Genomic DNA, 144,179 nt, shown 5'->3' on the forward strand with positions numbered 1-144,179 from the left:
CGTGTGTGGTTAACTGGCACACTAACATGGACCTGTGAGAAATGTCAAAGTTCTAAACAATTGAGACTATGATTACGACATCCCTTTTTATAGTTCTAAAAATTGTTTAGACACGCATGTGAGCTATCTAAGGAAAGGTGTATGATTTTGATAAAGTTTTATCAAAGCATCTCGTATCAGAAATCTGAACTTTGGTAAGAAAGTCAACAAAGTACTGATTTCTAGAAGTCCATCTGATATCTGGATACATGTCAAAGCTAGTGGGAGCATAAGTGTTATGCTCATAAGTATCATGTTAGTGGGAGCATGATAATTATGATAAGTGTTTCAAGTTAGCAATGTTAATTATAGAAAACAAAACTTTCAATTGGGAAAATTTGTTTTGCTATAATTAAGGGAGAGGAAATTATACGTCATTTCAATTCTAAAAGCTTAGATTGAGATTTTAATCATCTTTAGTGAAGGATATATATATATATATATATATATATATATATATATATATATATATGACTTTTATGTTGGAATAGTTCAACTTCAGGAAATTCTATATATATCGCATTCTTAAAATTCGATTATGATTAGGGCATCTCTTTTCATAGTCAAATTTTGAAAACATGGCAAATAAAAAATATTGTAGCAAAAGACTGATCTAGAATCATGTCATTATGTGAGACATCATGAATCATGTCCCATATGCTTCGGATATAGGATCAATTGCATGTGCTATAATATTAATATGTTCTAATATTTTTTAAATGCCTAGGGCATTAAGAGGGAAAAAGTACTAGAACTGGATATGACTAAAGTGATTAAGCAATTTTTTAGGACAATCTGAGGTGTTACATAAGATTGGTTGCTCATGGACAGTTGGAAGTATGGTGTAAATTCTTGGAAAGGACCATATTGACATATTCTAAAAAGAGGCAACTCTTGTTCAGAAGTGATAATCAAAATGGGAATATGGAAATGTCTCCATAGGTGGAAGGTATTCAATCTGTGTAAGATTAGAAAAACTTAATGCAAAAAGGATGTCGAAAGGAATATACTTTGAATTTGAGACTTCGTTTCCATGGAATTGATCTCCATTGGAGTACTTTATAATGTCTGTTGCCAAGTCTTTGTGACTTTGTGTATAGTCATTACAAGAGGATTAATGCATTGTAGTTTAGAATCTAACAGATTTCGGTAAATGGCAGGAATTTGGAATTCTTACATTTACAATAAGGTTTTGGGATTGTGAAATGAGAATCATTGGAATCATGTTCAATTGAGCTATTCCACAAAGTAAGGATCATAGAAAAACATAGTGTGCATACTTGGTGTATGGCATAACTATAGTTTAGATAAACATAGTATGCATACTTAGAGCATGGCATGAGTATTGTCTTGATTCAAGTATAAAGTTGATGATTTGAAACATTATGCAATGAATAATGTGTAATCAATATGGTGATAATTAAAAGGTGTTCTGTTTATATTCATAAGTTCTGAGACCATATTGGATTCAATTATTCTTGTGTTTCACTTTGCATGTTTTGACTTCCAGAATAACTAGGTCATTCTTCCCGAATGACTAAGATATTCAAACCATCCACAGTCGATAATACGTTGTAAGTAGGTATTAAGGCAAGACTGTCAAAAATTGGGTTTGCAGATGTCTAAGATGTTGGACATAGCAAGAGTTGGTACAACATTCATGAGTGCTCTTGGAATGAGATTCGAGTATTGGATTAAACCTATGCTCATTTGACTCACTTCATGGATTTTATCATGAGTGATCATGAGACGATAATATCTTATATTTTTCAAACCTTGAGATATGAGTTGTTGACTATGAGTTGGTTATAAATTGATTGTATGAAAACGCATTGGTAACTCGATGTTATAAAACGTGCCTTTGTGTATGATTCAACAAGTAGTAGAATAAGCATATGAGTTGAAGTTTATCCATTCCTTTTACCCTTGGAGGGATAAAAGCGATATATGTGGGCCCCTCGATGATTTAGCGATGACATCCCTAAGTGCTTGGCCAAGCCTGGACTAATTTGATTTGTTCAATTGGTCAGTCGTCATAAATCGGAAATCAGGAAACAAAAAATGGACAGAGAGAATGATTATAATGCATGTCTCAGTCCATATGATATCTAGAATGGAGGAATATATGATCCCTTATCTAATGGACAACTCATTGACTAGGTCAGAGTTCGACAGCGGCTTTAAGAGCTACGATTGCTAGTCGGGTTTTGGAGTCATACGCAATAATAGTTTTAAACTTATCCAAGTGGGAGACTGTTGGATTAGTGTCTAAGTCCATAACTATAATTCATATGTACTTGACCCAATTTGGCATGGTCCATTTGGGTTGCATGGCATCGGAACAATTGGATAGACAAAATGAGAAAAATGATACTTATGATTTGTATTAATATATTATAAGTTCTAATATATTAATATGAAATCATATTATTTAATTAGTATTGATCAAGAATTAATTTAGAATTAATTTAGTGATCAAAAGGAACTAATTAAATATGGACTCTTATATATATATATATATATATATATATATATATATATATATATATATATATATATATATAGTTCAAATAAAAATAGTTAATAGTGTGAAAACGTAAAAACACTATTTTTATGTTATTATTCTGTAATGAATTTTGTATCCACAGCTTCATGTTATTATTCAGCAATGATTAAATGAATAGTCATGGGTTAAAGTTAAATTTAGAATTTACTACAAAAATGCTTTTATATATATATATATATATATATATATATATATATATATATATATATATATATATATATATAGTAGAATTACTTCAACAATACACATATACAACATTAATTATAGAATAATAACATAAACATAATTTTTTTAAGTTCTTACACTATTTACTATTTTTATTTTAACTTACTTCTATATATATATATATATATATATATGTGTATATATATATATATATATATATATATATATATATTAGGATGGGCAAACTACATTTAGGTTGGGCTAAGCTTTCATGGATAGTCCATGGAGTGTTTAACCAATGGATCCTACGGAAATGAAAGGTCATGGGTATTAGGGTTTACATGAATGTAACCCTAATCCTCCACACTTTATAAAGAGGTCTCTACTTCAAGAAATGGTCACTAGTGTATAGTACACAAGAGGGCAAATCCGATTTCATAAGAGTGAACTTAAGTATTCTTCTTCTCAAGTTATTCTAAGGGTTTTTTGGTGTTGTGTGAACCATTTGAGGTGCAACACTTAGGGCACTAACCTCTTAAAGGTTCAAGACCATAATGGGTTTATAGTAGGTGTATGGGTCCCAAGTGGTCAGTTGGTGCTACGGGTTGACCATTACTAGGTCATGTAAGGGTGTTGGTATGAGTTTAGGACCACAATGGGTTTATAGTAGGTGTATGGGTCTCAGGTGGTCGGTTGGTGGTACGGGTTGATCGTTACAATGTCAGGTAGGGGTGTTGATACGCGTTTAGGACCATAATGGGTTTATAGTAGGTGTATGGGTCCCAGGTGGTTGGTTGATGGTACGGGTTGATCATAACAATGTCAATAGGGGTGTTGGTACGGATTTAGGACCACAATGGGTTCATAGTAGGTGTATCGGTCCTAGGTGGTCGATTGGTATGTACAGGTTGATCGTTACAATGTCAGGTTGGGGTGTTCATACGGTTTTAGGACCACAATGGGTTTATAGTAGGTGTATGGGTCTCAGGTGCCCGGTTGGAGGTACGGGTGTTAGTACGGGTTTAGGACCATATTAGCTTTATAGTAAGTGTATGGGTCCCAAGTGGTCGGTTGGTGGTACGGGTTGATCGTTACAATTTTAGGTAGGGGTGTTGGTACGGTTTTAGGACCACAATGGGTTTATTATAGGGGTATGGTTCCCAGGTGGTCGGTTGGTTGTACGTGTTGATCGTTACAATGTCAAGTAGGGGTGTTGGTACGGGTTTAGGACCACAATGGGTTTATAGTAGGTGTATGGATTTTTTTTCTTACTTAATATAAAATAAAATAAAAAATCTTAACAAAGTGTTCACACGGAAAAATTAGTAAGCTAACTAGACCTTATTCTTATTTTTGTTTTATTATACTATTTTCCCACCATATATACATAATAAAATGTTAAATATTTTTTATTTCCAATAGTCATATAGTTGTATCCTAACGTAAAATTGTTAATTTACAAGGACCAAATTTGTAACATTGTTGTTAATATCAAATAACTCGTAATAATGTTTCAAAAGCCAGAACATGTTTCCAAAGCACGATTTATGCTTCTCATCATGAGGGTTCACTATCAGATCAAAATTTGGAAATCATTTGAATTCATCAATCAAACTTAAGCAAATATAATGGGAGGCAAACATTTTTTCCATTTTGTTTTGGGCTCCAAATCAAGGCAGGAATTATTCATCTTTCTCGCCGCCAAAACTATGAAGATCAATCCATCAGATCAAGGAAATTCCGGTAAATTTGGTAACAACCCTCAATTTAGGACATACTAACAATGTAATATTTATATGACTTTGATTTTTTCAACCATTGTATTGTTTTTCTCTAGGTTATATCCCAGTTGGATTATAATTCATTTTATCATTCGACAACTTTCATCATGCATTTCTACTGTAAGTATATTCTCTGTGTATGGTGTTAATGTTATTGAGTGTATTGATTAGGGGATTATACATATAACGGAAAATTTTGGATTCTTCATGTTACTATGCTTGTTGCACACCAAAGGTTCGATGAAATGTGTATGTGCAATTTTATATGTAATATAAGTTACTCATAACTTTTCATTAAACATATAAATAATCAAACTTATTTCATATGTTTCATATCAACAAAAGAATCATGGAGGTGAACAAGGAACAACATAAGGATATGCCCGCCTATGATATGGAATGTGAGCTAGATGGAATAAGAAAAGTAGATAAAAGAAGGAAAAGTAAATGTTGAACCAGGAACAGATGCCATGACCTTAGTTTTTGGCAAGGAAAAGGGTGGATTTTTAAAGGGTGTCGACACAGGAATCACTTACAACAGATATTTCAATGTTCCTCACAGCAAAGGATCATCTAAGGAAGAAATCAAAGATCTTAAAATTACACTACATAATGGAAAACTTGATCTTGAGAAAAACGATGTTGAACTCAAGGCTTTGTCTACAAAGGTTAATGAGCAAGATCAAACACTAAAGCTAGTTTTGGCTCATCTTAATGCAAAAGGAGCTGACTTTCCAAATCTGTCTCATACAGTTGTAAGTAATCTTATTAACAACATCTATTGTCAATGTTACTTGTAAATTGCATTTCTTTTAGACATTTTCCGTGTTTCTTTATAATTGCTAGCGTATTTCAAGTGACAAGATTGTTGAAAAAAGTGAAATGACTCCTGTTAGTCTCAAAACCAAGGAACCATCAGAACCTCTAACACCAGTATGTTATCATCTTATAAGATCATCATTGATATACTTTTTTTTGGTACTAATTTATGTTTTTTCACTTGGGACTTTAACTTATTTAGGTTATTGCAAAAACCACCAAGAAACAAGTTTAAACCAACTCTGCAACTGCAACTCCCGATACACAATTGATTTCCATGAAATCTGCAACAGTAGTATATACTAACTTTACAGTTTTCAATACCTTTAATTTATATTTTATATTAAAATATAATTTTACATATATGTCTTAAATCCTTGTATTAGTCAAATAAAAAAACCCACCAGAAAAGCTGTTGAGTCTAAGACTGCCACTATAAATCCTGACATACCAACAGTTTCACCAAATAAACCCCATTACCAGGTCAGTGTTTTTTACATGTTGGATATACATTTCTGTCTTTTTTTATTCTAATATTACTTATTATTGTAGCCAATCAAGTTTAGTCTATCATATCCGTATAAAAGGAACAATGTTGCTCGTGGTACCGTTGACTTATCATCAGAAATACAATTCATTCATGGAGTTCCTCTACAAGATGATTGCTATAAAGTTTCCATTGATGAAGTGGTAATAAAACATGCATTTCTACCCCATAAAACTGGAGAATTCACATTAATTGAGGATGCATATAAAAGTTTTGTTCGATGGCCAAAATACCTTGTTCCAACCGAGTTAAAGGTTTGTTTAATTATGTTCACTACTTTGTGTATTACACTTTATTTTCTTCATAAAGTAGTATACTAAGTTTTTGATGAACTCATTTTTTTGTTTCAATGTTGTTGTTATATACCATAAATTATATCACATCAAGAACATCAACATCAAAACTCAAAGAAAAGGAAACCAACTTACATATCAATTGATGCCCTTCTCAAGAAGACAAGGAGCAATACAAATAAGAAGAATGCCTAGTTATATTTTGGTTTTGGTTTATGATGTGTTTGATTTTTTTACCATTATTTAATTTCTTGAAATTAGGACAATTTTCTTTTCTTTTTTTTCGTATTTTAATTAGGAATTTAATGTATGGATTTGGATTTCAATTATTATTAATATCAAATTATGAATTTTTCTTTTGTTTCATATTGTTGGGTTTGGTAACTTTAATCTAAATTATTTTGATGTGTCTACAATGTAGAAAAAGTAACAATAAATATTAAATTAAAGTCACTTTAATATAAATTTGGCAATGTTTTATAGGTTTTCAATGTCTTTAAAACTATACAAAGGTTACTTTACATCATTTTTTAACGTGTGGCAAAATGGTAAACAATAGCCATAATATACAAGAATTATGAGTCTACAGTTGTTTTAAAATGATGTTTATTCTAATGTTTTTGTGACTAAGTTAAACATTAAGAACATGAAAAACAATTTATGTGACAAATAAATACCATAATGGATTGTTGTTGTGACTAAATACTAGCAAATCGTCACTTACAAAAAAAGTTATATGTGTCCATTTACCGAACATGGTCATGTTCACCGTAATTATATGTATCTAAAATATACCCAATAGTCTTAATATGATACCGAATAATCCTTAATTTTAACAAAATGTGTCTTTATAATACTTATGATTGTATTTCACTTAATTGTGTGTCTTTATACGATAGGCTATAGTCACAAAATTGATTGTTTTTTGTGGCTAATTATTAGCAAGTCTCCACTTATGGAATTAATTACATGTGGCCGTTTAGCAAACATGGTCATGCTCACCGTAATTACATGTTTACAAAAGATACACAATAGTCTTAACAAAATTTAAACTGTGTGACAATATAAAAGAAAACAACTACACTAAGACATCATGAATGTCGCAAGTTGGTGATATACAGTCACCACAGTTACTAAATAAATGTGTCTATTGACGGTTTAACGCTACAATATTGGATATTTAAGGAACACAATTATGTACACATTTGCCACACTTTTATAATACGGCCACATGTTTTCATATCATACAGACACTATATTTTAAAGTGACCATAAGACCCATACGATGGTTTCACCTTCAGTCACACTTTCAGTGAAAAAATAAAATGTCACTATATGCATATGGTCACATTTTTTTGGTGTGTCTGTTGGGCATTTTTGTACTAGTGTTGCCACCACAAAACATAAAAACCGAAAATAGGGGGAGTCGTGAATACTCACAATTCATTTAGATTATGCAAATGGTACCTTGAACTAAGTTCCGTTTGTACCACTACCGATTCCTACAATAATGGTATACACTAGTGACCCTCTAATCGAAATCTAACACTAGTATATTTACTACAGTAGAATTATACCAATATTTTGTCAAAATTTAATATTGTTAAGTTACAAACATTTTTTCATGAAATTTAGATTTCTATGAATCAATTTGTTGTATAACAAATTCAACTGGGATTTCTTATTATTGAAATGTTAAAATTTAACATTTTAGGAGGTGTTCCAATAATTAAATATTTAAAAACTAAGTCAATTTATTTCCAAAAACTTCTCAAACTTTGCATTTCAGTTTAAATTGAAGTCAAAGACCTTAAGATAAGTTTCCTTGCATTTTTTATTTGTCTAGCTATTTTTCACCATATTAATTTCTTGAATAATCATAAAATCATGAAAAATAATAAACAATTAATAAAAATTACCAAACTTCTGATTTTAGTTCTTATTACATTAGGACACTTCCAGATAAATTTTCATGGATTATAGATATGAATAACCATTTTAACTACATTTAATTCTCTAGATAGATAAAAATTCATGAAAAATAGCAATCAGTTAAAAAAATTCCCCAAACTTTGTGAACTACTGTTATAAAACATATTAAATCTGGGAAAAATATAAAATCTGATTTTCAATAATTTCAATATGATTTTTCGGATTTTTGTGTATTTATTCTATCAAAATAGATATAAATAGAAAAAAGTTTCAAAAATTATCCAAACTTTTTCTACTAGTGTTATTACATATATAAAATCCGGAAATAATATAAAATTTGGTTTCCAAACAGTTTAGATATTTTTGTTGTTTTATTCACTTAAATAATAATTAATTCGTGAATAATTATTAAAAAGTTAAGGAAAATTACCAAATTTTTGTAAACTTCATATACAGTGTGCATAATTTGATAAAAATACAAAAATTGGTTTTCAAATAGTGTAACCAGATATTATGATTTTTGTGTGTTTATTTTATCAAAAATGAAGATAATTAGAAAACAATACGTAAATTTTTCCAAACTTGGTGTTCCATATTTATTAAATATATATAATTTGGGAAAAATATCAAAGATAATTTTCATACATAGGAGTCTGTAAAATTATTTGATATTGTATATAACATGTGTTTAAAAATTAGAATAAATAGTTAGGATAGTTCCTGAAAAAAAAATTAGAATAAATAGTAAAGAGTTAGGATAGTTCCTGAAAAAAAATTGTAAAATTATTTGATATTGTATATAACATGGGAAACATATCAAGACTCATTTATAAAATTATTTAAGAACCAAAATAGCATACAGAAGAGAAAAATAATCCAACTTTTAATATATCATCCTAATGTAATATGTGATTTGCTGGTAAACGTTCATGAATTTTGGACGAGTAAAACTATTTTTCCCGATTTTAGTCGATTATAAAGACAAAAATCAAGGAAAAATATAAATACATTATGAAAAATCACAAAAATGTTTTTCTGAATATGAAACATGACCTACAAGAAGTGAAAATTATTAAATGCTCTTTTAATATCTTGGAACTTGGTTTTATGATTTATTTGAGTTAATCATAAATAAAATTAAAAATCATAGATAACAGTAACGAAAATTAATGAAACTTCATGATAGATTCTTTTTTATTTTCAGGGTCATCCACTAATTTAACCATGATTTATGGACCTCAGAAAGTATTTGATATGAATTATTGCACTATGTTTTTGCAATAATTATAATAATTCGAACAAAAATCAATTATTTTCTAAAAATTTACAGATCATCCTATTTTGTTGTTTGGATTCTGGGAAAAACTGTATTTGAATAGAAAAGAAGTTTTAGATATTTATTTTGGAATAAATCCTTCATGAATATATTTGAAAGCTTTTAACAACAAACTTTGATCATCAAGCATCTAAGCTTGAAGATCTTCACATGCATGTTGGTTTGAAAAACATTCATGAGTTTGAAATGTTTAAAAGTCGTTTTTGAAAGAAGACATAGGACGCATGTGGTGATTTTCCACAAAAACGTGTAGAAAAGTGCATCTCGTTGATTTTGACTTAGGTTTAGGTCATGGGACTTCACCATCTTGCCATGCATGATTTTTTGGCTAAAATCCTACCAAAAACATCATCAAAATAATAGGTGTGTGTGTGTATTTTTATGGTTTCATGATCTTTACAACAAAATGGTGTAGAAGAAGGAGAAAATGCAAGAAAGCATGTAAAACTTTAAGGAATAGTGAAGTAGAAATCAATTTTACCTTCAAGAATTGCACAAGATGATGAAGATTTTGAGTTTAAGATTTGTTCTGGGACTTATTTTTTGGAAAATTTTGTGGGTTTGAGATAGAGAGAAAGAAAGAAATGGAGTGGTGGAGGTAGAGAGAAATGAGAGAGAATGAGGGAGGAGATGAACTGTAAGAGAGAAGAAAAATGATTTAATGTGTGTGTTGGGAAGAGTTTTGTTGAGGAGAGGGGGCCAATTTTTATATGTAATATCCCTTTCTCTTTCATTTGCTTTGATAAAATTTAAATCTTTTATAAAAGTGTCAAATATTTTTAAAAGACGCAATCTAACCAAGAGTTATGAATAAAGTTTTTTGATTTTTAGGTTAATAATTAAGGATATATGTTGACTATTTTAACTTACATCTTCCTTGATTTTATATCAAAATTTTCATCAATATATGATGTTATTATATGTTTCATAACCATTTTATATATTTTGATATTAGATTTATAAAAATTAAGAATTTTTAGGGCTTTTAGAGTTTTAAGGAGTTTGTAAGTCTTTGGATATCAAAATAAATTGAAACTTTGAGACTTCAAATTATTTTGTGTCTATCTCTTATACAAGTTAGAAATAATGTTTATAATATTTTTTATCTGATTATTGGCATTCTATGTAGTGGTTTCGAGATTCAAGCGAGTTTGATGACTAAAGTATACTAGTCGTAGTTTCAACTTTGACTTAAGTTTCTATAAGACCCAGACCTAATTTATACCACTAGTTCAAGTGCATGATGTGTGTTAATGATTCATGAAAAGGTGTTCGAGTCAAAGTGGGACCCAAATATGGGTAGTCACTACAGTTAAGTGGTTGTAGAATTCACATATCAATATGAAATTTAAGTACACTATCCATCGTTTCTAATTGTTTCCAAGTTTCTAGCATGTTATAACTTAGCTTCTAGTTACTAAGTCTAGTATGTGTTGTGCCAATACATGCAACTAAGTTTAGTCAAATTTAGAACCGACTCCAATTTTGCTGGTTGTCACAGTCTCCCCCCGGTTGAAAGAATTTTGTCCCGAAATCCAATTTGTGATGTATTCTATTTGAACTCAGCCGAATACAATTTTATAGGTGGAGGGGTGGTGATTTGAAGAGCTCTTTATTATTTTGGGTAAATTCCTTAAGAGAAGAGCCCAACTTTTTAGCTATAATCAAATTAATGTTTCCCTAATTCGAGTTCTACAGTCTAGATTGCGGGAAATTAGGATCATAGTAATCATGACCCAACCATGGCGACCTAGTCGAAAAAGATTACCTAGTTAGATATTTTCTAACCTAAGAGAGCGCTATAAGTTTTGCTGAAGCACCAATTGCATTGAGTGTTAAGTCCGCATTGATCCTTAAGTCACATTGATCCTTAAGTTGCATTGTAAATAAGCACTATGTGTAAATTTACCGTCTAATAAAGAACATATTAGGGACAATTTGCTCATTTTCGGGTTAACTATTAAGTCTAGAAAAGATATATTCTGAAATAAGAAGGGGTAGCACGAATGGAAGAGAAACAATAGAGGGTAAGTTCTTAAAGATACATACTAAGGGTAGGCAACGAAGTTTTGGTACATCTCAAATGTAAAGGCTATTTAAGTGTCGTCTACAAAATAAATTACGAAAGAATCGAGGATTTCCGAAGCTATAATTTCTACTACAAGTACTCTTACTATAATAGAACTATACTTGAAGAATATAGTTAGAGAGTCGTTTCTAATGAAGGCAGTGAAAGTTTGTGATATTTTAAATCACATTGTGTAGATGGCATTTTGAGAGTTTAGAAATGATTATTAATCTCACTGTTATTAAAATGTGTAATAATTCCAAGAAAATGAAGATACATGTGTGTCAATCAAACGAAGTAGTAAAATAATAAAGAGATTAATCAAGGTTAAGGGTTTAAATCTTCAAATAAAGAAGTTTATACAAAAATATTTAGATTACTCTTTTGAAAAATTGCATAATTGTTTAAGTCAAGACAAATACAAGTTTACGAGGAGTCAGAATATTTATGAAAACAAGTTTGAGGGTTTAGGAACTCACAGGAAATTGCAAAGTAAAATGCTATTTTAAGAAATGTGTAAAAATGTCGATAGTGGAAATAGTGCATTCTTTATTTAGTGATCCTACAAAAACAATCATTTGAAGGATAGATAATCGTAACATTTAAAACTTTTTATATTTTTAAAGAACAGATGAAACAAAAGAAACTGTATATTCACATATATTTTATGGATTTAGAAAAATGGTAAGAACATGGGTATTCATCTTGTGTATTAATTATACGAAAAAATACAATGAAAATTGCATTTTAATTCAAGTTTCAGAATTTAGAGCGAAAGAACAAATGTAAATAAGGATTTCTTGTTTACAGTAAATTTCAACATAAAAACAAAATGTATATGATAAAAGGCGTAATTGAATATATCAAAGTTGACTAAATCAAAATTATGCATCACAACTATACACACATTAATCGCTCAAAACGAAATGGTAGACTTCTAGTCTGTATGTGTATGAACATGGTACCTAGACAAGCAAAATAGACAGAAACAAAGTTAGACAATGTCTTATGTTATTATTATGAGTTTGCGAGATCTCATATCAGAAGGAGAGCAAGAAATCAAGTTCTGGGGAAAGAAAATGAAGGTAGTAGCAATGATTGCTATTGTTAAAATTTTAAGAACAATACATATATGTAGATTTAAAACTAGTTCGAGATATATTTCAATCTTCAATCTTTGATGTATGTTCATGACTAAATAGACATGTGGAAGTTTTAAAGTGCTTGCTAATAATCATGAGTTATCTATTAAGTTAAACTCCATTTCTGAAAAAGAAAAAGCACTACAGCTGGTAATTAAAAAATCTGACAGTTTTGACCTTTTAGACTAGAACACAACAATAGTTAAAACGGATAAGGTAAAGAATCAATATATCTAGAAGAGTAGTTATACATTATTGAGAGTGTATCACTAGAAATTTAGAAGTGAACACTATGGTTTGCAATGTGATAAAATCTAGAAACTTTATAGATTATATAACTAATTTGTATTAAAATATACAAATAAGGTGCGTTTTGAAATATAGGCATTAGTGATGTCTTGTAAACACGTTTGGAGTAGAAAGTTGTAAAAATATCATGTTGGGTTTCAAGAAAACATATTTAAGTAAAGTAAAATGCCTAAATGAGAAAGTGGTCAACCAAAACAAAATTGGTTTGAAATATTCGGTGATGCTTTTACACGTAATATGGTCTTCAGTGTCATATGTTTAAGTTTTATAACATAGAGTCTAAACACTTTTATAAAAAAATGTTTCTAAGTTTTTCGAAAACGTGCCAAAATGGTAAGCAAGGTTTAAAATGATTTATATGCCCTTAAAAGCACATATATCCAATGAAATGGATTTGAAATGAAATTTAAATAGCAAGTTTAAAACCAATATTGGTTAAATTTAGTTTTGAAGAAAAGTGTTAAGTTAAAGCAAGTTGTTAAAAGGTTTTAGCGAGAATATGGCTTACGTTGTTAGGAAAAGGTCTAGTAAGTTGTATGAAGTGTTTATAAAGTATTTTATCGATGATAAATAAAACCAATGATGCGAAATAACTTTTCGATGGAAAATTAAGAAGTAAGCAATAGGTAAATTAGTGTAGCTGATCATACCTAAATACTAAGGCGAGTACTGATGTATTTTCCCCAAGATAAAGAACAAGACAAATTGTTTGTAAAACGTTTTATGGTGTCAATGCAACTTACGACCTTTTATAGAGGTCAAAGGGATATCATATGTTAAGTTTTAAGCTCAAGGTGGAAACCATCTAGAGCTAAATCGTAGCGTAGTAATAAGGTCTCCCATATGGGTTAAACCTCCGTGTCTCCTCGTGAGTCGAATCGGGAATGATCGCCAATGGTATCCAAGTGATTACTAGTGGCGACTCATCTACCTCCTTCTGTAATGCCCCAATTCTCATATGTGTTGGGATCAGAACGGTTTTCATATTTGTAAGTCTAGTACGAAGAAGATGAAGAGGTATTGAGGAATAATTGGTATAGGTTTCAACTTAAGATTATTACTGGTGTCTATCTAGCTACTAACCTTACATCTAAAGTAAATAGCTACCAAGGAATACTCATTCTTAGTAATAAGTGGATTGCTCCTAGAATGGCTACTGATATAACCTGAGTGGTTAACAAAGCATTTGATAAGGGATAAAAATATTTCTAAATAAGATATTGTGGTAAAAGTGCACTTAGTTTCTAGGTGTACCTAGATTAATCTCTATAATATGCAATGCCCGTACGCACACCGAAAATTTTTGTTTTTCAAAAGTTCAACTTCAAAATTGTTTTGAACATAACTCTACTATAACCGTTTCCAGCCTTGCATTAATTTTCCTTAATTAAGCATAGTTGGTTGGGCTATACTTAATTTAAGTCCAATAATGCCTACTTGAATTAGTTATACCAGTAGTATGTTCAGCAATTTAAAAACGTTTTGAAGATTTTTTGCTATAGTTGTGGTTCTCCAAAGGGAAACCAGTATCTCTATAACCTTCGGCTATGATACCATTTCTGTCACACCCCGATAAAGCGAAAACACATGGCGCGACAATACAAAGGGTTTCATAGCAAAAGTTAAAAGACAACATCAACCATAGTATTAAAAAGCATTACAAATTTTACAATGAGTTTGAATAACTTTTTAAAGTAAATTACAATGTATTTGAAAGGCAACACATGCAAATGCTCCTACAAGTGTTGTGTCTCTACGTGCCTCTTAATAGATGATTCCTGAAAAAGCATGTAAACGAGCGTCAAATATAAAAATAGTTGGTGAGTACTCATAGGTTAAAAATAATATTGGTTTAATGAAACGTAATCAAAGTTTTGATAGAAGTTTCCATAAATAAAAGTACATTGTTAAAATGAGTAAATAAGTTTGTATAAAAAAAGTTTAATGTCATCATGAAGAATAAAGTATGTTGCCCAAAGGAGGTGCAACGTTCATATTCTCATGGGAAATAATGTTCGTTATTAAAATGAGTAACAAGTTTCATTGCTATGATGAGCAAACAAGTTTGTTGTTACAAGGAGCAAACAATTTCATTGCTAAAATAACTACATAAGTTTCTAGTAATGAAAGTTCATTGCTATAATGAGAAAAAAAGTTTGTTGTTATAATAAGTAAATGAGTTTGTATATATATGAGCAAATAATGAGTTCACAACCAAGCCTATGACTGATGCCTTATCAAGATCTATGCTTATTGTTCCATAGATTATATGGTATCATGCACTCCAGCAATCAGGCGAGTGGGGAGTTGTCAATTTGCATTGGCTCAAAGAGTTAATGGTTGGAGTAAAGTGTAAGGGAAGGGACTTAAGACGTTAAGGCATCTTGTTTCAATTTGCATAGACATACATACCAAAATACAACAATCAAGTTTGATACAAATCAATTTAAATAGAACGAACAATAAATAGTTTTTCGGACATGCGTTTCCACCTAAAAACATATAAACCAAAAATAGGTAGAGTCATGAATACACACATTGCATTGAGATGATGCAAATGGTGCCTTGAACTACATTTCGCTTGTACCACTACCAATTCCTGCAATAATGGTATACATTAGTGACTCTCTAATCGAAATCTAACAGTAATATACTTACTACAACAATAGAATTATGTCAATATTGTGTTAAAATTTAATATTGTTAAGTAAGAAACATTTTTGTATGAAATTTATATTTCTATGAATCAATTTGTTGTATAACAAATTCAAATGGAAATTCTTATTATTGAAATGTTAAAATTTAACATTTTAGGAGGTGTTCCAATGATTAAATATTTAAAAACTAAGTCAATTTAGTTCGAAAATTTCCCAAACTTTGCATTTCAGTTTTAATCGAAGTCAAACACCTTAAGATAAGTTTCCTTGCATTTTTGATTTGTCTAGCTATTTTTTACCATTTTAATTTCTTGAATAAACATAAAATCATGAAAAATACTAAAAACTTAATAAAAACTATCAAACATCTGATTTTGGTTCTAACTGCACTAGAACACTTTCAGATAAAGTTTCATGGATTATAGATATGTATAACCATTTTAACTACATTTAATTCTCTAGATACATAAAAATTCATAAAAATAGCTTAAGAAAATTTCCCAAACTTTGTGCACTACTGTTATAAAACATAGCAAATCTGGGAAAAATATAAAATCTAATTTTCAAACATTTTAACATGATTTTTTTCAGATTTTTGCTTATGTATTCTATCAAAATAGAGATAAATAGAAAACAGTTTCAAAAATTCCCCAAACTTTTTGTACTAGTGTTGTTATGTATATAAAAGCTAGGAAAAATATAAAAGTTGGTTTCCAAATAGTTTAGAATAAATAGTAAACTGTTAGGATAATTCCTGAAAGTTTTTGTTTAATTATTTGATATTTTATATAACATGGGAAAAATAACAAGAGTCATTTGTAAACAATGGAGTCCGATTTTCGGATTTATGAATGTTTAATCTTAAGAAAATAGAAATTAAAATAGAGATAAATAGTGTTGTTACGTTGTTACGTATATAAAAGCTAGGAAAAATATAAAAGTTGGTTTTCAAATAGTTTAGAATAAATAAAAGCTAGGAAAAATATAAAATTTGGTTTCCGAATAGTTTAGAATAAATAGTAAACTGTTAGGATAATTCCTGAAAGTTTTTGGTTAATTATTTGATATTTTATATAACATGGGAAAAATAACAAGAGTCATTTGTAAACAGTGGAGTCCAATTTTCGGATTTATGAATGTTTAATCTTAGGAAAATAGAAAAAAATAGCATACAGAAAAGGAAAACCATCCAATTTTTTATAGATCATCCTAAAGTAATATACAATTTTCTGGAAAATGTTCATGAATTTTTTAAGAGTAAAACTATTTTGTCGGATTTTAGTCCATTATAAACACAAAAATCATGGAAAAATATAAATACATTATGAAAAATCCCCAAAATGTCTTTCTAAGTATGAAACATTACCTAGAAGAAGCGAAAATTATTAAATGCTCTTTTAATATCTTGTAACTTGGTTTTATGATTTACTAGATGTAAAACCCGTGTAGTACACGAGTTGATTGAAAAAAATTAAAAAAAGATAAACATCAAGATGTTAACATTAACCTTTTTTAAAATAAAATTTCAAAATAAATATAAAGTAAATGATGAATAAAAATCTATTGAAATAAAAAGACTATTGACATATATTTTTTCCTGTAACTTTATAATTGCAATTTAAATTAATTATGCAAAAAAGATATGAGCAACATTCATTATGTTTGGATTAATGATAATATTATAACGTAAATGAATCACGATTACATCACATTGTTCATAATCCGTTCATTAGAATGAATGCAAATGAATTATGAACCATCGCATTGAATCACTTTTACCATAAATTCCAATATTTAGACTACTTCCAACATAAAAACTATAAGAACCTTCCGATACGATCCATCCAAAATGAACAACAAACAACACAATTACAAATCAAACTGGTGTTTCAAATCATATTATTTGCATAAGAAATCCATACATGATGTTTCAAATAGTTTGAATGAAAAATCCAGAAACGCTTGACAGAGAAAAGAAAAAAAAATATAGAGGTTACGATCAAAATTTTCACATAATGACACATGGCAATGGCATCATGATTCATGAGTCCTTAATGCGAAGCTCAAGTACAACCCAAACAACTCGTGACTGAAAATTGGGTGTGTTAGATGCCCTTGTTTATGATCAGACTTAGTTTTCCTATAACCAAAATGCTTATAAAAAGCATCCACTACACCTTCAACCACATCTTCTCCGTCATCATCTTTTCTAGTTCAGTAGCCACTTTCACCTACAAATATTATCAAGAATAAAAAAGTAAATATAATTCTCTGTTTTACAACTTACAAACAATTCATACTTAATGTTGGTTATAACATGAACTGTATTTCTAAAACCAATTTCTTGAGTGATAACTACTCAAGAGATATTGGAGGGGGTCTCTCGTAGCATGCACATACAGACACGCTTCCCTTAATATATTTTTGATTTCTAAAGAAATGAACCAATGTTGAAGATATTCGAGAAAAATTAGGGATCGCATCAACCGAAAGAATCTTCTAATGTTGAAGATATGTTTCATGAAAGGAATCGGAGAAAAATAAGGTACACAATTGAAAAGAATTAATAGGGAATTTAATGCCCTTTAAGTTTGGCTTAAATATATAAATATTAGGTGGCGTTTTAATGAAAAAGGAAAAACTCCTTAAAATGACATGTAAGCTATAAATAAATCAAAAATTCCCACAAAATTACATGTGGCAAAAGACATGAAAAGATGACAAATGGCAAAATCATCTTTATTTATTAGGAATGATTTGAGTTAATCATAAATAAAATTAAAAATCATAGAAAACAGTAACGAAAATTGATGAAACTTCGTGATAGAAGCTTAGTTACATTAAGGGTCATCCACGCATTTACCCATGATTTGTGGACCTCAGAAAGTATTTTATATGAATTATTGCTCTATGCTTTTGCAATAATTATAATAATTTGAAAAAAATGAATTATTTTCAAAAAATTTACAGATCATCCTATTTTGCTGTTTGGATTCAGGGAAAAATTGAATTTGAACAGAAAAGAAGTTGTAGATATTTATTTGTAAATAAATCCTTCATGAATTTATTTGAAAGCTTTTAACAACAAACTTTGCTCATCTAGCATCTAAGCTTGAAGATCTTCACATGCATGTTGGTTTGAAGACCATTCATGAGTTTGGAATGTTTAAAAGTCGTTTCTAAAAGAAAAATTAGGATGCATGTGGTGATTTTCCACGAAAACGTGTAGAGAAATGCATTTCGTTGATTTTTACTTAGGTTTACGTCATGGGACTTCTCCATATTACCATGCATGATGTTTTTGGTTGAAATCCTACCACCATCATCATCAAAACCGAAGGTGTGTGTGTGCGTGTATGTTTATGGGTTCATGATCTTTACAATAGAATGGTGTAGAAGAAGTAGAAAATGCAAGAAAACATGTAAAGCTTTAAGGAATAGTGAAGTAGATATCGCTTTTACCTTCAAGAATAGCACAAGATGATGAAGATTTCGAGTCTGAGATTGGTTCTTGGACATATTTTCTGGAAATTTTCGTGGGTTTGAGAGAGAGAAAGAGAGAAATGGAGTGGTGGAGGTAGAGAGAAATGAGTGAGAATGAGGGAGGAGGTGGAGTATGAGAGAGAAGAAAAATGATTTAATGTGTGTGTTAGGAAGTGTTTTCTTGGGGAGAGGGGGCCGATTTTTGATGTGTAATATCCCTTTTCTCTTTCATTTCCTTTTTATAAAATTTAAATCTTTTATAAAAGTATCAAATATTTATAAAAGATGTAACCTAACCAAGTTTTTATGCATAAACTTTTGATTTTTAGGTTAATAATTAAGCATATATGTTGAATATTTTAACTTATATATTCCTTGATTTTATAAGAAAATTTTAATCATTATATGAGGTTATTATAAGTTTCATAACCATTTTTATAAAATTTGATATTAGATTTATAAAAATTAAGAATTTTTAATTCTTTTAGGGCTTTAAGGAGTTTATAAGTCTTTGGATATCAAAATAAATTGAATCTTTGAGACTTCAAATTATTTTTGTGTTTCCTAACTCTTATAATTTATTTTTATCTATTTATTAGCATTCTATGTAGCGGTTTCGAGATTCAAGTGAGTTGGATGAATGAAGTATACTAGTCCTTGTTTTTAGTTTGACTTAAGTTTCTATGAGACTTAGACCTAATTTATACCACTAGGTCAAGTGCATTGAAAAGGTGTTCGAGTCAAAGTGGGACCCGAATATGGATAGTCACTACAGTTAAGTAGTTGTAGAATTTACATATCAATGTGAAATTTAAGTACATTATCCATCTTTTCTAATTGTTTCCATGTTTCTAGTAGGTTATAACCTAGCTTCTAGTTACTAAGTCTAGTATGTTTCGTACCTATACGTGCAACTAAGTTTAGTCAAATCTAGAACCGACACAAATTTTGACGGTTGTCATATATGTTTGAGAAAGGCTTCAACGGGCAGGTAGCTAAACAACATGTTTTGAGGGAGTATTTGTCTTTGGTATCTGACATTGATGAATTCAACATGTATCATATCGTTAATTGATTATAGATTATAATTAAAGGGTAATTAATTATCATTAATATTATCTTTTAGAAATTTAATTTTCAATTGTTTATGTCGCAGATATTCATAGGGGAGAGTAATTTGGGATCAACTATACTAACATCTAATTACTGTATTCAATAAGTTTGACAAGTATAAACATCCAGTGGAACTGAAAGAGAAACAACCTCAAAAAATGACTTACACCCTAAACAACTTGTTATACGCTTTCAAGGTAAGTACATGATTAATAATTTATTATTATTATTATTATTATTATTATTATTATTATTATTATTTTGCTAACATTCTAATAAATGATTTTTTTTCAAATATGGATTCTTGAAACTTTTCTTGTGAGCAATTTGTTTTGATACTCGATAAGAGAATGTTATCCCTCTGGTTATTGCATGGTCGAAACTAAGGCCTTTACAAAAGACTGGGTACAACCAGTTTATAAAAACAAAAAATGTATGGTTACTTATATATTTTAACATTTTCTTTTATATGTATAATATATGTTTATTTATAGTTTTATAATTTTTTTAGAAGGATAATAGACTTCTAAAGAACTTGGAGCCGACAAAACTAAGAGTTGAGTTGAATGGTGGATTGTTAGCTCAACATGGATAAATCGCCCTGATTTTCCTTACATTGAAGTTCATAGGGCACCTTCCCTAACATCATCACCCAAACGCACAACTACCCATAAGCATCGACAAAAGAAGGCACAAATAGATGTTCCAACTCACCTGCCATCACCACGGTCGTCGTTCTCTAAACCATCAATTGATAGGGACCAAATCATTACTAGCTTGAAAAACGAGGTCCATCAATTGCAAAATGAGTTCATTCAATGGTGCATATAAGGTCACATGATAACCGTTTAGTAGAGCATAATGCCACTTCAACCATGCTTACTTATTAATAACACTCCCGAAGACGATGTTAGTACCTCGAAGGAGGTAGAGGTACATTGTTAATTATTTCACTCCCATACAATTTTTATTTAACTTTATGGTCCTTATGTTTTTGCAACATTTATCATTAAACACTATTGAACAGTACAACCACTTATCATTCAAGATTCTGGTACCACATAGTACAATGACATGTGGGAGCATGATTATGGGTCAGACACGCCTAACCAACCGCTGAATATCACGGCCTTGAGCAGCCATCTCCACATATTCAATCTTTAGATTTAAAAGAGATTCCACATGATGAATACAAAACGCCTGCAGCAGCATCTCTTAGGCGTTCTATGCACCAAAAAGTTGTGTCCATATGGTATAACTCTCCATGGATACAAAAGAAAAGGAAATGTGTTGAACGCCAACAACCCACACCGTTCGAAAATCTTTTAGAACCTACCATACACAGTATATATAAAGAATAAGATGGTTTTCTATTGTTTGCTCTCCGTTTTTTATGGTATTGTGACGATTGAATTTTAGATGCGCTTACAGGCGGATACTCACTTATGCTGGCTGGAATGCGATGTAAGTTACATAAGTATGAGCTCATTACGTACTACGCTTCGAATAACAATACTTACTTTATTGCAATTTTTTTAATTATCATCACATCATGATGTGGATCTCATGGTTGTGTCGTTAGCTTTCTACACTGATGTATTTGACTGGAGTGATATGGTTGACAAATTGATTTACCCAACTCGGGTAGACTGTGATACGATAAAATTGTGTTCGGATTACATTACCTAAGTAATATTAATTTATAATATAATTTTATTTGATGATTAATTATTTCTATCTTTTTTTTTGTGTGTATATATATATATATATATATATATATATATATATATATATATATATCCACATCAATATATCACTTACTCACTAGTTTTTTCGGTGCTCTTGGTTTGAATACATTCAAAATGACTATATACGATAGTCAATGGAAGTCTGACTACTTCTCAGAAAATACGGATTGGTTCATGCTAGGAGAGCCCGCATCCACAGATTACTAGTGAGTATCAAGTAATGGGGTACCGAACCAACCGATGTAATCCCACTTGAGACTTTCAACATAACCCTCGAAAAGGACTCGGACAAACCACTACAGATTTATAGTACATGGGATTGTGTGGTGTTTTTGTGTTGGTTCTTGAATATGATGATTGTCGGGAAATCATATTTTATAAGGGTAAAAGCAATGATTGGGCTATGTCATATCATAAACGACAGACAAAATTTTTTCAGGGTACAAAGTCAAAGATCATTTGAACATTGTAATATAACTTTAAACAAATCCCTTCAGTTAATGTATTTACTAGTTTTTGTTCGTTTTAAGATTACATTTTCATTCTACATTTTATAAAATTTGAACTTTTTCAAAAAGAACAAAATACACTTTACACATATAAAATAAAAATTTATTCCGGAACAACTGTTCGAACTCCTAATTTAGCATTCTGGATACCTCTCCAAAATGTTATATTTCGGAAAAAGTGGTTATTTTACTAAAGAAATTTGTCACCTTTTTTAAATAGTGCATTTATAAGGGTTAGTTTACCCAAATTCATTTTTTTCCTTTAACATGGTTGGTTCTTGTGGTTTCGATATTTTTGGCCATTATATTTAGCACCGTTACAAATACATCATGAAATGTCTAGAAAATGACAAATTTGTAATTTTACTTTGTATTTTTATTTAAAGTTTTACAATAAGGACAATTTATATAAATGTACAAAGATCTTATGGTAAATAATATAAAATCCCAATCCCACCTGTCTATCCAAACGCAAAGTGCTAATGATATATATATATATATATATATATATATATATATATATATATATATATATATATAGAGAGAGAGAGAGAGAGAGAGAGAAAGATGAATGAAGACGAAAAGGAGGCGAATCAAAGCTTCGACCTTGAGTGGTCATCACACCTTATCTCACCCATAGGGAGCACATCATTTGGTTTGAACCCGAAGAAACAAAAACCTAAACAAAATCGAAAACAAATTAAGACCAAACTAAATTTGATATTCGATTTCTCGTTTGGTTTAAGACCTAACCGAATATGAATTTGATTTATGGCTTCACTAGTACACAAATGACTTTAGGAGTCACTATAGACATTTTATGAAGGGTTTTTTTCATTAAATGTGTAAGGAAAGGTTTCACGATTAATGATAAGTTATGGTGACATTTCTTTATGTTGACTATAACCAATAAAAACCGTTACTACAGGAAATCCGTCCCCATAGGCTTCCAATTTTTGTAATTTTACAATCGTTGTTTTATAAATGTCACCAAAAAACTATTTCTCATCAGAAGTTATTTTGTTTTAATTATTATCCCTGGCTTCTAATGTCAAAACTTTTTTGTTTTTTCATGACAACTGTTCACTTTTAGTCACTCATTTTTTTTTTGTTTCTCATGACTACTGGTGACTTTCAATCTTACATTTTCATTTCTCAATATTAATCATGTCTTGTCCTCCTTTGACATTGACTCTTGATGTAGATAGCGAATGAGCATCGGTTCGCTCATCAGTTATTGTTGAGTCATGAGAGTGCATTGGTTCTTCCAGTATTTGATTATCTTCAACATTGACCACAACATCAATAGCCATGTCAGGTATACCAAAGAGTAAATCAAAATAAATATCGAAAGTAAGCATTTCCTCATTTTCCCAAGAAAGAATGGGTTTTTTTGAAAATTATTGTTCAACCCTTTTGACATAGTAATCATCAAATGTAAAATTGGAAGTTCCTTCAACTTTTCTAGTTCGTTTGTTCATCACCCTATATGCGACAGAGTTATGTGACTATCCCAAGAAGATTCCTTCATCATCTTTCAACTGAATTTTTTTAAAAAATTAACTTTGACATTCACGAAGAAACATCAACAACTAAAAACCTCAAAAAATTGATATTAGGTTACATTTTATAGTGATTCATAAGGTGTGATGTTAAAGCGTCAATGAATGAATGAGCGATTTTATGTAAAGCATGTTGTAGAAACTGATTTTGCCCAAAAATATTAAGGTATCTTTGCATAAGTGAGCACCATCCTATCCACTTCGCACAATGAACAATTTCTCCTTTCGAGAACACCGTTTTCTTGTGGTGTGTAAGGAGATAAAAAGTTATAAGAGATTCCCAAATTCATCATAAAATGAATCCAAAGCTGGATTCTTAAACTCAATTCCATTATTGCTTTTGATCCTACGAACTTTCTTCTTCAAACTCAATTCGGTGTTTTTGATAAAGTGGATCATCACTCGAGTTGTTTCTGATTTCAATCTAAGAAAAAAAACCCAAGTAAACCGTGAAAAAATTATCGAAAATACAAGTATGTACTTTTTTTATTGGGAGACTCAATAGTTGAAGGACCACCCAAGTCGATGTCTAGAAGTTCCAACGATTTGACAATATTTGAATCAATTGTGATTGGATAACCTTGACGATGTTGTTTTCCCTATTCGAGAGAGCCCGCTTCTATTCCAATATTTAAATTGTAGAGGCCCACAAACGTATGGGAAGCTTAACTTTACCATGTGAATTTGGAAAGTCGAGCACTACCCATAACCTAGCCGATTCATGAGCAAGTATAAACCTAATGCCATATTCCTTCTACTCAAAGCTTAGGTTTCCATGAATTAAAACCTACTTGATTGGCAATTCATTTGTCAAACAATTTGGTAACTTATCTAAAAGGAAATAAGGAAGAATTACTGATGAAAGTGGTAAGTTTTTATTTTGGGATGACTTTGTGATATTCGATATGGAAGAAGACATCGAAGTGCCAAATATACTTGGAAGACCATTTTTAGCATCGTGTGAGCTTTACTAGATATCCGTGATTTGAATCTAACACTTAGAGTTGGATGTGAATGTACTGTAATTGGTATTGACCAATCAACAAAGCGCTCAATGGTTTTCAGTTATGAAATATTTTTTTATGGATTTTTTGATGATTAACTTGATAGGGAGTTAGAAGATTTGAAAGATGACGAGTTCGATAGTATGATGACACTAGGAGAGGAGTCATGAGATGTTGTGCAAGATATCCGAGAACTAGAAAGGCTAATCAAGGACGAAGACCTGAACGACAATAAAAAACAATTCACCTTTTGAAAAAAGCAGCGCATCTAATGTTTTTACGCGTCGCATAATGAACATCCATTGCGACCAGATGCATTCCATTGCATTGATGACACATGTTTACTGAAGATACTAGTTGTCTAGTTTTGAAGACTTCACAAGTTCTGACTCGTTGTCACAATGAGGTAATTGGTGGTTGTAGTGATGAAAATTATATTACCAAGATGATGATTGGCTTTGAAGAATCTAGGACGACAGTTACTGCAAACTTTGGGACCCATAAAGACCATTCAAAAGAATGGCATAAGGCAAAGCAGAAAAGCAACAAGATTTTTGACCCATGTAAAAATGTGTACAATAGAAAGCAATGAAGTTCATTCAAAAGGATGGTAATAACTGGAAGAACCTCATCTTTGGTTTTATTTTTCTTTTTAGTATTTTTTTTTATTTGTTTTGAATAGATTTTCACTCTTGATAATCAAATATTTCTTCAATGTGTTCTCTAGTTTTGTTGTTCATTCAAGTGTGGGGTATTTTCTACAAGAGAAGGCATTGACAAAACTTTATAGGTGGGGTTATTTGGAAATTTGGAGCACCGTGTATGTTTTAAATGAGTGGAAATTGTTTGAAAGAGGGAGAGTGGTTGAATGCAGGACGTAACGAGTGTGTGATCAATATGGGTTGAGTCTGATTTTCTCAAAGCACTGTGAATCTATTCTAACAAAAGAACACGACATGTGTACAACCATTAAGTGTCACATTTTTCTTTTTGTCAAGAAGGGAACTCGCATGAAGATAATATGTGACACATTGATCTTTACTGCTCGTCCCATTCATGATTGTTATCACAACTAGATCAATACACTCAATGCCCTATGACATGCATCAATCATATCTGTTCGCCGCGCACTTACTATGACCACCTTACAAAATTCTAAATTTTACTGCCAAAATTTCCAATTTATTCAAATTAAGTGTATCGTACCTGCAGCCCTAAATATTGTCTTTGCAAATTTTGTTGGATGAATAGTAGTTTTGTCCACCAAAGGTAAAAATTTCAATCTTGCCACTAATATCCTAGGGGAGGCTAATCTTTTTTATCCTTTTTTATTATTTTAATTGTGCATACAATGAAAGAATCATATGATTTAAATGTATGGTATGGATTCGAAAATTAGGAAAATTCATGCAAGTTGATATTTTGGCATAAAAGTTGAAATTTTCCTCTAAAAGTATTCCAAACGGGTTGTGTTTACCGGTGTCATATGCAATTATTAGAAATAAGCCCTAAGGTTTTGTTTCAACTTTATGTTATTGTTATAGTAGTTGTTAGACCTATGTATTACATGGATTAATTTTAAAAGAAAGTTAAATATAAATGTCAAAATATTTGAGAACTTCGAATTTATAAGAAACTAAGAAAAATAATGAATTATTATGATACAAATGATTTTTATCTTTTAAATTTAAACAAATAATTTAAATAAAGAAAAGAAACTAATGAGCTTTAATTTTAGGTATTTTGAAATTAAAAGGTAAGTTTATTAATGAAACTGATATCCATTTATTATTACATTTATTGTAATTATTACATTAAAATATTATGTGAAATTTAATAAAATATAGAAACTCATAAAATGTCATGTGGAAAAAAATTAATTTAAAATAATCATAAAATGACATTTGGCAAATTGAATGATAGTGTGACAAGTGGCAAAAAAAACTTTTATTTATGAGAGAGGATATGCGGCGACTGGTATTTTAGTGAAACCCTTATCCGAAAATGGGTATTTGTGTAATTTGAGGGATACATCAAATTCTTAAATTTTGGCGTAAATAATCCACTTGAAAATTAATTTTAGTTATGGATTTTTGACTAAGTTTTGACCAATATAGGTTCAAGATAAGTCCTTTAAGGTTTTGCTAGGCCATCTTCAATGCATTGAACTCGTATGAGTTTAATGGATTGACACACACACACATAATATATATATATATATATATATATATATATATATATATATATATATATATATACCAACTCACTATATAATTTTACATATAAAACTCTACACTATATTCAACTCATATAAGTTTAATGGATTAATACATGTACATTCCACTCATTATATGTGTGTGTGAGGAGAGAGAGTTTAGAGTTTAATGGGGATTTAACTCTCCATTCTATTGAATGCCATGCCATTAACCCACAATGAGGATTTTGAGTTTAATGGGATTCAACTCCCCGTTCAACACTCCATTCAACTTCCAATTGGAGATGGCCTTAGTTACCTATTATTATTTAGTTAATATAGGTTACATATGGACTCAATATGTGGCATTTAAACTCTGTTTAGGTCCACCAAAATATGATCTGTATCCATTCCACCTAACGCCTATTGACTCATATCAGAATGGGGAAGTACTCTCTTACATGGCTTTCAAAGAAATTTATAGATTTCCTTTCATTATTAAATGTGTGTATATGTTTGTGTGTGTGTGTGTGTGTATATATATATATATATATATATATATATATATATATAGGGATGGTTCAATCGAGAATATTTCTTATTGTGAAAACATTTGACAACAAATATCACCACCCATCACTATCACCACCACTCAACACCACCACCCCGACCCACCACCTATCACAATCACCACCACCCGCCGCCACCACCCCATCACAACCACCACCCACCTCCACCACTCATCACTACCACCCACCCACTATTATGACCACCACTCGCCACAACCGCCAACTACCACCCATTACCCATCACCACAACCACCCGCCACCACCACCCCTACCCACCCACCACTACTACCTATCACCACCACCACCCACCTCCACCACTCATCATCACCACCCACACCAACCACCCACCAAGTCAACCACTACCTACCACCATCACCACCGACCACCATCCCAACCATCACCCAACAAAACCACCATACACCACCACCACCCATGACCCACTACTATCCTACACTATTCACCACATATCACAAGAACCAATCACCACCACCTCACCCATAACCCACCGAAACCACCACCACCACCCATAACTATCAGTACTACTTACCACCCACCACCATCATTACTACACACCACCACCCCCCACCACCCACCTCTACCATCAACCACCAACACCCGTCACTACCACCAATCACCACCCACCCGCCATCTTTCTTCACCACCACTTGCCTCCACCATCCATGACCACCACTCGCCGGCACCAGCACCCATCACCCACCCGAACCCCCACCACCACCACCACCTACCAATCACCACCAACCACTACCACCAACTTCTAACACCACCTCTACCACTAACCACCACCACCCACCATACCTAGCACCACCACCACTACCCACCACCACATATGATTTATGTGGAAATTATTTGTTTTTCGTGTTCTTGAATCAATAGTGGTTCTTGTGTACATAGTTACATGTTATTATATATGTATTTCATCACATATAATATCAAGTGATGAAATTCATTTTTAATCTATATAAATCATATGTGATTAGATAAATATAATCACGTATGAATAGGCGTATTTAATCAAATATAATTAAATATGCTAAAGACCAATTATTGAATCGAGAACACGATATTGAATCTTCTCCACATAAATCATATGTAATTCAATAGTTATTCTCGTGTATTTAAATACATATAATAACATAAATCATATGTGATTATATATATATATATATATATATTTAATCACATAAATCATATATGATTTAGCTAATATAATCACATGTGATTAAATGTATTCAATAACAAATGAATGATGTACACAAGTTATAACTCTTGAATCGAAAAAAGTAAATGAATGTTGCGCACATAAATCATATTGATTAGATACATATAATCACATGTAGTTAAATACATGAGAAAAATTATTTAATCGATAACACAAAAATGAAACTCGCCCACATAAATCATATATGGTTATATGTATTTAATAAAATATGATTTATATAGACAATATTCATTTACGTGTTTTCAATTCAATAGGTGGTCTCGTGTATTTAATCGATTGTGATTATATATATTTTTTCACAAATGATTTTTGTGGATAAGATTCATTTTCTTATTTCTTGGTTCAATAGTTTTTACATGAATATAATCACATGTGATTATATGTTTCTAATCACATATGACTTATTTGGATAACATTCGTTTTTACCCCAATAAATTATATGTAATTAGATACATATAATCACATTTGACTGAATCAAGAAAAGGAAAATGTATTTTCTCTACATAAATCATATGTAATTAAACACATATAATCACATGTGATTATATGAATTTAATCAAATATGATTTGTGTGGGCACTATTCATTTATTAGTAGAAACATATAATAACATGTGAATAAAATATGATTAATATTGACAAATAAAAACTATTAAATAGAGAAAGCGAAAACGAATAATGTCCATATAAATCATATGTGGTTAGATACACATAATTACATGTGATTAAATATATCAGAAAAATATATTGCATCGGAAATGTGAAAACTAATTATGTACATATAAATCGTATGTGATTGGATACATATAATCACATGTGTTTATATGTATCAAATCATAGATGATTTATATGGTAAATATCAATTTTTGCTTTCTTGATTGAATAGTTGTTTAATATAATTAATCACATGTGATTATGTGTATCTAACCACATATGATTTATATGGACAAAATTCATTTTCACATTATCTGTTGAATATTTTTCTAATTTGTTTAACCACATGTCATTATATGTATTTCATCACATATAATTAATCTGGACAAGATTTGTTTTCGCATTCTCAATTCAGTAGTTGTTCTCAAGATATAGTAAGTTATATAAATATGAATATAATGTTAACCATATTAATTTTTTACATTAAATAAAGATGAATATATGAATATAAATATAAATATAAATATATATATATATATATATATATATATATATATATATATATATATATATATATATATATATATATATATATATATATATATATATATATAACAGGATTTATTTTTCGATCTTCATATTCTCAAGATAATAGATTAAGACACATGTAACTTATAAAGCTAGAGAATTATATAATTAAAAAAATCTAACTATATTAGTTCATTTTCGTTTAATAAAAGTTTGCTATTTTAAAATATTAAAATAATATTTAAAACACTAAAATGATGATGGTGTAAATTATATATATATATATATATATATATATATATATATATATATATATATATATATATATATATATATATATATATATATATATATATATATATATATTTTAATGAATGAATAGGTTTATTCTATTATTGACAAGTGTAATAATATTAGAACTTCTCATCAACATTATATGTCACCTATCATGCCATTTTTCAACCTATTAATTATCAGTTCCAAATTTGAAAAATTAAAATTTTTATTCTAATTACAATAAATTAATAATTGATTCTCCATTATAAATTTCAAATTTCAAAATTTTCCATTCTAATTATATTAAATTAATAAAATTGGATTTAAAAATAAAATAAAATTAATACAGATTATAAGGTGAAATAACTTCATATAATTATTTAAATCAATGATTATAATTTTATATAACTAAAAAAAAGTATATCTTAAGGAATAATTTATTTATTATAGTTGATTAATAATTTTGATTTTTAATATGAAAGTTAATTTATTTAATATTATAATCGTGGTTCTCACGGGTTATAAACTAATATATATATATATATATATATATATATATATATATATATATATATATATATATATATATATATATATACACACACACATTAAAGGGATCTAAATGAAAAGTTGAAAATTAAATGATTAATTTGATTCAACATACATTCAATGAAAATAACATATTTAACTATAAGGGTTTCCCTAAAAAAGTTGAAAAGTTAACAGGCGTAACATATATTAATGTTATAAGTCAAGGACCTTAAGTGAAAGTAATAGATAGATGGATTAGACATTTGGACGCAAACTTTATGTTGTGCACGAATTGCATTTAGGAGGGCCCATTATTTAACAAGAAGCTTGATATAATACGTGGAAAAAGTGCAGGAAATAAGTTTTTTTTTTCTCGTTTTTGTCTTTGTCTGATTTGATTTAGCATGGAGAACATCCTGATTTTTCTGCCAAGGTGTTGAAATTGCTTAGGTTCTCATCTTTTTCTTGTATTCTGTTGATTAACCCAATATTTACTCTTTTTTGTTTTTCACGTTCAATCATACAACTACTTTCCACTCCCCCTCATCAAATACGAATTCTAGTGCAGATGTGGTCATCATCATCATCTTCAACAAGCCATCACCATCATCGTCGCCATTGTTAGACCACCATTGCAGAGCTGAAGGAAATACGAAAGAGTAGCTCTTCATTCTCGATTTTTGTGGCTGTATAACATTTCAACGAAAGAGGGGACCAGATCCGACTGTTTTCTTCTTCGGATCCGACGAAACGAGATCTGATGACCTCTAAACGAGAACTGGCGGCCGGAAAGCGAGAACAGTAATCTAGACCAGATCAAGAATCCTTAACCTGGAGAGCAGGGAGGTAGTTCAGAAAGAGGAGATAGATTGAGATGGTTTATGAAGAGGAAAGGCGGAAGGAGGTTGTTTTTTACAGTACTAGGAGTAGAGGTGGAGGAAATATGGTCCGACAAAGGCAATATAGTGGTGTTACGGTGGCTGTACGGTTGTTCGGTGGTTTTTGTGGTTCTATAACTTCAAATAAGAGGAGATTAAATACATAAGTTTCAATGGTAGGGGAGGGTTAGGTTTTAGGTGGGTAGGTGGAGAGGGATTTTGTGTAATAATAAATAATAAATCCATTAGCAGTTTAGATGTATAGCAATTTTATGGCTAAAATTTGTTTTCAATTGTTCTCATTTGGAGGAAATATGGTCCGACAAAGGCAATATAGTGGTGTGACGGCGGCTGTCCGGTTGTTCGGTGGTTTTTGTGGTTCTATAACTTCAAATAAGAGGAGATAGAATACATAAGTTTCAATGGTAGAGGAGGGTAAGGTTTTAGGTGGGTAGGTGGAGAGGGATTTTGTGTAATAATAAATAATAAATCCATTAGTAGTTTTGATGTATAGCAATTTTATGGCCGAAATTTGTTTTGAACTTTTCTCATTTGAATATATATATATATATATATATATATATATATATATATATATATATATATATATATATATAGGGTTAGGTTAATGTGAGACAAGACAATTTTGTGAGATAGGAGGACAAGATCTGAACCATTCATCTATTGTTATCAAGAACGGAGATCAAATAACTTGGAGGCGGTGGTGTTTTTGTAAATAGATGGAACTTTGGGATTAACTCTTAGACACAGAGGGGTAATATTGTAACCTTTTAATTAACATTCTGCAATCACGATTCAAACAGAAATGCTTCTCATTCTTCTCCACACCAAAAACCTCTCATTCATGTAAAATCCTATCTCAACTCGTTCCATATTTCTACGCGATTGCATAGATATTTCTTTCATTCTAAACCCTAGAAAACATATTCATCATGCTCAATTTTCATCTCTTTCTACTTTGGCATCTTGTTTCCAATTTTCATTTGTTTCAGATTTCATCACGAAAAACCACTAGAACAATCACAAAAATGGCTCATTCTACACAAGCAAAATCCGATTAAACACCCAGTCAATCTCCACTTCGCATTTTGCTACTTATCAAAAGGTGTAATTAGATGCAATAATCTAGAAAAACCCATCAATAAAACCCTAGCTTCTTATTCGATAGGAAGGCATCAAAAACCCTAAAAATCGCAATAGTCAAAGAGATTTCAAGCTCCAATACAACAATTTGAAGGTTTTTTTCTTCTAATCGAGCATCAATCATGGCTCACTCTACTAAAATCGACTCAAATTCTGGCTCTCATTTGTGTGTGATTTGCTAAAAGTAGCTGATTCTCAATTAAAGGCTTTGAATCTAAGTTTTCAAACATAAAACTTCCCCTGATGACTTAAAAGATCCAGAACCTAAGGAAATTACATCTATTGCAGGTATTTTAGGTTTCAATAATTGATAAATCATTTTTATTTTGGGTAATGTCTTAATAATATTTGATTTGCTTATTTGGTGAATTATAGATTTAATTTTAACAGTTGATTTGGTGATTAATGACATGATCTAATACTAAATTAGCATAATATGGGTTGATATGTTAGTATCCTATGTATGTTTATATGATTTTGATTTGTATATGATATTGATTTATATAAATCTGTGGATTATAAGTTTAATTTCTTGATTTGGTATTCAATTGAATCTCTTGTATGTTGAAAACTTTAGAATGTTACTAATATTTGACGTTTGTAGTTAATGTAAGGTAGTTTGTTTCATATTCATCACAACAAAACACTAAAATGGTCACAAAAAAGGCTCATTTACACAATCACATTATGATTATATACATCATCAGTCTCCACTTTGCAAACCATGAACTTGATTAAACCACTAAAGTCTACATATTCTAGAATGTTTTATATGTTCTTCTAATTATCCTATGACGTATAATGTATGTTTTAGTATAATTTTTGATATATTTTGAATTGCAATGTATGTTTTAGTTGAACACTCTGTATATTTTGGATTGATATTTATTTTATATACTATTTTTTGTTACCGTGCGATATTTTAACTATTTTAATTATTATAATGTAAGTTCTAGTAGAAATTTCTATTTATTCTGAAATGTTATTACATGATATTCTTGTTATTCTATGAATTGAAATGTGTGTTTTAATATAAAATTCTATATATTATGCTTGTTATTATGTGTTATTGTGAAAATTCAAAACATTAGAAAACAAAATCATCAAGCTCGATTTTCATCTATTTCTGAATCAAGATGATTTTCGTGATTATAATTTGTTTAAGATTCTATCACAATAAAACACTAAAAGGTCATAGAAATACCTCATTCTATAGATTCATATTAGTATTATACACCTGATCATTCTCCACATCACAAAATAGGTATCGAGTTTGTCCATATTTCATCTATAACTTGGTAATAAAATTATTCTAATTTATGTAGTTAGAGTTTATGATATAGTTATTGTGATGTATAAATCAACAACAGTTCAAGAAGTTTTATTATCCATGATCTTTAATTATCCTTGATTTTGATTCTAGTTATTCAAAGATTATGATTTATGAAACATTTTTGTGAAATAGTGTAATGTAGCTAGGTTTTGCAATGAATTTATAATATCATATAAAAAAAATTTCTAGATTTTTTAAGATGTTAAAGGTGTTTAAACTAAAATTAAATCTCATATTTTAATGTTATTTTGCTTATTAGTGGAATATTCTATAAAGCGTTTAATAAACTGATGTTTCAAGAGTTGATATTCTAGGTATTCTGATATGATTACATATGTTAGTTCGCAACTTTATTTTATTATATGATGTAGTGTTTTATAACATTTAAGTCTAATTGTTTATGATTTCTTTAGAGTTTATTATATAGATTTATTGTATGCAGGTTTAGCTATGAATTTTAGAATTTTCTAAGATGTTACATGTATTTGAACTATAATATAATCTTAGATGTTATTGTTATTTTGTTGATTAGTTGGATATTTAAGAAAAGTTTAACAAATTGTTGTTTCATAAGTTGATATTATAGCTATTCTAATATGATTTCATATGTTACTTCATAACTTTAATTCAATACAAATGATTTGAGGATAAAAGATTCAAAGAAAGTTCTCAAACAAAGTAAAATTATGTTTCCAGTGAAGACCTTATATTAGTTATTTCCTATGTTATGTTAATTAATTGTCTTCTAGTATAAATTTAGTAAAAATGTTTTTTCAATTTTGATATTCTATGTATTCTTATTAGTATAATCTAAATTGAAATGTTATTGCATTATTTAATTGGACGATGCAATACAAATAGAGTGATATAAGTTTTTCTATCTAAATATTCTGATTTTGTCTAAACTACTTGATATGAACATTTTGGCAAAGTAATGTGTAATATTCTGAGAGCATTTGATATAGTATGAAGTTATGTGAAATATTGTAAATTTACGTGTCATATTCTAGTTTCAGACATTTTGATTTTGTTAGAAACAACTTGTTTTCAACCTTTTTGTTAAGTAATACATAATATATTATTTTAGACATTGTGATTTTGTTGGAACCAACTTGTTTTGAACATTTTTATTATGTAAAGTGTAATATATGATTTTAGACATTATAATTTTGTTGGAAACAACATGTTTTGAACATTTTTTAATTTCTTGTTTGTATCCTAGTTTTATTGTTTTAACAAAAGCATGGTTTTTTTTGATGCAGATGAAATGACAAAATTACCAAATTAAGGGAAAATGAGTTTTTTATCCTAAAGGAAAGAATGTACAACAAGGTCTATCATCGAAAATATATCAAGACAAAAAATGTGTAGTTCATGGCACCTCGTCTGATAGTTTGTCAACTGATCGAAGACACACCAACAAAATATGAAACAAGTATATATGACAATATAGTTGTAATTTTAGAATATAACATGTATAATGTTGATATTCAATTTGTGTTATGTATCTTAAAGAATAATATATCTAATGTTATAGTTTATTTAATGTAATGTTCGTAATATCTTTCATATATCACATGAGTTTAAAACTAAAGTTTGTGTGTATAATATTTTGTTAAAGTAATATTATGTGTTTTATGTTATAATAAGTATATGTATAATAGTCTAATACAATAATATTATATGTTGTATGTTTTCATAAGTGCGTATTTATAATATTCTAATAGCATAATGTTCAAGGTTTTCAATTGAAAAAGTTGATTTATTATTTGAAAATAATGTGTATAAGTAGAATATTCTACTAGAATAAATGTTATATGTTATTTGTTTCCCAAAAATTATTTGTAAAATACTCTAAAAGAATAATGTTGTAGGATATTTTAAGTTATATGTAGACTATCATGTCAGAATAATACCTAATCAGATTTAGACTTGTATAATACTCATTGATATGTTATTATTCTGGTTATTTTAATTGCTCAATATTTAATATTGTGTTAAGATTTAATATTTTGAAATTGTGTGTAATATTCTAATATTAAAGTGTAATATTCTAATATTTTGTAATTTGTAAAATGAAAATATATTATGTAAGATTCTAATATTATAAATTTGTGAAAACTTGATATTATACGTATTCTAATTTGACGAGTCGAATGTTGCTTTTTTAGATGTTCTTTTTTCATAAACTACTTGCTTTAATCCTTTTGTTCATGAAATGTGTGATATTCTAATAGCATTTGACATATATGAAGTAATATGAAATATTTTTAACTTATGTGCCTTATTATCATTTTAGACTTTCTAATTTTGTTGGAAACAAATTGCTTCAAATATTTTTATTAAATAATATGCAGTATATGATTTTATACATTCTTCTTTTGTTCGAAACAACTTGTTTTAAACCTTTTGTTAACTATTGTGATAGTATTTTATTAACAATGAAGTGATGTGAACTATTCTAAAATTTTGAGTCATATTCTGATTTTAGAATATGTAATATTGTAAAATTACAAATTAATGTTAGAAGAATGTTGTCGGTTTAATGATTAATGTGTTGTTTATTAAAGTATAATTTTCTCAATATTGTTGAATTATGAATTTCTTTCACATATTATATGAGTTTAAAATTAAGTTTGCATGTAAAATATTCTTTTACAATAATATTCTATGTCTTTTATATAATAAGTAGCTGTATAATATTTTATTAGAATAATATTATAGGTTGTGTGTATGATGTTGATAATTCAATAAAATAATTATTTTGGGTTTCTGTTAAACAATTTGATTTATTAGATAAAAATAATGTGTATATGTAGAATATTCTAACAAAACAATGTCTAATTAAATTTAGACTTTTCTAATACTCATTGATATATTATTATTTTAGTTATTCTAAACTTGAAATATTAATATTGTGTTGTTAACGTGTAATATTATGAAATTGTGTGTATTATTCTAAAATTGTGTTGTAATTTGAAAAATAAACTTATACTATGTATGATTCTAATATTATATGTAATATTATGTAATATTCCAAGTGTATGATTTATAGTGTTACAAAAATATCTAAAATAATTTATAAGAAAACAAAACAATTTATAGAAAAATATTTTTCTTATGTTATTGTGTAATATTACAAAATAGGTATATTATTATTATTATTATTATTATTATTATTATTATTATTATTATTATATTAATGTGTGATATTCTAAAATTGAGTTATAAAGTGTTATTTTCTACTATAAGGTGTAATATTCTAATCCGAATGATTTGAAAACCACATTTCAAGTTTGTACCATAAAATATCTATCATGATATTATAAGGTGTAATATTCAAGTACAAGGTATAATATTCTAATATGGACCCCGTCCCTTCAACTGTTTAGGAAATTCAAATAACAAACTTTTCAACCACTGAGAACCACATAAGTTTTTAGAATGAAACAAATATTTTTAGGAAAAGTATCAAATCGTCTTTAAAAGTAGAAATGTATTCTGGAAACCTGATAGTTTGAAAACTACATTCAAGTTTACCATAAAAAAATCTATCAGAAGCTTACAGTGTGAGATAAAAAGAGGGATGATGAATTTCAAAAGGGTCATATAAAGTTATAAGCAAATAATATTGCACCATAATCCATAAAAATCTATTACATGTTGCAACATATATGATCTATTAAATATTCATTAATCTCAACACCTGTTGCTGAGAATTTATAGTTTGAAATTTTCAAGTTTCTTTTAAGTTGGGATTCATTAGCTAAAAGTATCTACAACAAACAATGAAAGAATTGTTAGAATCAAGTATGGATTATACAAATATTTGAAATTCAAGTCAACATGTTATAGTAATATAGTTGATGACACAACAAAATAATGTAGTAATATAATCGATCATAAAACAAACAATAAAAACATTTATAAGCAAAAAATACTCTGAGTCTAATAGTATTTTATGAAGTACAACCCTTATTACACATCAATAAGAGCAGTCCATATTGTTAAATGATATGTCTCTAACTTTTACGTTTGAATAATTTTTAACACAAATGTGGTGGTGATAATATTCTAGAAACAGATCTAAGAGAAACTAATATTTTCTTTGGTACAGCTCTTATCCTGAAAGTTAACAAGAGTATATTTACAAAAAAAAAAACTATGCTAAAAAGACCACCAACATTATGTTTCTGAAGAAAAAAAACATATGTTTAACAAAACTATGGTAAATTTAATAACAATAGTCATCGTGACATTATTTACACTAACTGTGACTCATATTTTAGAAGAATAATTCTACTCTTAAAGATGAATTTAGTGATGGGAAGGAAGGAGTGATACATATGACTCTTTTTTTCATTCAGGACTTTCATCAAACAGGTAGAGTGCATGTATAGTTTAAGATAATTAATTGAATAATAATAATTACTTTATATATACCTTGTCAATTTTACATAACATATACTTGAAAAGTGTTGAAAATCAAACCTTGGCATATTACAGAAATCACAAATCTATTAAATAGAATTTAAATCTTGAAAGTGCTCAAATAGATCTCAAACAGCTAAATAAATGTGATGTTACGAAGAATTGCTGAAATTGAATATCAGAGAACAAAAACTAACTCTATTTGTTGAAAATTGATGATCAAGATGATAAAATTCGATCATAATTTTGTGATAACTTGTTGATGTTGATATATGTGATTTGATGAAGCATATGTGTTGAAAATTAACATATATCTGATGATCATTTCCAGATGACGAAGAAAATGGTTGAAGAATGTAAAGATGAAGTCGCAAAACACTAAAAACGTGATTTTCATAATTGCAGTTTTGATAACAGCTGATAATTGATCGATCAGGGAAAAAATTCGATCTCATAGCAACGATTTTGATATATGCGATAAGATCCTAGATACTTGGTCGAAGATTTGAAGATTAATTGGGATGAAGATCTGATTTCGTTAACTAAGGTAGTAATTTTGGTACAAGAGCCGGTTATGATATCTTTAACCTAACAATGACTAATCTGTCCCTGATTAACTAATCAGACACATTAATTTGCCTTAATCATGTTTTTTAAGAACCATAGGATCAGTTTTCATTAAAGGCTGAAATGTTGTCCCCTTGTCTCACAAAATAGTATTGGTCTCAAATGAACCTCTACCTATATATATATATATATATATATATATATATATATATATATATATATATATATATATAACGCTAGGTTCATGTGTTTCTAGCCTCTATTGTGTGTTCGGAAGCAAAAATCTAGACCAACAGATGGAATAGAATCAATGGTAATGATCTCAGGGTCTATGATATTACACTAGGGTAACATGTACCGTATAATCATACAAATTTCAGCATAAGGGTATTTTAAACAATTAACATATAGTAAAAAAAATATTTTCGTATTTTAAGGGATAATTAATCTCTTTACTTTTTGAGATCTGAATTTTTTAAATTAATTAAAATTTTATTTTTAATATAACCTTTAATCATAACCAATTTTACTTTGTCAGAATGACAGAAAGTCAACTATAAAGATATTTTCGATTTTATTCTTGTAGAATACGATTACATACAAGATTTTTTTTTTAAATTTACATGCTTAAAGAATTATACAACATATTATTAATAATAACATTTTCTAAAGAATAAAAATTGTATTCTTGATAAAATACTAATTTCATTAATTTGTAAAGAATAAGACTATAAATAATTATTACATTCATTCTGAAAATGAAAATGACTAATAATGGTTTAAGAATTACATTTATTTTTAAAGATTAAAATTAAGAATGGTTAAGAAAGAAAAAAATTAAAATCTAAAAAACACTATTACATTCTCAAAGAATATTTTTGTTAAGAAACACTTTATACATTGTATCAGAATCCATTCTAATAGAATACACTCTCGTTCTCCATGTTTTCTTCTTTTTCCACATCAATGGCAGCCTCTTCAAAACCTAAATCTACATATCAGAAACCTAATCAACTTTTAAATATTAAAACATCTAGTTTATTCTAAGAGAATAAAAACTGTAAAAAACTATGAATTCTGACAAAATGTAGTAGACATTAAAGAATTATAATTTATTCTAATAGAATGTAATCCAAAAACTACAATGAAAAAAGATGGAGTCTTATTGGTATTTCATCGAACATTTAGAGGGCAAAAAAATATACAAAATCTTAAGAAATACATATATTAGCAAATAACCTCAACCATGTGATCTTCCTGGTTGATAAATTGCCACAACAAACTAATAGACAATTCAAAGAATGAAATAAAACTATATAAACAAAGAGGTAAAGTAGCAATTAAAACCTACATCATGTTGAATACAAAGTTCTCATTTATTCTTAGTGTGTTCAACAAATTAAAACCAAAATAAAAAAAATAATTATCTTTAGTATAAATGACAAAATAAAAAAAATTAACTTAATCAGTGAAACGAAATCGTCCTCAACAACAAAATGTAGTTGAATTAAGAGTAAAACCAAATTATTCTATAGTAATCAATAGTCGATCCACCAAGAATTACCTGTTAAATGGGCCTACACAAAACAATTTATAGTTCCATCTTTCACATATCTTGAGATTTAATATAAACTATATATCCATATCATCCATTATTTTTCTTGCAGTCCCATCTTCCAATGGTGGATGGTGTCGACAATTGTGATGAACTTGGTTATGTGTTTCAGTCCCATCTTCCAATGGTGGATGGTGTCGACAATTGTGATGAACTTGGTTATGTGTTTCGGCAAAGGGGGTTGATGATATTTAGGGTTTTAAAATTGAGTTTACCAAATTAAAGGATATTAAATGGTTTAAATATTTACTATAATTTGATATAACTAAGATAACTATAATACTTATATTAATTAATAATGATATAATTTTTCTTAAATTCTGATTGGTGCATTCATGAACACAATAGTTGTTAGAAACATTTGAACATATCTATCTCTCTCTATGTATGTATATATATATATATATATATATATATATATATATAGGGTTAGGATCTCTGAACTACTTTGAGATCGTAAAGTATAAGGATCCTCAACAACCTACGATCCTCGAACCTCAGGATCCCAAATAAACTCTAGGATCCTGACTGATATTTTTTAATATTTATAACAGCAATATATCCTTTTGTCTTTCTCACATGTGTAGAAATAATTATTCAAAATCTCAATGAAAGGTCACAACCATGCAAAAGACCTGGAGGACCAAGTCATGCAACGACTACAAGTTGATCTCGGAGGATCCCATAATTTTCGGAATTGTTGTTATCAACTTTAGACTATATATAACACTTGTATTCATCACACTACACACGATTTGGGCAGTATACTAGCACTTGTACTCGTACTCATTATATTTTCTCTGTAATAATTCATTTCACTCAATACAATCATCAAGGCAGGTGATCATTATCACCTCCTAAGGTTTTTTGTCGGAGATCCTAGCAAGGGTCAAGGACTTTCCTTGTAAATCACTTGTGCAATCTTTTTCTAATTTCATTAATCACTTCACTAACAACACCACAGCCTCTTATACACTTTGGTTGATTTCCACTTAGTCGATTTTTGACCAAAAAAATTTGGCACCCATCGTTGGGTTGTGGTGTTTAAAATCCCTCAAAAAATCATTTCTACCCAATCGACTATGTCCTCATCTTCGATTCCTCACATTTTTTTGTAAAAACCCTCCACAATCACCGACTGGAGCTTCTAAGAAAGCCTCTGAAACACCGAATAAAAATACCTCTCCGTTTACCCTAGGACCCCAGGATCCTACTGTATTGATTTCCAACAACAAGATCTTTGCAATAATGAGGAGATTAGAGCGACAAGTTGCCCTATAGAAGGAACATAATAGTTCGGTCCTCAAGGAGGTGGAAAGAATAATGACGAAGATCCACTAGCCTCAGGAGGCGGCGCCCTCGGTATTGAAACCCAAGATCCTGAACTTTAATAACCCAGGATCCTCAGCAGTCAGTCACGAGATAGGATCCTCAGTGTCGGCCTCTATGCCCGCTTGGGAGGCAACTCCCATGGACTAGCCAATATGAATCAGGATCCTATCGAAACCTTTGTTACTCCCAATAACAAAGATCCTGGTAACTCCATCAGTAATAATAATTTTACAACTAACTCGATGGGTCTTGATATAGGTTTAAATCCAATTATGGCTAAGGAGCTACAACAACTGAGGCAGATGATATCAAGCGTACCTGGAGTAGTTTAACCGGTAGCAGAAGTGTCCCCCACAAGTCATAGGATCTCCAAATTCATCCCTACGATAGCTGATACCGAAGTTCCAAAGTGCATCCAAACCCCCAACATGAAGCTGTACGACGAAACCGCAGATCCCGAGGAGCAAATAGCACAATATAAGGAGAGGATGGAAATTGTTCCCATCCCTACTCACTTGAAAGAAGCCTGCGTGTGCAAGGGCTTTATTCTACTCTTACGAAATCCGCTCTAAAATGGCTCCATAATGGTCCTCCTTATTCAATCACATCATTTACTTCGTTTGTTATTTTATTTAATAATCAGTTTTCTTATAGCAGAACATTTGAAAAGATCACTACTGATCTCTATCGAGTAGTTCAGGCTTCTAAGGAATCCCTTAGGACTTTTGTGAGCATTTTTGGCAGGGAAGCTCTGTGTATCCTCAACATTGACATGGCAACTGCCATTGAAGCTTTCAAAATGGGCTTAAAGAAGGATTCCCCCTTCTATGAAGATCTCGTAATGAGCCCATGCAAAAAGGATGGACGAAGTCAGGAGTAGGGCATTGAGATTCATCAAACTTGAAGAAGACAAAGAGATCCAAAAGAGGATCAACCCACAAAGCTCTTATGATCAGCCTAGTAGGAAGGCCAATTCCTCGATCCAAAGATCCAATAAATCAACACCTTATTCCAAACCCGACCATCACATGGTTAACACTCTTGAAGATAAGAGAGGAAGAAGAACTCCCTAAGATTATTGACTATTGTTTTTCTATGGATATTTCAGGTATAATCTTTACCATGTAGGATCTAGGACACAAAGCAAGATGCCCATGGAAAGGAGAAAAAAATTCACCGCTTGGAAAGACAAGTCCAAATGGTGTGCGTATCATGAAGACTTTGGTTATGTCATAGAGGATTGCATAACTCTCAGGAAGAAAATCAGTTATCTCCTGGGAAAAGGATACCTTAAAGAAATCCTAGGAAAAAGAAAGGAGAAAACCAAAGAAAAAGACTAGGACCCTCATAGGATCCTCGAAAGACCAAGATCCCCTCCAGCTGATGCAAAGGTAATCAATGTGATCTCTGTAGGATCTGATATTTGTGGTACCTCTTACTCTGTAGCAAAAAGGCATGCCAAGATATCCAAAATAGATAAGGAAAAGGGAGCACTGAAGAACATAATGATCACCAACAAAAAGGAGATCACCTTTGATGAAGCGGATAGTTAGGACTTCCAGGATCCTTACAACGACGGACTAGTGCTTACTCTTTACATTGCCAACCACTTCGTCAGAAGGATCCTCGTCGATGTAGGATCCTCTTTTAATATCATACTCCTAGATTCATTAAAAAGAATGGTAATCCCAGAGTTTGAGATAATTACAAGATCCTCAGTGCTAATCAGATTCAGTGGTGAAACCAAGCACATCATCGGCGAAATAAAGCTACCAATCTACACAGAAGGGGTAAATCATGTACAATGTTTTGTGGCATTGATACATTATCCTCTTATAATGTCAAACTAGGTAGAGCATGTATCCATGAAATGAAGTTCGTTCCATCAACATATCATCAATATGTAAAGATGCTCACTCCATGGGGGACAACGAGGACCTCAGGAGACCATTAGGAATCCAAGGAATGCTACAAAACTTCGATGAAGTCCTGAACAATACCACGGAAAGCATAACAATTAAAGTAGGGGCACAAGATATGGTAGAAGGAAGATTACATGATATAAAAGAAGTGCCCTTGAACCTTGAGGATCTTGAAGCCAAAGTTCTCATTAGATCCTCAATTCTTGAACAACTCGAACATGATATCATAAGGTTCCTTAAGGATAGAAGCAAGACATTTGCAAGGAAGCATGAGGACATGATAGGTATCAATAAAAGCATAATAACCCATCAACTTAACATATATCCATATTTCAGGCCAATACACCAAAAGAGAGGGATGTTTGCACTGGAAAGAAACAAATTTATACAAGAAGAAATAGAAAAGCTTCTCAAAACATGCAAGATCAAGGAGGTGAAGTTCCCAAGATGGCTAGATAATATGGTCGTGGCAGAAAGGAAGAACGGTAAATGGAAAGTATGTGTGGACTATACGAATCTCAACGAGGCCTGTCCCAAGGATCCTTTCCCTTTACCACACATCGACTCCATGACAGACACAACAGCGGGCCATAAATTACTGACGTTCATGAACGTATCAGTAGGATTCCAACAAATACATATGGAACCATCTGACCAAAAAGACACAATGTTCATAACTCCAACAGGTATCTATTGTTACACTACTATGTCATTTGGACTTAAAAATACAGTAGCAACATACCAAATGTTGGTGAATAAGATGTTCAAGGAGAAACTGGGGGACACGATGGAGGTCTACATCGATGACATTGTGGTAAAATCCAAAAAATTTGAGGATCACCTCAAGGATCTCGAAGAAGCCTTCGACATCCTAGACCAATATAACATGAAGCTGAATCCCTCCAAGTGCCATTTTGGGATGAGATCGGGTAAGTTCATGGGATATATGGTGACCAAAAGAGGAACGAAGCAAGCCTGTAACAAATCAAGGCAATCCTTGATCTGAAATAAACATCCTCAAAAAAGGATATCCATAGATTAATAGGAAGCATGACAGCCCTAAACAGGTTCATCTCAAGATCCTCAGAAAAATGTAAACCTTTCTACGACATCTTAAGAAGAACAAGAGATTCGAGTGGACCCAGGACCATGAAGATGCCTTCCATGTTCTTAAAAAATATTTAAGCTCACCACCCCTATTGGTAAAATGAATAGATGGGGAGTCGCTCCTTCTTTACCTCTTAGTATCCTCAAACGTGGTAAGCGTTGTACTAGCTAAGGATCTTGATTGGAGCCAACATCCCATATACTACGTAAGTAAAAGTATTATGGATCCTAAGACCAAGTATTCTCACCCTGAAAAACTTATACTTGCTTTGGTAACAGCTTCTACTAAATTAAGACATTATTTTGAAACACACCCTATAATTGTAAGAACTAATTATCCAATTAAGAATGTTATGAGAAAACCAGAAATGACATGAAGAATGGCGAAATGAACTGTGAAGTAAAGCACGGATGACATAAAGTTTGAACCAAGATCCGCCACTAATTCCCAAGCATTAGCAGATTTTGTGGTTGACTTTAGTGATAATATAAGAGCTGAAGTTGAGATAGAAGCCAAACAACTTCTAGAAGAGGAAAACATGGGAAGATGGACAATATTCACAGATGGAGCATCTAACCATAGAGGAACTGGGTTAGGGATCATACTAAAATCGCCACAGGGGACATCCTACCCCAAATAGTCAGTTGTGAATTCAATGCAACCAAAAATGAAGCAGAATACGAGGCATTGTTATTGGGACTAAAATTAGCCAAGGATCTTCAAATCAAGGATATTCAGGTGTTCATCAATTCTTTACTACTAACCAACCATTTTAATGGACCCTATGCAGTAAAAGGAGAAAACCTAGCTCAATATCTCCAAATACACAAAAACCTGGCCTCAAAATTCAAAACATTTAGCCTAAACCAGGTTCTTAGAGAAGGCAATATTAAAGCAGATGCTTTAGCCAATCTAGGATCCTCCTTAAGGATCCCGTCGGAAAACAATACCCTTATAACCCACATATTGATCCCGAAAATCGAGGATCCTACCAAGGGACTAAAAGATCCATATGGTTAAAAGGAGTCTACCGACATTGCTGTAATCGAAAATCTAAACTCAACGATCGAACATCAAGATCCCAACATTTAGGATCCTTCTCCAACCTCAGGATCCAAGATCCAACCCATCATGGAATACCTCAAAAATGGCACGGTTCCTAAGGAAAAGAAAAATGAAAGAACATTCAGAACAAGGATCTCAAGGTTTGTTATAATCCAAGGTAAGTTGTACAGGAAATACATAATAGAACCATACCTCAGGTGTCTAGAAGATCCTGAAGGTGCAGAGGTCCTCAAAGATATTCACGAAGGAGACTGTGAAAACCACACCGGGGGCAGATCCCTGTGTTCCAAAGTATTGAGGACACGATACTACTACCCAACCATGAAGAAAGTTTCCTTCCTTCATGCCCAAAAATGTGATGCTTGTCAAATACATAGCGATATCCTGCACCGTCCAGCAGAACCTCTACATCCTATCATTTCCCCTTCGCCATTTATGAAATGGAGAATGGATATAGTAGGTAAACTGCCAGTAGCCCTTGGAGGAAAAGTCTTCATGCTAGTGAAGACTGACTATTTCTCAAAGTGGATAGAAACTGAAGCTTATGTACAAGTAAGAGAAAAGAGGTAGTCTCTTTTATCAAACGTAACATCTTGACCAGGTTCGGGATCCCTATTGATAATATGCGCGACAATGGATCCTAATTCATAAGAAAAAGAACGAGGGACTTTTGCACAAGTTGGGGTATCAAAATGGTGATGTCTACTCCTGTCCACCCTCAAGCCAACGGCCAAGCAGAATCAAGAAATAAAATCATAGTAAACAACTTGAAGGAAAGATTGGATGAAAAGAAAGGAAGATGGACATAAGAACTTCCTTTCATATTATGGGTAGATAGAACCACTTCCAAGGTAGCTACATGCCACGCCCCATACTCATGTTTGGCACATAATTAATGATCCCTACTAAATTTGTGATCCCCACAACAAGATATCTACTCCAAAACCAAGATGATAACAGTAGGATCCTGACCCAGGATCTCAACACTATATATCAACTTAGGGAGCTGGCCAAGATCCATATCGCTGCTCATCAACAAAGGATCACCAAGGCATACAATAAAATCATAAGAATTAGAAGATTCCAAGTAGGAGACTTGGTAAAATTTCAAAATACCAAGGATCCTAGTGCATGTAAACTAGGACCTAAATGGGAAGGACCATATCTCATGGATGTTGAAGCAGAAAAGGGGGCATATTGGTTAGCCACCCTAGATGGAAATATTCTTCGAAGACCCTAGAACAGTGTTCATCGCAAATCCTATTTCATGTAATTAAAACTAGTTATCTCCCAATGCACTTAAGGTACGCATGATATCCTTCATTTTTCATTATTTATTTTCTTCAAATATCGCTACTAACTTAAGCATCAGAGGGGCATTGGCTATGCTAACACCCACCCTTAGCTAACGTTTGTTGCATGCAGAGACTAATGGATACCGACGCTCCAAGATTCTAACCTCTAAGGATCCTGACATCTAAGGTGTGACAACTGGAAATTTTTGGATCAAGCAAGGTCTAAAATGTAATTGTGTATAAGTGAATCCACAACGTAACTTTGTTGCAATAAAAATTTGAAATCCAAGAGGGAATTATTTATATAAGTAAATATATATGCTTTAAAAATAATACTTGTAATGGGGTTTAGAAAGTCAACAAGTTAGAACCAATCAAAAAAATTTCACTTTGACTTAGGGTTTTCGGCCTAGAACTTCAAAACAAGTGTGATTTCGTTTAGGATTGGACCAAAATCACATGTGATTTGGGTTGGACCATGACCGAAATCACCATTGTGATCTCGGTTAGGCCATGACCGAAATCACATGTGATTTTGGTAGTGTTAGCGTGATTTCGGTGGGAAGAATGGATAAGGTGTTGACTTTGTGACTTGATGGTTTTCCTCCTTTCCAATATAAAATTTACACCCAACATATATCAATGCTATTAACCAATAGATAACTAAGCAAGTATCATATCATCTTTTGCTCCTTAACTATGGCAGAACACACCCACAAACCCCCCACCCTTTCGACTTTCACCAAACTTTAGTCCATATTCTATCAAAGAACAAGTTCAAGATCTTTCTACATAAATTCCTCCAAACTTTTTCTTAGAGTTTTGGTAAGTTTTTCTCTCTAATCTAGTGTTTTTACACACATCTACACTGGTTTCATATTATTTACACATATTATTATGTGTTAAAAATCTTAGGATATTATCACCTTTAAAGAGTTCATCAATCCCATTCAAGTGTTTAGGCTTGGAAATCTTCACATCATCTCTTCAAGCAACCCACAAAGACACTCAAGGTGAGTTCATACCCCCACATTTTCAAGTTTTTCATGTTTTAGGGGGGGGATACAAGTGAAGTTTAGTTTTTACACAAATATTTGCATATTTCATCTCTATGATCAATATAAAACATTATTTGCATGGAATATGATTACCACTCGTTTGTAGACAATTATTTGTGATCTATTAGTTTTGAAATGCAAAACTAACAAAACAAAACAAAATTTTTTTATCTAATCATAAGGAAAGTTATGATTTCGAAAATACAAAGATTTTTGGGACTTTTTACCAACATGTAGCTTTTCTAACAAAAAGGGTTACGATCTAGATATTTCACTATTTTGTGGGTTACAACCCAAAAATATGATGTTTGACTTTACATTTTGAAAATAGACAAGAAAATTACTATGTATTTATATAAATGATTATATATATGTTCTTGACAACAAACATGATAAACTATAATTGGTATAGTTTGGGAGTCACAAACACTATACTATCATTTCAGAAGAAACATTAAATTATTTAAAGGTATTATTATTTCATTAACAGAAAAAGGGGTTTTCAGTTCACGTAAATCGATTGATACTGGTTGTGAGAAATTTGACTTCACCATACCTACCAAAGTACACACTCAATTTCTGAATTATAACCATAGTCTCTTGTAGGGAGAGTGTGACACATGTGTATAGATCTATACGAGATGGACGACCACACACCTAAACTGTTAGCTATAGTTAGACCGGCAGGTCTAGAGTGACAAATGTCGTAACAATTCTGATGCCCAAGCACGTCTTTCAGGCCACTAGTCGCATTAATATGGTTATAATCAACTAGGGTATTGACAACGCATTTGATTTACAGGTTAAGATACATTCAAGTAGTTTTATATAAAAATAAAACTTCATAACACCATTTTTCAGTACAATATCACTTTCATTTTTAGTCTTTGGATTTAAGACTTACAGCCCATTTATAAAGAAAATATCGGATTTTTTGGAAGTATACACTATCATTTTATTCGTAATAGTTACAAATCCGTCTCATACAAAACGCTTATGAACTCACCAACTTAATTGTTGACACTTTTCAAAATCGCTTGTATTATCAGGAAACCAATAAATAGATAACCATAAGAGTTTTTGGTGGATGGGACGTCGTCGGATCATGTTATTTACTTTTGTCATATGCATTGGATATCATGTAAACAATGTTTTGAGCACAATGTAAATTTTATTAAATATTCAATACAACGGTTTCAATGATTTGATCGCTACTATTCAATTCTTATGATATTGTACATGAAAGTCATCCGCCCTTAGACGTTTCCGCCATTCTGATTCGGGGGTGTGACAGATTGGTATCAGAGCATTGTTTATAGTGAAATAAGTATATCAACCGACATAAGATATACAACTATAAATGCAATGGGGCTAAAACACTCTGACTAAGAACTAAGAAGTATACTTTTAAAATTTGAGAGTATTTTTATAAAAGTAGTCATACATGCATACATACTAGAAACAATATCATAATAAGAACCATATATAAAGTATTTAGATAAGTTAAACACTACGATTAAGTCAGAGATTCCAAATAGTAATCATTCCAAATAGTAAAAGTTAGAGATTCCTGACATTATGTGTAGTCATTCCGAACAGTAAATGTCATAGATTCCTGACAATCTTTCAGACCAACTATTTCAGACCATTATCCCGAAGCTATGTTCCAGACCAGCTATTTTGGATCCAGGTTCCAGACTAGCTATTTTGGAGACACATTTCGGAATTGATATTTCAGACCATACTTTGCCATAGATTTCTGACATATGTGTAGTCATTTCCCAACAATAAAAGTCTTAGATTCCTGACATTGTGTGTAGTCATTCTGAATAGTAAATATCAAAGATTCCTGACAATATTTTGGGCCCTTATTCCAGAACCACATTCCAGATCCGGAGCGACTTTCCAGAATGGCTATTTCGGACACTTTCTTTTTGACCTTGAAATCCACCTAACATGAATCCTCAACATTGAAATAAAATTAGAATGAGTTCATCTCATGATGGTGTTTGGCATTGTGAAGAATAAGATTGTTATGTTTGTTTAGATAATATCCCGTTTCCAAAAGATCAAGATTTCCCACTCCCGGATAAAATGTTTGATGACGTTTTCCAAGATATGAAGGTTGTCGAACAAGAAAATGAAAGGGACTCTAAAAGAAGTCGCACATTAAATCAACGCGCAGACAATCTAGCGGAACAAGTAAACGAAATAGGTTGCAGAAGTGATGAAAGAAGTGAAATAAGCTATAAAGTGGATTGAAAATGCAAATATGGTGGCTGATGCTCTCATCCGCAAGGCAGATGCTGGTCTGATCAAGGATATATGTATGAGGATGACAGTAATTACTCCACTCTTTGAGCAGATTCGAGGCTTAGGTTGAGGCTATGAAGCAAGAGTGTCGGAAGAGTGTGCGCATATAGGCCAGGCGGCTTCCTTCGATTATGATATCCGGGGGTTATTGACTCTCCATCGGAGGGTGTGGGTTCCACACTGGGGTAGTGCGCAACAGGTTTTGATGGAAGAGGCGCACAAGTCAAGATTCTTTATTTATCCCGGGGTGACAAAGATGTATAGAGATCTTCGTCATGATTATTGGTGGCCTTGTATGAAGCAATATGTAGCTTGGTATTTGGAGAGGTGCTTGACTTGCAGGAAGGTTAAGGTCGAACATCAGCGACCTCATGGCAAGATGCAACCATTAGAAATTCTCATTTTGAAATGGGAAGAGACTACCATGAATTTCATTACGAAGTTGCCTCAGACAACACACTGAGTGAATTCGATTTGGGTTATCGTGGATTGATTGACCACGAGCGCGCATTTTATTCTGATTCAGGAGAGCATCTCTGCGGAGAAGTTGACCCAAATATACATAAAGGAGGTTGTGGCACAACATGGGGTGCCCGTTTCAGTGGTTTCAGACAGCGATGTTCGGTTTACTTCCAAGATTTTGAAGAGATTTCACGAGGAGTTGGGTACTTGTCTGCATTTCAGTAAGACTTTCCACCCACATAATGATGAACATAGTGAAGGGACTATTTAGTCCTTGGATGATATGCTTCGAGCATGTGTATTGGATTTTGGTCGGAATTAGGATACATATCTTCCTTTGGCAGAGTTTTCGTATAGCAACAATTATCTCACCAACATCAATCGACCTGCTTTTGAGATACTCTATGAGAGAAAATTCAGGACCATGATATGCTAGGGTGAAGTCGGTCAGCGAGTCATGGGGAGTACCGAAGTGGTACTCAAGAGTACCGATTTGATTCATTATGTTTAGAGTAGACTTCAGACAACACAGAGTCAGTACAAGAGCTGTGCCGACAAGCACCGATCAGACATAGAGTTCCAGGTTTCGGATATTGTTCTCTTGAAGATGTTTCCCTAGAAAGGTGCAATTTAATTCAGGAAGAGGGGCAAGTTGGGCCCCAAGTACATCGGTCCTTCCAGGGTTTTGACCGGGGTGGGCCGGGTTGCTTATCACTTAGATCTTCCTAAGGAGCTTTGTCGGATCCATAACACGTTTCATTTCTCTACGCTAAGGAAATGTTCGGTTGATGATTTTGCAGTGGTTCTATTTGAGGATATTTAAGTGGATGTTCACCTGAATTATATCAAGAGATTGGGGGATCGTCTAGAGCCTAAAGCTTATGGATCTTTAGAATCCTTTGGGAAGGAAGATCCTATTCTTGGATCTTCATATTTGGTATTGGGGGCAAGTTGTGCACCATGTCCTGAGGATGGTTGGGGTAACCCAAAAGGAGGAGGTCAAGATTCCTTTAGATGTTTTATGGGTATCTAATCTTCTGCTTCTTCAAGGTGGTAATAGGGAATTGTATTTTTCTGAATTTTGATTGGGTTTGAATAAGTTATATCTCAGTTCGGTTCTCTGCTATTGTATGAGTTATCAAGAATTGTTATATTCCATTCCGCATGCCGAGAGTCTCCAATGAATCGTTAGAGGGTTGTATCTTGTTGAATGGGTTTCAGCGTGTTTAGTTGCTCACCCGGGTCCATTTCGGGATCAATTCAGGGGTTAGGAGGATCTTTGGTCAGGATTAGCGGGTTAGTTCTCTAATGAAGTCAGGGTTCAGTTGTTTTATCATTTAAACTGGTAGGATTGGCAGTCGTCTATGAAAGAACTTTTTGGTTCAAACCTTAGTGTTGCTTGGGGAGGAGCGATGGTAGGAAGATAGTGGTGTCGGTTGCATGAGTTGTTGGTCATTGGATGTGTCAAGGGAGTTGTATATTCGCAAGGGTTGTTGATGGTTAGAGTTCAGTTGTTCTTTGAGAACAAAATTTGGGGTGGATGTTTATCGGTGCAGGGCAAGGGTTGTGGTTTCTAGTCACCAGCGTAAGAACCCAAAGATTTGTATGGTATCATGGAAGGTGAATTGGAGTATCAGATTGGTTAAGATTTCAAGAGTACTTTTGAGGATTTTAGAGGTTGGGCGATCATCGGTTTTTGGCTGGTAATGGAACACTAGCACTGGTAAGCGCAGGTTGTCAACAATCGATCATAAGGGGTAAGGTGGATTGGGAATCCTTCAAACCTTATGTGTTGGGAGAGCTTTATTGAATCAAAGTGGGGGAGAATGGTTCAGGTGGTCAGGATCAGGAGCAGGTGTGAAGCTAGGATGAGTTTCGCATCCCTATCGGGGAGGAAGGTGGCCCAAGTGGCTGTCTAGATTATGGACTGTGTGAGTTGGGAGTTTAGAAAACTTCCTAACATTTGGCTAGTGCCTTCTTGGTGTCAGATAGCAAGCTTTGGGGGGGGGGGGACAGGTTGGGGTTCCAGTCATGATTCGAGTTCAATTTGAGAGTTTGGTTGAGTACGTTTTGAATCTGGATGGCGTTCGGAGGGATAGATTAGTGGTAAGACAATGGGTGGTGCTATCGCAAAGTGGAAGTGTTGTAAGACTGCAGGGTGGCCCATAGTATTCATTAATTAGTGGTTAGTTCGAGAGTGTTGTAAGACTACGGGGTGGCCCATAGCATTCACTGGTCTCTATGCAGCGGTGAGAGTGTGGCAAATTTATGATTTGCTAGCGGTTTTCTCCATATGGTTTAGGTGAAGGTAGGTTAGTTCGCAAGGCTGTGGGAGGGCCACAGTGTGTCAGGAATCACGAAATGGTAGGTCGTGGGAGACTAGGTAAGATGTAAGACTACACTTGGTCTTGCAGCGTTTGGTTTAGCGTTGGATTTGGTGACGACATGGTTTGGGTAGTTATTTCCGGTGAGGTTTGCTTTCGGAAGTCGCGTCGGGTGACTGTGTGAGTGCCTTTTGACTCAACAGTCGGGTGGGAATCTGGTATTTCAGATAGTTAGTACACAAGTTGGAACCAGGGATGTCTCTACTGCTTATGGGAAGCAGTTAGGAGGCACAGTGGTGTTTCAGGCAGTAGTTGTGATTTGAGGTTTTGTGTGGGAGTGGGGTAATTAATTGATTGGGAAATGCTAATTCACTCGCAGTGTGATTAAAAAATCTCAGAGTAATTGATTTGACCCTGTTGTGCAGCTCTCGTCTGAGTCTAACCGTTGTTGGTATGAATCTTCTACTCGAAGGATTATCTAAGCCTTTTGTTGAGTATAAGTGTTCTATAGTTGTATATGGTCAGTGACTTTGTTCCCTTTGAAGCAGCAAGGTGATCGGGGCGTGGAAGCATTTTGTTTGGTATGAAACTCTATGAGGTTTGCCTGGTAGCGGTTCGGTGTGGGAGGTCTGTCAGGGAGTCAGACCATTTGAGATTCTAGGTTTCGGATTTCAGGTGAGGAAGGATTGGTTTTCTACAAGGGATTGAGGATTTGTTCTTCATCGTGTTTGAAGCACTATGCTAAGGATGGTTCCAGTAGATTTGGAAAGGTCGTTGTATGATCAGGGTTGTGGTTGTGTTCTTCATGCTATCTAGCATGCCTGGATATGGTAAGAAATGATTTCGAGGACGAAACCTAATTTAAGTTGGGAAGAGTTGTAACTCGCGAAATCTTGAGGAGAAATTTTTGAGAATGAAGCTTATTTCGAGTTGGACACGTCATGTCGGAGGGACCAATACAGCGTGTTTAGGATGGAAGAATCGCAGGGATTAAATGAGCCAACACAACATGTTGAGGTGCCTCAACTCAACGCGTTAGCATCCGGGAAGGAAACCATAATTTTTAGGGTGTTGCACCCTATTTAAAGGCCTTAAGTTCCTTTAGTTGGCCTCCTTATCAGCCTCCATTGTTATCAGAAGCCTAAAATGAGTTGTAGCCTCCATTGCCAAGCATTAGAGCCTTAGAAGGAAGTTTGGTGTTCATTTTGTGTATTGAAAAGGAGTTAGAAGATTTTGAAGTTGCAAAGCTTGGAGAAGGAAGTCTTGGATCTAGAATCACTACCCATTTTGCAAGGATTTTGAGGTATCAAGTTTTTATCTTAATGGCTAGATACTCAGATCTCTCTTTTGGGTTAAAATGTGATGTTTTAGCCATGGATTGGATGGATGTTGGGATTAGGACGCCCCAAAGCCTTATTCTTTCACATTTGGGGTTTTCATGGACTCTTTTCGCATAAAGGTGCCAAATTTATGGATTTAAGGGCTTCATGCATTCATTAAGTCCCTTATTGAGTCCTTCTTGAGCTTTTGGGCTTCTCCTAGGCATGCATGAATGTAAAGTTGGCCACTTTACGTGGTTTTCCAGCTCTAGAGTGTCAGATCCGCATTTTGGGGCTTTGTCTTTGAATATTAAGTGCTTAATGGTTAAGCCCTCACTCTTTTAAGTCGAGAGTTTGGGTTTGGATCCATTTTGGTAGTTCATAGAGGTATAGTTGGAAACTTTACCCTTCTAGATCTCATTTTTGTCGAGATCTGAGATCTGAGTTGTGCAGCTCTTGGATTCGATGAAGGCAGCTTAATGTATTAAGTTTTTGGGTCTTGGGAAAACTCGACGAGTTTGTTGGTCAACTCGGTGCGTTGGCTTGGTTTTCCCCGTTTCAAGTTGATATAGAAACACCACGAGTTTGTTGGTCAACTCGGCGTGTTGGGTCAACATGGATTGTTGATCTTGACTTTTGACTTTTTTTGGGATCCAGTTTGTCCTAAGGGGGTACTTGAGATAATATGAGTTGTACTAAGGAAATTATGGGCTTAAGATAAGGCCCATATAGGGTTCAGCCCAATTTGGAGAATTGGGCCATTAGTGAGCCTTTATGGATCATTTGTATTTGGCCCTTAGTTTTGGTTTATGTTCAGTCAAGGGTAAAATGGTCTTTTTACCCCAAGTATGGATTTATGGTTATGCATTGAAACCTAATTGTTAATTGGGTTTTGTTTTGATGCTTGATAGTTCAGGGATCTGTTAGCCGGCATCCAGGGATCGTCTGTGTGATTCGGTAGTGCAAGGTGAGTCTCCTTGTTGTGTCTAACAGGTCGAAGGCACCAATTCCTCCCCATGATTTATATGTTAGAATGCTAGATGTTTGCATGACTCTTCCATGTGTTGTATGATGGTATGCTTACCGGGAAAGGCCCGATGCTAGGTGGGGCCTAATGAGTAGATTGTATGCTAGTTATTAGTATATGATTTTGTGCTTACCGGGCGAGGTCTGATGTTAGGCAAGGCCCGATGACTGTATAGTATGTTGTAGTCTTTGTGATTGTTCCATGTGCTAGTATGGTTATATGTTTATATGCTTATATGGTTTTGTGTGTACCAGGTGGGGATCGACGCGTGGCGAGGCCCGATGACTGGAATATATGCTAGTGTTTATGATCATTTTATGTGTTAGCAAGATTATGTTATATATTGAATGTGTATAGTGGGCTAGGCCCAGTAACAGGCGAGGCCTGAGAATAACAGATATGTAATCCAAGCGGGGCTCGATGTCGGGTGGGGCCCGAGTCCAAGTTGGACTCGATACCGGGCGAGGCCCAAGGGAGGGCGGGGGCCCAATATGTGATTTATGTATGTTTGGTATGTGATATCTTGGGGAACTGTGACATCCCCAAAATCTCGGCCAGAAAAGACTGATTTTCATTTATGCTTTTAAAATATTTTCAGAGTAAATCCTTTTGATTTGAAAGAGTTGCGGAATTTGTTCCCATAAACAAAACATGATAAAACAATGTTTACCAAAGCATTTCATAAAAGAAATGTATTTTCATTATATAATCAAACTCGGGGTGTCATGTTCCGATACAGACCAATAAGCATAAACGATAACATTACAAGTCATTCAACAAATATATACATATACAGACTTGTAAACAAAACAACTTGATGGTTCATCCATCTTATGCCTTCGCGCCACTTCCTGTAATACAAATAAAACTGAGTGGGTCAGGCTTGGGAGCCTGGTGAGCATATAGGGTTTTCAACCCACAATAAATAATCATATTTAATTTTCACCAACCAACAATAACCCAATTACCCATTCCTGTTATTCTCACTTTATGTCCCTAAGATAACTAACATAAGGGACCTAGTCTAAGAATATTTCATCGGGGCGACAACACGTGCTTCGGGGGTTCCTCAGCAATATAAGTCAAATAAGGCAACCATGAGGGGGATGGAGTACAGCGAATGAACACCCAAGTTCATTAACACCTACAGGTGGCGAACCTGCTAATGTTCCACAAGACTGTCTAGAAAAGTCTGTGGTCGTCATCTAAACTCCGCTAGATGACTTAATCAAAACAACAACGAGGCCTCTCATCTGTTTATTACACACCAACTATCTACCCATGTTCTACCCAACATATTAGTAGATAAAGATATACATTTTATACATCGTTTAAAAACCTGTATAGCATGCTTTAATCAATACATATTCCACATAACAGATGAGGCACACACACATAACACGTATTTCATAGAAAACAAATCAGATCCATGAGATAGAAGGGAGTGAATATACATTCACACATATAACACAAAATATACACATAACATGTATTTCGTATAAAATACTTCATATTTATGCATTAGAAGAAAGTAACTACATACTCACACATATAAACAACAATATACTTAATACACTCGAACCATACTTGTATTATTATCGTGTTTATGAAAGGTAGTATACACTCACTTGATCAGAAGATGATCGGACAACACTACGACTTGCAGAAGTAGTAATCCTCAACAGATCTGGAAGACCTTCACAAAAATCGAACTTCTCGCGAGAAGAGCTTCGGCTCGGGAACCGCACTTCTCGGGATCTTCGGGATCTTGGGACTTGCTTCGGGGCTCGAGAATAATACCGGGGCTTTGGGGTATTTCTGGCACGCAAATCGATGCAAAACGGGAGAGAGAAGAGAGAAAAATAGCAAAAGAGTCGGCTGCCCTCGCATCCTATTTATAGGAGGCTGGAGCCTCGGAGTATGTCACACCCCCAAACCAGAACGGCGGAAACGTTCGGGGGCGGAGGACGTCATATTCAGTATCATAACAGTTCATAGAAAGGAAAGTACACACCACCATACATATTAAGGTTTCCAAAATGTTTACATAATTGTATGCGTTACATGTTCAAAAGATAAATACATAAACATCTTTCAAAAGAAGTAATTAACGTCAGCACGTTAATCCTCAAAAGTTGATTTCCAAACATGTTTAGCGGTTCCCTGAGAATACAAGTTATTTCAAAGAAAAAGTGTCAACAATTAAGTTGGTGAGTTCATAAGTAGTGTTTTGAGAAAATATACGCCATTCGAAAGTTCATGTATGTTTTCCAGAAAACGCGGTATTTTCAAATGAAAAGAGTTATGATTCGTTGGGTTGAAAATGAATGTATTAGATCCAGAAAATCCCATATTTTCCCTAATAGTTGAGATATGATTTGTTGTGCTTTCCAAGAAAAACCCTTATTTTCTTATAAAAGTATGAAATGCATATGAATGTTCGTGTTATAAGTTGTAAATAGTTGCACCAAGAAAATCCCTTATTTTCCTATTAGTTGTTTGTTTTAGATGCAGGAAAAACCCTTATTTTCCTAACATAACTGGCAGTCTCTAAGACCGAAAATCGCAAGCAACCGACGTGCTTAAAAGTTGTGGCATAGTTTTATATAATAAAGCTATACGAAGATTGCACTTGTTAGATGAAGAATAGTTTTAATAGCTACTCGTTCATAAAAGCATAATACCATAATAATTGTATATCCGGTGAGTTTTATAACCATACTAAACATAATATGCCTGTAGCGACGTTCTTCAGGCGTCGTAGCGTTATGACAACTGTCACCCCAAAAGACGGACTGTAGCTAACAGTCAGGGCGCGGGATCATGACTTCCCGTATAGATCTATACACATTTGACACGTTCTCCGAACGGGAGACTCTGGTTATAGACAGGACTTGAAGCGGTACCGTTTAGCAAAAAGGTATGATTTGAAGATGTACACGTCTCACGGATTCTCAACTAAGTCTGTATTAAAGTGGTAGTTTTGTATGCAAAGATCATTCTTTCTCACAAAGTTTTGACAATGCATAAATCATAAGTTTTTAAAATGTGTTAAAACGGTTTAACAACGAAGGATACTTTGGAATTTCTAAATACTTTGTATAAATCTAGTGCATGCAAAATATGACAAGAGTTTTCACATAGTAGTAATAAATCACAAGTGATTCATTTGATAAAAACGAGTAAAGTGAAATTTTTGATGTAGAAGACAAGTTTGTAAACAAAACATATATATGTATATGGTTATATATATATGTATAAGTTTTAAAAGATGATTTGGTATGTTTCGTAATTGTTGTTCATATTCTTACGTTTTTATTAGAAACTTTGCATGAAATAATCCTTAAGTTTGATACTAAAGACCTTTTTGTACTTATCACTTTTGTAAAAATGGTAATTAAACATATTTAAATAATTGTGTTTTAACTTCCTTAATGTATAAACATTGCTCAAAAATGTTAGAAGGTGTTAATAAATCTATAAACCACTTTTGACAATTATACCCTTTACTGTCCCTGTTTATAGAAAACTCATAGAAAAATCATCGTAAGTCAAAAACTGAATCCGTCACCTCTGAGAGTTTATAAAATGAGTCTACTTTGTTCCTAATTTTTATTATGATTTTTAGGGGTCTAAAACTAGTGTGAAAATGAACATCTTCACAGACTGATCTGAAATCACTTTTGAAATGACAGGCAGTTTTATAAAAATCGCCATAAATTGTAGAAAAATCGTATGAACGCGTGCGAGTAGTCCTTAGAAAGGTATAAACTTGAACTATTTTCATATTGTACAATTTTGAAATATATTAAGTTTAAGATGGTCAAAACAGTCCGTGAACAGGACTCAACTTTTCTGTAGAAAGCTGTCATTTAAATTTAAGTTATGTTTAGTGTTTTAACTTGTATTCCCCCCCCCCCCCCCTTAAAACTTGAATAAAACATGAAAATGTAGGGGTATGAACTCACCTTATGTGAATACTTGAAGAATGGAAGGTTGAAGATGAACTTTTGGTTGTTGGTTTGATGCTCCAAAACAGCCACTCTTTTGGCTATGTTGCTGTCACAAAAATTTCACAGCAAAAGAGCAAGAAAAAGGGTAGTTTACTCACTGTTTTGAATCAATAATTTCGAGTATCATAACAAGTAACTTCCAGGGGTATTTTGTGGTAAAAATATCAAGCAAAAAGGAAGGTGTAGATGGGTGAAATGGTGGCTGAAACACAAAAGGGACAACAGCCCTTTAGTTCATGGTTTTGATGGCTTTGGAAGGAAGTTCTTGTGCTTGAAAATGAGATGAAGGTTGAGAGTAATTCCATGGAGTATTGGCTGGTCAAATGAGGGTAAAATGAAGAGTAAATTTCGTGGATATGAAGGAGGAAAGAGTGGAAGAGGATAAGGGGACAAAACCTAGACTAGCTTGTGATGGGATGTGAGTTTAAGTGATGTGATCTTGTCTAGCCACTTGCTTGGGTGGTTGCTTAGAGATAGAGTTAGTTAACTAACTAACTACTAGTTATTTAGTTAGTTAGGAGTTCTAGGTAAGGAGAGGGAAGGTCTTAATCTTGAAAATTAGAAGAGGGATTAAGAAGCATTCTTAGTAAAATGTCTTAAGTGATTAAGTACTTATTAGTTAAGTTGGCACTTATCTCCACCAATTCTCTTATCTTAATTGATTTAGAAATCATATTCCTTACATGAAATCACTTTAGGTAATGACCCATAACTAGTCATTCACTAGATAATAATACATATGTACAAATACATACATGTATACTTAGTATAAAATAACAATGTAGTTTTTGTGTATTTGAACTTTAATGTTTATGTTTTATTCTTTTTATTCAAAAACACTTAGATACATTTTAATTATACCTTATAATAATTCATTTTATATTTTAATTTATTTAAATATAAATTTTATTGACCAATGTATAATTTCGTGACATTTAACCGGTTAACCATATCGTTAAACACGTTTTGTCACTTTGGTTCGTATATTTGTCGAATTTAGATCCTACACAACTATTAAGCACACGTTTTACATAGAACCTAACTTAATTATCAACTAGATACATGTTGATACAAAAATTAAGTTTGTTGCGTTCAAATGATGTTATATGCTAATTTCACAAACCGGTGATGGTTCGTAGCCATACATCATAACGAAATTTATCAATAGCTACTTGTTTTATATTTCACAATAACTTATTTAAATAAAAGCGGTTAAATTCCTTCAACCATTCTTGATAAAAATACTCATATTGCTTAATAATCAAAACATAGCATCGTACGATCGTTCCTATTTTTACCAATTGTTACAGAGTACGCGGGGCGTACTGGTCCGAAATCGTCACTGCTTACGTATCCGAAGTGCTCGAGTGCGAGTGTCGACATGCCTCGGTGTACGCGGGGCGTACTTCGGATGAGTCCGATGACTCCTCTTCGGATAATGCTGGATTTTCCAATTAAATTTAAATACAAATTATTTAATAAACTTCGGAAATTCATATCTTCTTCATACGAAGTCCGTTTTCGACGTTCTTTATATCCACGCGAAGGTGAGACTACGCTCTACAACTTTTATTTAGACTCCGTCGGCTAATTTTAACTTTATTTTTATTATTTATTTTTAATAGGTCGGGACAGAAAAAACTTCGTTATAAATTCATAACTTCTTCGTTTGACGTCCGGTCTTGCCTAACTTTTTATCGCTTCGATACCAACAACGAGACCTTCGATCCTCGTTTAGATTGCTTCGGCTAAAAACCGCTCGATCTCAAATCGAGTATTTCAGGCTGCATACCGCTAAGCCGAAACTTCGATAAATCATAACTTCCTCATACGAAGTCAGATTTGGGCGTTCTATATATATTCGGAAACCTCGTTTCAACTACTACAACATTAACCAAAGATATCAAGTTTATTTTACACTTTAATTTTGACGCTTATTTTTATTCTTAATTAATCAAACCACATAATTAAGCAATTAAGCACAAAACACATAATACTCAAATAATACACTCTTATTATTTCAAAACGGGTTACAAAGGTTAACCTAGAACATTACATTGCTAAAAATGGCAAGCCCGGAAACACAGACGTTACAGGAACTCACTAAGATTTGTGCTTACGGTTCTCAGTTTATGTTTCAGGTACTTCGGTTTTCAAAAAGGAAGGGTTCGGGTTAACTACATGGCACACATATTTTATGTTCTGCATTTGACTTTGTTCTAGGATTTATACTTTTATTGTAATGTATCGATTTTGAAACACGTAATAGATGATACTTCTTCTATAATTAAAATGTTGTTTTATGTCAATATTTTTGGGATGTTACATAATGTGTAGAACTTACTTGGTTTAACAAATCCATGCCGAAAATTCGGTCCGATATACTAATTCCGGAATGCGTATTCCAGATTTTTTGTGTGTGGGACCCATATATATATATATATATATATATATATATATATATATATATATATATATATATATATATATATATATATATATATATATATATATATATATATATATATATATATATAATATTGGGGTTGGCTTGTTTTCGGGTCCAGAATGACCCATTCTGGCCCAGTGGTTATTTGTCAAAAAAAACTTGGCAATATTTTAAAGAAAATAAATCCAAAAAAGTGGTTAGGTTACTCAATTTCCCTATTTAAAATGCTTTTTTCAAGTGGGCAGTTATTCTATTTTGGCACTTTTTTTGGTGCAACCTGTTTATCTTGACGTGAACTTTAATTCACTCGAGTTGTGGCAGCCTAACACTCATCTCGTCTCGCGTGTATGCTCATTCCTCTTGCGATTTCTTTTAAACACATTCTTCAACTCCTTGTTTGTGTGGATAGGAAACCCCACACTTAGTTGATGCAACGCCTCTTAAAAAAGTTAATCAAATCAAAACCTTATTTTGACCTAACATTTGAACTTAATATCAACGACCAGCTAACACTTCTGAAAAAATAAAATAATCCAAGAAAATCATCATACCACAATATTTAAAAACATTAATTAAACAAATTAAAAACAAGCACACCAAATCTTTAAATAGGGCTAATAATTAATTCAACAATAAAGATGAAAATAAATAGAAATCACTCATCGTCTTCAGAATCATATTATCGTGCTTAAGGTACTAGCTAGATCACCTTTATGGTGGTAATATTTAGTTAAATATTGGAGCTCATATTATCGTGCTTAAGGTACTAGCTAGATCACCTTTATGGTGGTAATATTTAGTTAAATATTGGAGCTTGGTCAATCTCTTGTATCCTTACAGATAGCATATCCTCAAATTCTCTAGACTCTTCATGAAATACGACAAACAAGTGATCTAGTGGGGCGTTGTCTCTTTGCGTTGTCTACAAGCCATGATCTACAAAAGTAACAACAAAAGAAAAACAAGAAAAATTCTAGTTTACAGTCGCAAAAATAGAAACAGGTCGGGTCTGTTTTAAACCTATGCCTCGTGTAGACAATATTCTTGTAGTTTCTTATAGTTTCCTACTTCCTATCCAGTTAGCATCTATATCATTATCATTATCATCATATCATACTATATTATAAAGGAAACATTTTTCCTTTCACCACATTCATTTGAACCCACATGATTTTTCAATTTCTTTCTAATAATAATTATAAGTTGGTTAATAATATTAAATAAATATAAAACCTAAACTGTAATCATATATAAACTAAATTTTATTATTAAATATAAATTTTAACTTAACTTGAACAACCCAAAGAGTTTTTGTAAATAATTAAAAATAATTAACTGTACTGTCTTTCTAATAATGATTATAAGTTGGTTAATAAGGTTAAATAAATATCAAACCTAAAGTGTTATCATAAATAAACCAAATTTAAATTTTAAAATAATATTTTTACTTCTACATATAAAGTTATGTCTTTAACTTTCATAATATTATACTTAATTGATTATATTTAATATGTTGTTGTATGTAAACCATTATTAGTTTAAAGCTACAACTTTTGAACAGTTTGGACAAAATACTTAAATTGTTAATTTAAATATAACATTACATTGTCAATGTAAGTATAAAAATCAATTCCACTTAAAAAACCAAAGAATATTTTGTAAATAGTTAAAATTGATAAATTGTAGTGATAAATGCAAAAACTAAATTGTAATCTCAATCTAACTAAAATATTTCCTAAAGATATTTTTATAATCGTTAAACTGGTTAATAAGGTTAAATAAATATCAAACCTAAAGTGTAATCATATATAAACTAAATTTGATTATTAAAATACTATCTTTATTTCTACGGATAAAGTTATGTTTTTTTTTTTTTAACTTTCAACATATTATGCTTAATTTATTAGTTTTAATCTATTGTTAGATGTAAACCATTATCATTTTAAAGATACAATTTTGGAACAATTTGTATAAAATACTGAAATTATTAATTTAAATATAACATTATAGGGTCAGCTTAAATATAAATTTCAGTTTAACTTAAACAACCCATATAATATTTTGTAAATAGTTGAAAGTGATTAATTGTAGTGTCTTTCAAATAATTATTATAAGTTGGTTAATAATGTTAAATAAATATCAAACCTAAAGTTTAATCATAAATAAACTAAATTTCTATTTTACAATAATATCTTTATTTCTACTTATAAAGTTATGTCTTAAATTTTTAAAATGTTATACTTAATTTATTAGATTTAATATGTTGTTGTATGTAAACCATTGTCAGTTTAAAATTACAACTTTTGAACAGTTTGGACAAAATACTTAAATTGTTAATTTAAATATAAGATTACATTATCAACTTAAATAAAAATTTCAGTTCAACTTAAAAAACCAAAAAATATTTTGTAAATAGTTAAAAGTAATAAATTATAGTAATAAATGGAAAAACTATATTGTAATCTCTATCTAACTAAAATATTTCCAAAAGATATTTTTATAATCGTTAAAAGTTTTCAAATAAGTAACTTAAAATAACTTATAATAGCAATAGTTAAAAATAACTCTATATGAATAATTATATTGTTACCTTTTAAAATCAATAAACAATGTTTGGTGTTTTAAATAATTATAATGATAGAAACTAAAATATTAAGCAAATAAATTTAAAAAAAATTAATTAACAACAAAAAATATAAATAACATTAAATCATATATTATATTTAATTTTATTCATGCGTAACTCGCGGTTAGAAGTCATTCAAACGATTGACATTATGCAATTATAATAAATGTATATATTATCATATAATTCAAAATAATCAATATATTATATGAATTATTATATCAAATTTAACAACAATGTTATTGTTATATTAAAAAAACATATATTTGTTAAAGACTCCAATTATATAAGTGTTTCTGCGCAATGCGCGGGCATTCGCCTAGTATACTTATAAAGGAAGCATTTTTCCTTTCACTACATTCATTTAAAACTCTCATTCATATATCCTTTAACCACATTCATTTGAAACTCCCATGACTTTTCAGTTTCTTACAAATAATGATTATAAATTGGTTAATAAGCTTAAATAAATATAAAACCTAAAGTGTAATCATATATAAACTAAATTTCAATATTAAAAGAATATATTTTCTTCTATTTATAAAGTTATGTTTTTAACTTTTAACATATTATACTTAATTTATTAGGTCTAATAGGTTGTTGTATTTAAACCATTATCATTTTAAAGCTACAACTTTTGAACAATTTGTATAAAACACTTAAATTGTTAATTTTAATATAACCTTATAGGATCAACTTAAATATAATTATTAGTTCAACTTAAACAACCTAAAGAATATTTTGTAAATAGTTAAAAGTGATAAATTGTAATGTTTTTTTAATAATAATTATAAGTTGGTTAATAAGGTTAAATAAGTATCAAACCTAAAGTGTAATCATAAATAAACTAAATTTCAATATTAAAATAACATTTTTACTTCTACTTATAAAGTTATGTCTTTAACTTTTAACATATTACACTTAATTTATTAGATTTAATATGTTGTTGTGTGTAAACCATTTTCAATTTAAAGCTACAACTTTTGAACAGTTTGGACAAAATACTTAAATTGTTAATTTTAATATAACATTATAAGGTCAACTTCAATATAAATTCCAGTTTCACTTAAAAAACTCAAAGAATACTTGCTAGGTCGCGTTTTGTAACCAGAGTCTCCTGGAGGGAGCGCATGAGTTTGTGTATAGATCTATACGAGACTGACAAGCCCGCATCCCGACTATTTGCTATAGTTTGGCCGGCACGCCAAGGGGTGACAAATGTCACATTAGTTTTGATGCCAGCAGGCCCTCATGTTAAACACTTGTCGATCAGTATGGTGATAACCACATCACATTGTAACCTTAACTAAAAAAATGGTTTTAAGGTAGTAAGTTCTTTAGTAATTACTTTATACAATAATACTGAATACTTTCATATTAATGCAATGGTTGTTTATTACTTTGATTACTATGATGCATGTGTTTTGATACTAAACATGGCGTCCTCTGCCCCGGAACGTTTCCGTCGTTCCTGTTTGGGGGTGTGACATCAATATATTATATAAACTTAGTATATGAATTATTATATCAAATTTAACAACAACATTATTGTTATATCTAAAAAACATATATTTATAAAGATTTCAGCTATATAGATGCTTCTGCGCAAGGTGTGGGCATTCGCCTAGTATACTTATAAAGGAAACATTTTTCCTTTCACCACATTCATTTGAAACTCTCATGCATTTTCCTTTCACCACATTCATTTGAAACTCCCATGACTTTTCAATTTCTTTCTAATAATAATTATAATTTGGTTAATTAGGTTAAATAAATATCAAACCTAAAGTATAATCATATATAAACTAAATTTCAATATTAAAATAATATCTTTAATTCTACTTATAAAGTTATGTTTTTTAAGTTTTAACATATTATACTTAATTTATCAGTCTTAATATATTGTTGGATATAAACCATTATCATTTTAAAGATACAATTTTGGAACAATTAATATAAAATACTTCAATTATTAATTTAAATATAACATTACAGGGTCAACATAAATATAAATTTTAGTTTAACTTAAATAACACAAAGAATATTTTATAAATAGTTAAAAGTAATAAATTGTAGTGTATTTCTAATAATGATTACAAGTTGGTTAATAAAGTTAAATAAATATCAAACTTAAAATATAATGATAAATAAGCTAAATTTCAATTTTAAAATAATATCTTTACTTCTACTTATAAAGTTATGTCTTTCACTTTTAATTTATTATACTTAATTTGTTAGATTTAATATGTTGTTATTTGTAAACCATTATCAGTTTAAAGCTACAACTTTTGAACAGTTTGGACAAAATACTTAAATTGTTAACTTAAATATAACATTATAATGTCAACTTAAATATAAATTTCAGTTCCACCTGAAAAACCAAAGAATATTTTGTAAATAGTTAAAAGTGATAAATGCAAAAACTAAATTGTAATCTCAATTTAACTAAAATATTTCCTAAAGATACATTTATAATCGTTAAAAAAATTTCAAATAAGTAGTTTAAAATAACTTACAATAACAATAGTTAAAAATAACTCTATATAAATTATTATATTGTTACCTTTAAAATCAAACAATAATGTTTGTTGTTTTAAATAATTATAATGACAGAAATTAAAACATTAAGCAGATTAGTTTTAAAAAATTAATTAACAATAACAACAACTATGAATAACATTAAACCATATATTATATTTAATTTATTCATGTGTAAGTTGGGGGTAGATTCATTCAAACGATTGAGATTATAAAGTTATAATAGATGTATATATGATTATATAATTCAAAATAATCAATATATTATATCAATTTAGTATACGAATTATTATATCAAATTTAACAACAACATTATTGTTATATTTAAAATAAAACATACATTTGTAAAGACTTTTGATTATATAGGTGCTTCTGCGCAACGTGCGGGCATTCGTCTAATATACTTATAAAAGAAGCATGAGTAAATTACACGAATGGTCCCTATGGTTTGTGGTAATTTGCTTGTTTGGTCCCTAACTTATTTTTTTAACTCGGAAGGTCCCTACTATTTGTTTTTGTTACGCGCTTGGTTCCTACTATTTGTTTTTGTTACGCGATTGGTCCCTGTCTTACCTAAAAAGACTATTATTTAAATAGACAAAATTGCAAAAATGGTCCCTGTGGTATGCAAAATTTTAGGGTTTTAGTCCAAACCTTGAGTTTTTTGGATTCATGGTCCTTTTGGAGTGGTTTGTATGTCGATTTGGTCCCCGGATTTAACTTCCGTTAAGTTGTTGCTGTTAACCCCCCTCATGTGCCTCCCACGTGAGGGTATATTTGTCTTTTCACTTGTAAGGGACTATTTTTGCAATTGAAAAAAATATATCCCCATTTTTTAAAAAAAAAATTAATGCATATTTATTTATTTTAATAATTAGAAAATAAAAGCTCTCTCTCTCTCTCTCTCTCTCTCTCTCTCTCACAAGAACAGTATCCTTCAAACCTCTGTTTAAAAAACGATGTCTTTGATTTTGAATTCTGAATTCCATCGCCAAGATAATGCTTCATGGCATCCCTCAAATCTTCGAATTTATTGCAGTTTGTAAAAAACCTACTCATCAATTTCTTCAATTCATCATCTCCAAGATCATCAGTGAAAGGTCAAATGGGTATCGCGTTTTCCGGTTGAAAACTGTAGGAATTAGGGTTATCGTCAACAATCATAGCCTTCTTCAAATCCCACACTAGATCTGATAAATCTTTAACAAACCTACCCTCGAATTCCTTACATGAATTTCGATACAATCTATGTGAAATCAAAACCCTTCAATCCAATTTATTCAAAACCAACTGTAACATCCCAAAAATACAGGCCAAAAATTTCATTTTTAAAACATATTCTTAGCGAACCTTAGAAATAAAACGTTCACTGATCATATCATTTCATAAAAGTTATCGCATGTCTTGAAAAGTATTTCATAAAACATAATAAAGTTAGAGTACAAATTCCCAGGAGGGTCTCATAATGCGGAAATACAAGGCGTGTGTGTGATGGGCCGCTACCGCGCCAACTCCTTCCCCTTCGAAGAAGAGGTACCTGAAACCAAAACTGAAAACCGTAAGCACGAAGCTTAGTGAGTTCCCCCAACATACCACATACCATAAAATCACATATCATACATACTGCCAGACATTTCTGGGGTGCCCGACCTACCCGGTACGACCTTTCTGGGGTGCCGACCTACCCGTGTCAAGCCATTCTGGGGTGCTGACTACCCATGTCAAGCCATTCTGGGGTGCTGACTACCCTTCGATCCTAACGACCGAACCTCGGGGACTATTTCACCCCCTACTACTAATACTATCACATATCATAACATAACAGATTATCAGACATATCTGGGGTGTCTGAACTACCCTTCGGTCCTAACAACCGAACTCAGGGACTGCTCCCCTCCTACTACCTCTAACTCATATAACAGGTCATGCTAGCATATGAACATAACATCACATACTGTCAGACGTATATGGGGTGTCCGACTACCCTCCGGTCCTAACAACCGAACTCTACTACTATCACATATAACATATCATGCCAGCATATAACATATCAGCTAGTAGCAAACCTAGATGATATCACAGAGACATTCATCTATCATACGTCTCCTACTGGTGGGCCGACATTGTGGCCTTAGACCCACCGCTACTGGAAGGTAACTCACCTCGAAGTAGCTGCTGATCTGTGTGGGAACTGACTATCTTCTGCTATTGCTGCCCCGGAAATCCTCCGGCTATAATTCCCACAAAACACTCAGTCAAATACTGCTAATCGACCTCAGGGTAAAATGACCATTTACCCCTAACCAAACCAAGAGTCAAAGTCAAAGCCAAAGTCAAAGTCAACTTCCAGTTGACCCGACTCGCCGAGTTGGCCTGCCAACTCACCGAGTCCCTATCCCTTTGTCTGACTATAGTCCCGTATCTACTCGTCGAGTTAGGCATTGACTGGACGAGTTTTCCTTCTAAACTAAAGGCCAATAGTCCTTCATCCTACTTGCTGAGTTCTATGAACAACTCGCCGAGTTCATCTTCATCCAAAGAACACACTATGCTGAGACTCACCGAGCTGTATGAACAACTCGCCGAGTCTGCTCTTGAGGCAAGAAGATTGCCTTGAACTCGCCGAGTCATGGAATTGACTCGACGAGTTACTTCATGAGTGAGTCTAGCTTCCGACCCACTGAGTCACACCCCATGACCCACTACTCCAACCCGCAACACGAAAAAGGAAAAAAAAACTCAGGGACTCGCGACTCGACTCGCCGAGTCAGATGAACGACTCGCCTAGTCAACCACATGTAAATACTATACACGTGATTTTGCTTGAATCCAGCTCTTGCCATTCATAGATCTGGGTTTCTAGAGCCTGGTTAACTCGTAAAGTTTCCAACTTTACGTGTAAATAAACACCCATGAGGGTTTTAGGGCTCAAAATGCACCAAAAGAGTAGATCTAGGGCTTTTATGCAATATGGCTCCATAAAGGCAGTGGATCCAAGCTCCTGGAGCTCAATCATGCCTAGATCTAGAGGCTAAACAACTTATTACGAATCCTAAAACACAAACAAGCTTGCTGAAAGGCTCAAGAAGGACTTTCATGGAGCTACAAGGGACAAATAGCAAAAAAACAGAGGGAAACTGAGTTATACCTCAGGGAAATCACTGAGATAACACAAGGATGTCTGGCCTCCTTCTTCTCTTCTTGATCTACTCTCCTTCCCTCTCCAAATCTTCAAGAAAACACACCAAAATGCTTCAATCTCCCAAGGAACAAGGCTTGAACGAAGTAGAGAGCTCTGAGGGTGAAGGGGGCGAGCTTGGGGGCGGATAAGAGGGTTTAAATAGGATGACAACCCTTGAAATTTAGGGTTTCATCAGACAGCGGGGACTCACCGAGTCCAGAATATGGACTCGCCAAGTCGCCAACTTAAATGTGTTCCAGATCCCGTCTCTACTCGGCGAGTCGGGCCTACAACTCGCCGAGTCCAAGGCTAAAAATGTAAAATACTTAGATAAATTTTACGTACCAGGAACCAGGTGCTACACCAACGAAGTATATTCCTCAATTCCAACTGTGAAAACCAAAATACCATAGTTATTTGTGCTCAGGAACTGAAGAAATTCATCAAAAAATGGGCATTTCAGCACATAGAAATCAACTCTTTCTCCATCCAGCAATGACCTCACTAAGAAATCATAAGTTCTTGAAGGTGATATTCTGGTGGCAAGTGTGGAATGGATTAGGGTTTCGTCAAGGTCAAGGAACGCCGTTTTTTTTATCAGAGGAGTTTGGTGGTGGGAGGGCGATGGTAGATGTCACACCCCCAAACCAGATCGGCGGAAACGTTCGAGGGTTGATGACTTCATGTATAGTATCATAACAACGAATGTAATAGTGAAGAAAGCAAACACAACCATCATCAATATAATTGAAAGTGTTACATCATAGAGTAAGTTTACATGTTTTAAAATCAATTACATCATGATGACTAAATAAGTTTGAGTTTATCGCTTTAGCGTCCCGTCCTCGAAAGCAGTTGATTTACCTGTTTAATAATTTTCCTGAGAATACAAGTTGTTTTGAAAAAGTGTCAACACAAAGGTTGGTGAGTTCATAAGAGTTTTAAATTGAGAAATAAATTGTTTTTTCCTCGTAAAAGCAATTAAGTAGTTCCAGAAAATCCGATATTTTCCTCAAAATGTGAAATGTAAGTTTCTATGTTATGAAATAGTGCATCCTAGAATTCCCTATAGATTCCTTCTATAATTTCCTTGTGTATATAAGCTATATAAAATTAAAGTTAGATAAAACGTCGAATGTAATGGGTCTGTCCTAGGCCCACAACCAAACGAGGAACATGAAATAAGGCGGAACCACCAATTCTAAGCCAATCACGACTAGGTTCTATATAACTCTAGCATATACACTTAGAAATTATAGCTGAAAACTAACAATTCTAGATTGAATGTAGTCTCAAAACCAAAACCGAAACCAAACCCTAGTGTAGTGTACAAAATAGTAATAGTGGCTGTGAACATAAACTATTCATATCATAGTTCATCTGATAGAGATAGTGACTAGTGAACATGAACTATGCATATTATAGTTTACCAAAAGTGGTGGTGATGGTGAATATAAACTATACATATCATAGTTCATCAAATAGCGATAGTGGTAGTGAACATGAACTATGCATATTATAGCTTATCAAAAGTGGTGGTGATGGTGAATCCCTTTCTTGTAATTAAGTTTGTGGTGTAGATGAAACATAAACTATACCTATTATAGTTTATCACTTTGTTTGTAATGTATATACGTCATAACTATACTGTTTATAACTAGCGTATTCGTTTGTGGGGGTATAATGGACTTAACTATACTTATTATAGTTTATCATAATTATTCATAATGGTAGTAACCCTTTTGTATGTGTAATACCTTTAGTAATGTGCTTGTTATGTAAATGAATCCTAACTATACCTATTATAGTTTATTAAATATTTATTGGGGTAGTGAGCATAAACTATACTTGTCATAGTTTACCAATGTTTGTATTTTAATGGATATAGCCTTGTAATACCATTTATATATTTACGATACTTATGAAGGTAAGAATCCATTTGTTTTCTGATGTATGTCTATATAATAAGCCAAGATGACATATATGGTAAGTAACATATCATCACATGAAGGTACACACCTTGCTCCACAAGTTACAAGGTGTAAATGAAATTGAAAACATTTTTCTAGTATTGCCATTTCTATTATGTTTTTAGAAAATTCATAGAAAATTAATTAAAGGTGCAAATCAGAATTCGTAAATTCTGAGAGTTTGTAAAATGAGTCTAGTTTGTTCATAATTTTTATTATAAATTTTAATGACCTCTAACTTATGTGAAAAAGTCCATAATCACAGACTGGTCCGGATTGATGTTTGAAATGATAGGCAGTTTTGTAAAAATCACCATAAATTGTAGAAAAATCTTATGGAGATGTGCAAGTAGTCATTTTAAAGCTAAGAACTGGAACTACTTGCACATAAAACAGTTTTGAAAACTAAAATGTTTAATTTGTCCAAAACAGTCCGTGAATGGAGTCCAACTTTTCTGATGAAAGCTATTAGAAAATTTTAGTTATGTTCTTGGTGTTTTAACTTATATTCCCCCCCCCCCCCCCTAAAAACTTGAGAAACCTGAAAATGTAGGGGTATGAACTCACCTTAGGTGATTTCAGTAGATGAGTGTTGAAGAAGAGAAGTGTTCAACTCAAGAACACTTGAAGAATCACTTGAAGGTTCGAAGATCTAACAAGAATGTGATGACGTTTGTGTAAGAAATCAATGATTTGAGTAGAATGAAGTGTAATAATCACAAGGAGGATGAATTATACTTACCAAGAGAAGTATAAAGCTTGAAAATCAGCCTTGGAGTCTTGAAATAGAGAGAAAAAGTTTGAAAGAAAAGTTGTGTTGTATTTTTGGTGAAATGAGAGCAAGTGAAAGAAGTGAGGAGAGAGGATAAATGTCCAGCTCTCAAAAACATGGGAATGACTTGTGAGTGAGGTAAAAAGGACAAGGAAGTGACAAGGTATGGTGGGGAGGAGTGTGGGTTAGTCATGGAGTAGGTATGGTGGTTGCTTGTGTCATAATACAAAGAAAAGTCAACACTCAACCTTTGTACTTAACCCACTCTTCTTGGATAAGGTTTTATCCTTAAAAACATGATAAATCATTAACTATGGGTCCTTATATGTTAAAATAAAGTTTTGGGTGAAAATCCTACGTTAAAATAATTAAAAACGAAGCTAAAATGAAGTCGTAGTCGAAAACCGGGAAGAAAAGGCATTACAACGAGGCTTCTCGGAAGGGGGCCGAAGGTTCGGTCCCTTCTGGTGTTGGGTCCGAAGCGAACTGGGGCGAGACAGTAAGAAGCGAGAAGGAGGCTTGGTCCGAAGTCATCAGAAGCAAAATAGACCGAAGTGAACAGTGACTTCGGGCTCGGGTATGCGCGAGGTTCGGTCCCGAGAGGATCCTTCGGGTTCGGTTCAGCAGCCTTCGGGTTCGGTTCAGGAGGGTTTGGTCCCTAAGAGGACTTTCGGCTCCTTAAGAGGGGTTTCGGGTGCTTAAGTCTATTTTACTCGTTTTTACCCCGTTTCAAGCCGTTTTTGACCCGGTTAAGGGTCGGAATGACCCGAATGACTTCAAAAAGTTACGGAAACTTTTGAGAGAGATTAGGGAGAGATTTGACATTCTTGGAGAGATTTCACAATAGAGAGAGATAGAGTGAAAACGATTGAGAGAGGTTTCATTTGTGACCTTTTTGAGTGTCCGGCTTCGCAATGCAAGGTCCGTAAACCCCGTTAAGCCTTGTTTAAGGATCTTACACACTCCCGATGAGTATGCAACATTGTTTTATCGGTTTGGCTCGTCACTTACTACAGTTTTAGGTTAAGGAGATCTAGATGTACGTACTTTTCGATTTATGATCTCTCATTAGAATAGCGAGTTGTTTAGTAATTACATAACGTAAGCCCTAGTACACAAGGGTTAGTTGAGTTGACCGGTTTGACTTGTTGACCTTATTTGACTTCGAATTGACCAGAATTTGACGGTTGTCACAGTAGATTATTAGAAGAGCGAGCGGCGGTAGATACCTGGAAGAGCGAGCGATGGACGGTGGCGATCTGATTGTCGGTGGAGTTAGGGAACTTTTTTAGGACTTTGTAGCCTTTCTTACAGAGGATTTACTCTTGGGAGTAGCAATACGAACGAGTTTGGAGAAGAGTTTGATGAGGCGGCGGTGGCATGTGTAGAAGGATTTATTGATGGAGGCAACTAATATGGAGGTTGTCTTGGTGGTGGTGGTGACGTGAGTCTTCTTGCGGCGATGAAGGTTACGGTTGGCCGGAGATCCTTTTGACTTCTTAGCTTTGAGGGATACTATGAGAGAGAAAGAGAGAGAGATCTTTTATTTTTTTAATTATTAAAATAAATAAATAGGTATTAATTTTTTCTTAAAAAAATGGGGATATATTTTTTCAATTGAAAAAATGGTCCCTTATAAGTGAAAAGACAAATATACCCTCATGTGGGAGGCACATGAGGGGGTTAACAGCAACAACTTAATGGAAGTTAAATCTGGGGACCAATTCTACATATAAACCACTCCAAAAGGACCATGAATCCAAAAAACTCGAGGTTTGGACTAAAACCCCAAAAATTTGCATACCACAGGGACCATTTTTGCAATTTTATCATTTAAATGTGGAAAAATGGTGGGGTAGGTAAGGTAAGATGATGGGGTGGGGTTGGGGGTATGTTTATTCAAATAAATTAAAAAATCAAGGGCAAAATAGTCTTTTTAGTTCAGATATGGACCAAGCACGTAACAAAAACAAACAGTAGGGACCTTCCGAGTTAAAAAAATAAGTCGGGACCAAACGTACAAATTACCCGAAACCATAGGGACCATTTGTGTAATTTACTCAAGAAGCATTATGTCTTTCACCACATTTATTTTGAAACTCTCATGACTTTTCAATTTTTTTCTAATAATGATTATAAGTTATGTTTAACTTAAAGTGTAATCATATATAAACTACATTTCAAACTTAGATTGTAATCATATATAAACTAAATTTCAATATTAAAATAATATCTTTACTTGTACATATAAAATTATGTCTCTAACTTTTAATATATTATACCTAATTTATTAATTTTAATATGTTGTTGTATGTAATAGTTATCATTTTAAAGCTACAACTTTTGAACAGTTTGGATAAAATAATTACATTGTTAATTTTAAATATAACATTACAAGGTCTACTTAAATACAAATTTCAGTTTAACTTAAAAAGACCAAAAATATTTTGTAAATAGTTAACAGTGATAAATTGTAGTTCTAAATACAAAAACTAAATTGTAATATCAAATTAACTAAAATATTTCCTAAAGATACTTTTTATAATCATTAAAATTTTCAAATAACTAGCTTAAAATAACTTACAATAACAATAGTTAAAAATAACAATAAATAAATGATTATATTGTTAGTTTTAAAAACAAAACAATGTTTAATGTTTTAAACAATTAAAATGATAGAAATTAAAACGTTAACCAAATAAATTTTAAAAAATTAATTAACAATAACAACAAATATAAATAATATTAAACCATATATTATCAGTTTTAATATATATATATATATATATATATATATATATATATATATATCATATAATTCAAAATAATCAATATATTATATTAACATAGTATACGAACTATCGTCATATCAAATTTAACAACTACATTATAGTTAGATTTAATAAAACATATATTATAAAGATTTCAACTATATAGATGTTTATGTGCAACACGCGGGCATTAATCGGGTATATTTATAAATAGAACCTGATATTTTTTTTTAGCTTCATCCAAAGAGTGATTCATGTTTTTTTTAATAACACACCAAATATCAAAAATTCTAAAACGAAAAATTAAAAAAAAAAAAAAATTAATCTGCATAAATTAAATGATACCCAATTTATGTCACAATGAGGAGCCAAGGATATATATTTGAATGCATGCGCTCCATGACCAATTTTCGATATTGGTGTGTTCCCAGTGCACTTATACAATTTGTTGGTTCAATTCCTTGCGTTCAAGTAACGGTTTGTGAAACAAACATTTGGGACTCATTAGACTATTTCCTTAGATTTATTAAATCATTGACTACAAAGCAGAACAAAAGTGACCAAATTAGTCAAAAATAGCAAGAATCCCGTCTTCCTCCTAACCACCACAAAAACGCCTTGTTGTACTACGTTTTTTGGATTGAGTTGGATAATTCAACAAATTGGTAGACTAAATAGGTCAAGAAATCCCTAGTGGTTTGTGATTGTGAAACCCACGCAAAAACATAAAATCTAGAAAAATTTATAATTTGTAAAAATAAATTTATAATTTGTAAAAATATCACGGTGCGATGTGTAACTCGTGTCGTGAAAAATAATTAAAAAAGTTTTAATCACGTCACAATCATCATAATTGCGACACAAATTTTTGCCTAAAAAATCATGCAATTCTTCGACCAAATTCTTTTTGTTATAACCCCACATTTAGTCTCTATCGTCCTGTCTTTTCAGAAAGGATTGATTTATTGATAATTAGATACAACAATAATAATTGAAATCTATTCTTGATTGCACGAAAACTTGATGGGTAATTGAAAATCTATAAAATATACTTGAAAGTCATTACTTTGGATATTAACACCAAAAACTTGAAAACTTGCGTATAATCGATATACATTTGCAAATACAAATCTTGTTTTCCATTTATCATTCCTAACAAACCAAACTAACTATCTACACTAGGTAGTGAACCTGATCAATAATTGCATAGCTTAGGTAAGTACGGATATCAAACACATTGAAAACAAAAATATATTAACATATTAGTATCTTCTTATTAATCAATCTTAAAATAAAGAATTTATACGAGAATTAAATAGTGTCACTAGCATAATCATATAAATAATCAAATAAACATAACAACGATAATTGCATCGATAACATAAGTTGAAGATACTAATACTTATATTTATCCGTCATAGTTCGATCAATTAATATTCTTTAAATGATATTGCTAAGTTATCCAACAATTTCTAAATTTATTAACTTCATGTTAATTTCATTAATCTTATTATTCTAAGTTGTCTACCACCAATAATAACTCTCTAAATATTGTGTTTAGTATTATCATATTATGAAATGACCCAATATGTATGATCGGTCCCAGGGTTAATGGCGACTTACTAAAATTTCCAAGTTAATGGAATAGTCACAAATATTAATTTCTAACTCTATTATGAACATAATAAATTAAATAACTCTCAATACCAAATATAATCAATCAAACAAATTAGGTTTTCACAAATAGCAAACAATCATAAAGTGTTTAATCCAAAATCTTGAAAAGAGTGTATAAGTAATCAATTAACTAACTATAGAAAGAAAAAGTTGACAAGTTGAAAACATAATGATTTTTTCTCTTAATCTTCATATTTCTACATCTATATCTGTCTACCGGCTAATATAACCTTTTAGACTCTCAAAACGGTACTCTATTTGTTGTATTCTTCTTAATTTCAGGCGATACTATGCTTTGGACGAATTGTGAGTTTTATTTATTGTTTTTCATAATCGACTTTAATTACGTCGTGATTTGGAAATCTCGCCATGATTTGGAATTCGTGGCACAAAATAATAAACTGAAATATCTTCAGAACCATCATATTTCTGTCCATGCTTAACTTCGGTTGTGTTGCTTAATCTTCAAGCTACTAGAATACGTCCAGAGTGTTCCTTTCCAGCTACTATATCACCAACATCTTATTTTCAGCTGTAAAATATAAATACGAATAAATAAAGTATGTTTTTTATTTTAATTATAAAAATAGTTATAAATATTTCTTAAAATATGTTTAATGTAGCACATATCAATGCATGTAATCTTTTATTATTATTATTATTATTATTATTATTATTATTATTATTATTATTATTTTCTTTTAACAAAATTCTAGCTCTAAAAATCGTAACTTTATGTTTCGATGTTTTAGATTTAATTATTTAAAGTAACTAATATATTTTTAACACGGAAGGGAAATATGATAATTAGATATATATTTAATTTAAAACGAGCACTTTCGGAAACCAGGATCAGTAACTTAGGGTGAGTATTTTATAAGATAAGTAAACACGATTGATGCTCATTTGGTTGTAGGTTTTAAAAGTGATGTAATGAGGCATGAAAATATACTTATCATGGATACTCATTTCAGTGAAGAACTCTTGTTTACTATCATAATTTTGTTCTTGAGAGTGTTAAGTTAAATAAATAATACAAATTCCATATTTACGTATAATTATGAATTAGTACCAAAAAAAGCATATTCGATGGGTCCATTAATTAATTTTTGGACTTCAAACATCCAAATGCATTATGTAACAACTCTTTTTATCTTTCCGCTCTCCTCAACGGGCAATCTACAACCATTTATAGATGGTTTATTCTGTCAAATATTACCCATAGTATTAAATATAATTTTACACGAAAACTGATTTATGTCTCCACTCTCTAGACTATGTGATGACGTTTATTAACAAAACCTCTACCAAGACGTAACAAAATCTCTGGTCCGTCACACCACCGGCGAAAACAATGCACCTGTCAAAAAATAGGATTTTTACGGTTGATTATATATATATATATATATATATATATATATATATATATATATATATATATATATATATATATATATATATATATATATATATATATATATATATATCAAGTTTGTAAAAATCGTTTGACGGGTGTTAAGAGATTAATCGGTCTTGGCGGAGATTAATCGAGGATTAATCGGGAACCATAGATAATTAATAAATATTAAAATTAATTAAATATTAATATATCTTAAGAAAAACAAGTACTTTAAAATTAGAAAATAAGAAAAATTGTAATTTGGAAATTTGGAAATACAAAAATATGAACATTTTGGTATAATATTTGAAATTTTGAAAATTTGAAAATTTTGGAGTAAAAAAAGAAAGTTGGTTTTTTGAAATTTTAAAATTTTTTTTGACCTTTTTTTTCTTTTTTTTTTTTTGACTTTTTTCGACTTTTTTGATTTTTGTTGACTTTTGCTGACCGATTAATCCCGCCAAGGCCGATTAATCATGTCAAGCCCGATTAATCCTAAATTCCCGATTAATGCCCTAATTCTCGACGGTTAGAGAACACCAAACGATTAATCGCCGATTAATCCCGATTTCTGCAACCATGATATATATATATATATATATATATATATATATATATATATATATATATATATATATATATATATATATATATATATATATATATATATAGGCTTAGATTATTTTGTTTAGAGTATCTAGTGTTTTATTGTATGCATAAATGTAAGCCAATCAAATTTACATATTTTAAAAAAGTGATTAATATATATATATATATATATATATATATATATATATATATATATATATATATTATTGAATTAAATATAATTGAAAAATATCATCTTAATTAATTATAAGGGTAATTCAGTCAATTGATATATATTTAATAAAGGAAAATTGTATTTTCTAAGGGATCATAGATTCTATTAATTTCAAAAATCCGATTTTAAGAATTATAATTATTTTAATTCGGACATTTTGACAGAATATGTTCATGAGTATATTCAAAATTAAAAATATTCTTGAACCATAAATAATAAAAATATTCTTGAACCTATTTCTTGATCATGAATTTAAAAACTTCTTGTAGAATAACAAATTATTGAACAATCACTAGAAGAATAAAATCAAAAAAATACATTATTTCTTATAGAATACAGGTAAAAATTGTTAATAATTACATTTATTGTTAAAGAATAAAACTAAAAAACATTCAAAAACAGAAAGAATACATCAAAATCTAACAACGACTAATACATTCTAAAAGAATAATGTGGTCCGTTTCAATTTTGTGGTCCGTTATTCAAGCATCAACTTCTATGATTCCAACAGAATTGGAATTCGACATTTCATTCCAACAAAATTGGAATTTGTGATTTCATCATCATTTTCCCAGCTCTGTAAGTAATCAACATCTCCAACATATTCAGTGATTATTGTCCAGTCTTTGATACATTTATCTTGCCTATATCTACAATCATATAACAAAACAAATCTTTTTATCTAATCAAGCAATAAAACATATTCACTTGGACTATATGGGTAACAATCTCCTTTTCTTCTTTTATGCAATTAAGCTACTTTTTCGCCTCCTTTTCTTGCCTATATCTACAATCATATAACAAAACAAATCTTACCAATCTTTTTCTCTAATAAAGCAATAAAACATAAACAACATGAATAAATGATCTCTCTTATCTACCTTGACAAAATTCTTCACCTGATGTAGAGGACCTTTGAATGCGGAAAAAATCAATGATATTTGTTTGAACCAACGGAAATCCTGGGTACAGAACAAGAAATGACATTGTTAAAGGTGAACCAATCACTACTGGACTAAACATGATGTACACAGACAGCAATGCATATAATTCAAAGGCTTGTATCCTAGAAATTAGGGGTTGTTCCTAGTCAAGAATTTACCATGAGATTATACCCTATCGGCTACCTGGATTATCATTCACATTATCAAGCGAATCAATTGCCTCGGTGTATGAGAAGAATTCCATGGAATGTAATTACATTTATTACTGTAAAGTATTTGAATCAGACAGCTGGGGCAAAGTCCTTAGATGTAGGGTTTAATTGGGGATCTTCGCATTTCAAGCTACTATTATAAAATTGAGCATTGGATGAATCAACATCTATGAATTAGTTCATTACTTTACAACAGAAAAACCCCTTTAGCTGTAAATCCGAAAAATCTTAAACCTAAACCATAACATGCAATGTGACAAAATGCAAGTCAACTTAAATTGAAAAAGAAAAAAGACATACTTGAAATGGTCTTCCGATTGGTGGAACAAGAACGACAGAACCAGGAGCTGATCGGAACAAAAGCAAGAATAGGTCTGAGGCAGAATAAGTGAAAACCTCGGTCACACTGGTCGCACAATAGGAGCTCTGATCCATAGTCACCTGACCCACATTCCTCACATCTCACAGCCAGAGAAGAACAATTGAAGAAAGCATGAGTGAGAACGAAGATGACGTGTGCATCGATTCAGTTGCTAAGGTTTATGTCCTTGTCGCTTGTTCTAGCACTTCAAGTAAGAGCATTACAGAGAGTGTCCATGGGGTCGTTGTCAAAAAGGGTTGATTAGGGTTACGGTTTTACCTTAATTATAGTATATTATCTGTGGAAAGTATTTATCAAATTACCTATTTACCCTTATTTATTTATTTATTTATTTATTTAATTATTTATTTAATTAATTATTTATTTTTATTTTAAATTTTGATTGGCCCACATTTATGCATACGATAACACAATACTTAGTTTAAACAATGAACCTAGCTCTCTCTCTCTCTCTCTATATATATATATATATATATATATATATATATATATATATATATATATATTAGTTGAGACCCATTTATTACATGTGTTAATTTAAAAAAAAGTTAAATATCAATGTCTAAATAATTAAGAACTTTCAATTTATAAATAACTAAGAAAAATAATGAATTAGTAACATTAAAATGTTTTTTATCTTTTAAATTTAAACAAATAATTTAAATAAATAAACAAAAGAAACCAATAAACTTTAATTTAAAATTTTAAAAATTAAAATGTTAGCTCATTAATAAAATTGATATCTATTTATTACTATATTTATTTCAATTATTACATTGAATTATTATATGGAATTCAATAAATTAGGAAAATCTCAAAAATGACATGTGGAAAAAAATTTAATTCAAAATTACCACAAATTGACATTTGTCAAATTGAAGGAGAGCATGTCATGTGACAAAAAACTTCTTTATTTATTAGGAGGATGAGACCATTTAAACGACATAGTTTTAAACAAAACAAATCCAATTTCATTTTCTCTTTGTTTTGTTTTAATAGAATACCATTGAATTAAGTTCCTTTATTGAATGAAAAAAATGAATTATATATATATTTTTATTGCAAATAATTATTGAAGTTTATAAAGAAAATAAAAAACCAATATTTTTTAAAGAATATAACTCAAGCGTTTTGTCTTTCAATTGAAAAACTATATCTAATGATTTTGCGAAAAGCTTGATTGAGTTATGACATGTGTAACACCAAGAATTTAAAAATAATTTTTCGCATTTTATAAAGGCAAAATCCATTTAGTATTCATAAAAACATCATTGTTTGTAATTCATTTCATAACATATAAAAACCCCAAGATCACATAATATAAAATCCCGCGTGTGTGCACTGATCAGGCCGGCGCCTTCCCGCGATCCGCACTAGTACCTGAAACAAATAACATCAAACACTGTAAGCACAAAGCTTAGGTAGTTCCCCAAAATACCACATAACACACATATTAGCAACTTGAGGCTATAACTCTGTGGGTCCGTGCACCCATACTCTGTGAACCCTCAGGTTCTAACTCTGTAAACAAGCATAGCATAAATCACATAGAAGAATGCAGTGCAACACATAACATACATATAGCATACAAATACTCTGATCACATAACTCTGGTTACCTACTCAAGGTAAAGTATAGTGAGAAGACTCACCTCGCGTGTCTCGATATCTCACAATCCTGGGAATCCCTCGTGCCCGATTCTCCGAGCTCTAATCCACCTATAACATCATATGTCCCTAGTTAACACTTTATATCTCTAATGTTGACTATCCCTAAGAAGTCAACACAGGTCCACTCTGGTCAACGGTCAACGGTCAACGGTCAACTTTGACCGGACTCGGCGAGCGCTAGGGCGACTCGGCGAGTCTAGACGTTCTCACCAACTCTCTAAGATTCCCTTTCTACACGTCGAGTATCCCCCCTGACTCGACGAGTTCCTCCTGGAAGAATCACGGGGCCACCCCGACTCAACTCGCCGAGTCTGAAGAACAACTCGGCGAGTCCCAGTTCGACTCAGACCACCTGTTAACCCCCTTCTAACTCGCCCTGACTCACCGATCCAACCCATAACCCGGACAGGACCATTCTACGGCAATCTTCAAGCTACTCGCCGAGTCTGTTCATCGGACTCGGCGAGTCCATGCCATGCAACCGCTCAAACTGCTTTCTAAGGTCAGATCTGCTCCGGCAATTCATAGGTCTGGCCTTCCTAGACTGGTTCATCACGTAAAGTCCTTATTTCGGTGCTCATAATACACCCCATGACTCGTAATTGACGTTATGACCTAAGGCATAAGGATTCCAATCCAAAACCTCCATTGATTCCAGAAAGCTCAGGCATGGGACACTCTGGACTTCCAAGGGTCCCGATATAGGGTTCCAATCGTTTGGGGGACTAGGGAAGCACTCAATTTAGCCACAAAAGGGTTCAATAAACCCTAAATCCATATACACATCAACATAGGAGGGAACAACTCGAAAATATTACCTGAATAACGTTGCTCTGTGTTCCCAACTCTCAGAATATAGCTTCTCCTGTTGTTCCCTTAACCAAGCCTCCTCTTCCTTGCAAAAATAACACTTCCAAGATCAATAATGGTCTTCTACCTTGCTCCAGATGCTCACAATCGAATTAGGGTTTCACTCAAAGGGCTGGGGTGAACAATGACGGCCATAAGGCCCCTTATATATGTCCCAAACCTGGGAAGTTAGGGTTTCGCTAAACAGTACGGACTCGCGGAGTCCAGTCGCGAACCCGCGACCAGATCCGCGATCCTACTCGGCGAGTCTGAGCTCCAACTCGCCGAGTCCCCTCTTAAAACACCCAAAATCATAAATATAACGATACCTAGAATTCCGGGCTGTTACAACTCTCCCCCACTAGGACTAGACTTCGCCCTCGAAGTCTCACTCTGAAAATAACTCCGGATGCTGCTCCCACATCTCACGCTCCGGCTCCCAGGTCATTTCCGATCCCTTCCGGTGCTGCCACTGAACTAACACCAGAGGTATCTCCTTATTCCTCAGAACCTTGATCTTCCGATCTCTGATGGCCACTGGTCTCTCGGCATAATTCAGACTCGCATCCACCTGAATGTCCTCTAATGGAACCACTGCCGACTCATCGGCTATACACTTTCTCAATTGCGACACATGAAAAGTGTCGTGGATCTGTCTCAATTCCGTTGGCAACTCCAAACGGTAGGCCACCCGGCCTACCCTCGCAATCACACGAAAAGGCCCAGTATACCGGGGCCCCAACTTGCCCCTCTTCCTGAATCGAATCACTCCTTTCCAAGGAGAGACATTTAGGAGTATGAAGTCGCCGACCTGAAACTCAAGCTCGGACCGGCGTCTGTCTGCATAACTTTTCTGTCGGCTCTGGGCGGTCAATAACCTCTGTCTGACCTGCTGAATCTGCTCTGTCGTCTGAAACACGATCTCTGTACTGCCCATCACTCTCTGTCCCACCTCTCCCCAACAAATGGGGGTCCGACACCTCCTACCATACAACAGCTCAAAGGGCGGCATACCGATGCTCGAATGATGGCTGTTGTTGTAGGAAAACTCCACCAAGGGCAAATACACATCCCAGCTACCCCCAAAATCCAACACACACGCCCGAAGCATGTCTTCGAGCGTCTGAATCGTCCGCTCACTCTGACCGTCTGTCTGGGGATGATATGCGGTACTAAAATGCAATCTAGTACCCAACTCCTCATGAAATTTCTTCCAGAATCTGGAAGTGAAACGCACATCACGATCTGAAACAATCGAGATCGGCACCCCATGCCGAGATACTACTTCTTTCACATACACCTCCGCCAATTTCTCTGCTGAAGAACTCTCACTAATGGCAAGGAAGTGAGCGCTCTTCGTCAATCTGTCTACAATCACCCAAATTGCATCAACTCCTCTGGCAGTCCTTGGCAATTTGGTGATGAAATCCATAGTGATCTGTTCCCACTTCCACTCGGGAACCTCCAATGGCTGCAACTTGCCATGCGGTCTCTGGTGCTCGACCTTAACCCTACGGCAGGTCAAGCACCTCTCGACAAACCACGTGACGTCCCTCTTCATGCAGGGCCACCAATATTCTCTCCTCAAATCCAAATACATCTTTGTAGCCCCGGGATGGATCGAGAATTTCGATCGATGTGCCTCCTCCATCAAAGTAGTACGCGTACCGCCCACAAATGGTACCCAAATCTGACCCTGGAAGGTCATCAACCCTCGAACATCCGTAACAAACTCTGAAACCAAACCAACGAACCGTTCCCTCTTCTGCATCTCCGGTTGCATAGCCTCAGACTGTGCCCCACGAATGGCATCCAGTACTGGAGCTATCACGGTCAACCTCAAACATACATTTCGTAGTGGAGTGCTCTCCCCCTTACGGCTCAACGCATCTGCTACCACATTAGCTTTGCCCGGGTGGTACAGGATCTCGCAATCATAATCCTTGACCACATCCAACCACCTCCTCTGACGCATGTTTAGGTTGGGCTGATCCATCAAGTACTTCAAACTCTTATGGTCCGTGTATATCGTGCAACGAACCCCATACAAGTAATGACGCCAAATCTTGAGGGCGAACACTACCGCCCCCAGCTCTAGATCATGCGTGGGATATCTCGTCTCGTGAGGCTTCAGCTGCCTCGATGCATATGCTATTACATGCCCTCTTTGCATCAGAACTGCACCCAACCCCGAAATAGATGCATCACAATAAACTACAAAATCCTCCATCCCTTCCGGGAGAGCTAACACCGGGGCTTCGCACAATCTCTGGCGAAGTGTCTCAAAAGAGGTCTGCTGCTCGGGTCCCCATGAGAATGCAACCCCCTTTCGGGTCAATCTAGTGAGTGGCACTGCAATTCTAGAGAAGTCCTTAATAAATCTCCGATAATACCCTGCCAACCCAAGGAAACTCCTGATCTCAGAGGGTGACTTCGGCACCTCCCAACTCATCACCGCCTCAACCTTGGTCGGATCGACCAATATTCCTTCCTGATTAACAAGATGTCCTAGGAATTGGACCTCCCGCAACTAGAAGTCACACTTGGAGAACTTTGCATAAAGCTTCTCCGATCTCAAAACCCCAAGGACCTCCCTCAAATGCTCCTCATGATGCTCTCTAGATCTCGAATACACCAAAATATCATCGATAAATACAATCACTGACCGATCCAACATCGGCCTACATACCCTGTTCATGAGGTCCATGAACACAGCCGGGGCGTTGGTGAGCCCAAAAGGCATCACCACAAACTCATAATGCCCATATCGCGTCCTGAATGCTGTCTTCTGTACGTCCTCATCCCGCACTCTCACTTGATGATATCCCGACCTCAAGTCGATCTTGGAAAACCAAGATGCTCCATGCAACTGATCAAATAAATCGTCGATCCTCGGTAATGGGTAACGGTTCTTGACCGTCAACTTGTTCAACTCCCGGTAATCAATGCACATCCGGTGTGAACCATCTTTCTTCTTGACGAACAGAATAGGTGCTCCCCACAGCGAGCTGCTCGGCCGAATGAATCCCTTCCCCATCAACTCCTGAAGCTGCGAGGATAACTCTTGCATCTCTGGAGGTGCAAGACGATAAGGCACCTTAGCGATAGGTGCGGCCCCCGGAACCAAATCAATACCAAACTCCACTTGCCTCATCGGAGGTACTCCCGGCAGCTCCTCGGGAAAGACATCTGGAAACTCACGTACCACCGGTACCTCCTCAACTGAACTCGGTCTCTCGGAAGTCGCTCGCGTATCCATCACATACGCCATAAAACCCTTACAGCCCTGCTGTAGACACTGCCTCGCCCTAGCGGCCGAACAAAAGGCCGATCCCGAACGTGTACCCTCGCCGTACAACGAAAGAACTCCCCCACTATGGTCTCGTATAGTCACCAACTGACGCTCACAGTCGATGACTGTGCCGAATCGGCTCAACCAGTCCATGCCCACAATGACACAGACGTCACCCATCGCGATAGGAATCAGGTCAATCGGAAACTCAACCCCGAAAATCTCTAACACACATCCCCGGAAAACCCCCGTGGCACAAATCACTCTATCATCAGCTATGGAAACTCTCAGAGGCCGAATCAATGCCTCACGACTAACACTGATATGCTGACTAAAGGCCAAAGATACAAAAGACCGACTCGCACCCGAGTCAAACAACACTAAAGTAGGCACAAAATTCACAAGGAAGGTACCTACGCATAACCTAATATAAGCATAATATTTCAACATCAATATAAATACATGAAAGGAAACGTACCAGCCACCACATCGGGCGCAGCGCGGACTTCCTCCACAGTCAGCTGGAAGGCTCTCCCTCGAGCTCTCGGTGCCTCGGTCTTCATAGGCCGACTCTCTGTAGCTCTGATGGCGGCAGGAGCAGATCCCTGGAGTGCTCCGCGCAGCTGCGGACACTCAGCCTTCCGGTGTCCAGTCTGGTTGCAGTGAAAGCACACTGCAAACCCCTTGGGGCAGTCCTTGGCCATGTGCCCCTCCTTGCCACATTTGTAGCAAGACCCCGCTCGACAAACTCCGTCATGACCCTTGCCGCACTTTCCGCAGGTGCGGCCCTTCTGGCTCCCTGGTCTGGGATCAGCAGGCTTGGCCCGCTTGGCGGCCGGCTGCGACTGTGCCGGTCGCTGATCCCTCCCCTGAGACTCCGCCTCCTCCCTGGCCTGAGTCTCAAGCTCGATCTCCTTCTTCCGGGCATTTGCCTGAAGCTCGGCAAATGTCCGGTACGAGGAGTTCGCAGCGAACTCCCGAATATCCCGCCTCAAGATGCTCAAGTAGCGGCTCATACGTGCCTGCTCAGTGGACACGTGCTCAGGGCAAAACATCGCCCTCTCGTGGAACATCCTCGTGATTGTTGTAACAGACTCAGTACCCTGCTTGAGGGTTAGAAACTCCTGTGCTAAACGCTCCCTCTCCACCTGGGGAACGTACTCATCTCGAAACATGGTGGTGAACCTCTCCCAGGTCACCGCAGAAAGCTCAGCAGGCGTATAATGCGCCGTCGCAAACTTCCACCAGTCCTTCGCTCCCAAGCGAAGCTGGTTCAGCGCGAACCGGACCTTCAAATGCTCAGGAGACGAGCAAGTGAAGAAGCACCCCTCAATCAGATATCCACCTCATCGCTGCCACCGGATCCTGGGCCCCATCAAACTCTGGTGGTTTTGTGTTGCTGAATTCCCGGAATAGTAACGCATCCCCACCCTGCGGCCTTGCAGCAGTCACCGCTGCGGTAGCCGCTGCAGCAACAGCCTCAGTAAGAGCGGCATAACGCTCGTCGAACGTCTCAATCAGCGTGGTCTTTATGGACCCAAACATCTCCGGAATCTCTGCCCTGATGGCTGCAGCTACCTCCTCCTGGATGATCCGGCGGATATCCTCCTCACTGGTACCACTGCTCTCGGACGTGAAACGTGTCCTCACCATGATCTACCGCTGAAATACGACATACAATAAATTTAGAATCCCGACGAACACACTCACACTCGTCAACTCTTTCCTCCTTGATTCTTGGCATTCCAAAGATTCTTACTTGGGCTGCACCCCGCTCCGGTGCTTCCAGTAGTACGGGCCCAATACTATTGTCCGCACCGCACCAGAACACACTCCAAGTCCTCCTCTTCGGATTCCAGGTCTCAAGTACTCTATCATGCGTAGACCACTCTCTAATAGATCTCTCATAAGTCCCTCGCTGCTACCTACTCACTCTCAAGCATCTCATAGCAGCTCACCTCTCCCTAGGCTAAGGCATCACAAATCAGGCCAATCTAGTTCTAATAGCAATGCCTAGCCTACTCTAGCATGCAGATACATCATATCAATATTAACATCACATAATGTAAGGGTATTTTGGGAAATCACCGTTCGGGCGCGGGCTGATCGTACACACATCTCTTGCTCTGCGTCTTTTCAAAAAATCTTTTAAATCTTTTGAAAATTACATCTCAAATCCTCAGTTTGAGTTCAAATACGCCCGAAGGTGTACTCGAATCCCTCAAACCAAGGCTCTGATACCAAATTGTAACACCAAGAATTTAAAAATAATTTTTCGCATTTTATAAAGGCAAAATCCATTTAGTATTCATAAAAACATCATTGTTTGTAATTCATTTCATAACATATAAAAACCCCAAGATCACATAATATAAAATCCCGCGTGTGTGCACTGATCAGGCCGGCGCCTTCCCGCGATCCGCACTAGTACCTGAAACAAATAACATCAAACACTGTAAGCACAAAGCTTAGTGAGTTCCCCAAAATACCATATAACACACACATTAGCCACTCGAGGCTATAACTCTGTGGGTCCGTGCACCCATACTCTGTGAACCCTCACGTTCTAACTCTGTAAACAAGCATAGCATAAATCACATAGAAGAATGCAGTGCAACACATAACATACATATAGCATACAAATACTCTGATCACATAACTCTGGTTACCTACTCAAGGTAAAGTATAGTGAGAAGACTCACCTCGCGTGTCTCGATATCTCACAATCCTGGGAATCCCTCGTGCCCGATTCTCCGAGCTCTAATCCTCCTATAACATCATATGTCCCTAGTTAACACTTTATATCTCTAATGTTGACTATCCCTAAGAAGTCAACACAGGTCCACTCTGGTCAACGGTCAACGGTCAACTTTGACCGGACTCGGCGAGCGCTAGGGCGACTCAGCGAGTCTAGACGTTCTCACCAACTCTCTAAGATTCCCTTTCTACACGTCGAGTATCCCCCCTGACTCGACGAGTTCCTCCTGGAAGAATCGCGGGGCCACCCCGACTCAACTCGCCGAGTCTGAAGAACAACTCGGCGAGTCCCAGTTCGACTCAGACCACCTGTTAACCCCCTTCTAACTCGCCCTGACTCACCGATCCAACCCATAACCCGGACATGACCATTCTACGGCAATCTTCAAGCTACTCGCCGAGTCTGTTCATCGGACTCGGCGAGTCCATGCCATGCAACCGCTCAAACTGCTTTCTAAGGTCAGATCTGCTCCGGCAATTCATAGGTCTGGCCTTCCTAGACTGGTTCATCACGTAAAGTCCTTATTTCGGTGCTCATAATACACCCCGTGACTCGTAATTGACGTTATGACCTAAGGCATAAGGATTCCAATCCAAAACCTCCATTGATTCCAGAAAGCTCAGGCATGGGACACTCTGGACTTCCAAGGGTCCCGATATAGGGTTCCAATCGTTTGGGGGACTAGGGAAGCACTCAATTTAGCCACAAAAGGGTTCAATAAACCCTAAATCCATATACACATCAACATAGGAGGGAACAACTCGAAAATATTACCTGAATAACGTTGCTCTGTGTTCCCAACTCTCAGAATATAGCTTCTCCTGTTGTTCCCTTAACCAAGCCTCCTCTTCCTTGCAAAAATAACACTTCCAAGATCAATAATGGTCTTCTACCTTGCTCCAGATGCTCACAATCGAATTAGGGTTTGACTCAAAGGGCTGGGGTGAGCAATGACGGCCATAAGGCCCCTTATATATGTCCCAAACCTGGGAAGTTAGGGTTTCGCTAAACAGCGCGGACTCGCCGAGTCCATATCCGGACTCGCCGAGTCCAGTCGCGAACCCGCGACAAGATCCGCGATCCTACTCGGCGAGTCTGAGCTCCAACTCGCCGAGTCCCCTCTTAAAACACCCAAAATCATAAATATAACGATACCTGGAATTCCGGGCTGTTACAACATGTTCTTTTTTTTTATCTTTTATTCTATTAGTTTCATTTAGAATTTAGTAGAGTTGATTAAATACTCACGAGTTTTAATTAAGTTTTTAGACAGTGAAGAAAAAGATGTCACACCCCCGAACCAGACGCCAGAAACGTCCGAGGGCTCATGTGACTTAATTGAATACCATCACAATGATTATACATGAATCATAACATCATTCATCACCATGCATTGAAATATTACAACCGATATTGTTTACATTTAGTACATTGTTTTAAACATTACAATTTCATAACATAAACCGTTTGATCATTAATCTAAGCAAAACACCATGATATAACTTGATACATATTCTTCTATTTACCTGTTACCTGAAAATACAAGTTATTTTGAAAACGGTCAACATATGAAATGTTGGTGAGTTCATAAGTAATGTTATGGAAAATGATTTTTGTGAAGTTTGAAAACCCAGAAAATCCGATATTTTCTGAAAAGAGTATTTTTTATAAAAAGTGTGAAGATCCGTAAGTATGCTTGTCGATTTTGAAAACATGAATAATTGTTGAACTTTGTATACATCACGTAGGTTAAAATGTTGAACTCCACGGGAAAACCCAATGTTTTCCCAATGCGTAAATTACATTGTTTATTGTTATACCGATACGACGATTGTTTTTGATTACCCAGGTGACATTGGATTAATTAAGGGTTGTGAGTTGTTACAATCACGCATTATTGAAAATTACTAGTTTATAACTACAATTTATGAACGATCCTTGAGGCATTGTCCATACTACTCACATAATCCAACCACCCAGACTTCTCTTGTTTAACATCACGAATCTGCTTACTCAGTTTCTCATAGCCCCACAACCGAGGAGAAAGGAGGGTAAGAAGCCTCCTTTGTTTCCATAAGTCATTCAAGGCTATCGGGAATGCGAAAGGCACTTGGCCCGACTCGCATTTGACTTCTCGACTTCTCTAACAGTACTAATGGACTCTTGGGGCCCAACAGCACAATAGAGCTATTGAAAGTCCTTTTACATGGAATTAGGTCGTAGAAGACCAATTAACATGTAAGCACGTCCCCTTCGGGCCCAAAGATCATGTTATTGGGCTAGCAAGGCCCAACAAGCACGATTTGAAACTTTCAAGCCCAAAGATTGAATATTGACTCCTCGTAGTTGTCGCGTGTTTATTCAAGTACTACGGTTATTTGATTTTTGTTTTGTTATTGATTCGAGACCGAATCAATTCGTTTGGTAACGATATTGGTTGTTGAATGTGTATTCGTTATTATGTTTCGCCGGTAGTCGTGGATCTCGTATTTTTTCCTAGGGATTTATTTGATTAAAAGTAAGATTTTTACCTTTTCACAACCCTTCTTTTATAAAGTTAGCACTTGTAGTCCTTTATATAAAAGAATTTCCACTTTAGTCCTTAAACCATTTTTCTTGACACTTTGGTATCATAACTTGTTGAAAAGACATTTTTAACCAAATTTTGTTTTGTAAACAGCTTTAGTCCTTTCAGAATAATGTTTTCTCGGTTAAAACCCTCAATTTCGCAAATCTTCCAGTTTTGGCCCAAAAGTGAAAAATTTTACATTTTTGGTCCGTTTTGAATTTGAAAAGCATTTTTGACCATTGAAATAGTTTTAATACACTTCAAATCCCCTGTTTTACAGAAATCTTCCTTTTCAGCCCCTCAAACTTGAAAATCTCGCATATTGAGGCTTATTGGGCCGAAAAGGCCAAGTTTAGCCCATTAAGTGTAAAATTTAGATTTTTAGTCCTTCAAAAATGTTTTGTTTCAGAAAATTATTATAGAAACTGTTTGGACACTTTTGACCCTCTAGAAACTATAATTTGTCGGTTTGGGCCCTTAGTTTTGCATTTTTAACAATTTAAGCCCAAAAATGGGTTTTATGTTCAAGCATGTTCATCCTAACCATATGAGTTATTTTTCTTGACTTGATTAGGGTAAAATAGTTTAATTTATGTTTATTTCCTTCCCTATGTTTTAGATCTCGGTTTTTACATACTTTTTGGATAACATTTTCATCACAACACATGATATCACACACAAACATGCATCAAATCACACATAGCATACATTTACACATAGATATACACATTTACTTGTATTCTCCCTCATAAAAACTCATAAAAATCAAAAAGAAAGGGGTATGAAGCTCACCTTGAGTTGTGGATCGGTTTTGAAGAAGATTTGGAGAAGTTTGGTGCTATTTGCAGCCTTAGCAAGTTCCTTGGATGGATCTCGACTTAGTGGGTTCTAAGATGCAAGATCATGAACTTGAATGGATTAAGAGTTTAATTTTGATGAAAAGAAGTGAGTTAGATCATAGATTTAAGCACCAACTTACTTAAATGATGATTTTTATGGAAGAAATCCCTTGAACACCCCTTAGATCTCGAAAATTTGGAGAGAATGGAGAGAGAGTTTCTTTGAGAGAATTTTAAATGAATTGTGTGTGTGTGTGTTTGGTTTCGGCCGAGAGCAAGAAAAGAGAGGAGAGAAGAGAGGTTCTTGAATTGATTTGCATGAAAACATGAGATGGTGCATGGGAATCCTATAGACAAATATGAGGTGGCATAGGAAAGTCAACTCTCCTTCTTTGGTTGGGCTTGGGCCGAAATTTGGGGAGAAAAGATGAGGATTGGGCCTTGTATGCTAAAGCCCAATTTTCATGGTTATGTTGAGTGATTTTTGGTCCAAATAATTATAAATGTGATTTTTGTGACCCATGAAGGCTAAATTAAGTTAATTATGGCCCAATATGGTTCATTAAATTAATTTATTTCATTCTAGGCCCAATATGGCCCAAAATATTGAAACAAATGGAAGTGGGTCCAATTAGAGCTCATTTAAGAGTTCTAAGCCCAAGATAGTCCAATTGGAAGCTTATTGGCCCATTGGGCCCAATAAGGAAATCCTAATCGTTAAACAAGGATTTTCTAAGGTTTCCAATTGCTTGTTGACTATTTGTAATGCTTGTATGAAGTGTTTGATTGAAATTTTGTTGTCATAGAGTAAGTATCATACATGCTTTCATGTCTTTAATTCATAATTGGCATAAGTGTTGTAGTTACAAGGCACAAAAATTTCTAGTTGTGACATCATCCCCCCGTTAGAGGGAATTTCGCCCCGAAATTCTTTTGAAAGCTAGATCTGAGAATGCTAGAATAGATGAGGGTACTTTTGCTTCATTTGGTCTTCGCGTTCCCACGTGAATTCTGGCCCACGCTTTGTGTTCCACCGTACTTTCACGATCGGGATGCGACTTTGCTTAGTACGCTTCACCTCCCTGTCCATGATTTCGACTGGTTCTTCCACGAACAGGAGATTCTCATTGATTTCAATTTCGTCAAGGGGAATGACGAGAGTTTCATCTGATAGGCACTTCTTTAGATTGGAAACATGGAACACATGGTGTACACTGCTGAGCTCAGCGGGTAGATGTAGTTTGTACGCCACTGGACCTATTCGGGCAACGATCTCGAAAGGTCCAATGTATTGTGGGTTCAGTTTTCCCCGTTTTCCGAAACGAATGACCCCTTTCCAAGGTGAAACTCTTAACAGTACTCGATCCCCAACCTGAAACTCTAAGGGATTTCGCCGTTTATTAGCGTAGCTCTTTTGTCGGTCGCGCGAGGCTTGTAGTCGAGCTCTGATTTGAACTATCTTTTCTGTTGTTTCACGTATGATCTCCGGTCCCGTTAACGCCTTGTCCGATGCTAGTTCCTTTGCTAGTTGGGTGTCGCCCACCTCAGCCCAACACAATGGTGATCTATACTTACGTCCATATAGCGCTTCGAAAGGAGCGACTTTGATGCTCGAATGGTAACTGTTGTTATACGAGAATTCAACTAAGGGTAAGTGGGTATCCCAAGACTTCCCAAAGTCTATCACACATGCGCGAAGCATGTCTTCGAGCGTCTGGATGGTTCATTCGCTTTGACCGTCCGTTTGTGGGTGATAAGCGGTGCTCATGTCGAGATGGGTTCCAAGTGCTTTCTGAAGTGATTGCCAAAAACATGAAGTGAACCTACTATCGCTATTTGAGATGACAGACACTGGTACTCCGTGAAGCCTCATGATTTCTCGGATGTATATTCGTGTCAGTCTCTCCATCTTGTAGGATTCTTTTATTGGCAGGAAATGGGCGGATTTCGTCAGTCGGTCAACTATTACCCATATAGTGTCTAATCCATCTGACGTCTTGGGTAGCTTGATCACAAAGTCCATAGAAATCCCTTCCCATTTCCACTCGGGGATTACTGGTTGCTGTAATAAACCTGAGGGCTTCTAGTATTCCACCTTTACTTTGGCGCAAGTAAGGGACTTACTGACATATGTGGCAATTTTTGCCTTCATGTTAGGCCACCAATAATGTTGTTTAATATCCAAGTACATTTTTTCCGAACCTGGATGGATGGAGTATCGCGTCTTATGAGCTTCATTCATGACTACCTCCCTAAATCCTCCAAGTTTAGGGACCCAAATACGGTTCATGAAATAGTATACTCCGTCCTCTTTTACCTCTAGATTCTTCTCCATTCTGCGTAATGCTTCGCTTGCTCTGTTTTCCGTCTTCATGGCATCTGACTGGGCTACCTTGATCTGAGTGGCTAGGTGAGATTAGATGGTTATTGAGAGAGTTTTTACACGACGATTAGAGTACTCTTTCCGGCTCAAGGCATCGACTACCACATTAGCCTTTCATGGGTGGTACTTGATTTCGCACTCATAATCGTTTAATAGTTCAACCCATCTTCTTTGTCTCATATTCAACTCTTTTTTATTCAGGATATGTTGGAGACTCTTGTGGTCCGTGAAGATGGTGTACTTCGTACCATAGAGATAATGCCTCCAAATCTTCAGAGAGAAGACCACTGCTCCCAATTCCAGATCGTGGGTTGTATAGTTCACTTCGTGTGTCTTTAGTTGGCGGGAGGCGTAAGCTATCACCTTTCCGTGCTGCATGAGAACGCAACCTAAACCCTGATTTGACGCGTCACAGTAGACCATGAAATCTTCTGTTCCCTCTGGTAGAGATAGTACCGGGGCACTACAGAGTGCTTGCTTCAGAGTTCGGAATGCAACTTCTTGTTTGTCCGTCCATTTGAATGGTATGCCCTTTTTTGTAAGCGAGGTAAGTGGCTTGGCGATCTTAGAGAAGTTCTGAATGAACCTCCTATAGTAGCCTGCTAGGCCTAAGAATTGGCGAATTTCTGTGGGTGTCGTCGGAACTGCCCATCCTTCAACGGATTTGACCGACTAACAACATGACCTAAGAAGTTCACGCTACGAAGCCAGAACTCACACTTGGAGAGTTTTGCGTATAGTTTCTCCGTCCGCAGGGTTTCCAGGATTTGTCGGAGATGTTGGTCGTGCTCTTCTTCGCTTCGGGAATAGACTAGAATGTCGTCAATGAAAACGATAACAAAGTTGTCGAGGAATGGTCGACAGATTCGGTTCATTAGGTCCATAAATGCGGCAGGGGCATTCGTTAGACCGAAGGGCATTACGACAAATTCATAATGTCCGTAACGAGTTCGGAAAGCGGTTTTGGGTATATCCTCTTCCCGGACCTTGAGTTGATGGTATCCAAATCGTAGATCTATCTTAGAGAAGTAACTAGCTCCTTAGAGCTGGTCGAATAGATCGTCGATTCGTGGGAGTGGATAGCGATTTTTGATAGTGAGTTTGTTTAGCTCCGTGTAATTGATGCACATCCTAAAAGATCTGTCCTTCTTTTTGAAAAAGAGGACTAAATCTCCTCATGGAGAGTAGCTAGGTCGGATGAATCCTTTGCCCAGGAGTTCGCTGAGTTGGCTGGACAGTTCCTGCATCTCAGCAGGAGCTAGTCGGTAAGGCGATTTAGCGAGGGGAGTTGCTCCTGGAACAAGATCAATTCGGAATTCAACTTGTCTCTCTGGGGGTACTCCAGGAAGATCTTCAAGAAATACGTCTGGGAATTCACGTGCTACTGGAATGTCTTGAATGCTAACCTCTTCCTTGGTTTTATCCACTATGTGAGCCAGGAATGTCAAATCGTTCTTTCGCAGATGCTTCTGTGCCTGGATGCACGAGATGAGGCGCAGGTTCGTGCTAGGTTTGTCTCCGTAAATAACTAGGGTTTCGTGATTGGGAAGGTGAAGGCGAACGGCCTTCTCGTGACACATAATTTCAGCATGGTGGGGGCTTAACCAGTCCATGCTAATAATCACATCGAAACTCCTAATGGAAACAGGCATTAAGTCTATTTGAAAGACGTGTTGATTTAGATTTAGGGTACATCCGATGTAGATTTCCCTAGTGGATTCGGTTTTCCCATTGGCCATTTCCACCGTAAAGGTTTCATTGAGCTTCTGGGGTTGTTGTTTTAACAAATGTTTAAACTTATTGCTCACAAAACTTCGCTCCGCTCCGGTGTCAAATAGGATGCATGCATAAGTGTGGTTTAGGGGAAACATACCGGTAACAACAGCGGGATCCAGAATCGCCTCCCCCTGACCCATGGTCAGCACCCTTCCTGTTCCTCCATTTCAAGGATTGTTGTTGTTAGGGCAATTTCGACGGAAATGCCCAGTCCTTCCACATCCATAGTAGGTGTGGCTAGGTCCTGCTTGTTGCCGCTGGTGTTGGTGATGTTGTTGTTGCGGTTATTGTTGTTGTTGCTTCCCTGTTGTTGATTCTGAGGAGGGTAAGTCCTGCAGTACCTTGCCGTGTGCCCCTTTCGATTGCAGCTGGTGCACTGCATCTCTCTGCATTCTCCATTGTGATGGAGACCGCACTTGTTGCACTTGAGAAGATTACCAGAATAAGGTCTAGGAGCACTCGGAGCAGCTGAGGCTGGAGCATGTGGTGTGGACGGAACTTGCGTGGTTGCAACATTAACTGCCACTGTTTGCTGCTTCTTGGATGATTCGGAGCCTTGACGTCCCTTCCTCTTGTTATTCTTCTCCTTCTTGCTATCATTTTCCTTCTTAACTTCGGTCTCCACTGGCTTCTCACCCTTTTTGTTGTTGTGGTTATACAGCTTCTTGGCCAATCTCTTAGCACTGTCGAAAGTTTCGGGATTTGCAGCTATCACGTTTCCTTGGATCGGGGAGGTTAGTCCCCAGACGAATCGCTCGATCTTCTTACCCTCTGAGGTAATCATACCAGGGCATAACAGAGATAGTTCGCTAAACCTTGATATGTAGGCATCTATATCAGCATTCCAGACAGTGAGATTCCACAGCTCTTGTTCCATTTTCTGAATTTCACCACGAGGGCAGTATTTGGCCATCAGCATTTCTTTCATTTCTGCCCATGGCATGGAATTGGCTACGGGAAGTGTCATGGCTTCCACGTGTCCGTTCCATCAAGTGAGCGCTTGGTCAACGAAAGTGCATGCGGCAAACTTCACCTTCATCTCTTCAGGGCAATCGCATATCTCGAATACCGATTCCACCTTCTCGATCCATCGTTTTAGGGTGATCATTCCTCCAGTGCCGTTAAAGGTTTGCGGTTTGGTGTTGGTGAAGTATTTGTAGGAACATGTTTTGGTAGGTCCTTGATTCGTCCCGTTGTTCGAACTTCCGGTGCCTGGTCCGTTGACTCCTCCATTGTTCCCTTGGTGAATTTGGGCCATAGCCGCGGTAACCGCAGCCGACACCGCTGCCTGAAAAGCAACAGAGTTGAACTCGGGAGGGTTTGGCTCAGGGTTTCTGCGGGTGGGTCGTCGAGGCATCTTTTTGTCATGGAACAGAAAGATGTTGAGTGTCTGTGCTTTTTGTGAGAGTGTGATCCAATAAGCTAGGTGTGAGGCACGAACCTATGTACTTTCACAATTTGGCACACAGTCATGGATATGTGACACATAGCAGATTACAACGTCAAAGTAAAACATAAAAGAAAATTTTACTAATATTATCCGTATTTGATACATGAAAATTTTTCTCGTAAGAGCATACATAAGTGATACTAGTTCGACATCATAATGGCTCTATGAGTAGTGTAGTCACTTAAACATAGAGTCGGGGTACATAGCATAGATCCTAATGACATAGTACTAAAGACTGATACTGCTATCCCTAGTACTCCACAGAGTATCCTAAGATAGGGGGTGAGATCATATGCCGAAGTGTTGAGCCAACAACTAAGCCATCTCCGTCATGTCACCAATGACCTCATCCCTCTCATGCTCAGCTCGCACTGCACGTGCTTCCATGGCGAACAGCTGTTGCCGCAGGGCGGCAATCTCAGCTTCGGGGGAGCGATTCTCCCTTGCAGGGTTCACTGGTGGGGCGGGGTGGTCCTGCTGCGCCTCGCTAACAAACGACGTGGCGTGATCTTTGCCGGAGTCTTGTCCTTCCTTTACGTCATCATCGGCCTCCTCGAACTCATAGTCGGTGTCCGTGTATTCGTCAGGACCGACGTCGTGTGCTTCCCCTTGATTCCCTTCAGGTCCATCTTCAAGCATCCCGTGAGCCACTAAGACTTGATGGAACTGAATACCCTGCTGCTCTCCCTCCATGAAGACTGGGAGAAGGTATATGAATAAACTATCGTTACTCCTATGACTCTACAACTATTGAATTGACTAAACGAATGTTCTCTTCTTGGAGGTAAAGGGGTATGTTTTTAGGTTCCCTAGCTATCACGATCTCCTCAGGACGTGTGATAGTTATACCTTGGAGGGAATGTAGTTGATCAGGCTACATCCACTCCTTGATATGACTAGAACAGTCCTGGCTTAACCGAGATACTGGCATTATCTTGTTTGGTTCGGTGTTATGTTCTTTTTCCTAATACAACCAAGGATTTTTTATTGTTATGTTTTACTTGTTTTGTTTAGAGTTGTATTAGTCCCTATTTTGGTTTATAGTTGCATATCAATGTGTGGTTAGATATGCTAGTTCACTATAAACAGAGCTCTGATACCAACCTGTCACACCCCCGAACCAAACGGCGTAAACGTCCGAGGGCTCTTGTGACTTAATTGAATACCATCACAATGATTATACATGAATCATAACATCATTCATCACCATGCATTGAAATATTACAACCGATATTGTTTACATTCAGTACATTGTTTTAAACATTACAATTTCATAACATAAACCGTTTGATCATTAATCTAAGCAAAACACCATGATATAACTTGATACATATTCTTCTGTTTACCTGTTACCTGAGAATACAAGTTATTTTGAAATCAGTCAACATATGAAATGTTGGTGAGTTCATAAGTAATGTTATGGAAAATGATTTTTGTGAAGTTTGAAAACCCAGAAAATCCGATATTTTCTGAAAAGAGTATTGTTTATAAAAAGTGTGAAGATCCGTAAGTATGCTTGTCGATTTTGAAAACATGAATAATTGTTGAACTTTGTATACATCACGTAGGTTAAAATGTTGAACTCCACGGGAAAACCCGATGTTTTTCCAATGCGTAAATTACATGACTTGTTTATTGTTATACCGATACGACGATTGTTTTTGATTACCCAGGTGACATTGGATTAATTAAGGGTTGTGAGTTGTTACAATCACGCATTATTGAAAATGACTAGTTTATAACTACAATTTATGAACGATCCTTGAGGCATCGTCCATACTACTCACATAATCCAACCACCCTGACTTCTCTTGTTTAACGTCACGAATCTGCTTACTCGGTTTCTCATAGCCCCACAACCGAGGAGAAAGGAGGGTAAGAAGCCTCCTTTGTTTCCATAAGTCATTCAAGGCTATCGGGAATGCGAAAGGCACTTGGCCCGACTCGCATTTGACTTCTCGACTTCGCTAGCAGTACTAATGGACTCTTGGGGCCCAACAACACAATAGAGCTATTAAAGTCCTTTTACATGGAATTAGGTCATAGAAGGCCCATTAACATGTAGGCACGTCCCCTTCGGGCCCAAAGATCATGTTATTGGGCTAGCAAGGCCCAACAAGCACGATTTGAAACTTTCAAGCCCAAAGATTGAATATTGACTCCTCGAAGTTGTCGTGTGTTTATTGAAGTACTACGGTTATTTGATTTTTGTTATGTTATTGATTCGAGACCGAATCAATTCGTTTGGTAACGATATTGGTTGTTGAATGTGTATTCGTTATTACGTTTCGCCGGTAGTCGTGGATCTCGTATTTTTTCTTAGGGATTTATTTGATTAAAAGTAAGATTTTTACCTTTTCACAACCCTTCTTTTATAAAGTTAGCACTTGTAGTCCTTTATATAAAAGAATTTCCACTTTAGTCCTTAAACCATTTTTCTTGACACTTTGGTATCATAACTTGTTGAAAAGACATTTTTAACCAAATTTTGTTTTGTAAACAGCTTTAGTCCTTTCAGAATAATGTTTTCTCGGTTAAAACCCTCAATTTCGCAAATCTTACAGTTTTGGCCCAAAAGAGAAAAATTTTACATTTTTGGTCCGTTTTGAATTTGAAAAGCATTTTTGACCATTGAAATAGTTTTAATACACTTCAAATCCCTTTTTTTACATAAATCTTCCTTTTCAGCCCCTCAAACTTGAAAATCTCGCATATTGAGGCTTATTGGGCCGAAAAGCCCAAGTTTAGCCCATTAAGTGTAAAATTTACATTTTTAGTCCTTAAAAAATGTTTTGTTTTAGAAAAATTATTATAGAAACTGTTTGGACTCTTTTGACCCTCCAGAAACTATAATTTCTCGGTTTGGGCCCTTAGTTTTGCATTTTTAACAATTTAAGCCCAAAAATGGGTTTTATGTTCAAGCATGTTCATCCTAACCATATGAGTTATTTTTCTTGACTTTATTAGGGCAAAATAGTTTAAGTTATGTTTATTTCCTTCCCTATGTTTTAGATCTCGGTTTTTACATACTTTTTGGATAACATTTTCATCACAACACATGATATCACACACAAACATGCATCAAATCACACATAGCATACATTTACACATAGATCTACACATTACTTGTATTCTCCCCCATAAAAACTCATAAAACTCAAAAAGAAATGGGTATGAAGCTCACCTTGAGTAGTGGATTGGTTTTGAAGAAGATTTGGAAAAGTTTGGTGCTATTTGCAGCCCTAGCAAGTTCCTTGGATGGATCTCGACTTAGTGGGTTCTAAGATGCAAGATCATGAACTTGAATGGATTAAGAGATGATTTTTGATGAAAAGAAGTGAGTTAGATCATAGATTTAAGCACCAACTTACTTGAATGATGATTTTTATGGAAGAAATCCCTTGAACACCCCTTATATCTCAAAAATTTGGAGAGAATGGAGAGAGAGTTTCTTTGAGAGAATTTTGAATGAATTGTGTGTGTGTGTGTGTTTGGTTTCGGCCGAGAGAAAGAAGAGAGAGGAGAGAAGAGAGGTTCTTGAATTGATTTGCATGAAAACATGAGATGGTGCATGGGAATCCTATGGACAAATATGAGGTGGCATAGGAAAGTCAACTCTCCTTCTTTGGTTGGGCTTGGGCCGAGATTTAGGGAGAAAAGATGAGGATTGGGCCTTGTATGTTAAAGCCCAATTTTCATGGTTACGTTGAGTGATTTTTGGTCCAAATAATTATAAATGTGATTTTTATGACCCATGAAGGCTAAATTAAGTTAATTATGGCCCAATATGGTTCATTAAATTAATTTATTTCATTCTAGGCCCAATATGGCCCAAAATATTGAAACAAATGGAAGTGGGTCCAATTAGAGCCCCTTTAAGAGTTCTAAGCCCAAGATAGTCCAATTGGAAGTTTATTGGCCCATTGGGCCCAATAAGGAAATCCTAATCCATAATGGACTTAAACAAGGATTTTCTAAGGTTTCCAATTGCTTGTTGACTATTTGCAATGCTTGTATGAAGTGTTTGATTGAAATTTTGTTGTCATAGAGTAAGCATCATGCATGCTTTCATGTCTTTGATTCATAATTGGCATAAGTGTTGTAGTTACAAGGCACAAAAGTTTCTAGTTGTGACAAAAGAACATAAATTTGATCGATGTAGTAAGTCACATGATTAAGGAAGAATAGTAAAAGAAATATTACGATTAGTTTGGATATAAATGGATCAAAACTATATTGTTTGAAGGGTTTTATATATAAGCTTAGGTACATGACAACCACATATTCCCTAAGCCATATATATATATATATATATATATATATATATATATATATATATATATATGTAAACTAGGTTCATGTGTTTCTTACATTTAGTGTGTGTTACAATTCACCAATATGAATTTAGTAAAATTAAATAATTTTTTAATTAAATAAAGATAGATATAAAATGATTTCCATAATTGTATGTATATTAAATGATATCCATAATTATAGTTTTTTTTTATGGAAACTAATTAAATTCATCATTAACGTCGGCAATAACATTCTTTCAGAATGAATTCGCATTTACGTTTTCATGTATGGGTTCATATTTTGTTTATGGCCCACTAACTTAAAATACAACAAAGTTGCATGAAATATGAAGAACGATAGTATATTTTACTATATGAGTTTGTGGCCTGGTTATCCTCATACTCGTTGTTCCACCATCCACTATTGATCGTTTGGTCTCGTATCCTGATGTGGATTGGCCTGGTTGTCCTCATACTCATTGTTCCACCTATATGAGTTTTGTGTTATCTTGATTGTTAAAAATTAGGCTATAGTAAGGCTTGGAATTCTAAGAATTGTGTAAAACACTTTCTGATTAAAGCATTTGGGTGGTACTCCCAGTATTCTTTAATCGGATAAGACTCAGAGAGACAAGAATTTAGAATGCTTTGATGATAATTTCGTATGTATCAGAAAATGAGACGAAAACCGAATTTATGATCTTTGTCTGAAAACTGTCATATGAAAGTTTCAAACTGTCATATGACAGTTTCAAACTGTCATAAACTGTAAAAACTGACATAAAACGGAAGTTTGGATAAGGGTCAAAGAATGGTCAATTCTATGAAAATACGATTTTCTGATGCATTTTTTTATATAGCAACATACGATCTTTTTCTGATGCATTTTTTGGATAAGGGTCAGCTCGACCCCAACCAGGGGTTCTGCCCCTTGGACCCCGCCAGGGGCTGCCGCCCCTTAGACCCCGCTCTAAGGGCCCTGCCCCCGGACCCCCGTTCATTTAGGGGCTTTGCCCCTAAATGATAGTGTACTTTGAAAGCTTGATCAAACTTAAACAAGCGTGTACTCCACACCTTCCTTACTTGTTTAATATTTATCAAGATCACCTTTGGTCAACAAAGAAATCCCATTACACTTAAATAATATTGATGACAACAAATCACCAACAAACCTCCCCCATTTAAGTGTAATCTTGATTAATTTAAAATGAAACATAACACCAACAAACTGATGCATAAATGAAATATCGTTACGATTGAATTTCACCTTAGTATATTACACAATCCAAATATTCGAATATCAGGGTGTTACTAAGGATTGAACCCTTTCTATCCATAATGAATACATGAAGATAATACGGACAACAATTTACATTCTCATTGACACTATATTTTACTAGCTTGTGTCCCATCCTTCAATAAGCATATCAAAGCCAAGTCCTAACTTCTTGAAGCAGCTAAACTTCATGCTTATATAGGTAGTCCTTTTATTCTTGCACCTGCAAATGCAATTTTTCAAAAGAACTATTAAGAATATAAATTCAACGTCCTTTACTTGCAGTACTGAACACATACCTTGGGATGATGATAATAATGTGTTCCAATCTTCAAATATCAAACTTTCCACATTGAATTCAACATCTAATATCACATTAGATGGGAATTGGGTATCTCAATATAAAATATTTTATGTGGACTTTAAACCCATCCCGACAGCCGCCTTGTGCACATGATCTCTTGCTAACCCTTTGGTTAGATGATTGGCTAAATTCAACTGAGTTCTTACAAACTCCATAGATATCACACCAATAATCATGCTATGTCTAACACCTAAATGTCTAGACTTTCCATTGTATACTTGACTATAAGCCTTAGCCAAGGTTGCAGCACTATCACATCTGTTAGAAATGGTAGATATCGGTTTGGGCCATAATGGAATTTCATAAATCAAATTCCATAGCCACTCAGCTTCTTTACCAACAGCAAACAAAGCAACAAATTTAGACTCCATGGTTGAGTTAGTAATACAAGTCTGTTTCTTAGATGCCCAAGAAATGGCACCTCCTCCAAGAAGAAACACCCAACCACTAGTAGAGGAGTGATCCTCTAAGTTGTTAATCCAGTTGGCATCTGAATAACCTTCTAAAACAAAAGGATATCCACTATAAGTTAAACCATAATTCATGGTCCCTTTTAAGTACTTGAATACTCTACTCACGGCTTGCCAATGATGTGAACTAGGATTACTATTATATCTATTAAGCCTTCCCACAGCATATGCTATATCAGGCCTAGTACTAATCATGACATATATTAGACAACCAATAGCCCTTGAGTATTCTAGTTGAGACACTGGAGATCCTTTATTAGGTAGAAGCTTAAGACTAGGATCTATAGGAGTGCTAACAGGAGAACAATTCTCAAAGTTAAACTTTTTCAATATCTTCTCAATATAATGAGATTGGGAAATTGAAATCCCATTGTTTCCTTTTCTAATTCTTATACCAAGAATTACTTCAGCCTCCCCCATGTCTTTCATATCAAAACTAGATGATAAGAATTTCTTGGTTTTATCAACTTCTTCTAAATCAGTACCAAAAATCAACATATCATCTACATATAAGAAAATCATGACTCTTTTATCAGAAGTATCAAATTTGCTATATACACATATTTCCCTCACACATACACACCTAAGACACAGACAAACTAACACTTACACATGGGATCTTTGGTGGGACATTTGGCACCCGGGTTTTGGTTTCTTCTCAAGGGTTTTTGGCACCTTCTCAACCATATCAAACTTCATGTTCAAAACCCCAAAACCTATCATTCTTTACCATGGTTTCCCTCCACCAAGATACGGTATTTGGAGCTTTACGTCATCATGGTAGGTTGTTCCATGTTCATAGTTATGGAGCTATTTATTGGACCAAATCGCCACCAGCCGTTTGATACCGATGGAACCATTCCTTCCAACCATCTACACACCTTTGAGCACTCATTAATCTCCCTGGCCTTTTTGGTCTATGGTGCCTTTGGGATACTACTAGATAAGTTTGTACCCATAGCGCAATACGAATTGACTCATTTACTTGAAGGTATTGCCTTTGGGCAACAACTCCTCCTCTTCCACTTCCACTCAGCTGATCACAAGGGTGTCGAAGGACAGTACCATATGCTTCTACAGATACTAATTCTCATCTCTTTTATCACTACCCTTATGGGCATTGGCTACCAGAAAAGCTTCATAGTTAGCTTCATAAGGTCCATTAGCGTACTCTTCCAAGGTCTCTGGCTCATTGTCATGGGTTTCATGCTTTGGACTAGAAGCTTGATTCCTAAAGGTTGTTTCTTAAACCTGGAAGTTGGTCACCATGTTGTCCGGTGCCATGGAGAAGAAGCCTTAGAACGGGCGAAGTCGTTGGTGAATTTTCAGTTTTGCTGGTATCTAATATGGGTGACAATCTTTGCTGTATTGATTTACTTGGCTATACATAAAATCTATGCGGGCAATGTGGATTATCAATCAGTAACAACGTACGATCTTGAAAAAGTTCATGAAAATATTGAGGCTCAAAGGAAACTCTGTGAATCACAGAGCTTTCTTGTAATGAAGAAATCTTTTTCTCCCGTTGACATGGAAGAGTAGATATATAAGGAATATGAATAAAAAAGAAGCTCTGAATTGGTCAATTTTAGGTATCTCTTATGTAAGATCCATAGAAAAAATAGACAGGGTTATACCTTCAAGGCTATGTAGGACAAATATACACTTTAAACCTCCTTTTTTATATAAATACATACAAAAAATCAAATATTATTATCAATAAATTCCACCATGAAATAGACGAGCTTTTGATAAACCTTCAAAACGTTGATGGAATAGTAAGAGGATCTACAAATCAAATGATAAGTCTAGTTTTTGAATAAATATTTTAAATTGGTTTTGGTAATGTTTTATTGGTCTTTGTAACTTTAATGTATCGCAAGAAAAATTGATAAATTGATAAAGCTGCATAAAATAAAAAGTATGATGTGACAAAATTTATAAAGTTAATAGTTATAGGTGTTGTAACAGTAGTTTATAAAAAATATAAATTCAAAAGTTGATTATGCGACATGTCAAATTAATGTTGATATGGTAATTTTACGGGCCTTTAAATGTTGTTTAGCAGTAATAAAGATGTTTGTCGAGTTCAATTTTTTTTTTCTTTTTTAAATATAACAATTCGTGTAAACGCAAATTCTCATTGTTGGTTTTATTTGCTTCCGTGTTGGTTCTTTACATCTGTCTTTTATTAAGGTTATAAAAAACTATCACTTTAAAAAATTAATTTGTTAGAGAAAAATTAATAAGGGACCTTAAATCGGAGCAAAAAAGTAGGTGGGCAAACCGGTGTTGTGCCCACACTTAGGTGATGTTTGTTTTTTCTGAGACAAAACATCTGCAGTCTGCAGACTACATCTGTAGACCTCTGCAGTAGAAGAGGTGAACCAAACGTTTGCAGTCTGAAAAAAAAATTGTTTGTTTTTTTATCATCTGCGGACTACTAAAATAAACTAAAATCTAAATAAACTGATCTTTTTAAACTTCAAAGTGATTTTTTAATATTTTTATAACTTTGTTATAAATAATTAATGAATTTAGATCAATTTTATGTATTATTGTATAAAAAATAAAAATAAAAATGGTATTAATTAATGTATATATTTGATAAAAACTAACAACTTTGGTTGCAAAGTTATAACTAAACATTATAATTAGTTATCAAAGAATTTGATACATAAATTGATGGAAATAAACTACGATTTTTTTCAATTAAATCCATTAAAAACGTACCATAAATATTTTTTCTCGAGAAATTGACGATACTGTATTAAATAATATTTTACAAAATTTGGCAAAAAAAAAATATAAGAATATATTATGATTTTTTTTTTTCATATTTATATAGACAACTTTAACGACTATTATTGTAATAAATCTTTATTTTTAAATTTGTCAAAAATATCATGTTTGTATTGTCGAATGTTTTTTTAAAGTTTTGTAATTTTGTTTTTTGAATTGTTTATCATTAATAAAGTTGGAAAAAATATAAATTAAAAAAAAAAAAAAACTTAAAAAAATATAAAGATATGTATGTTTTTTTAGGCTAAAAGATGTTTGAAGATGTTAGAAGACTCTGATTCACATCTGCGCCAAGAAGAGGGCGCGCAAACATTTTTAAATCTGCAGTCTTCAAAGAAACAAACAGTCTACGAAAGCTAATGTCTGCACATTGTCTGCACGACACAGACAGAAGAGGCCACACAGATCTGCAGACAAAAAACAAACACTACCTTAGAGCATCCACAACGGGCTTTGCAAAACCAAATTGAATGCCACGTTGGAGTTGGTCTTTCACACTTTAAAAGACGTGCAAAAGTAATCTGTGGGTCATTTTAATATTATTATATTATTTTTATAAAAAAAAACTACTTTAAGCCTTTATTAAATTATAGCTACAATCTTGACGTGAATATTCAATATTTGTTTCTACTAGTATATATGATTTCGAAATTATTTTAAAGATCATTGTATCAACTTTATAAAATCAAATTTGTTACTAAATAATTGTTTGTATCACTAAATAATTGTATTTTATGTTAATTTGTTACTAAATAATTATTAATTATTAATATTTAAGAATATATAAATAAATTTTATTAAAAATATATAAAATGGTTGTTGATATGACAATGGGTCTCATTATGAAAGAGTATTGATATTTCATTAATATAAATGGTTATTGCAAAACTGATGTGACAACTTTGAAAGATAAGCCGCGTTACACGTGTGGATGGTCTTACTCCATCAATGTTAGTATATTAATCATCAAAAGTCAATGTCACCTATATGCTCCATCTTCTTCATTTGATATTTAATTTTAACTCGATGAGTAGTATTAGTATATTAATCATCAAAACCTAATGTCAATTATGTGCTCCATTTTCTTCATTTGACATCTTCTATAGGACAGGAGGGGCTGTTCCCCCTCCCTTATTTTTTATTTTTTTTTATAACTAGCTAATAACTATTAAAAATTTTACACGTTAATTATAAAACTAAAATATTTGAATTTCTTCCTCCTTGTTCTTTAATATATATATATATATATATATATATATATATATATATATATATATATATATATATATATATAAATGGTTTACGACGTAAAAAAAATTGGTTGTTAAAACCACCTTTAAATCTATATTACCCTAATACCCTCCAATATAAATTTATTATCTTTAATTTATTGCTAATAAATTTAATTTCTAAGGTACATATGTTTTATTTTTATAAGATAAAATATGTTCGCAATTTTATAAAATATTTATGTTTTCGCATTAACCTACTTTTATATATATATATATATATATATATATATATATATATATATATATAATAATAATAATAATAATAATAATAATAATAATAATAAACGCTTTGAACAAAATATGGTAATTTATCTCTACGTGAGTTTATAGTCTTATATCATAAAAAATATATTATAATAAGAAAAATAATACATAGTGGAATTTTACTTGTACCATTATAAGTTATGATGTTTTCTGAAAAAAAAAAGTTAAATAATTAATGAATTACAAAACATGAATATTTAATTACAATAAATGCCAAATAGTGATGTGGGTTGAAGTGTTGAGTTTTTTTTTTGGTGGGCGGGGACACTAATTCAACAGTTTCCTACTTGGATAAGTCTAGTAACTATAAATGTAAGCATAATCCGATTAGCAATCGTAGCTCTCAAAGACACTGTCGAACTCTGATCTTATCAGTAACCTATCATTTAGATAAGGGGTTGGATAGCCCTTTGTTCTAGATATCGTGTGGACAATTACATGGAACATAGTCATACTATTCGTCCAACAGTCTGTTTCTCGATCTCTGATTCGTTTGACATATAACTTAATTGAACACATCAATTCAGTCTTGACCGGGCCCGACACATAAGTCAAACCAAATCATCGAGGGGCCCTGATATCGCTTTTACCCTCTTAGGATAAAAGGAACAGATAAACTTCGACTTATATGCATTTATTATTCACTAACCAATCATACACAACAATGCGTTTTATAACATCGAGTTACTGATGTATTTTCGCATTATCAATACATAACTAATTACCAAACAATAAACCATATATCTAGGTTTTAAGACCATATGATATTATCGTCTTGCGATCACTCGAGATAAATTCCATGAAGTGATTTCAGCAAGCGAGGGTTTATTCCAATGCTCAAATCAAACTCATAAGCACTCATGAACGTTGTAGCAACCTTTTGCTATCTCTAATACATTTTAGACAATCTACACACCAATTCATGACAGTCTTCATTCATACCTACTTCCAAGATAGGAACGACTGTGGACGGTTCGAATAATTATTATTACTCCAAAAGTCAAAACATGTAAAAATGAAACAATAGGTAAACAATTAACATAAGACAGTAACATTACTAATAAATAATACTCTTTTATTTAATCATCAAATGTCAATTATAGTTTATCTATTACATGTTTCTAAACTATCTAATCTAAACTAATATCGTCCTTCAGCCCGATGCTCCTAGGGTGCTGCAAGTGTTTAACCCTGCTCAGTCCCTTCGTAAGTAGATCTGTTGGGTTATCCTCTGACAATACCTTCTTTATTACGAGGAGTCCTTCTTCCACCCGATGTCGAATAAAATAATATTTTTTGTCGATATGTTGAGATCTGCCGTGATCCCTCGGTTCCTTGGTCAAGGCAACCGCTCCTTCATTATCACAGAAAATTTCCATTGGCTCCTTTATGGTTGGCATAACTCCAAGGTCTCCAATGAAGTTCTTCAACCATATGCCTCCTTAGATGCTTCGCTCGCTGCAATATACTTTGATTCCCACGTTGAATCAGCTATTGTCTCTTGCTTGGAACTTTTCCAAGTCACTGCTCCTCCATTAAGGGTAAAGACCCAGCCCGACTGTGAACGGTAGTTGTCTCTTTCGGTCTGAAAACTAGCGTCACTATACCCTCGCATCTTTAAGTTATCACTCCCTCCGAGGACTAGAAACCATTCCTTGGTCCTCCGAAGGTGCTTAAGAATGTTCTTGACTACGGTCCAATGCGCTTTGCCAACGTTCAATTGATATCTATTGACCATACTCAAAGCGAAGGCCACATCAGGGCGAGTACAAGTCATAACATACATAATCGAGCCAACTGCGGAAGCGTATGGTACTCGGCTTATTTCTTCTATCTCGACTTCGGTACTCGGGCACTGAGTCTTACTCAACTTGGCATTACTTTGGATCGGTAACTCCCCTTTCTTTGAATTCTCCACACTAAAACGTTTTAGTACCTTCTACAAGTAAGTATTTTGACTAAGTCCTATTAGTCTCTTACTTCTGTCTCTCACTATCCTTATTCCCAAAATATAGGAAGCCTCTCCGAGGTCCTTCATAGCGAAGCACTTTCCGATCCAGGACTTAACCTCTTACAGTGTTGGGATGTTGTTTCCTATGAGCAGTATGTAATCGACATACAATACGAGGAATCTAATTATACTCCCACTGGCTTTGACATATACACACGATTCATCCTCGCTTCGTAGAAACCCAAACTCTTTGACTTTCTCATTGAAGCAAAGATTCCATCTGCGAGACGCTTGCTTGAGTCCATAAATCGACTTCTCAAGCTTGGACACTCTATTGGGATACTTCGCATTGACATAACCCTCTGGTTGAGCCATGTAAACATCCTCAACCAACTTCCCATTAAGGAAAGCGGTGTTGACATCCATTTTCCATATTTCATAATCATGAAATGCAGCAATGGCCAGCATCACCCTAATAGACTTTATTTTGGCAACCGGTGAGAAGGTTTCATCATAATCAACTCTGGGAGTTTGAGTGACACCCTTCGCGACCAATCGCGCCTTATATGTGTGCACATTCCCATCCATATCTGTCTTCTTCTTGAAGATCCACTTGCATCCGACGGTCTTACGTCCGGGCACATGGTCAACCAAATTCCAAACTTGGTTGTCGTACATGGACTGAATCTCACTGTCCATCGCCTTTTTCCATTTTGCAGACTCCGGGCCTGCCATGGCTTCCTTATAGGCTATAGCTATTAGGTTCGTCCAAATTTATTAGCATACTATCACTAATATACCTATCCCCTTCTGTTGTAATATGAAAACCATATAACTGGGGTTGAACTCTAACTCTTTCGGAATGTCTAAGTGGTAGTGACTCGTCAATCGGTTCAACCAGAGTTTCCTCCTCGGGTTGAGTGCCAGTGTTTGAGGTTCCTTCATCACTTGGCTCTTGAATCTCTTCAAGATTGATTTGCCTCCCACTGTCCCCTTGGCTTATGAGTTCTCGCTCTCAGAAAACCCCTCTCCTTGCAACAAAGACAACATTGTCACTCGGTCTATAGAAGAGATATCTAAAGTATTTCAGCGGGTAGCCGATGAAAATACACCGCTCACTATGAGGTTCGAGCTTGTCGTGAGTCTCCCATCGTAAGAAATCCTCACAACCCCAAACCTTTATATGTGCCAACGAGGGAGCCTTCCTTATCCACATCTCGTGAGGTGTTTTGGCAACCTTCTTTGTAGGGACTAAGTTAAGGATATGGGCGACAGTCTCTAAGGCGTACCCCCAAAATGAGATAGGTAGTGAAGCACGACTCATCATGGAACGAACCATGTCTAACAAGGTTCGATTACGCCTCTCGGCCACACCGTTCAACTGCGGTGTCCTAGGTGGTGTCAATTGCGAAACGATTCCGCATTCCTTAAGATAGTCGTAGAATTCAAGACTTAGGTAGTCTCCTCCTCGATCAGATCGAAGCATCTTGATTTTCCTGCCCAATTGATTGTCCACTTCTTGTTTAAACTTTTTGAACTTTTCAAAGGTTTCTGACTTGTGCTTGATTAAGTACATATACCCATATCTACTATAATCATCGGTAAAAGTCACATAGAAACGGCTCGCATCCCTTGTGGTTGATCTAAAGGGCCCACACACATCGGTGTGTATGAGATCCAATAGACCCTCAGCCCTCTCACAAGTTCCAGTATAGGGTGAATTGGTCATCTTTCCAAGTAAGCAATACTCGCACACGTCATCGTCCCTAAGGTCGAATGACTCCAACATTCCATCCTTTTGGAGTTGGGCTATGCGTTTCTTGTTGACATGTCCAAGACGACAATGCCACAAGCATGCTTTATCCAAACCATTGGATGAATCAACACATAACACATCATTTCCTAATTTGTCTACAACCATCACAGTTTAATATATTCCATTACAAGGTAATGCTTCAAAATAAAATACACTATTAAGATAAGCATTAATAGAACCCTTTTCATTATCAAATGAATATTTAGAACCTTGTCTATATAAACCATGAAATGATGTTTCTTGCCATATCTGGCGAATAGCAACAATTTTTTAAATCTAATCCTAATCTACTATTAAGCACTAAAGAGTAAATTCCGATCTTGGTGACAGGCGACGATCTTATGTTCCCCATGATCAAATTTATATTCCCATGCTCCACATCCCTATCTCTTCTTAGGCCGTGCAAATCAGAACAAATGTGAAAACCACATCCTGTATCAAGTACCCAAGAAATGGAATGTGATGAATCATTAGATTTAATTGTGTAAATACCCACATAAGATGGCTTGATCTTTCCATTCTTGATGGTCTGTAGATATTCTGGGTAGTTTCTCTTCTAATGGCCTATTTTGTGGCAGTGGTGGCACTCTGCCTCCTTCGGGTTAGAGTTGGGTTTAGCAGAACCAACTTTGGTTCCACTAGAAGAGGTACCATTTTGGGGTTTACCCTTGTGGTTGCTCTTTGAGGGAGCCTTCCTCTTCTTACCCCTCCCTTGCCTAATTGCCAAAACAAGGGCAGCGGTGTGAGCGGGATTTGATACAACATAATTATCCTTGAGATTTCTCTCAGCAATCCTAAGCAAGCCTTGAAGTTTGCTCAAGGTGACCTCTTCCTTATTCATATGGTAGGTCATGCGGAACTGGTTGTAGCAGGGAGGCAAGGGGTGAAGGACGATGTCAATCGCCAACTCTTCATCAAAGTTAACATCCAACTTGAGAAGGCGATCAACATATCTATGCATCATTTGTAAATGAGCGGTAAGGGACTCTCCACTACCCATTCGGGTAGTGATCATCGAAGTGATGATCTCATACCTCTCTTGTCTCGCACTTTGGTGGTACCAGTCCAGCAAGTCTTGATGCATCTCAGAGGGATAAATGTCCTCATAGGACTTTTGGAGTTCAGAAGTCATTATCACTAGCATGATGCAATAGACTTTCGTGGCATCACGCTCGTGGGCCTCAAAGGCAGCGATCTCTTCGGGAGTAGCAATGTTCATGTTGATCTCCTTCAGCTCCTTTTATAGGACATATTCTTTGTCCTTACAACGGGTGACCATTCTAATGTTACAGATCCAATCGTTGAAGTTGTTTCGTCGAATATCACCCTCCCACACAAGTTCACGAGTGAGAAAGAGCTGGAGGAACTTGAGCCTGAAGCGTTGTTGTTGTTCATTTTCGACATCTGAAAAGGAAAAGAACAAAGTTTGATTAGAAATGAATCCCTAATTAAACACCCAAAATGAGAAATTAGGGCTAGGATCCAACAACATTATTTACATATTAGAAAAGGGATGCCGTAATCTAATATGCTATTAACTTGAAGGTAAGTGAATGGCGATTCACTAATTCTCCATTATGAAAAATGAAAAGAAGATTAAGTTTTAAATGTATTGAAAACTCCTAGATTCATTGAACCTTTCAATGACATATTTAAATCTCGATATGCCCTTCAAGTTTGTGACTAGGACGCCAAAGATTACAAAGCGGGTGTGAATAACCATGCAAATGTACATGGTGCCCTCATTGTTATAGTCACCCATTCGATGTGCCGGTTAACCACACACGCTCCATCGAACTATGACAAACAAGGAGTCACCCTTTACCACCTTTACTTAGAAACCAATTAGTGTGTCGGTTAACAACACACACTCCAGTAACTTCTTAGCAAGGGTACAAAGTGTAATTTCATGGGATTTCATCAATTCACTTTTCCTAAAGTAACTAAGATTGAGAATTTTGAAAAATACTTAGTTACTTTATATAGATTCATTATACTTTTAATGAGGAAAGGTTTGCCGTATCCTACCCGTTCGGCTAATGACCCTTGACCAATCAAGGAAGCAGTGAGTGAGAGTGGACACCCATTAAATGGCCATTTTATAGGCCATAACCTTATACCCCCCTTATAGATCGGCTTCGTGAATGAGGCCTACTAATGGTAAGATTAACATTTTAAATTATACACACACACACACACACACACACACATATATATATATATATATATATATATATATTAATCTCATAATATTATAAAGTATAAGGTTGAATTTTAAACTTGTAAAATTCTAGGGTTTGAAATTTAAATAGTTCAAATTAAACATTTTAATCGTAAATTTTAAATTTCAAAACTTGAGGGCAAGTTTTGAACTTTTTTAAAACACAAAGATCAAATAGCAAATAATTTTCAATTAAACATTTACTTTAATAATTATTTAAATTTGACCTAGTCAATATTACTTGCAAGATAATTCAACAATTAATTTAAATAATCAAGTATTATCAAATAAGGAAATTATTATTTAAACAATTGGTGATTATCTTTTGTTTTGATGAGAATACTGATAAAAAAAGTAATAAAATACAGATTTTATTAAACCAAAACAATTTAGGTAATTATCCTTAAGCAAAACAACAAGAAATCCCAAAATTCCCTCTGTCTGACGTTCCGACTCGCCGAGTCCCCTTATGGACTCGTCGAGTTCATCCTACTCGTCGAGTCCACAATGGGACTCGCCGAGTTCTTTAGGCAAAGAGAAAGAAAAACGATTTTTTAAGCAAGAATCAAAACACAAAGCATCAAATTCAAGAGAAGCCAATGAAGGCTCTGATACCATTGATGGGTTTGAGCCATAAGAACATTCCTATGTGCATATGCAAACCCTAATGCATGGATCTAGGTTTCTCTAACGAACATGCTTTTCATCCAAGACTTGCAAACCCTAGATCTATGGTATACAATTCAAAATTGACATTACAAAGTAGATCTAGATGATTACCTCTTCTTGAAAGCTTGAATCTTGTTATTCTTGGAGCTTAGAGTCACAAATGTCACTCCTCTAATGGCTTAAAAACACCAAGAAGCGAGAGGATAATTTGGAGAGAGTTGGTGGGGACAAAATTGGCTCTAGGAACTCCTTAGGGTTTCTGGTAGCCGATTTCTGTAGCCCCTGGGTTCTTTAAATACTTGAGCTGCTAGGGTTACAACCTGAAACCCTAATTGGATAACTTAGGCCTTAAGCAGTCCAAGGATCCTTCTAGATTAAGGCTTGGACGAATTCAAGGAGTCCATACACCTTAATTTCGTCCACTCTATGATCCATAAGGATCCACAGCCCAAAACCAACTATCACACAATTAACAGTTCTAGTCCCCTTTATTAAATTAATCTCTTTTAGCCACATAATTAATTCTTAAATAATTCTTGTCTAATATTAATTAAACTATATGATTTCTCCTCTAATATATTAATCATATAATATATTAATAAATCATAATAACCTCTTTATTTACAAATCAACCTATCATGTTGCTTTGGTGAAGGCAACCCAAAAGGACCATGCACAACCGGGTCAAGTACTTATCAAAAATAGTTACGGGCTTAGACACTAATCCAACAATTATGTGGTGCTCCAAAAGTAATTAACATTGAGTTTATCGTGTTTTTCAATGTTCTATTCTTCCTTTTAGCAGCTCCATTTTGTTGTGGAGTATACGGAGCAGTTGTTTGGTGTATAATACCATTTAAAGAACAAAATTCAACAAAGTCTTTGGATTCATATTCTCCTCCTCGATCAGACCTTAGAATTTTGATCTTTTTGTCAAGTTGATTTTCAACCTCAACCTTTTAATTCTTAAAAGAATTCAAGGCTTCATCCTTGGTATTTAATAAATAAATATAAAAATACTTTCTGCAATCATCAATAAAATAAATATAATAATTCTTTCATCCTCTTGTAGGTGTTGCTCTAAAATCACATAAATTAGAGTAGATTAAACCAAGTATTTCATTAGATTTTTCAACTGATTTATGAGGATGTTGTGAAAATTTTGATTCCACACAAACCTCATATTTTAGGTTTTTGTCTAATGAACATTTTTTTAACATGCGAAGTTCTGCCATTCTTTGAATAGAACGAAAATTAACATGTTCCAAGCGAGAATGCCACAAAAATGAAGGATCATGCATATACATAGAAGATGGGATAGTAGTGCCCATTATTGCATTAACATTAAAATTAGTTACATCATTGTTTGGTGTTTCAACACCATAGTACAAAGGTAAGACACTTACTTTGAAGAGACCCTCACTAAGGTATCCCTTTCCTATATACATCCCACCCTTTGTGAGAACAAACTTATCTGACTCAAATACAAGTTTGAATCCCTTGTCACTAAGAATAGGAACATAAATCAGATTGTTAGTAATTTTAGGAACATGCAATACATCACATAAAACATGTTCTTTTACAGAAGTCTATTATAGCTTGACTTTTCCCTTTCCTTCAACTTTTGCAGTAGAGCCATTCCCCATAAACATTTGTTCAGAATCCGAGACTTTCTGGTTTGTAGAAAAGATGGTTCAGGAGTTGCAAAAGTGCCTTGTGGCTCCAGTATCAATCCACCAATCCACACAATGTTTAACCATGTTGGTTTCAATCACAACAACAAACTGATTTAGTGATTCAACCATGATGGTTTGACCAGAATTTCCTCCATCAGAATTGCCACCATTGTTTCCATTGTTCCCTCCCTTGTTTCCTCCATTATTTCCTCCTTGACCCCTCCTGAATCTGCAATCTTTGGCCTTGTCTCCAGTTTTTCCACAAACGTAACATGGACCAGAATTCTTCTTGAAATTCTTCTTGTTAGGGCCATGATATTTGCCATCTTTGGAAGAGTGTTTGGAGCCTTGCTTCCCTTTCTTATTGTTGTGCTTTGTCCTTAAAGTACTTGCTTCTCCAACAAATTTTACACTTGGTTCCAAGGAATTTGCATCTGCCTTCTCATTCAATATGTTATCTTCTTCCACATTAAATTCTCAACACAAGTTGCTCAAAACTCATGTCATCAGTTAAGTGCTTAAGATATAGTTTGAAATTCTTCCAAGAAGGAGGAAGTTTTTCAATGATTCAACCAAAAAGAAAGTTAGAGTTTATACCTATACCTTCAACTTCAAGATCATGTGTAATGACTTGAATATCCTCTACTTGTTTGAGGACAGATATGGTATCCACCATCTTGAAATTCATGAACTTTCCAATCACGAATTTCTTGGAACATGTCACTTCTGTTTTGTATTTCTTTTCCAGTAATTCCCGTATCTTTCTTGTGGTAGGGATGGTATAGTAGATATCATAAAGGGAATCATCCAAGGCATTCAGAATATAATTTCTGCAATTCTATTCAATTGTGTTCCAAGTTTCCTCAGCCCTTTGGTGTTCTGCCAATTAGGCTGCAGTGGGTGGTGTTACTCCTTCTGCAGTGGTTACACCAGTGGGAGGAGAGGGATAATCATCAGTGAGAACATTGGAAACATGAAGAGTTGTTAGATAAAACAACATCTTCTGTTGCCATATCCGGAAATATGAGCCTTTGAATTTCTTAGCTTTTCCACATGTGTTTTGATGATGGAAATTTGATCCATTCTTCACTTTTGATTTCTATATTAGATTGTGTGACAACCCGATATTTTTCAAATCAATGTAACATTCAAAAAGTCAAATATAACGAACTATTTGGAATCAACGAAATTAGCTTAAAAAATGAAGTGTTTAAAATCTTAATTGGGATGGATAAAGTGTTAGATATCGTGCCAAGGTTTCCAAAAACATAAAGAACACTAAAATCCGAGTTATAACGAAGGAGTTATGACCAATCGAAAATCCACGACACACCTAGTAAAACATTGCTAAATGAAAAAAGTGAAATTTCAATAAAATGATTTTTAGCCTTAGGTATCTAAAAGAAAGTCATAGGTTACGTTAAACCATGAGTATACATAAAAAGAACACACCAAACTGACTTCGTATGAAGAAGTTACGAATTTTCTAAGTTTTGTAACGGCGGTAGACAGCTAAAAACTCGAAATAGAGATTGAGCGATTTTCAGCCAACACAACCTAAACGAGAGTTGAAGGCCTTTACAATAGTAGTACAATGGTAAAAAGACAGACAAAAACAGACATCGGATAAAGAAGTTATGGATTTTTAACGGAATTATCATGTCCCGGCCTATTAAATAAAATATAATTAAAATTAAAGTCAAAATTAGCCAACGAAGTCTAAATGAAAGTTGTAGAGTATTTTCTCACCTACGCGTGGATATAAAGAACGTCGAATACGGAGCTCGTATGCGAAAGTTATGCATTTTTGAAGTTTTTGGCACGCATTTCAAAGCTTATCCGAAGGAGTACGCCTAGCATACGCGATGGAGGGCCTTGGATCCGCCACGTCGCCCCTACGCCTCTACGCCCCATATCATCCGAAGTCCAGCAGTCGATGATGCGGTAAGCAGTGACGCACGAGTATGCCCCGTGTACGAGGGTACACCCAGCGTACGAGGTACGCCCCGCGTACTTCGGAGTACGCCTAGCGTACGAGGGAAGTGTTCCTCACTTATAAATAGGATGCGAGACCTCCGACTTTCCTTGCCCATTTCCTCCTTCTCTCTCATTCTTACTCCACATTTAGCATCTCGAAACGATCCCGACTTCCCGGTTTCATACCCCAGCCCCGACGAAGGTCCGAAGCCCCGAGATTCCTAAGAATCTCACCATTTTCCGGTCGAAGTGCCGCCCGAGAAAAAGCTCGCTTTCTTTGAATCGTCACACTTTCCAAGTGAGTTCATACCCCTACTTTTTCACGTCTTTTTCATGTTTTAGGGGCGGGGGGGGGGGGGGGAATACAAGTGCAATACGAGAAAACATATCACTTTATATAGATTTAAATACAACATCTACATTTTTAAATACTTCGATATCAACATTATACTTTACATGGAAAGTAGTACTACATCGAGTTATTATCACCAAATGGAACACACTTTCGGAAAAACTATAATGGGTATAGTTGCGGGTTATTCATTACATTCTTACGGAAACATGGTGAAAATGAGATACTTTCATCTACATGAAATACAGACTTTCTTTTTCGTAAATCTATTTATACTAAGTGTTGTGAGATATTCAACTTCAACGTACTCTCAAGTATGCATTTCAAGTCCTGTATTATAAACCATAATCTCTTGGAGGGAGAGCGTGATACTTGTGTATAGATCTATACGGGATTGACAATCCCGCACCTAAACTGTTAGCTACAGTTAGACCGGCAGGTCCGGGGTGACAAACGTCATAACACTACAATGCCTGAAGAACGTTGTTATAGGCATTATGGGTCATTAGCATGGTTATAAAACTCACATAGAAGTAATAAATAAGTTTGATTTATGAGACTCTTGAATGCATTAAGTAAATACATTATTTTGAGTATAAATTTACTTTCATCATTTGAGCACGAAAGATACTAGTGCACTCCAACCTTTGGGACTTTTTCATACTATATGTAGAAAATATTGGATTTTCTGGAAAAACACATTCATCTATTTTTACTAAAAGACATGCAAATTTCAGTACAAAAACACTTATGAACTCACCAACTTAATCGTTGACACTTTTTCGAAACTACTTGTATTTCTCAGGGAATCAGTAATACAGGTAACCATCAACTTTTGGAGAAGGAACGCTAAGGCGTCTATTATCAAAGCATTTTAAATCATCATATTTGTAATATTCTTTTGAAACATGTATTACACGCAACAATGTAAAATTTTATTATATTTATGATGGTTGTGTTACTTTCTATACAATATTCAACTGTTATGATACTACGTGAAGTCACCCACCCCCGAATGTTTCCGCCATTCTGGTTTAGGGGTGTGGCAGATTGGTATCAGAACATTGTTTATAGTGAACTAAGTATATCGAATCACATAAGATATACAAACTATAAATGCAAAGGGAACCAAAACCCTCTGATAAAACGTTTTCATAAACTATACTTTTAATAAATTAGAGTGGTATGCATTTTTCTTATTACAGAAGTATAAGTACATGCATGCATCAGTCTCGTATCATAAGCAAAACTTTATAAAAGTGTTAAGGCAAGTTGCGACACTACGACTAGGCCTCGGGATATGTAATCAAATCGAGAATAAATATAGCCTGATCAACTATATTTATCCTGGATGTGACCAACATATGTCGAGAAATGGTTGTAGTGAGTAACAAGTCAAAAACTTACCAAAGAAATTACTAGAATCAAACTTACAAATTTGAAATACTATAGGAGTATTTTATAGAACCATAAGAGCTATAGAAGTCATGCAAACCTCAACATTTAGTTAAAATTAGGAAATCGTCCAATAAATGTTTTCTTATAAAAAATTACCTTTTTCTCCCAAATTTTCTTACCTCTACTTCTCGACCAGATGAAATGGCAGGATTTCACATTCCTGGGACCCCTACTATCCCATCCAAGGAAATAGAGGTTGGATTGAGGACGACCCAGAGGAGGATTCCGAAGAGGAAATTCCCAAGGAAGAACCAGAAGAGGGATCCGATGAGGATCTTGAGGAATACCCAGACGAAGAATCAGAAGAGGAAGGAGATGGTGGGAGCATAGAATCAGAGCCTGATATCTACAACCCTCCCCAAGGAGCAGTTCCCCCACGAGACTTTCAGGGCCCGACGCCCCGCTGGGATATGGATCTGAAGCAATGGAGCAGGGAACAAGGACAACGTCAACCCTACGGCATGGCGCGAAGCTTTTATAACCTCCGCAATGGGGGTTCGGTTGACAGGGCACTCCCTGTCATGGTTCGTCGCATTGCCAACCAAGGCGTGCAAGCAAGAGCAAATGCCAACCAACTCTTGGACATTGGGGCTACCGCTGCTGTCATTTCGGTACGTCTTCGTCGTCTGGACGAAGAACACGATCAGACAATGGAGCACACCTTTTCCCTTCAGAAAGACATTACTACTACTAGAGCCGAAGTAAGGGAGTTCCGTGAGCAACAAGCCGCAATGGAAAGGCATATCATCGAGGATGAACCTCAAGTAGCCCGAGCTAAGGCTTCCACAACTACCTACCATGGTCCGCAACGCCCTACCCGCTCGGAATAGAACGCGTACTTCTGACGCTATATTTATATATATCAGCTAAGTGTTGGTGTTACCTTTTCTAGTATAAATGTAAACCCGACGGATTGTGAGTACACAATTTGGAGGCCGGAATCCTATCAAATTTTCCCATTTTCATTGATGTAACCTAGACCTATAAAAGGTCAAATTTTCCTGATCGTTGTATCATATACTAATATCAATGAAATTGACACGCATTTATTACTTCCTTGAGTATTCTATTAATCATACGCTTGTTTTCCTTTGAAAGTTTCCGTTAACATAAAAAAACCAGAAATGTTCAGAACTAAAATTTATAAACCTTCCTTAATCATTTCAAATGACTTATCATGTATTCGTCTCTTAACTATGGCAGAATCATGCCACCAAGAAGGAATCCCCGACGTTTCAATACAAACGAAGCACCAACACCACCTCCACCACCCCCTCCAATGATGGATGCTGCTACCTTTCAGGCTGCTATAACAGCCGCCGTAAGCGCAGTAATGGCACAAATGAGTAACAACGGATCAGGAGGAGAGATAAACAACTTTACAAATGGCCAAACCCAAGGTCGTTCCGGGGAATGTACTTACAAAGACTTCTCCAACAGTAAACCCATCCCCTTTAATGGAACTGGGGGAGTGATGGCTCTATCCCAATGGATAGAGAAAACGGAAGCTGTGTTCGAGATATGCTCATGCCCCGAAGAAAGCAAAGTAAAATTTGCCGCCTGTACTTTCTACGAACGATCCCTAACGTGGTGGAATGGCCACATCAAGTCACTAACTCTGGTGGTGGAAAACTCCATGGGTTGGGAGAACCTGAAACGAATGCTACTATGAGAGTACTGCCCAAGAGGCGAGATTCAGAAGCTCGAGCAGGAGCTTTGGGGCCTTACGATGGTAGGCTCGGACATCACAGGCTATACAAATAGATTCAGTGACTTGATAATACTTTGCCCAGGAATGATGATTCAGGAAAGCCAAAAAGGTGGAAAGGTATATCTGGGGGCTGTCACCCCAGCTTCGAGGAAGTGTGCTAGCTTCCAAACCCATAACGTTCGACAGCGCCAAGGAACTGGCACAATCTCTCGTTGATCATGGGGTCTGCCAAAGTGTCACAAATATCATCCCGGAACCAACCAAAGGAAGCAACAACAATGAAAACAATGCCAACAACAACAACAAGAAGAAGTTTTGGAACAAGAGAAAATGTCAAACTTCGCAAGAACCTTCAAAGAAACAGATGGTGGCGGTCCATGCCGCTACTGCCCCCACTGCTGTTCCCGCTACCCCCACACCAACGAAGCAATATGCTGGGAACCTGTCAAAGTGAAACAAATGCAATTACCATCACCATGGTAATTGCCGGGAGATGCACTACAAAAACTGCGACAGGAAAGGGCACACTGCCCGTTTCTGTAAGGCACCGGCACGACCAATCACCCAAGTTCCTCGTACTAGAGTAAGTCAGGCATGTTATGGGTGTGGGGAAACTGGGCACTTCAAGAGGGATTGCCCTAAGGCAAAGAATACTAGCGGTGTAGGAAGAGTGCTGACAATAGGGCAAAACGAAGCAATAGTCGATCCCACAGTGGTTACGGGTACGTTTCTCCTCAACGACATTCATGCATGCATATTCTTTGACTGTGGTGCGGAGAGGAGTTTCGTGAGTCATAAATTCAAACACTTACTTAATCAAAAACCCCAAGTACTCAATAAAATATTCACTATACAAATGGCAAACAGTAAAACGGAAAGCGCAAACGATATGTACATAGGCTGTACATTAAATTTAAATGAGCACTTGTTCCATATCGATCTTATGCCAATTACTATAAGAAGTTTTGATGTCATCATCGGTATGGACTGGTTAAGCCTATGCCGATATACTTTGTCTCGAAAGGGCCGTTCGCCTCAATCTGCCAAGCGGCAAAACTCTTGTCATTTATGGTGACATACCCAACACAAATTTACAAATCATCTCCTACGCCAAAGCCCAAAAATATCTTCACAAGGAATATCATGCCTTTCTAGCCCACGTGGTAGACAAGAAACCATAATCGAAAGACATTAAAGACATTCCGGAGGTCTGCAATTTCCCAGACGTCTTCCTAGAAGATCTTCTAGGATTCCCACGGAAGCGCCAAGTCGAGTTTCCGATCGACTTGATTCCCGGAGCTACCCCAGTAGCAAAATCGCCATACCGTCTAGCCCAAGCCGAGATACAGGAACTGTCCAGTCAACTAAACGAGCTGTTGAGCAAAGGCTTCATCAGACTGAGCTTCTCACCATGGGGAGCACCGGTCCTGTTCGTAAAGAAGGACGGATCTTTTCGATGTGCATCAATTACCGGGAATGAACAAATTGACGATCAAGAATCGATATCCCTTACCACGCATAAACGATCTGTTTGACCAACTACAAGGAGCAAGCTACTTCTCAAAGATCGATCTAAGATCTGGGTATCACCAGCTGCGAGTCCTGGAAGGAGACATTCCTAAAACGGCATTACGAACTCGCTATGGTCACTACGAGTTTGTAGTGATGCCCTTTGGATTAACAAATGCACCAGTGGTGTTCATGGACTTGATGAACCGAGTATGTCGTCCCTTCCTGGATAAATTTGTGATCGTGGTCATAGATGAGAACATAGCCAACACCTCCGCCAAGTTTTGGAAACATTAAGGACAGAGAAGCGATACGCAAAATTCTGAAAGTGCAAATTTTGGATTCGGGAAGCAGATTTCCTAGGTCACGTGGTCATCAAGGAGGGGATACACGTGGACCCATACAAAATCAAGGCAGTCGAGAACTGGACAACTCCAAGGACTCCAACGAAAATCCGATGATTCTTGGGCCTCGTCGGGTATTACCGAAGGTTCATACAAAACTTCTTGTTGGGCTGAAGTTTTTGTTGAAGATTGCGTCATTTGGGCTCGGTTATTTATTTACTTTATTTGTATTCCGGTTTGGGCCTGTCCAACCGAGAGCCCTTTTTGTTTATTATATAAGTATATGCTTGCATGCATATTAGGTCAATGATTTTAAAACGATTCATCTAGAGCATAACGATAGTATTTCCAGATTTCTTAAATCGTTCTTGTAACCTACCAATCCTCTACAGTTGATATTCTTAATCGAGCTCTTCTGAGGATTTTATTTTAATCATTCGACACGATTGATTCACTCTTGCCTTATTATTATTTTCGTGTTCTTGCTGTTTTTATAATTATTTACCTGTTTGAGATCTAATCGATCTTCATAGATTAAAGTTTTAATCTCATCAATTGGTATCAGAGCAGGAGGCTGTGTAATCGATACACATCTTTTCTGTGAAAAGGTTTCAATTAGGGTTTTTCCGCAACTACCGATATTTATTGAGCCGTCATCTCATTATTGACGTATCTTGATATTTATTGTTTTGCCCTAATCTGCTTTATTACAAGTCTGATCTTTGAACATGTTTTTCGATCATAATGGACGAGTCGCAATCAAATCCTATTAATATTTCCAACAGCATCGGTTCGACGACAAAGATTCCAATCCTATACACCCATGACTATGAAGTATGGGCGCATCACTTCGAAGACTACGTGATAGGATCTGAGGATAATGGGTACCTCATATGGGAAGCCATCATTAATGGACCATTTTCTCATTCTGAAACGTCCAGGATTATTAAAACTCAAAAGGAGTACAATGATCTGTGAAGGATGTTAAAGATATTGCACAAGACGAAAAGGACAAATTCCAGTGCAATATCAAGGCGTTAAGGTTAATCAGATTCGCCCTTCAGTCCGACACCTTTAGGTTGGTCAACTCATGCACGATGGCAAAGGAAGTTTGGGATAGACTTCGTGAACTGTACTCTACAGACGAGGATCTTGAACATTCTATCCAAACCTTGCTCTTATCGGAGTTTGGAGAATTCATGCAAGGAGCCGAAGAATCAGTGACCCAGACGTTCGATCGCTTCAATCATCTTCTCAGCAAGATGATCAAACATGACATTGAAAGGAAGCTTATCGAGCAGAAGGTTACTTTCTTAAATGGTCTGAGGTCAGAATGGAGAGCTGTGGTGTCAACAGTTAAAGCCCATGAGCAGTTTAAATCATATTCTTTGGCGAAACTGGTAGGTATTCTTAAGTCCCAGGAGAAGATTGTACTACAGGAGAAGAACATTGTTTCAAGCCTTGGTTCGTTGGCCCTCCTGTCAAAAAGTAAAGCTACGGTGGAGGATGAAGATCTTAACTTGGAGGAGTATGACCTCACGTCTGAGGATTATGCTATGATGGTGTCTAACCCCAAGAGGTTCATAAAGAAGAGATTCCCCAGCAATAAAAACCGAAACTGGCAGGGGAGTTATAGTTCAGAAAAAGTTAACAATGAACCGAAGGTTGAAGAGCCCAAGAAGGAACCGAAGGTGGATGGTGATTCTGGAGTAAGCTGTTAGTACTGTGGTGGGAAAAACCACTATGCTAAAGATTGTGTCCTTAAGAAGATGGCTGAAAAGGATGATGAAAAGGATGAGGAAGTTGTGCTGCAGAAAAGGCTCGATGAGATGAGAAAGAAGAAGTCTACCGCTAACCCTTCTATGAATGCTCTTATTGTGCAGGGTTCGGTTGCTGATGACGAGTTCGGTAGAGTGGAAGTTTGGTCTACTGACTCAGAAGACGATGAAGTGAGGAAGCCTACTCATGGAAAGGCTTATGTGGCAAAGGAGGAGAGCAGTGGAGGAAGATGCTTCATGGTGTCTGATGTATCTCAGATGAGAGGATACAACACCGATAGTGGAAGCAATGAACCGAAGGTGCAGGAGGACATGTGCTTCACGGCCAAGCCACTCAGCCAGCAGTTCAATGAGCTTGATGAACTGATAAAGAAGGTACAATCGGTTTTTGTTTCATTTAAAGTACCACAATCCTCATATGAGAAAGAACTAAAAAAATGTTAACACAAGAATTTCTCATCTAGATAGTAGCTTAACTCAAACTCGAGTCACCAATTCTAACCTAACTGATCAATTAAGCAGGGTGTCGTCGAAGAGTGAGGAGCGGCGGATGTGGATCGAGTTGAAGGAGTCTGAATTAGTTAAAATAAAAGACGAAAACATTTATTTACAAAGAGACAATTTAAAGTTGTTAAAACAGCGTAATGTTTTTTGTTTAATTGCAAAACGTCTTTATTCTAATATTACTCAGCTTCACTTAGATTGTGAAATAGGCCAAAAGATCCATCGCATGATTTTGCCCTTCCTTGAGTTTAAGGAGGATGAAATCGATGCTGAAGCCTATAATTGTGAGAGTGTGATATCGTCTGATGATGTCAATCCGACCTACATGTATGGACTGGACAAAATTGAATCTTTCATTAAATCCAAGGACCACAAGGATATGCTTAAAAACCTTTTGGATGAAAATGATAGACTTAAACTGAGAACCGAAACCATACAAAAATTTGACTCATTGAATGCAAACGTAAGCTCAGAAAACAAAATTGATGTTGAAAATGCATCTGAGCTTAACGAGGACGACAACATGAGTGAAATTTCTGTAGAGGACACGGTTGACTGCTCAGAATTTGTAAAAAACGAACCTGAAAACCACAAGAATCTAATTTCTGAAAATTCAGTGGAGTTCGCTCGATTGTCCCAACAAAAGTCCCCGATCTTAGCAGAGAAAGCAGTTGTGTATCAAAAGGTCAGGACTACTCCGAATCAAGTATACAAGGTCACTGGAGTAACCGAACATCAGACAGCTGAACTCACAGCTATTGTAAACGAAGACAATGCTGATGGCTGCGATGAGTACTTCTGGTCAGCACCAATAGATAATGCGAACGAAACGGTGGGCTTATCAGAAAGAACCTCTTGGATGATTAAAGGTAGATACATACCTGAACCCTTAAATAAGCCAGATAATTTCGATGAGCCAAGCACCAGTGGTACAAAAGACATTCCTCAGGAGAATGAAAGTTCGGCAACAGAAGACGTTCCCTCTACTTCCTCAGTGCAAAATGAAACCCCTACAGTTCAAAATGAACCAGCCAAGGAGAAACCGAAAACAAAAGCTAATGTTCATCATCAACCAAAGCAGATGAGGAATAAGAAACGAGAAAGGAACCAAAGATACAGGAAGAATCTCTCTGAAAGGAGACAATTCTGGCAATCCCAGAATGCATACTTCTCACATCAAGACAAGAATCTGAAGTATGAAAACAATCCTGTCGGAAAGCCTGAGAGTCACAATAACCGAAAGCCAAGGTTCGGTTCACAAGAAAATACCAACCGAAAGCCAAGGTTCGGTTCACAAGAAAATACCAACCAAAAGCAAAGGTTCGGTTCTAAGAATGACTTCAACCGAAAGCAAAGGTTCGGTTCAGAGAACGATTTCAACCGAAAGCAAAGGTTCGGTTCTGAAGTAAACAGAGATCAAAACTCTAAGGTCAGTCCCTCCAATGATCAAAAGCAAAAGGGTCACCTAGAGTCTCCAACCAAGAAGTCCTCTCAATCTAAACCCACTTCTTCTAGTTCATCTAATTCTTCTACTTCCACCAATTCATCTCCATCTTGCTCTAAAGCTCATTCTGTTCATTCTCAAAAATCTCATTCGTCGTCTGAACAAAAGGGCAAACAAAAGGTTAAAGAATACACACCAGAGTCTAAACCAAACGCACCCAATCCTAATAAAATAAAAGTTTTTACCATTAAAAAGAAAGATGAAAAAACACTTATAAAACGAACATATCTTGTTGATATATCTCTTACTGTTCCTGTTCCCATGAAAAGCTCACGTGGACCCAAGAAACTTTGGGTTCCTAAATCTGCTTAATTTTTGCAGGTTATAAGTGACGAGCAGTTCGACGAAGAATGGTACATCGATAGTGGCTGCTCACGTCACATGACAGGGAGGAAAGAGGAGCTCAGGGAATACATATCTCTTGCAAATGGTGGCAATGTCAAGTTTGGAAATAATTCTTTCGGCACCATAAAGGGATACGGGATGATAACAAATGGTGACTTTACTATAAGGAAGGTGGCTTATGTGGAAGGACTCCAACACAACCTCATCAGTGTATCTCAGCTTGTTGGAGGTACAGGTCTCAAAGTCTCAGTCGATGATGAAGGTTCTGAAATTATTGAGAAAAAGACAAAGAAGGTAATTCTCAAGTCAGAGCGAAAGGGTGAAATGTTTCCTCTAAACCTTAAACCCATCAAAGGAAACCCAGCTATATGCTTGTTATCAAAAGCTCAATCTGACGAAAGCTGGTTGTGGCACCGAAGACTTTCTCATCTCAACTTTAAAGATATCAACCGACTTGTCACTGGAGGTCATGTTAGGGGTCTTCCATTACTCAAGTTCGATAGAGATCATTTGTGTGCTGCATGTGAAATGGGGAAGCAGAGTCGTCAAAGTCATCCATCTGTAATTAGCACAAAAGTTGTTGAACCACTCGAATTACTTCATATCGATTTGTGTGGTCCTTCATCTATCGAAAGCATCGGTGGTAGCAAGTATATTCTTGTTATTGTTGATGACTTTTCACGATTTACATGGGTGTTCTTTCTAAAGCTCAAATCTGAAGCGACTCAAGAAGGTCGTTCGCAACATCAGAAGCGACAATGGTCTTGAATTCAAGAACATGGAGTTTGAAGAATTTCTTGCAGAAAAGGGAATAAGTCACAACTTCTCAGCTCCCTACACACCACAACAGAACGGAATTGTCGAAAGACGAAACCGATCTTTGTGTGAAGCTGCCCGAACTATGCTAAGTTTCGCTTCCTTACCTCTTTATTTTTGGGCTGATGCTATTTCTGCTGCTTGTTTTACACAGAACAGGTCTTATCTCAACAAACGATTCACGCTCACACCATACGAGATTCTCAATAACAGAAAACCTAATGTGAAATTTTTCCACGTGTTCGGCTCACGGTGTTTCATCTTTAACTCTAAAGAACACCGCAACAAGTTCGACGTCAAAGCCGACGAGGGAATCTTTCTGGGATACTCTCTCACATCCAAGGCATACAGAGTCCTAAACAAGCGTTCGAGAAAAATTGAAGAGACATATTACGTGACCTTTGACGATGGCTATGTCAAAAAGCTACAAGCCAAAGAAGACATCGATGGGGAAATCTTTCCTCAAACTGGGCAAGTCACAGTCTCGATCGCTAATTTATACGATAAATTTCTGGAGCTCTTTGACGAATCAGAGAAAGCTTCTCTCTCAGAAGCAGGTGCAGCAGACAACAAGGTCGACCACATGAAGCAAATTGTCGAAGAAGCTGCCAGGAGAATGAATAAAGGAGGATCGACTATTGATGACCCTCCATCCAACGATGCTTCTATCGAGGGGGAGCCAAGCTCAAATGTCGAGGGGGAGCCAAGCTCTAAAACTGCAACCGAAAGTGCTTCTTCAACCGAAAGTGCTTCTCCAACCGAAAGTGCTTCTCCACCCGAAGGTGCATCAACGCCTGCAAGTCCAGCATCACTAGAAACCCCTGAACCTCAAGTTTCTCAAAGCTCATCAATCGAGGGGGAGTATGATGTTATGACGCTTGACTACGATAGCCAATCTGAGCCAGAAGAAATGATCAATGCTGAATTAGACCCAACCTTTGATCCAAATTACCCTCCTCTTACCAAATGGACCAGAGATCATCCTATCTCTCAAGTGGTTGGTGATGTATCTGAAAAGGTTCTGACCCGATCCCAACTGAAGGCAAAACAGACATCCTTATTTTCAAAAGTTGAGTTTTGTATGTTTAACTCATTCGTATCAAAAGTTGAACCGAAGACAGTTAACACTGCTCTCGATCACTCTGATTGGGTTTAAGCAATGCAAGACGAACTAAACGAATTTGAAAGGAAAAAAGTCTGGCGCCTCATTCCTACTCCTCCAGATGCTTCAGTTGTTGGTCTCAAATGGGTCTTTAGGAACAAAATGGACAAGGAAGGTAATGTTATAAGAAACAAGGCTCGTCTGGTTGTAAAGGGATACTGTCAGGAGGAAGGGATTGATTATGAAGAGACCTTCGCTCCTGTAGCTAGGCTGGAATCTGTAAGAATATTTCTTGCTTATGCTGCCCACAAAAACTTTGAAGTTTTCCAAATGGACGTCAAGTGTGCATTTCTCAATGGAGAACTCGAAGAAACCGTGTATGTGGAGCAACCTCCTGGGTTCGTGAATGAAAAATATCCAAATCATTGCTACATTCTGGATAAAGCTGTGTATGGCCTTAGACAAGCTCCGAGAGCCTGGTATGAAATGCTAACAAAATTTTTAAAGATGTCTAAATTCAAACAAGGTTCGGTTGACCCAACCTTCTTTCGCAAAAAGGAAGGTAACCACCTTATGATTGTTCAAATTTATGTCGATGACATCATCTTTGGCTCTACGAATCCCAGCTTAACAGCTGAATTCAGAAAGTTGATGGAGACTAAATTTGAAATGAGCTCAATGGGTCCTATTAACTTTTTCCTTGGTTTAAATATTAGACAGGGACCCGAAGCCATCTTTATCAATCAGGAAGCTTACACGAAGACTCTCCTAGCAAAGTTTGGTATGATGGGAGACTCAAAAGTCAAAGTCCCAATGGCATTTGGCACCAAGCTAACTCCATCCCTTGACAAACCGGCTGTCGATATCACGCTCTATCGTCAAATGATAGGCTCACTAATGTATCTTACTGCTAGCAGGCCTGACATCATGTTTTCTGTGTGTTATTGTGCTCGATTTCAGGCGAACCCACGTGAACCTCACATGCTTGCAGTGAAGAACATCTTACGCTATCTCAAGCGAACCACCTCTTTTGGTCTATGGTATCCTTCCAACTCAGGCTTCTTCGTTCAAGCCTATTCTGATGCTGACCTCGGAGGATGTGGACTCGACAGAAAAAGCACAACTGGTGGTTGTCAATTCCTTGACGGAAAGTTGGTCAGCTGGCAATCCAAGAAACAAACGTGTGTGTCGTTGTCTACTGCCGAAGCGGAATACATTGCCGCTGCATCCTGCACATCCCAAGTGATTTGGATCCAGAGTCAACTTCGAGACTATGGACTCAATATGAAGAAGATCCCACTATATTGTGACTCTGAAAGTGCAATTAGGATCTGTCATAACCCAATGCAACACTCTAAAACCAAACACATAACACTGAGGTATCACTTCATCAAAGATCACGTGGAAGATGGAAACGTCGAAGTTCACTTCGTAAGAACCACTGATCAACTGGCTGACGTCTTTACCAAAGCTCTTCCTGAAGCATCATTCAATAGAATACTGCAAGGGCTAGGTATGATGGAATCAGAGTCAGTACCTCACACTACCTCTCAACCTCAAACGTAAGAAGCGAAACCAACCGAACGTTCGGGTTCGGTTAAACCATCTGATTCGCTCATCACTACAAAGGTAGTTTTTCTTTGTTATGTATTTCTTGTACAAAATTTGTTTTTCTTAATATTGAAAGTATTTTCCAATTGCATGTCTAAATCCCTTGGTTTCTCAAAATTTTCCAAAACCGAAACCTACCGAAGGTTCGGGTTCGGTTTTCAAAATTTTGTTGAACCGAAACCAACCGAACGCTCGGGTTCGGTTTTTCAAAATTCTCTGGAACCGAAACCAACCGAACGCTCGGGTTCGGTTTTTCATTTTTTTTTCTTCCCAAGTTTTTTTTAAGTCTTATTTTTTTCTTACTTATTTTTTTTTAACTTATTTTTTTTAATTTGTTTTTTTTTCTTTAATAAATCTCAAAAACTCCAAAAATAATTTTTTGTGTGTGTTCGTTCGTTTATGGGGATATAATTAATGAATTACTTAAGTGTCCCTAGAAGCATGCTGCTGTATGTGTCCCAAGCCTCATAAGATTTTGAATAATAGCCTTCATGACCTGGTATACATAAACCTTGTCTTCCCAATAAGGCTAACACATTTATTCTAATCGTGAGCTACCTCACTCTCTTCTCACATGAGTTAAGAGTTTCCTGCTTGGTCCTTATTTTCGTAGCAGAGGTACTATGTTTTCTTACACCATCTCCATTACATTTCTCCATTACATTCGTTTCATCAACGTAACCCTTGACACTCTCAGACATTACCACTGAGGTTTATGGTTACACAACATCTGTGTTTATGATCTTAGTTTCGTGTCACGACGAGCTGAGTGAAACCCAAAATTCAACACCTAATGAATTGACGGTGAACAATTAATTTGCTCAAGTTTTCACCAAAGAATTGACGAATGTACCTTCATGAAATCTCAAATTTTATTTTGTGTGATTCCTATGAAATTGTTAAACACCATAACATTTCTTCCCTTGGGATCCAATTTTAATTTTTTTTTATCTGAGATTTTATACTTTTCCAAGCCAATTTAAAATACATTCCTACCTACTTGTTCAACAGGCTACACCGGTCTCACAAGTACTTTGTTCACTTTCTTTCTTATTTCAAGAATAGAATAGCTGAATCAAAGCGAAAGCCACCCTTATTTAGCCTAATTAAAAGAAGCCTTTCAATATTTATTAATAAGTGATCGATCGTAACTCAACGGGATTCCACATTAACACTTTAAGGTCTCTCTTGACCTTAAAGGAAGAGATTCGTGCCCGGGATCATCAGTTTCGTGTCATTATTGACATCACTGAAAATACTTAAAAGAGTTGCTTTATTTCTTTTCCTTTTACACTCTTTGCACGAAAATCTTTGATTTTCCAAAACTCCGTTACTAATTATTACAGGCTGTATTATTACTTTGGTGGTTAATTATGAAGCTGTGGTAAAAAACAATCCATGTGGGTATTTAATTCAAAAGATGCCATTTAAAAAGATAAGACGAAAGGTTGCTGACTAGGCGGGAGTTAAACGGATTGAAATTCAAACGACGGTAAAAAGGGGGCGCGTGTGAATTTGAAACGCCCATACTTTTACTGACATTATGGACGCGTGTGCGAAATCCAAGCGACATCCCTTTGGCATTTAAAGGCGCGTGAGGATTTGAACCGTTTTTCTTCTGAAACGGCGCTTGTTGGGTGGCGTGATCCTAGGAATCTGACACTCTCTCTCCTACGTGATCATCGCATAGAAGATTTGAAACAATTTTTCTCTCTCCAATCCCTCACTATAAAAGGCAGTCTACACTCTCATTTACCTTTTTACTGCTTCCGGATTTTCTAGAGAGCAAAAACTCCCAAAAGCTTCACTGTTCATCTTCTTCTTCTACTACCTTCAACAATGGCGGAATTATCCTCAGTCCATGCTACATCACAAATCCTTCCTATTCGTCCGCAACAATGCCTGGTGATCGATCTCAAGCCTCTGGCGTACGACTCCTACATGTCACCGATCATCGAGTGCCTGAAGTACTCCCAAATCGCCACCGCTCTCTCCCGGATCGAGTTTGTGCCCTTGGTGGCCCTATCGCAGGTTTATGCGACTGCCTATTACGACAAAGCAGTCGAGCGGGTGTTCTTTGAGATTGCTGAACACAAGACATCTGTTTCTCGACAACGTTTCTGCACCATGCTAGGGTTGGCTGTTGACCCATCGAGAATAAATCCGGAGACGATTCCGGTTGGGTTTCTGTACAACATGTTTTACAATATGGGGTACACGGAGGTTCTCACCTCCGTAGCAAAATTCAAGAAGTCCTGCTTGCCGCCTCAGTGGAACGGCATGTTCACAGTCCTCTTCAAGGGCTTGTCGGAACGGAGCTCAGGGTCCGACGGTGCTAGTCGACTTTTCTTGTCGATCATGTATGCAGTCTACAACGGGGTCAACTTGGATTTCGGGTTGGTCCTCTGGCAACAGTTCATCCAGAGCATTTCTTCATCATCACGACACTCTGAGGTGTCGCTGGCCCGGTTCTGGATTTTAATCACAAAGTGGGCGATGGACAAGTTCGACATTCCCACTGCTGCAGGTGCATCGATGTCTTCAATCGGTACGTTTCATACCAAGAAGATCATCGTCTCGGATGCATCTAAATCCTTATTTGTTGGCTCTATTCCGGAGACAATGTATGACGCCGTTCCCTCTGACAGCAGACTAATCCGGACGATCAAGGAATTCAGGGCAACTGGTCCTAGGGAACTTACACCGGAAATGCTCAGGTCCATCCACGATGCTGACAAACCGGTGAACAGGGGCAAAAAGGCGGATAAAGGGAAGCAAGCGACCAAAGCTCCTACGGGTCCTTCTCCCAAGAAAAGGAAATAGCCTAAAGCTGCACAGTCCCCACAACCGAAGAGGAGGAAGACTCAACCGAAGCGAAAGCTTGTTATTCCCTCTTCTTCGAGTGAATCAGAGCACGAGAGTTCGGGTTCGGACGGTTCTCAAGGAGGCGAAACCCCTCAACGAGGTAACACACCACCTCGCTCACCTACCCCAGAAATGGAACTTCATAATTCACCAGTTCCTTCACCTCCTCCAACCATTCCTACTTCCATTCCGACCATAATCCCCACTACCACTATTCCTCCAACATCTTTCCCTATACCACCACCCATTTTCACAACTGCAACCGAAACACCACCTGTAACCGAAACCCCACCCGTAACCGAACCACCACAAACCGAAACCCATACAACCGAAACTACCCATACTCAACCACCACCCGAAACTACCCCACCCCATACTCAACTTGACCATACCCAAACCACAACACCCCCAGCTTCACCACCTCCACAATCTCCAGATGATGCCTCTAATGGAGATAACCCGTTTCTTGGCGGTGATAACATGAACTTCGATTCGGTCTACTATAGTCCATTTCAGGTTCAAAGCGATGAAGAGGATGATGCTCCAGTGACAAAGAAGCATCTTAAGGAGCTTAACGAGAAGGTTGACCTACTTCTCGCCTCATCTTCCAACCAACAGTCCTCTCTCTCTGAAGCTGCACTTCAGAAGATTGTTGATGCCTTCTCCAGGGCTCAACATGATTCGGTAGCCTCAGCCACTGCCTCCATAGACGCCTCAACCAAAGCATGTGAGGCTGCGACCGAAAAAGTCGATAAACTATTCTCCGACGCTTCCATCCTGTTGAAGTCCTTATAGGAAAGCGCCGACGCCACAAAGACAACTTTGGAACCGATTGTTCAGCAATTGGCAAAGTTTGTTTCTACGGAGTTGACCTCGTTCGCTACACTTCGCCAATCCTTAAGCGACGACAACTCGGCCCTTCGTGCCTCCAACGACGAGCGCCTCGCTAAGCTTCAGGAGGATCTCGCAGCTGAAAATTCATTGATGGACGTTCTGGCGAGCAAAACAACTGCCCTCAAGATCAAGAGCACGCAGCTTTCAAACTCACAACAACAACTTGAAGCTCTTCGATCCGAAAGGGAGGTCATCAAGACATGTTTTTTGGATGTACACGCTGCCTTATCAAACATTCTAGAAGCGCATGATCCCATTCTCAACCATTCAATGAGGCGAACCCTTGCTGAAAAACTTTCTCCAGCCATGGACCTTCTCAGCAAAATCGAAGGCTTACCGAGTTTCGTGTCCATTCCGAAACAAGGGGGAGAAGAGAAGAAGACCGGATCGAAACCACCTCCTTCCTCCAAAGCTACTCACACAACCGAACCACCTCCGACTGGTCAAGCTTCGGGTTCGGGTGTGAAGGACAAAGGGAAAAATATAGCTGAGGAAGAAGATGAAGATGAAGATGATGAAACCATTGCTGACATGTTGAAACGAAAGAACAGTCGCAATGTGGATGATGATGTTAATCGTGTGGCGCGAGAGGCTGAAGAAGCCGAACGCAAGCAGAAGGAAGCCCACGATCTCCTTGAGAGCAGGAAGACTCTCTTCCCTGCCTGGACTCGGGAGCGCTTAATTAAAGAGGCCATAGATACTCCCAGCATCCTATGGCTTGAGCCGGTGATTTCGTTCGACTGCGTTAATTCTGTCGATTCGCAGTTCGACATGTCGCTGACTCGAAAGGCGTTTATCTTCCATGCCTTCTCAAATATCTTTGAAGTCCCTCATCCAAATGCTGAACTTGATAGGGAACTCATCGACTTCTATCTGAAGGCTGCTCGTCCTCAATATCTAACTTGGAGCGCCCAGAAGATAGTAAACATTCGGGTACTGAAGCCTTACGCCGAAGGAAGGTTCACAAACGTTCGGTTCAAGGTGATTCGAGGATCTGCAAAGACGGCACATCATATCTCCCTGGCAGATCTACCGAACTTAAATCCTCATGATTGGATTGTCTTGCATAATATTCTTTTGACTAATGAAGCCGAATATGGTCCCATTATAGACCATATCAAAAGGATGTTAGTCTGCTACATCATGGAGGTTGTCCTAATGGATCAGGAGGTTGACACAGTCTTCAAGAAGAAACCGAAGATAGCTCCTGTGGGATCAGCCAGTGATCTCAACCAAATGCAAATGGACAGGATCGACCCGAGGCGCAACTCGGTTATGTTCACTAGAGCAGAAGGACAGAAATGTCTCTTTGCTTTAGCTGACAAACACCTTTACACCACTGCTTGTTTGGAGCATGTGTTATCGATCATCAAAAGGTGTAAAGAGAATTCAGCGGATGATGTAAAGTACTTCGACGACATGATCCAATGGTACATCAGGTTTAGACAGACAATACTCTCGCTCACCAAATGTCTGTTTAACACCGTGAAGAAGAAGGTACCTGCCTCCGCTGCTGGCCCAAGTAACAAGTGAAGATCTCGCTCCAATTGACGCAAAGGGGGAGATTGTTGGGCTGAAGTTTTTGTTGAAGATTGCGTCATTTGGGCTCGGTTATTTATTTACTTTATTTGTATTCCGGTTTGGGCCTGTCCAACCGAGAGCCCTTTTTGTTTATTATATAAGTATATGCTTGCATGCATATTAGGTCAATGATTTTAAAACGATTCATCTAGAGCATAACGATAGTATTTCCAGATTTCTTAAATCGTTCTTGTAACCTACCAATCCTCTACAGTTGATGTTCTTAATCGAGCTCTTCTGAGGATTTTATTTTAATCATTCGACACGATTGATTCACTCTTGCCTTATTATTATTTTCGTGTTCTTGCTGTTTTTATAATTATTTACCTGTTTGAGATGTAATCGATCTTCATAGATTAAAGTTTTAGTCTCATCACTTCTCAAAGATCGCTAAGCCACTTACCACCTTGACTCAGAAGTGTGTAACCTTCGAATGGGGAGAAAAACAAGACATCGTATTCCAAACACTAAAGCGAGCCCTATGCAGTGCACCTATTTTAACCTTACCAGAAGGAACATAAGACTTTTTAGTCTACTGTGATGTGTCAAACCAAGGACATGGCTGTGTTCTAACGAAGCGAGGGAAGGTCATCACCTATGCCTCAAGACAACTGAAGACGTACGATGTAAACTACACGATGCACGATCTTGAGCTAGGAGCCGTCGTTTTCTTTCTAAAGCTCTGGAGGCACTATCTCTACTACACGAAATGTACAATCTTCACTGATCATAAAAGCCTCAAACATATCCTCAACCAGAAAGAACTCAACATGCGACAAAGACGGTGGGTAGAACTACTAAACGATTACGAATGCGGAATTCGTTATCATCTCGAGAAAGCTAACGTAGTAGCCGATGCTCTCATCCGAAAGGAATACTCGGGCTGCCGAGTGAAATCCTTAACCATGACTATCCATTCACATCTGTCCACACAAATCAAGGAAGCGCAAATAGAAGCCTTAAAATCCGAAGACGTGGCAAGTGAAGCCTTAAGAGGAATGGATAAGAATCTTCAAATCAAGGATGAAGGAGTTCGTTACTTCATGAATCGGATCTGGACGCCGAAGTTTGGCGGATTTAGAGATGTTGTCATGGACGAAGCCCATAAGACACGATACTCCATACATCCCGATTCAGATAAGATGTATTTGGACCTCAAGAAATTGTACTGGTGGCCGAACATGAAAGCCGAAATTACTACCTACGTAGGCAAATGTTTGACTTGCGCCAAAGTCACGATGGAATACCAAAAGCCTTCGGGATTGTTGCACCAACCAGAAATACCCGAGTGGAAGTGGGAGTGGATAACTATGGACTTCTTAACCAAGTTACCCAAGACGACAAGCGGACTCGACACCATCTGGGTGATCGTCGACAGGTTAACCAAATCCGCGCACTTCCTACCAATCAACGAAACGGATAAACTGGAGAAACTAACTAGAACATACATCAGGGAGATTGTACGACTGCATGGTGTGCCAATATCCATTATCTCGTACCGAGATAGTAGATTCACCTTGAGGTTCTGGCAGTCACTACAGAAATCTCTAGGAACGAGGCTAGACATGAGTACCACTTATCACCCGCAGACCGACGGCCAGAGTGAGAGAACCATACAAACCTTAGAAGATATGTTGAAATCTTGCGTAATCGATTTTGGCAAGGCGTGGGACACCCATTTACCTTCGGTCGAGTTTTCATACAATAATAGCTACCACACTAGCATCAAGGTTGCCCCATTCGAAGCCCTCTACGGCCGTAAGTGCAGATCAACTCTGTGTTGGGCTGAAGTGGGTGACACACAACTAGCAAGAGGTCAGGTACCCAATAGCACTCTCACTGGACGGAGATCATAAGAGAAACTACAGAGAAGATTTTTCAGATATGGGAGCGACTGAAGGCTTCAAGAGACAGACAAAAGAGTTATGCGGATAAAAGACGGAAACCCTTGGAATTCCAGGTTGGGGACCGTGTCCTACTAAAAGTCTCGCCCTGGAAGGGGTTAATATGATTCGGAAAGCGTGGAAAGCTAAACCCAAGGTACATCGGACCATTCGAGATCCTTGCTAGGATCAGCCTGGTAGCTAACAAACTTCGATTACCACAGGAACTCATCAACGTACACCCTATCTTTCACGTATCAAACCTAAAGAAGTGCGTATCCGATGAGACCCTCGTTATCCCTCTGGATGAAATTGCAATCAACGAGAATCTCCAATTCGTAGAAGAGCCAGTAGAGATCATGGATCGGGAAATTAAAAGAACTAAACAAAGTCGCATACCCATTGTGAAGATCCGCTGGAACGCCACGCGAGGACCTGAATACACCTGGCAATGCGAGGATCAGATGAAACAAAAGTAGCTGCATCTTTTTCCTAACCCATAAAATTTGTCTTAGATTAAATTTCGGGACGAAATTCCCTCTAACGGGGGGATGATATGACAACCCGATGTTTTTCACATTAATGTAACATTCAAAAAGTCAAATATAACGAACTATTTGGAATCAACGAAATTAGCTTCAAAAATGAAGTGTTTTAAAATCTTAATTGGGATACATAAAGTTTTAGATATCGTGACAAGGTTTCCAAAAATATAAAGAACACTAAAATCCGAGTTATAACGAAGGAGTTATGACCAATCGAAAATCCATGACAAACCCGGTAAAACACTGTTAAACGTAAAAAGTGAAATTTCAATAAAATGTTTTTTAGCCTTAGGTATCTAAACGAAAGTCATAGATTACGTTAAACCATGAGCATACATAAAAAGAACGCCCCAATTTGACTACGTATGAAGAAGTTACGAATTTTCTAAGTTTCGTAACAGCGGTAGACAGTTAAATATTCGAAATAGAGATCGAGTGATTTTTAGCTGACGCAACCTAAACGAGAGTTGAAGGTCTCTACAATAGTAGTACAATGGTAAAAAGACAGACGAAAACGGACGTCGGATAAAAAAGTTTTGGATCTTTAACAGAATTATCGTGTCCCGGCCTATTAAATAAAATATAATTAAAATTAAAGTCAAAATTAGCCGACAAAGTCTAAATGAAAGTTGTAGAGTATTTTCTCGCCTATGTGTGGATATAAAGTACGTCGAAAGCGGAGCTCGTATGCAAAAGTTGCACATTTTTGAAGTTTTTGGCATGCATTTCAAAGCTTATCCGAAGGAGTACGGCCAACCGTCTTCGGAGTACGCCCAACGTACGCGATGGAGGGCCACGGATCGGCCACGTCACCCCTATGCCTCTACGCCCTGTATCGTCCGAAGTCCAGTAGTCGATGATGCGGTAAACAGTGACGCACGAGTACGCCCCGCATACGAGGGTACACCCAGCGTACTTCGGAATACGCCTAGCGTACGAGGGCAGTGTTCCTCACCTATAAATAGGATGTGAGACCTCCGACTTTCCTTGCCCATTTCCTCCTTCTCTCTCATTCTTACTCCACATTTAGCATCCCGAGACGAGCCTGACTTCCCGGTTTCATACCCCAGCCCCGACGAAGGTCCGAAGCCCCGAGATTCCCGAGAATCTCGCCACTTTCTGGTCGAAGTGCCGCCCGAGAAAAATCTCGCTTTCTTCAAATCGTCACACTTTCCAAGTGAGTTCATACCCCTACTTTTTCACGTCTTTTTCATGTTTTAGGGGGGGGGGGGGGAATACAAGTGCAATACGAGAAAACATACCACTTGTTATAGATTTAAATACAACATCTACATTTTTAAATACTTCGATATCAACGTTATACTTTACATGGAAAGTTAGTATTACATCGAGTTATTATCACCAAATGGAACACACTTTCGGAAAAACTATAATGGGTATAGTTGCGGGTTATTCATTACATTCTTACAGAAATATGGTGAAAATGAGAAACTTTCATCTGCATGAAATACAGACTTTCTTTTTCATAAATCTATTTATACTAAGTGTTGTGAGATATTCAACTTCAACCTACTCTCAAGTATGCATTTCAATTCCTGTATTATAAACCATAATCTCTTGGAGGGAGAGCGTGATACTTGTGTATAGATCTATACGGGATTGACAATCCCACACCTAAACTGTTAGCTACAGTTAGACCGGAAGGTCCAGGGTGACAAACGTCATAACACTACAACGCCTGAAGAACGTTGTTATAGGCAGTCTGGGTCATTAGCATGGTTGTAAAACTCACACAGAAGTATTAAATAAGTTTGATTTATGAGATTCTTGAATGCATTCAGTAAATACATTATTTTGAGTATAAATTTACTTTCATCATTTGAGCACGAAAGATACTAGTGCACTCCAACCTTTGGTAATTTTTCATACTATATGTAGAAAATATTGGATTTTATGGAAAAACACATTCATCCATTTTTACTAAAAGACATGCAAATTTCAGTACAAAAACACTTATGAACTCACCAACTTAATCGTTGACACTTTTTTGAAACTACTTGTATTTCTCAGGGAATCAGTAATACAGGTAACCATCAGCTTTTGGAGAAGGAACACTAAGGCGTCTATTATCAAAACATTTTAAATCATCATATTTGTAATATTCTTTTTAAACATGTATTACACGCAACAATGTAAACTTTATTATATTTATGATGGTTGTGTTACTTTCTTTACAATATTCAACTCTTATGATACTACATGAAGTAACCACCCCCGAATATTTCCGCCATTCTGGTTTGGGGGTGTGACAGATTGTTATGACAAAAGTATATAATCAACAAAACCAATAGAAATAAAACAAATGAAATTCAAATATATGAAGTATGCAAGAATCAGTTTATATAAAACATACTTGTATGATGACTACATAGAAAATATAATCACGAAATTGTACAGATTGAGGCCTGCTTTGCAGTGTCCTAAGACAAAAATTTCCCTTGTAGGGATCTATCAAGAGGATACAACAATCAACCAAGATCTTCTCTTGATTATGACGAAATTCACTAAGTTCCCTTCATTGTTTGTGGAATACAAAATTATATGAGGAATATGTGTGTGGTTTTTCTGAATCCGAAATCAGGTCTTTGGTGATCTATTTGTAGATATACATTGACTGTTTTTCCTCCAAAAACTGCCAACCGAAAATAACTGTCAAGACAGTTA

General features: G+C 35.5%; 1 protein-coding gene and 1 pseudogene across 1 annotated transcript; one reads left to right on the forward strand and one right to left on the reverse strand.

Moving 5' to 3' along the window:
- Positions 1 to 28,457: 28,457 nt before the first annotated feature.
- On the reverse strand, positions 28,458 to 100,312 carry LOC145059910 (uncharacterized; annotated as a pseudogene).
- Positions 100,313 to 106,636: 6,324 nt separating this feature from the next.
- On the forward strand, positions 106,637 to 107,566 carry LOC145059911 (uncharacterized). Its single transcript, XM_079007673.1, has one exon. The coding sequence runs from the start codon at positions 106,637 to 106,639 to the stop codon at positions 107,564 to 107,566; it is 930 nt and encodes a 309-aa protein (XP_078863799.1).
- Positions 107,567 to 144,179: the final 36,613 nt, after the last annotated feature.

The sequence above is a fragment of the Lactuca serriola genome, chromosome 6, assembly GCF_051521515.1.
Source record: "Lactuca serriola cultivar US96UC23 chromosome 6, Lser_US96UC23_V15, whole genome shotgun sequence".
Taxonomy (NCBI): domain Eukaryota; kingdom Viridiplantae; phylum Streptophyta; class Magnoliopsida; order Asterales; family Asteraceae; genus Lactuca; species Lactuca serriola.

What these genes read in the sequence shown, in the direction of transcription:
- LOC145059911 (XM_079007673.1), top strand. Translation starts at nt 106,637, where the DNA reads ATGGGATCTTTGGTGGGACATTTGGCACCCGGGTTTTGGTTTCTTCTC.